The sequence below is a fragment of the Equus asinus genome, chromosome 25, assembly GCF_041296235.1.
Source record: "Equus asinus isolate D_3611 breed Donkey chromosome 25, EquAss-T2T_v2, whole genome shotgun sequence".
Taxonomy (NCBI): domain Eukaryota; kingdom Metazoa; phylum Chordata; class Mammalia; order Perissodactyla; family Equidae; genus Equus; species Equus asinus.
In genome coordinates this window covers 1051525-1195703 of record NC_091814.1, presented here as the reverse complement: position 1 = coordinate 1195703, position 144179 = coordinate 1051525, and positions in this window count along the sequence as shown.

The window sequence follows — 144179 nt, the reverse complement described above, 5'->3', positions numbered from 1 at the left end:
ACTCCTGATATCCAAGACTTGGAAAGCACCCTGGTGTCCAGCAAGGGATGATTGGAGAAGGAAGATGGGCTATAGCCACACAATGGTATACCACTCAGCCGGAACAAATGATGCAATCCAGCCATTTGTGACCACCAGAATGGCTGTGAGGGTTTTAGGGGAAGTGTAACAAGCCCCAGTGAGAAATTCAAATACCATAGAATCTCACTTACAAGGCGAAGAAAAAGCAAGCACTAACCATCAGGTGGCACTGAACATTTGTATGCGGGCTCCCAGAGGCAAAGAGGGGCGGTGACGGAGGGTGAAAGAGAAGATTAGGCACAAGTGTGTGGTGAGGGCCTGTGATTAGTCTTACACTGGTGAAGATGATGTAAGCTACACAGAAGTCTAAAGCAATGAGGATGTGAATCTGGAAGTTATAGTACGTTCTAATGCAGGGTCATGGCTATAAATTCACCTCAAATCAAAAATCCAAAAAGGGGTCCAGAATGATGTCATAAAGCTTTGGGGGCGGAAAGAGTTTACGGAAGGTGAACTTCCAAGGATGGAAAATCACCTCCAAATGCTTACAGATGCTACAGAAAGGCAGACCATTCCAAATAGGTGAAGAGGAATACTACGAAGAGAACATGATCAGTCCTAAACCCATGAACGAACGGAAAATGTTACCGTCCATGATGTTATTACTAATCACCTTCACGAATAATCCAAACAGGCCCACGTCTTCCCAAGTTCAGGCAAAAGGTTGGTCCAAAAGTACAATTCAGGGCCGGCCCTGTGGTGGAGCAGGTAAGTGCCCACATTCCGCTTGGGCGGCCCGGGCCTCACTGTTTCACATTACGAGTGCATATCACATTAGTAGTGTTAGGAAATATAGATTTCATGGTATGGTGCGGGCAGAGATCATAAATAAGCAGCAATTGTGAGGATACGTTATCAATACGCACAAGAAAAGGAACCATAAGAACATTACAATCTATGGAAGTATCTGGTACACTTCCCAAAGGCAGAAGGAAGGAAATCTTGTGACCTGCCAAGGTGGAATTGGCAGAGTGCCACGAGATGACACCCTCATTGTGCATCAGAACATTCCCTGGGCAACTTCAACTTGTGAGGGAGTCCAGGACTTTTTCTGGGTAAGGTCCACCCATTTTGCCATCTACCCAAGATATAAGAGATAAAACCCAGGATAATCTTACAGGAGTGAAACCAGTGTCTAGAGAGAATGTAGGAGCCCTTTCGAAGTTCAAGGAGAAAGATAGAAACTGACAACAATTGCAGAAAAAGGAAAACTATCCTACCTAGACAGGGTGAGGAGTCAGACTGGTCTGAGATGGCTGTGAAACTCTGTGTGCACGGAGGTTGTCAGGACAACTTCGAATTTTGAGGTCGCTTATGACATCACGGTGAACATGTCCCCCAGGGTGGCCGCATGGTTACAGTCTGAGGATTGGCCTAGGCTAGGCTATTAAAGGGACAGATACCCAGAAACAGGTTTGGCAAACAGAAAGCAGGCACAGAAACTAGAAGAGATAAAACAGAGTCTGATGCAAGGGATAAGAAAGGAACCCTAGGCCACAAGTGAGAATAGAGGGACAGGCACGGAGAGGAGAACATTGTCATCTATTCAAGTCTATGGGGAGGTCATGCTGATTCAAGCTTGCAACTTCATTGGAAACAAGTGGCCGGACTTGGGGTTCATCGCACCTACAGTGCCCTTGTGCCTTAAGCATAATGCAAAGTCAAGAAAGATGTCTTGAGGACATTGAAGAGAAGAATCGATGCCTCCTTTCCAAGGCCCATAGCATTCTTTGCAGGTCAGTCTCTTTTTCCGAAGCTCTGGTGTCACGTGGGCCCACTGGGCACATGGTAATGTGTCCCAAGAGATGTCTTGGAAGCCTTGAAGGAATGGAGCCCTGTCACGCTTGGGGTATGTCTCTTTGTTTGGAAGTGCTCTACAAGGGTGCTGAAAAGCACCCTCTTCCACAGGGCTTCGTTCCTTCGTGAAGGCTGCCCTCCCAGGCTAGTGTGCTCTGTTTGCCTCCATCGAAATTCTCTCCCCCTACCTCTTGCCGTAGAAGGATTATTGATTATGTGTTTTGACACCATATGTAAGGAAGTTGCACGAAAATTAGAACTTTACAGTTGTGTTTCAAGAAAAATAAACAGGCCAGGGTAGAGGATGTAGGGCAAACAAATGGCACACCCTATAAAAATTAAGTAAGCCCGTATCTGGACGGAATCTAGGGGAACGTTCAAGGATCAGGGGTCAAGTTCGAAACTTCCCAAATCCGGAAAAGAGACAGAAAAATATCTTTCCTGGAGAGTGGAATTCATCCGATTTGTCTAAGTTGTCTTGGAAACATTGTGTCCGTGAAGGGGGTTGCCAGGACCACCTCGAATTTGGAGTTTCTGATCTCAGGATGTCAAACCAACCCACATGACCACGTGTTCTCAGTGCTTAGTTTGACCTTGGCTAGGGTAGCCAAGAGTCCTACAAGTGACCGGTGCAAATTCAAGGACAACAACCAAGAGTCACGAAAGCACTCACACCTCACCCTAGAGAACATACAGCGATTAAAGAAATACAAACTAATCCCTTGGAATGAAGGAGAACGGACTGATAAGCATGTCTAAGGGAGATAGCTGAGAAAGACCATGACGAGTATACTATGGAAAAGAAAAAGAGGACCCAGAAAATGGAAGGTGAACAGAAATCACACCTGAATTATCCACAATGAAAGATGATGTCCGTCTTTAGACAGACTCTGCTGGAACGTTTGAAAGTCAGAGAAATTCACAAGCCAAAAAACGGCAGCGAAGGTCAAGCATGGGCTAACTGGGAAGGGTGAGGTATGAGACTGCTCCAAGCAGGCTCTGAAACCTGTATCCAGGAAGCATGCTGGACCTCAGAGACACAATTATGACAAATCCTCTGACATCACAATGGACCCGAAAAACAACCTAGCCTCATCTACACAGTGCTAGAGTTGGGCTCACTAGTATATTTAACTCCCATTGCACTCAACTGCACGTTGCCACTGAACATGTAAGTGGCCGGCCGGTGGTGCAGTGGTGAGGTCCGCACCTTCTGGGTCTGTGGCCCAGTATGGGCTGGGTGGAATCCTCGGTTTGGGCCTCCTCACCACTGCTTCAGTTGTTCTGGTGCAGGCGTCCGAGGTAGAGTAGAGGCAGATGGGAAGGGACGTTGGACAGGGCCAGACTTCCACAGCAAATACAGGAGCATTGCCAGCAGATGTGAGCACAGCAATGCACTTGTGCCAAAACAAAACCAATTAAAAGTTGCAAAGAATAGAAAAACTGAAGCTAAGGAAAAAAAAAAAAAAAAAAAACAGGAGCTTGCCATTACGAAGAATAGGATCTCTGTGAATAACCTTAGCAAAACAGGTGAATTCTATGTTAATTCAAAAACTAGCAAACCTTTGGGGAAAGAAACTCAAGAAGACACAAGAAAAAAAAAGATATCGAGGGATCTAGGAATGGAAGGATTAACACACTTGAAAGGTTCATACCGCAGTAAGGAATCTCTGGATTCCATGCAATCCCAGTCAAAGTTGCAGCAGTATTTGCCACAGAGAAGAAGAGAGAATCCTAAAGTTTCTAGCCAGCAACGCGAGACCCTGACTAGGCAAAGGAATCCTCAGGAAAACGAACAAAGCGGCACGTGTCACAATTTCTGATTTCAACATAGAGGACGAAGCGCTAGGTACCGAAACGGCACAGTCTGGGCCCCAAAACAGGCATGAAGACCCATGCAAAACAATTGAGAGCCCAGAGCCCAACTCAAACTTACATGGACAGCCCATTTTGGACCAGGGAGCCAAGTGGAGACAGCGGAGAAAGGAGAGTCTCTACAATAAACGGTGCTGGGAAGCCTGCACAGCCACATGGAACACAACGAGAGTACACCATGATGTTACACCTGGCACACACACCACCTGAAATGGATTAAAGCCTTGAATGGCAGACTTGAAACCGTGAACCTTGTAGGAGAAGACCTAGGCAGAGTGCTCTTTGCCATCTGTCTGAGCCGCCTATTTGGAAGAAGCATGTCTGACTGGGCAAGGGCAACAAAGGAAACAAGAAACAAACGGGACCACATCAAATGCACACACTTCTGCCCACTCAAGGAAACCATCAACTGAATACTAAGACACCACAACAATTGGGAGAGGATGTTTGCAAACCACACATCGGACAAGGGGTGAAAAGCCCAAAGATACAATCAACTCGCACGTCTCCACAAGAAAAAAAACAAGCCAATGAAAACCTGGTCAAAAGATGGAAGCAGAGATTTCTCCGAAGAAGACAGAAAGAGGGCCAGTAGGTGCATGAAAACTTGTTCACCATCATTAAGTCTCAGGAAAATGCAAATCCAAACTGCAAGGCCATGGCAGCTCACTGTGGTCAGCATGGCTAGAAGGAAGCAGACAGGAAATAACAAGTGTCAGAGAGGAGGTGGAGAGAAGGGAAGCCTCCTGCACTGCTGGTGGGAGTGTAACCCGGTGCAGCCACGATGCCAAAGGTGTGGAACTGCCTCAGAAGTTTAAGTATCCATGTCCCGTATGACCCAGCTATTAATCTGCCGCTTGCTTATCCAAAAAAGTCAGAAAGACTACCGCATAAAGACATGTGCATGGCTGTGTTCACCACAGTCTTACTCCTGATATCCAAGACTTGGAAAGCACCCTGGTGTCCAGCAAGGGATGATTGGAGAAGGAAGATGGGCTATAGCCACACAATGGTATACCACTCAGCCGGAACAAATGATGCAATCCAGCCATTTGTGACCACCAGAATGGCTGTGAGGGTTTTAGGGGAAGTGTAACAAGCCCCAGTGAGAAATTCAAATACCATAGAATCTCACTTACAAGGCGAAGAAAAAGCAAGCACTAACCAACAGGTGGCACTGAACATTTGTATGCGGGCTCCCAGAGGCAAAGAGGGGCGGTGACGGAGGGTGAAAGAGAAGATTAGGCACAAGTGTGTGGTGAGGGCCTGTGATTAGTCTTACACTGGTGAAGATGATGTAAGCTACACAGAAGTCTAAAGCAATGAGGATGTGAATCTGGAAGTTATAGTACGTTCTAATGCAGGGTCATGGCTAGAAATTCACCTCAAATCAAAAATCCAAAAAGGGGTCCAGAATGATGTCATAAAGCTTTGGGGGCGGAAAGAGTTTACGGAAGGTGAACTTCCAAGGATGGAAAATCACCTCCAAATGCTTACAGATGCTACAGAAAGGCAGACCATTCCAAATAGGTGAAGAGGAATACTACGAAGAGAACATGATCAGTCCTAAACCCATGAACGAACGGAAAATGTTACCGTCCATGATGTTATTACTAATCACCTTCACGAATAATCCAAACAGGCCCACGTCTTCCCAAGTTCAGGCAAAAGGTTGGTCCAAAAGTACAATTCAGGGCCGGCCCTGTGGTGGAGCAGGTAAGTGCCCACATTCCGCTTGGGCGGCCCGGGCCTCACTGTTTCACATTACGAGTGCATATCACATTAGTAGTGTTAGGAAATATAGATTTCATGGTATGGTGCGGGCAGAGATCATAAATAAGCAGCAATTGTGAGGATACGTTATCAATACGCACAAGAAAAGGAACCATAAGAACATTACAATCTATGGAAGTATCTGGTACACTTCCCAAAGGCAGAAGGAAGGAAATCTTGTGACCTGCCAAGGTGGAATTGGCAGAGTGCCACGAGATGACACCCTCATTGTGCATCAGAACATTCCCTGGGCAACTTCAACTTGTGAGGGAGTCCAGGACTTTTTCTGGGTAAGGTCCACCCATTTTGCCATCTACCCAAGATATAAGAGATAAAACCCAGGATAATCTTACAGGAGTGAAACCAGTGTCTAGAGAGAATGTAGGAGCCGTTTCGAAGTTCAAGGAGAAAGATAGAAAGTGACAACAATTGCAGAAAAAGGAAAACTATCCTACCTAGACAGGGTGAGGAGTCAGACTGGTCTGAGATGGCTGTGAAACTCTGTGTGCACGGAGGTTGTCAGGACAACTTCGAATTTTGAGGTCGCTTATGACATCACGGTGAACATGTCCCCCAGGGTGGCCGCATGGTTACAGTCTGAGGATTGGCCTAGGCTAGGCTATTAAAGGGACAGATACCCAGAAACAGGTTTGGCAAACAGAAAGCAGGCACAGAAACTAGAAGAGATAAAACAGAGTCTGATGCAAGGGATAAGAAAGGAACCCTAGGCCACAAGTGAGAATAGAGGGACAGGCACGGAGAGGAGAACATTGTCATCTATTCAAGTCTATGGGGAGGTCATGCTGATTCAAGCTTGCAACTTCATTGGAAACAAGTGGCCGGACTTGGCGTTCATCGCACCTACAGTGCCCTTGTGCCTTAAGCATAATGCAAAGTCAAGAAAGATGTCTTGAGGACATTGAAGAGAAGAATCGATGCCTCCTTTCCAAGGCCCATAGCATTCTTTGCAGGTCAGTCTCTTTTTCCGAAGCTCTGGTGTCACGTGGGCCCACTGGGCACATGGTAATGTGTCCCAAGAGATGTCTTGGAAGCCTTGAAGGAATGGAGCCCTGTCACGCTTGGGGTATGTCTCTTTGTTTGGAAGTGCTCTACAAGGGTGCTGAAAAGCACCCTCTTCCACAGGGCTTCGTTCCTTCGTGAAGGCTGCCCTCCCAGGCTAGTGTGCTCTGTTTGCCTCCATCGAAATTCTCTCCCCCTACCTCTTGCCGTAGAAGGATTATTGATTATGTGTTTTGACACCATATGTAAGGAAGTTGCACGAAAATTAGAACTTTACAGTTGTGTTTCAAGAAAAATAAACAGGCCAGGGTAGAGGATGTAGGGCAAACAAATGGCACACCCTATAAAAATTAAGTAAGCCCGTATCTGGACGGAATCTAGGGGAACGTTCAAGGATCAGGGGTCAAGTTCGAAACTTCCCAAATCCGGAAAAGAGACAGAAAAATATCTTTCCTGGAGAGTGGAATTCATCCGATTTGTCTAAGTTGTCTTGGAAACATTGTGTCCGTGAAGGGGGTTGCCAGGACCACCTCGAATTTGGAGTTTCTGATCTCAGGATGTCAAACCAACCCACATGACCACGTGTTCTCAGTGCTTAGTTTGACCTTGGCTAGGGTAGCCAAGAGTCCTACAAGTGACCGGTGCAAATTCAAGGACAACAACCAAGAGTCACGAAAGCACTCACACCTCACCCTAGAGAACATACAGCGATTAAAGAAATACAAACTAATCCCTTGGAATGAAGGAGAACGGACTGATAAGCATGTCTAAGGGAGATAGCTGAGAAAGACCATGACGAGTATACTATGGAAAAGAAAAAGAGGACCCAGAAAATGGAAGGTGAACAGAAATCACACCTGAATTATCCACAATGAAAGATGATGTCCGTCTTTAGACAGACTCTGCTGGAACGTTTGAAAGTCAGAGAAATTCACAAGCCAAAAAACGGCAGCGAAGGTCAAGCATGGGCTAACTGGGAAGGGTGAGTTATGAGACTGCTCCAAGCAGGCTCTGAAACCTGTATCCAGGAAGCATGCTGGACCTCAGAGACACAATTATGACAAATCCTCTGACATCACAATGGACCCGAAAAACAACCTAGCCTCATCTACACAGTGCTAGAGTTGGGCTCACTAGTATATTTAACTCCCATTGCACTCAACTGCACGTTGCCACTGAACATGTAAGTGGCCGGCCGGTGGTGCAGTGGTGAGGTCCGCACCTTCTGGGTCTGTGGCCCAGTATGGGCTGGGTGGAATCCTCGGTTTGGGCCTCCTCACCACTGCTTCAGTTGTTCTGGTGCAGGCGTCCGAGGTAGAGTAGAGGCAGATGGGAAGGGACGTTGGACAGGGCCAGACTTCCACAGCAAATACAGGAGCATTGCCAGCAGATGTGAGCACAGCAATGCACTTGTGCCAAAACAAAACCAATTAAAAGTTGCAAAGAATAGAAAAACTGAAGCTAAGGAAAAAAAAAAAAAAAAAAAACAGGAGCTTGCCATTACGAAGAATAGGATCTCTGTGAATAACCTTAGCAAAACAGGTGAATTCTATGTTAATTCAAAAACTAGCAAACCTTTGGGGAAAGAAACTCAAGAAGACACAAGAAAAAAAAAGATATCGAGGGATCTAGGAATGGAAGGATTAACACACTTGAAAGGTTCATACCGCAGTAAGGAATCTCTGGATTCCATGCAATCCCAGTCAAAGTTGCAGCAGTATTTGCCACAGAGAAGAAGAGAGAATCCTAAAGTTTCTAGCCAGCAACGCGAGACCCTGACTAGGCAAAGGAATCCTCAGGAAAACGAACAAAGCGGCACGTGTCACAATTTCTGATTTCAACATAGAGGACGAAGCGCTAGGTACCGAAACGGCACAGTCTGGGCCCCAAAACAGGCATGAAGACCCATGCAAAACAATTGAGAGCCCAGAGCCCAACTCAAACTTACATGGACAGCCCATTTTGGACCAGGGAGCCAAGTCTAGACAGCGGAGAAAGGAGAGTCTCTACAATAAACGGTGCTGGGAAGCCTGCACAGCCACATGGAACACAACGAGAGTACACCATGATGTTACACCTGGCACACACACCACCTGAAATGGATTAAAGCCTTGAATGGCAGACTTGAAACCGTGAACCTTGTAGGAGAAGACCTAGGCAGAGTGCTCTTTGCCATCTGTCTGAGCCGCCTATTTGGAAGAAGCATGTCTGACTGGGCAAGGGCAACAAAGGAAACAAGAAACAAACGGGACCACATCAAATGCACACACTTCTGCCCACTCAAGGAAACCATCAACTGAATACTAAGACACCACAACAATTGGGAGAGGATGTTTGCAAACCACACATCGGACAAGGGGTGAAAAGCCCAAAGATACAATCAACTCGCACGTCTCCACAAGAAAAAAAACAAGCCAATGAAAACCTGGTCAAAAGATGGAAGCAGAGATTTCTCCGAAGAAGACAGAAAGAGGGCCAGTAGGTGCATGAAAACTTGTTCACCATCATTAAGTCTCAGGAAAATGCAAATCCAAACTGCAAGGCCATGGCAGCTCACTGTGGTCAGCATGGCTAGAAGGAAGCAGACAGGAAATAACAAGTGTCAGAGAGGAGGTGGAGAGAAGGGAAGCCTCCTGCACTGCTGGTGGGAGTGTAACCCGGTGCAGCCACGATGCCAAAGGTGTGGAACTGCCTCAGAAGTTTAAGTATCCATGTCCCGTATGACCCAGCTATTAATCTGCCGCTTGCTTATCCAAAAAAGTCAGAAAGACTACCGCATAAAGACATGTGCATGGCTGTGTTCACCACAGTCTTACTCCTGATATCCAAGACTTGGAAAGCACCCTGGTGTCCAGCAAGGGATGATTGGAGAAGGAAGATGGGCTATAGCCACACAATGGTATACCACTCAGCCGGAACAAATGATGCAATCCAGCCATTTGTGACCACCAGAATGGCTGTGAGGGTTTTAGGGGAAGTGTAACAAGCCCCAGTGAGAAATTCAAATACCATAGAATCTCACTTACAAGGAGAAGAAAAAGCAAGCACTAACCATCAGGTGGCACTGAACATTTGTATGCGGGCTCCCAGAGGCAAAGAGGGGCGGTGACGGAGGGTGAAAGAGAAGATTAGGCACAAGTGTGTGGTGAGGGCCTGTGATTAGTCTTACACTGGTGAAGATGATGTAAGCTACACAGAAGTCTAAAGCAATGAGGATGTGAATCTGGAGGTTATAGTACGTTCTAATGCAGGGTCATGGCTATAAATTCACCTCAAATCAAAAATCCAAAAAGGGGTCCAGAATGATGTCATAAAGCTTTGGGGGCGGAAAGAGTTTACGGAAGGTGAACTTCCAAGGATGGAAAATCACCTCCAAATGCTTACAGATGCTACAGAAAGGCAGACCATTCCAAATAGGTGAAGAGGAATACTACGAAGAGAACATGATCAGTCCTAAACCCATGAACGAACGGAAAATGTTACCGTCCATGATGTTATTACTTATCACCTTCACGAATAATCCAAACAGGCCCACGTCTTCCCAAGTTCAGGCAAAAGGTTGGTCCAAAAGTACAATTCAGGGCCGGCCCTGTGGTGGAGCAGGTAAGTGCCCACATTCCGCTTGGGCGGCCCGGGCCTCACTGTTTCACATTACGAGTGCATATCACATTAGTAGTGTTAGGAAATATAGATTTCATGGTATGGTGCGGGCAGAGATCATAAATAAGCAGCAATTGTGAGGATACGTTATCAATACGCACAAGAAAAGGAACCATAAGAACATTACAATCTATGGAAGTATCTGGTACACTTCCCAAAGGCAGAAGGAAGGAAATCTTGTGACCTGCCAAGGTGGAATTGGCAGAGTGCCACGAGATGACACCCTCATTGTGCATCAGAACATTCCCTGGGCAACTTCAACTTGTGAGGGAGTCCAGGACTTTTTCTGGGTAAGGTCCACCCATTTTGCCATCTACCCAAGATATAAGAGATAAAACCCAGGATAATCTTACAGGAGTGAAACCAGTGTCTAGAGAGAATGTAGGAGCCCTTTCGAAGTTCAAGGAGAAAGATAGAAAGTGACAACAATTGCAGAAAAAGGAAAACTATCCTACCTAGACAGGGTGAGGAGTCAGACTGGTCTGAGATGGCTGTGAAACTCTGTGTGCACGGAGGTTGTCAGGACAACTTCGAATTTTGAGGTCGCTTATGACATCACGGTGAACATGCCCCCCAGGGTGGCCGCATGGTTACAGTCTGAGGATTGGCCTAGGCTAGGCTATTAAAGGGACAGATACCCAGAAACAGGTTTGGCAAACAGAAAGCAGGCACAGAAACTAGAAGAGATAAAACAGAGTCTGATGCAAGGGATAAGAAAGGAACCCTAGGCCACAAGTGAGAATAGAGGGACAGGCACGGAGAGGAGAACATTGTCATCTATTCAAGTCTATGGGGAGGTCATGCTGATTCAAGCTTGCAACTTCATTGGAAACAAGTGGCCGGACTTGGGGTTCATCGCACCTACAGTGCCCTTGTGCCTTAAGCATAATGCAAAGTCAAGAAAGATGTCTTGAGGACATTGAAGAGAAGAATCGATGCCTCCTTTCCAAGGCCCATAGCATTCTTTGAAGGTCAGTCTCTTTTTCCGAAGCTCTGGTGTCACGTGGGCCCACTGGGCACATGGTAATGTGTCCCAAGAGATGTCTTGGAAGCCTTGAAGGAATGGAGCCCTGTCACGCTTGGGGTATGTCTCTTTGTTTGGAAGTGCTCTACAAGGGTGCTGAAAAGCACCCTCTTCCACAGGGCTTCGTTCCTTCGTGAAGGCTGCCCTCCCAGGCTAGTGTGCTCTGTTTGCCTCCATCGAAATTCTCTCCCCCTACCTCTTGCCGTAGAAGGATTATTGATTATGTGTTTTGACACCATATGTAAGGAAGTTGCACGAAAATTAGAACTTTACAGTTGTGTTTCAAGAAAAATAAACAGGCCAGGGTAGAGGATGTAGGGCAAACAAATGGCACACCCTATAAAAATTAAGTAAGCCCGTATCTGGACGGAATCTAGGGGAACGTTCAAGGATCAGGGGTCAAGTTCGAAACTTCCCAAATCCGGAAAAGAGACAGAAAAATATCTTTCCTGGAGAGTGGAATTCATCCGATTTGTCTAAGTTGTCTTGGAAACATTGTGTCCGTGAAGGGGGTTGCCAGGACCACCTCGAATTTGGAGTTTCTGATCTCAGGATGTCAAACCAACCCACATGACCACGTGTTCTCAGTGCTTAGTTTGACCTTGGCTAGGGTAGCCAAGAGTCCTACAAGTGACCGGTGCAAATTCAAGGACAACAACCAAGAGTCACGAAAGCACTCACACCTCACCCTAGAGAACATACAGCGATTAAAGAAATACAAACTAATCCCTTGGAATGAAGGAGAACGGACTGATAAGCATGTCTAAGGGAGATAGCTGAGAAAGACCATGACGAGTATACTATGGAAAAGAAAAAGAGGACCCAGAAAATGGAAGGTGAACAGAAATCACACCTGAATTATCCACAATGAAAGATGATGTCCGTCTTTAGACAGACTCTGCTGGAACGTTTGAAAGTCAGAGAAATTCACAAGCCAAAAAACGGCAGCGAAGGTCAAGCATGGGCTAACTGGGAAGGGTGAGGTATGAGACTGCTCCAAGCAGGCTCTGAAACCTGTATCCAGGAAGCATGCTGGACCTCAGAGACACAATTATGACAAATCCTCTGACATCACAATGGACCCGAAAAACAACCTAGCCTCATCTACACAGTGCTAGAGTTGGGCTCACTAGTATATTTAACTCCCATTGCACTCAACTGCACGTTGCCACTGAACATGTAAGTGGCCGGCCGGTGGTGCAGTGGTGAGGTCCGCACCTTCTGGGTCTGTGGCCCAGTATGGGCTGGGTGGAATCCTCGGTTTGGGCCTCCTCACCACTGCTTCAGTTGTTCTGGTGCAGGCGTCCGAGGTAGAGTAGAGGCAGATGGGAAGGGACGTTGGACAGGGCCAGACTTCCACAGCAAATACAGGAGCATTGCCAGCAGATGTGAGCACAGCAATGCACTTGTGCCAAAACAAAACCAATTAAAAGTTGCAAAGAATAGAAAAACTGAAGCTAAGAAAAAAAAAAAAAAAAAAAAACAGGAGCTTGCCATTACGAAGAATAGGATCTCTGTGAATAACCTTAGCAAAACAGGTGAATTCTATGTTAATTCAAAAACTAGCAAACCTTTGGGGAAAGAAACTCAAGAAGACACAAGAAAAAAAAAGATATCGAGGGATCTAGGAATGGAAGGATTAACACACTTGAAAGGTTCATACCGCAGTAAGGAATCTCTGGATTCCATGCAATCCCAGTCAAAGTTGCAGCAGTATTTGCCACAGAGAAGAAGAGAGAATCCTAAAGTTTCTAGCCAGCAACACGAGACCCTGACTAGGCAAAGGAATCCTCAGGAAAACGAACAAAGCGGCACGTGTCACAATTTCTGATTTCAACATAGAGGACGAAGCGCTAGGTACCGAAACGGCACAGTCTGGGCCCCAAAACAGGCATGAAGACCCATGCAAAACAATTGAGAGCCCAGAGCCCAACTCAAACTTACATGGACAGCCCATTTTGGACCAGGGAGCCAAGTCTAGACAGCGGAGAAAGGAGAGTCTCTACAATAAACGGTGCTGGGAAGCCTGCACAGCCACATGGAACACAACGAGAGTACACCATGATGTTACACCTGGCACACACACCACCTGAAATGGATTAAAGCCTTGAATGGCAGACTTGAAACCGTGAACCTTGTAGGAGAAGACCTAGGCAGAGTGCTCTTTGCCATCTGTCTGAGCCGCCTATTTGGAAGAAGCATGTCTGACTGGGCAAGGGCAACAAAGGAAACAAGAAACAAACGGGACCACATCAAATGCACACACTTCTGCCCACTCAAGGAAACCATCAACTGAATACTAAGACACCACAACAATTGGGAGAGGATGTTTGCAAACCACACATCGGACAAGGGGTGAAAAGCCCAAAGATACAATCAACTCGCACGTCTCCACAAGAAAAAAAACAAGCCAATGAAAACCTGGTCAAAAGATGGAAGCAGAGATTTCTCCGAAGAAGACAGAAAGAGGGCCAGTAGGTGCATGAAAACTTGTTCACCATCATTAAGTCTCAGGAAAATGCAAATCCAAACTGCAAGGCCATGGCAGCTCACTGTGGTCAGCATGGCTAGAAGGAAGCAGACAGGAAATAACAAGTGTCAGAGAGGAGGTGGAGAGAAGGGAAGCCTCCTGCACTGCTGGTGGGAGTGTAACCCGGTGCAGCCACGATGCCAAAGGTGTGGAACTGCCTCAGAAGTTTAAGTATCCATGTCCCGTATGACCCAGCTATTAATCTGCCGCTTGCTTATCCAAAAAAGTCAGAAAGACTACCGCATAAAGACATGTGCATGGCTGTGTTCACCACAGTCTTACTCCTGATATCCAAGACTTGGAAAGCACCCTGGTGTCCAGCAAGGGATGATTGGAGAAGGAAGATGGGCTATAGCCACACAATGGTATACCACTCAGCCGGAACAAATGATGCAATCCAGCCATTTGTGACCACCAGAATGGCTGTGAGGGTTTTAGGGGAAGTGTAACAAGCCCCAGTGAGAAATTCAAATACCATAGAATCTCACTTACAAGGAGAAGAAAAAGCAAGCACTAACCATCAGGTGGCACTGAACATTTGTATGCGGGCTCCCAGAGGCAAAGAGGGGCGGTGACGGAGGGTGAAAGAGAAGATTAGGCACAAGTGTGTGGTGAGGGCCTGTGATTAGTCTTACACTGGTGAAGATGATGTAAGCTACACAGAAGTCTAAAGCAATGAGGATGTGAATCTGGAGGTTATAGTACGTTCTAATGCAGGGTCATGGCTATAAATTCACCTCAAATCAAAAATCCAAAAAGGGGTCCAGAATGATGTCATAAAGCTTTGGGGGCGGAAAGAGTTTACGGAAGGTGAACTTCCAAGGATGGAAAATCACCTCCAAATGCTTACAGATGCTACAGAAAGGCAGACCATTCCAAATAGGTGAAGAGGAATACTACGAAGAGAACATGATCAGTCCTAAACCCATGAACGAACGGAAAATGTTACCGTCCATGATGTTATTACTTATCACCTTCACGAATAATCCAAACAGGCCCACGTCTTCCCAAGTTCAGGCAAAAGGTTGGTCCAAAAGTACAATTCAGGGCCGGCCCTGTGGTGGAGCAGGTAAGTGCCCACATTCCGCTTGGGCGGCCCGGGCCTCACTGTTTCACATTACGAGTGCATATCACATTAGTAGTGTTAGGAAATATAGATTTCATGGTATGGTGCGGGCAGAGATCATAAATAAGCAGCAATTGTGAGGATACGTTATCAATACGCACAAGAAAAGGAACCATAAGAATATTACAATCTATGGAAGTATCTGGTACACTTCCCAAAGGCAGAAGGAAGGAAATCTTGTGACCTGCCAAGGTGGAATTGGCAGAGTGCCACGAGATGACACCCTCATTGTGCATCAGAACATTCCCTGGGCAACTTCAACTTGTGAGGGAGTCCAGGACTTTTTCTGGGTAAGGTCCACCCATTTTGCCATCTACCCAAGATATAAGAGATAAAACCCAGGATAATCTTACAGGAGTGAAACCAGTGTCTAGAGAGAATGTAGGAGCCCTTTCGAAGTTCAAGGAGAAAGATAGAAAGTGACAACAATTGCAGAAAAAGGAAAACTATCCTACCTAGACAGGGTGAGGAGTCAGACTGGTCTGAGATGGCTGTGAAACTCTGTGTGCACGGAGGTTGTCAGGACAACTTCGAATTTTGAGGTCGCTTATGACATCACGGTGAACATGTCCCCCAGGGTGGCCGCATGGTTACAGTCTGAGGATTGGCCTAGGCTAGGCTATTAAAGGGACAGATACCCAGAAACAGGTTTGGCAAACAGAAAGCAGGCACAGAAACTAGAAGAGATAAAACAGAGTCTGATGCAAGGGATAAGAAAGGAACCCTAGGCCACAAGTGAGAATAGAGGGACAGGCACGGAGAGGAGAACATTGTCATCTATTCAAGTCTATGGGGAGGTCATGCTGATTCAAGCTTGCAACTTCATTGGAAACAAGTGGCCGGACTTGGCGTTCATCGCACCTACAGTGCCCTTGTGCCTTAAGCATAATGCAAAGTCAAGAAAGATGTCTTGAGGACATTGAAGAGAAGAATCGATGCCTCCTTTCCAAGGCCCATAGCATTCTTTGAAGGTCAGTCTCTTTTTCCGAAGCTCTGGTGTCACGTGGGCCCACTGGGCACATGGTAATGTGTCCCAAGAGATGTCTTGGAAGCCTTGAAGGAATGGAGCCCTGTCACGCTTGGGGTATGTCTCTTTGTTTGGAAGTGCTCTACAAGGGTGCTGAAAAGCACCCTCTTCCACAGGGCTTCGTTCCTTCGTGAAGGCTGCCCTCCCAGGCTAGTGTGCTCTGTTTGCCTCCATCGAAATTCTCTCCCCCTACCTCTTGCCGTAGAAGGATTATTGATTATGTGTTTTGACACCATATGTAAGGAAGTTGCACGAAAATTAGAACTTTACAGTTGTGTTTCAAGAAAAATAAACAGGCCAGGGTAGAGGATGTAGGGCAAACAAATGGCACACCCTATAAAAATTAAGTAAGCCCGTATCTGGACGGAATCTAGGGGAACGTTCAAGGATCAGGGGTCAAGTTCGAAACTTCCCAAATCCGGAAAAGAGACAGAAAAATATCTTTCCTGGAGAGTGGAATTCATCCGATTTGTCTAAGTTGTCTTGGAAACATTGTGTCCGTGAAGGGGGTTGCCAGGACCACCTCGAATTTGGAGTTTCTGATCTCAGGATGTCAAACCAACCCACATGACCACGTGTTCTCAGTGCTTAGTTTGACCTTGGCTAGGGTAGCCAAGAGTCCTACAAGTGACCGGTGCAAATTCAAGGACAACAACCAAGAGTCACGAAAGCACTCACACCTCACCCTAGAGAACATACAGCGATTAAAGAAATACAAACTAATCCCTTGGAATGAAGGAGAACGGACTGATAAGCATGTCTAAGGGAGATAGCTGAGAAAGACCATGACGAGTATACTATGGAAAAGAAAAAGAGGACCCAGAAAATGGAAGGTGAACAGAAATCACACCTGAATTATCCACAATGAAAGATGATGTCCGTCTTTAGACAGACTCTGCTGGAACGTTTGAAAGTCAGAGAAATTCACAAGCCAAAAAACGGCAGCGAAGGTCAAGCATGGGCTAACTGGGAAGGGTGAGGTATGAGACTGCTCCAAGCAGGCTCTGAAACCTGTATCCAGGAAGCATGCTGGACCTCAGAGACACAATTATGACAAATCCTCTGACATCACAATGGACCCGAAAAACAACCTAGCCTCATCTACACAGTGCTAGAGTTGGGCTCACTAGTATATTTAACTCCCATTGCACTCAACTGCACGTTGCCACTGAACATGTAAGTGGCCGGCCGGTGGTGCAGTGGTGAGGTCCGCACCTTCTGGGTCTGTGGCCCAGTATGGGCTGGGTGGAATCCTCGGTTTGGGCCTCCTCACCACTGCTTCAGTTGTTCTGGTGCAGGCGTCCGAGGTAGAGTAGAGGCAGATGGGAAGGGACGTTGGACAGGGCCAGACTTCCACAGCAAATACAGGAGCATTGCCAGCAGATGTGAGCACAGCAATGCACTTGTGCCAAAACAAAACCAATTAAAAGTTGCAAAGAATAGAAAAACTGAAGCTAAGGAAAAAAAAAAAAAAAAAAAACAGGAGCTTGCCATTACGAAGAATAGGATCTCTGTGAATAACCTTAGCAAAACAGGTGAATTCTATGTTAATTCAAAAACTAGCAAACCTTTGGGGAAAGAAACTCAAGAAGACACAAGAAAAAAAAAGATATCGAGGGATCTAGGAATGGAAGGATTAACACACTTGAAAGGTTCATACCGCAGTAAGGAATCTCTGGATTCCATGCAATCCCAGTCAAAGTTGCAGCAGTATTTGCCACAGAGAAGAAGAGAGAATCCTAAAGTTTCTAGCCAGCAACGCGAGACCCTGACTAGGCAAAGGAATCCTCAGGAAAACGAACAAAGCGGCACGTGTCACAATTTCTGATTTCAACATAGAGGACGAAGCGCTAGGTACCGAAACGGCACAGTCTGGGCCCCAAAACAGGCATGAAGACCCATGCAAAACAATTGAGAGCCCAGAGCCCAACTCAAACTTACATGGACAGCCCATTTTGGACCAGGGAGCCAAGTGGAGACAGCGGAGAAAGGAGAGTCTCTACAATAAACGGTGCTGGGAAGCCTGCACAGCCACATGGAACACAACGAGAGTACACCATGATGTTACACCTGGCACACACACCACCTGAAATGGATTAAAGCCTTGAATGGCAGACTTGAAACCGTGAACCTTGTAGGAGAAGACCTAGGCAGAGTGCTCTTTGCCATCTGTCTGAGCCGCCTATTTGGAAGAAGCATGTCTGACTGGGCAAGGGCAACAAAGGAAACAAGAAACAAACGGGACCACATCAAATGCACACACTTCTGCCCACTCAAGGAAACCATCAACTGAATACTAAGACACCACAACAATTGGGAGAGGATGTTTGCAAACCACACATCGGACAAGGGGTGAAAAGCCCAAAGATACAATCAACTCGCACGTCTCCACAAGAAAAAAAACAAGCCAATGAAAACCTGGTCAAAAGATGGAAGCAGAGATTTCTCCGAAGAAGACAGAAAGAGGGCCAGTAGGTGCATGAAAACTTGTTCACCATCATTAAGTCTCAGGAAAATGCAAATCCAAACTGCAAGGCCATGGCAGCTCACTGTGGTCAGCATGGCTAGAAGGAAGCAGACAGGAAATAACAAGTGTCAGAGAGGAGGTGGAGAGAAGGGAAGCCTCCTGCACTGCTGGTGGGAGTGTAACCCGGTGCAGCCACGATGCCAAAGGTGTGGAACTGCCTCAGAAGTTTAAGTATCCATGTCCCGTATGACCCAGCTATTAATCTGCCGCTTGCTTATCCAAAAAAGTCAGAAAGACTACCGCATAAAGACATGTGCATGGCTGTGTTCACCACAGTCTTACTCCTGATATCCAAGACTTGGAAAGCACCCTGGTGTCCAGCAAGGGATGATTGGAGAAGGAAGATGGGCTATAGCCACACAATGGTATACCACTCAGCCGGAACAAATGATGCAATCCAGCCATTTGTGACCACCAGAATGGCTGTGAGGGTTTAGGGGAAGTGTAACAAGCCCCAGTGAGAAATTCAAATACCATAGAATCTCACTTACAAGGCGAAGAAAAAGCAAGCACTAACCATCAGGTGGCACTGAACATTTGTATGCGGGCTCCCAGAGGCAAAGAGGGGCGGTGACGGAGGGTGAAAGAGAAGATTAGGCACAAGTGTGTGGTGAGGGCCTGTGATTAGTCTTACACTGGTGAAGATGATGTAAGCTACACAGAAGTCTAAAGCAATGAGGATGTGAATCTGGAAGTTATAGTACGTTCTAATGCAGGGTCATGGCTATAAATTCACCTCAAATCAAAAATCCAAAAAGGGGTCCAGAATGATGTCATAAAGCTTTGGGGGCGGAAAGAGTTTACGGAAGGTGAACTTCCAAGGATGGAAAATCACCTCCAAATGCTTACAGATGCTACAGAAAGGCAGACCATTCCAAATAGGTGAAGAGGAATACTACGAAGAGAACATGATCAGTCCTAAACCCATGAACGAACGGAAAATGTTACCGTCCATGATGTTATTACTAATCACCTTCACGAATAATCCAAACAGGCCCACGTCTTCCCAAGTTCAGGCAAAAGGTTGGTCCAAAAGTACAATTCAGGGCCGGCCCTGTGGTGGAGCAGGGAAGTGCCCACATTCCGCTTGGGCGGCCCGGGCCTCACTGTTTCACATTACGAGTGCATATCACATTAGTAGTGTTAGGAAATATAGATTTCATGGTATGGTGCGGGCAGAGATCATAAATAAGCAGCAATTGTGAGGATACGTTATCAATACGCACAAGAAAAGGAACCATAAGAATATTACAATCTATGGAAGTATCTGGTACACTTCCCAAAGGCAGAAGGAAGGAAATCTTGTGACCTGCCAAGGTGGAATTGGCAGAGTGCCACGAGATGACACCCTCATTGTGCATCAGAACATTCCCTGGGCAACTTCAACTTGTGAGGGAGTCCAGGACTTTTTCTGGGTAAGGTCCACCCATTTTGCCATCTACCCAAGATATAAGAGATAAAACCCAGGATAATCTTACAGGAGTGAAACCAGTGTCTAGAGAGAATGTAGGAGCCCTTTCGAAGTTCAAGGAGAAAGATAGAAAGTGACAACAATTGCAGAAAAAGGAAAACTATCCTACCTAGACAGGGTGAGGAGTCAGACTGGTCTGAGATGGCTGTGAAACTCTGTGTGCACGGAGGTTGTCAGGACAACTTCGAATTTTGAGGTCGCTTATGACATCACGGTGAACATGTCCCCCAGGGTGGCCGCATGGTTACAGTCTGAGGATTGGCCTAGGCTAGGCTATTAAAGGGACAGATACCCAGAAACAGGTTTGGCAAACAGAAAGCAGGCACAGAAACTAGAAGAGATAAAACAGAGTCTGATGCAAGGGATAAGAAAGGAACCCTAGGCCACAAGTGAGAATAGAGGGACAGGCACGGAGAGGAGAACATTGTCATCTATTCAAGTCTATGGGGAGGTCATGCTGATTCAAGCTTGCAACTTCATTGGAAACAAGTGGCCGGACTTGGCGTTCATCGCACCTACAGTGCCCTTGTGCCTTAAGCATAATGCAAAGTCAAGAAAGATGTCTTGAGGACATTGAAGAGAAGAATCGATGCCTCCTTTCCAAGGCCCATAGCATTCTTTGCAGGTCAGTCTCTTTTTCCGAAGCTCTGGTGTCACGTGGGCCCACTGGGCACATGGTAATGTGTCCCAAGAGATGTCTTGGAAGCCTTGAAGGAATGGAGCCCTGTCACGCTTGGGGTATGTCTCTTTGTTTGGAAGTGCTCTACAAGGGTGCTGAAAAGCACCCTCTTCCACAGGGCTTCGTTCCTTCGTGAAGGCTGCCCTCCCAGGCTAGTGTGCTCTGTTTGCCTCCATCGAAATTCTCTCCCCCTACCTCTTGCCGTAGAAGGATTATTGATTATGTGTTTTGACACCATATGTAAGGAAGTTGCACGAAAATTAGAACTTTACAGTTGTGTTTCAAGAAAAATAAACAGGCCAGGGTAGAGGATGTAGGGCAAACAAATGGCACACCCTATAAAAATTAAGTAAGCCCGTATCTGGACGGAATCTAGGGGAACGTTCAAGGATCAGGGGTCAAGTTCGAAACTTCCCAAATCCGGAAAAGAGACAGAAAAATATCTTTCCTGGAGAGTGGAATTCATCCGATTTGTCTAAGTTGTCTTGGAAACATTGTGTCCGTGAAGGGGGTTGCCAGGACCACCTCGAATTTGGAGTTTCTGATCTCAGGATGTCAAACCAACCCACATGACCACGTGTTCTCAGTGCTTAGTTTGACCTTGGCTAGGGTAGCCAAGAGTCCTACAAGTGACCGGTGCAAATTCAAGGACAACAACCAAGAGTCACGAAAGCACTCACACCTCACCCTAGAGAACATACAGCGATTAAAGAAATACAAACTAATCCCTTGGAATGAAGGAGAACGGACTGATAAGCATGTCTAAGGGAGATAGCTGAGAAAGACCATGACGAGTATACTATGGAAAAGAAAAAGAGGACCCAGAAAATGGAAGGTGAACAGAAATCACACCTGAATTATCCACAATGAAAGATGATGTCCGTCTTTAGACAGACTCTGCTGGAACGTTTGAAAGTCAGAGAAATTCACAAGCCAAAAAACGGCAGCGAAGGTCAAGCATGGGCTATCTGGGAAGGGTGAGTTATGAGACTGCTCCAAGCAGGCTCTGAAACCTGTATCCAGGAAGCATGCTGGACCTCAGGGACACAATTATGACAAATCCTCTGACATCACATTGGACCCGAAAAGCAACCTAGCCTCATCTACACAGTGCTAGAGTTGGGCTCACTAGTATATTTAACTCCCATTGCACTCAACTGCACGTTGCCACTGAACATGTAAGTGGCCGGCCGGTGGTGCAGTGGTGAGGTCCGCACCTTCTGGGTCTGTGGCCCAGTATGGGCTGGGTGGAATCCTCGGTTTGGGCCTCCTCACCACTGCTTCAGTTGTTCTGGTGCAGGCGTCCGAGGTAGAGTAGAGGCAGATGGGAAGGGACGTTGGACAGGGCCAGACTTCCACAGCAAATACAGGAGCATTGCCAGCAGATGTGAGCACAGCAATGCACTTGTGCCAAAACAAAACCAATTAAAAGTTGCAAAGAATAGAAAAACTGAAGCTAAGGAAAAAAAAAAAAAAAAAACAGGAGCTTGCCATTACGAAGAATAGGATCTCTGTGAATAACCTTAGCAAAACAGGTGAATTCTATGTTAATTCAAAAACTAGCAAACCTTTGGGGAAAGAAACTCAAGAAGACACAAGAAAAAAAAAGATATCGAGGGATCTAGGAATGGAAGGATTAACACACTTGAAAGGTTCATACGGCAGTAAGGAATCTCTGGATTCCATGCAATCCCAGTCAAAGTTGCAGCAGTATTTGCCACAGAGAAGAAGAGAGAATCCTAAAGTTTCTAGCCAGCAACGCGAGACCCTGACTAGGCAAAGGAATCCTCAGGAAAACGAACAAAGCGGCACGTGTCACAATTTCTGATTTCAACATAGAGGACGAAGCGCTAGGTACCGAAACGGCACAGTCTGGGCCCCAAAACAGGCATGAAGACCCATGCAAAACAATTGAGAGCCCAGAGCCCAACTCAAACTTACATGGACAGCCCATTTTGGACCAGGGAGCCAAGTGGAGACAGCGGAGAAAGGAGAGTCTCTACAATAAACGGTGCTGGGAAGCCTGCACAGCCACATGGAACACAACGAGAGTACACCATGATGTTACACCTGGCACACACACCACCTGAAATGGATTAAAGCCTTGAATGGCAGACTTGAAACCGTGAACCTTGTAGGAGAAGACCTAGGCAGAGTGCTCTTTGCCATCTGTCTGAGCCGCCTATTTGGAAGAAGCATGTCTGACTGGGCAAGGGCAACAAAGGAAACAAGAAACAAACGGGACCACATCAAATGCACACACTTCTGCCCACTCAAGGAAACCATCAACTGAATACTAAGACACCACAACAATTGGGAGAGGATGTTTGCAAACCACACATCGGACAAGGGGTGAAAAGCCCAAAGATACAATCAACTCGCACGTCTCCACAAGAAAAAAAACAAGCCAATGAAAACCTGGTCAAAAGATGGAAGCAGAGATTTCTCCGAAGAAGACAGAAAGAGGGCCAGTAGGTGCATGAAAACTTGTTCACCATCATTAAGTCTCAGGAAAATGCAAATCCAAACTGCAAGGCCATGGCAGCTCACTGTGGTCAGCATGGCTAGAAGGAAGCAGACAGGAAATAACAAGTGTCAGAGAGGAGGTGGAGAGAAGGGAAGCCTCCTGCACTGCTGGTGGGAGTGTAACCCGGTGCAGCCACGATGCCAAAGGTGTGGAACTGCCTCAGAAGTTTAAGTATCCATGTCCCGTATGACCCAGCTATTAATCTGCCGCTTGCTTATCCAAAAAAGTCAGAAAGACTACCGCATAAAGACATGTGCATGGCTGTGTTCACCACAGTCTTACTCCTGATATCCAAGACTTGGAAAGCACCCTGGTGTCCAGCAAGGGATGATTGGAGAAGGAAGATGGGCTATAGCCACACAATGGTATACCACTCAGCCGGAACAAATGATGCAATCCAGCCATTTGTGACCACCAGAATGGCTGTGAGGGTTTTAGGGGAAGTGTAACAAGCCCCAGTGAGAAATTCAAATACCATAGAATCTCACTTACAAGGCGAAGAAAAAGCAAGCACTAACCATCAGGTGGCACTGAACATTTGTATGCGGGCTCCCAGAGGCAAAGAGGGGCGGTGACGGAGGGTGAAAGAGAAGATTAGGCACAAGTGTGTGGTGAGGGCCTGTGATTAGTCTTACACTGGTGAAGATGATGTAAGCTACACAGAAGTCTAAAGCAATGAGGATGTGAATCTGGAAGTTATAGTACGTTCTAATGCAGGGTCATGGCTATAAATTCACCTCAAATCAAAAATCCAAAAAGGGGTCCAGAATGATGTCATAAAGCTTTGGGGGCGGAAAGAGTTTACGGAAGGTGAACTTCCAAGGATGGAAAATCACCTCCAAATGCTTACAGATGCTACAGAAAGGCAGACCATTCCAAATAGGTGAAGAGGAATACTACGAAGAGAACATGATCAGTCCTAAACCCATGAACGAACGGAAAATGTTACCGTCCATGATGTTATTACTAATCACCTTCACGAATAATCCAAACAGGCCCACGTCTTCCCAAGTTCAGGCAAAAGGTTGGTCCAAAAGTACAATTCAGGGCCGGCCCTGTGGTGGAGCAGGTAAGTGCCCACATTCCGCTTGGGCGGCCCGGGCCTCACTGTTTCACATTACGAGTGCATATCACATTAGTAGTGTTAGGAAATATAGATTTCATGGTATGGTGCGGGCAGAGATCATAAATAAGCAGCAATTGTGAGGATACGTTATCAATACGCACAAGAAAAGGAACCATAAGAACATTACAATCTATGGAAGTATCTGGTACACTTCCCAAAGGCAGAAGGAAGGAAATCTTGTGACCTGCCAAGGTGGAATTGGCAGAGTGCCACGAGATGACACCCTCATTGTGCATCAGAACATTCCCTGGGCAACTTCAACTTGTGAGGGAGTCCAGGACTTTTTCTGGGTAAGGTCCACCCATTTTGCCATCTACCCAAGATATAAGAGATAAAACCCAGGATAATCTTACAGGAGTGAAACCAGTGTCTAGAGAGAATGTAGGAGCCCTTTCGAAGTTCAAGGAGAAAGATAGAAACTGACAACAATTGCAGAAAAAGGAAAACTATCCTACCTAGACAGGGTGAGGAGTCAGACTGGTCTGAGATGGCTGTGAAACTCTGTGTGCACGGAGGTTGTCAGGACAACTTCGAATTTTGAGGTCGCTTATGACATCACGGTGAACATGTCCCCCAGGGTGGCCGCATGGTTACAGTCTGAGGATTGGCCTAGGCTAGGCTATTAAAGGGACAGATACCCAGAAACAGGTTTGGCAAACAGAAAGCAGGCACAGAAACTAGAAGAGATAAAACAGAGTCTGATGCAAGGGATAAGAAAGGAACCCTAGGCCACAAGTGAGAATAGAGGGACAGGCACGGAGAGGAGAACATTGTCATCTATTCAAGTCTATGGGGAGGTCATGCTGATTCAAGCTTGCAACTTCATTGGAAACAAGTGGCCGGACTTGGGGTTCATCGCACCTACAGTGCCCTTGTGCCTTAAGCATAATGCAAAGTCAAGAAAGATGTCTTGAGGACATTGAAGAGAAGAATCGATGCCTCCTTTCCAAGGCCCATAGCATTCTTTGCAGGTCAGTCTCTTTTTCCGAAGCTCTGGTGTCACGTGGGCCCACTGGGCACATGGTAATGTGTCCCAAGAGATGTCTTGGAAGCCTTGAAGGAATGGAGCCCTGTCACGCTTGGGGTATGTCTCTTTGTTTGGAAGTGCTCTACAAGGGTGCTGAAAAGCACCCTCTTCCACAGGGCTTCGTTCCTTCGTGAAGGCTGCCCTCCCAGGCTAGTGTGCTCTGTTTGCCTCCATCGAAATTCTCTCCCCCTACCTCTTGCCGTAGAAGGATTATTGATTATGTGTTTTGACACCATATGTAAGGAAGTTGCACGAAAATTAGAACTTTACAGTTGTGTTTCAAGAAAAATAAACAGGCCAGGGTAGAGGATGTAGGGCAAACAAATGGCACACCCTATAAAAATTAAGTAAGCCCGTATCTGGACGGAATCTAGGGGAACGTTCAAGGATCAGGGGTCAAGTTCGAAACTTCCCAAATCCGGAAAAGAGACAGAAAAATATCTTTCCTGGAGAGTGGAATTCATCCGATTTGTCTAAGTTGTCTTGGAAACATTGTGTCCGTGAAGGGGGTTGCCAGGACCACCTCGAATTTGGAGTTTCTGATCTCAGGATGTCAAACCAACCCACATGACCACGTGTTCTCAGTGCTTAGTTTGACCTTGGCTAGGGTAGCCAAGAGTCCTACAAGTGACCGGTGCAAATTCAAGGACAACAACCAAGAGTCACGAAAGCACTCACACCTCACCCTAGAGAACATACAGCGATTAAAGAAATACAAACTAATCCCTTGGAATGAAGGAGAACGGACTGATAAGCATGTCTAAGGGAGATAGCTGAGAAAGACCATGACGAGTATACTATGGAAAAGAAAAAGAGGACCCAGAAAATGGAAGGTGAACAGAAATCACACCTGAATTATCCACAATGAAAGATGATGTCCGTCTTTAGACAGACTCTGCTGGAACGTTTGAAAGTCAGAGAAATTCACAAGCCAAAAAACGGCAGCGAAGGTCAAGCATGGGCTAACTGGGAAGGGTGAGGTATGAGACTGCTCCAAGCAGGCTCTGAAACCTGTATCCAGGAAGCATGCTGGACCTCAGAGACACAATTATGACAAATCCTCTGACATCACAATGGACCCGAAAAACAACCTAGCCTCATCTACACAGTGCTAGAGTTGGGCTCACTAGTATATTTAACTCCCATTGCACTCAACTGCACGTTGCCACTGAACATGTAAGTGGCCGGCCGGTGGTGCAGTGGTGAGGTCCGCACCTTCTGGGTCTGTGGCCCAGTATGGGCTGGGTGGAATCCTCGGTTTGGGCCTCCTCACCACTGCTTCAGTTGTTCTGGTGCAGGCGTCCGAGGTAGAGTAGAGGCAGATGGGAAGGGACGTTGGACAGGGCCAGACTTCCACAGCAAATACAGGAGCATTGCCAGCAGATGTGAGCACAGCAATGCACTTGTGCCAAAACAAAACCAATTAAAAGTTGCAAAGAATAGAAAAACTGAAGCTAAGGAAAAAAAAAAAAAAAAAAAACAGGAGCTTGCCATTACGAAGAATAGGATCTCTGTGAATAACCTTAGCAAAACAGGTGAATTCTATGTTAATTCAAAAACTAGCAAACCTTTGGGGAAAGAAACTCAAGAAGACACAAGAAAAAAAAAGATATCGAGGGATCTAGGAATGGAAGGATTAACACACTTGAAAGGTTCATACCGCAGTAAGGAATCTCTGGATTCCATGCAATCCCAGTCAAAGTTGCAGCAGTATTTGCCACAGAGAAGAAGAGAGAATCCTAAAGTTTCTAGCCAGCAACGCGAGACCCTGACTAGGCAAAGGAATCCTCAGGAAAACGAACAAAGCGGCACGTGTCACAATTTCTGATTTCAACATAGAGGACGAAGCGCTAGGTACCGAAACGGCACAGTCTGGGCCCCAAAACAGGCATGAAGACCCATGCAAAACAATTGAGAGCCCAGAGCCCAACTCAAACTTACATGGACAGCCCATTTTGGACCAGGGAGCCAAGTGGAGACAGCGGAGAAAGGAGAGTCTCTACAATAAACGGTGCTGGGAAGCCTGCACAGCCACATGGAACACAACGAGAGTACACCATGATGTTACACCTGGCACACACACCACCTGAAATGGATTAAAGCCTTGAATGGCAGACTTGAAACCGTGAACCTTGTAGGAGAAGACCTAGGCAGAGTGCTCTTTGCCATCTGTCTGAGCCGCCTATTTGGAAGAAGCATGTCTGACTGGGCAAGGGCAACAAAGGAAACAAGAAACAAACGGGACCACATCAAATGCACACACTTCTGCCCACTCAAGGAAACCATCAACTGAATACTAAGACACCACAACAATTGGGAGAGGATGTTTGCAAACCACACATCGGACAAGGGGTGAAAAGCCCAAAGATACAATCAACTCGCACGTCTCCACAAGAAAAAAAACAAGCCAATGAAAACCTGGTCAAAAGATGGAAGCAGAGATTTCTCCGAAGAAGACAGAAAGAGGGCCAGTAGGTGCATGAAAACTTGTTCACCATCATTAAGTCTCAGGAAAATGCAAATCCAAACTGCAAGGCCATGGCAGCTCACTGTGGTCAGCATGGCTAGAAGGAAGCAGACAGGAAATAACAAGTGTCAGAGAGGAGGTGGAGAGAAGGGAAGCCTCCTGCACTGCTGGTGGGAGTGTAACCCGGTGCAGCCACGATGCCAAAGGTGTGGAACTGCCTCAGAAGTTTAAGTATCCATGTCCCGTATGACCCAGCTATTAATCTGCCGCTTGCTTATCCAAAAAAGTCAGAAAGACTACCGCATAAAGACATGTGCATGGCTGTGTTCACCACAGTCTTACTCCTGATATCCAAGACTTGGAAAGCACCCTGGTGTCCAGCAAGGGATGATTGGAGAAGGAAGATGGGCTATAGCCACACAATGGTATACCACTCAGCCGGAACAAATGATGCAATCCAGCCATTTGTGACCACCAGAATGGCTGTGAGGGTTTTAGGGGAAGTGTAACAAGCCCCAGTGAGAAATTCAAATACCATAGAATCTCACTTACAAGGCGAAGAAAAAGCAAGCACTAACCAACAGGTGGCACTGAACATTTGTATGCGGGCTCCCAGAGGCAAAGAGGGGCGGTGACGGAGGGTGAAAGAGAAGATTAGGCACAAGTGTGTGGTGAGGGCCTGTGATTAGTCTTACACTGGTGAAGATGATGTAAGCTACACAGAAGTCTAAAGCAATGAGGATGTGAATCTGGAAGTTATAGTACGTTCTAATGCAGGGTCATGGCTAGAAATTCACCTCAAATCAAAAATCCAAAAAGGGGTCCAGAATGATGTCATAAAGCTTTGGGGGCGGAAAGAGTTTACGGAAGGTGAACTTCCAAGGATGGAAAATCACCTCCAAATGCTTACAGATGCTACAGAAAGGCAGACCATTCCAAATAGGTGAAGAGGAATACTACGAAGAGAACATGATCAGTCCTAAACCCATGAACGAACGGAAAATGTTACCGTCCATGATGTTATTACTAATCACCTTCACGAATAATCCAAACAGGCCCACGTCTTCCCAAGTTCAGGCAAAAGGTTGGTCCAAAAGTACAATTCAGGGCCGGCCCTGTGGTGGAGCAGGTAAGTGCCCACATTCCGCTTGGGCGGCCCGGGCCTCACTGTTTCACATTACGAGTGCATATCACATTAGTAGTGTTAGGAAATATAGATTTCATGGTATGGTGCGGGCAGAGATCATAAATAAGCAGCAATTGTGAGGATACGTTATCAATACGCACAAGAAAAGGAACCATAAGAACATTACAATCTATGGAAGTATCTGGTACACTTCCCAAAGGCAGAAGGAAGGAAATCTTGTGACCTGCCAAGGTGGAATTGGCAGAGTGCCACGAGATGACACCCTCATTGTGCATCAGAACATTCCCTGGGCAACTTCAACTTGTGAGGGAGTCCAGGACTTTTTCTGGGTAAGGTCCACCCATTTTGCCATCTACCCAAGATATAAGAGATAAAACCCAGGATAATCTTACAGGAGTGAAACCAGTGTCTAGAGAGAATGTAGGAGCCCTTTCGAAGTTCAAGGAGAAAGATAGAAAGTGACAACAATTGCAGAAAAAGGAAAACTATCCTACCTAGACAGGGTGAGGAGTCAGACTGGTCTGAGATGGCTGTGAAACTCTGTGTGCACGGAGGTTGTCAGGACAACTTCGAATTTTGAGGTCGCTTATGACATCACGGTGAACATGTCCCCCAGGGTGGCCGCATGGTTACAGTCTGAGGATTGGCCTAGGCTAGGCTATTAAAGGGACAGATACCCAGAAACAGGTTTGGCAAACAGAAAGCAGGCACAGAAACTAGAAGAGATAAAACAGAGTCTGATGCAAGGGATAAGAAAGGAACCCTAGGCCACAAGTGAGAATAGAGGGACAGGCACGGAGAGGAGAACATTGTCATCTATTCAAGTCTATGGGGAGGTCATGCTGATTCAAGCTTGCAACTTCATTGGAAACAAGTGGCCGGACTTGGCGTTCATCGCACCTACAGTGCCCTTGTGCCTTAAGCATAATGCAAAGTCAAGAAAGATGTCTTGAGGACATTGAAGAGAAGAATCGATGCCTCCTTTCCAAGGCCCATAGCATTCTTTGCAGGTCAGTCTCTTTTTCCGAAGCTCTGGTGTCACGTGGGCCCACTGGGCACATGGTAATGTGTCCCAAGAGATGTCTTGGAAGCCTTGAAGGAATGGAGCCCTGTCACGCTTGGGGTATGTCTCTTTGTTTGGAAGTGCTCTACAAGGGTGCTGAAAAGCACCCTCTTCCACAGGGCTTCGTTCCTTCGTGAAGGCTGCCCTCCCAGGCTAGTGTGCTCTGTTTGCCTCCATCGAAATTCTCTCCCCCTACCTCTTGCCGTAGAAGGATTATTGATTATGTGTTTTGACACCATATGTAAGGAAGTTGCACGAAAATTAGAACTTTACAGTTGTGTTTCAAGAAAAATAAACAGGCCAGGGTAGAGGATGTAGGGCAAACAAATGGCACACCCTATAAAAATTAAGTAAGCCCGTATCTGGACGGAATCTAGGGGAACGTTCAAGGATCAGGGGTCAAGTTCGAAACTTCCCAAATCCGGAAAAGAGACAGAAAAATATCTTTCCTGGAGAGTGGAATTCATCCGATTTGTCTAAGTTGTCTTGGAAACATTGTGTCCGTGAAGGGGGTTGCCAGGACCACCTCGAATTTGGAGTTTCTGATCTCAGGATGTCAAACCAACCCACATGACCACGTGTTCTCAGTGCTTAGTTTGACCTTGGCTAGGGTAGCCAAGAGTCCTACAAGTGACCGGTGCAAATTCAAGGACAACAACCAAGAGTCACGAAAGCACTCACACCTCACCCTAGAGAACATACAGCGATTAAAGAAATACAAACTAATCCCTTGGAATGAAGGAGAACGGACTGATAAGCATGTCTAAGGGAGATAGCTGAGAAAGACCATGACGAGTATACTATGGAAAAGAAAAAGAGGACCCAGAAAATGGAAGGTGAACAGAAATCACACCTGAATTATCCACAATGAAAGATGATGTCCGTCTTTAGACAGACTCTGCTGGAACGTTTGAAAGTCAGAGAAATTCACAAGCCAAAAAACGGCAGCGAAGGTCAAGCATGGGCTAACTGGGAAGGGTGAGTTATGAGACTGCTCCAAGCAGGCTCTGAAACCTGTATCCAGGAAGCATGCTGGACCTCAGAGACACAATTATGACAAATCCTCTGACATCACAATGGACCCGAAAAACAACCTAGCCTCATCTACACAGTGCTAGAGTTGGGCTCACTAGTATATTTAACTCCCATTGCACTCAACTGCACGTTGCCACTGAACATGTAAGTGGCCGGCCGGTGGTGCAGTGGTGAGGTCCGCACCTTCTGGGTCTGTGGCCCAGTATGGGCTGGGTGGAATCCTCGGTTTGGGCCTCCTCACCACTGCTTCAGTTGTTCTGGTGCAGGCGTCCGAGGTAGAGTAGAGGCAGATGGGAAGGGACGTTGGACAGGGCCAGACTTCCACAGCAAATACAGGAGCATTGCCAGCAGATGTGAGCACAGCAATGCACTTGTGCCAAAACAAAACCAATTAAAAGTTGCAAAGAATAGAAAAACTGAAGCTAAGGAAAAAAAAAAAAAAAAAAACAGGAGCTTGCCATTACGAAGAATAGGATCTCTGTGAATAACCTTAGCAAAACAGGTGAATTCTATGTTAATTCAAAAACTAGCAAACCTTTGGGGAAAGAAACTCAAGAAGACACAAGAAAAAAAAAGATATCGAGGGATCTAGGAATGGAAGGATTAACACACTTGAAAGGTTCATACCGCAGTAAGGAATCTCTGGATTCCATGCAATCCCAGTCAAAGTTGCAGCAGTATTTGCCACAGAGAAGAAGAGAGAATCCTAAAGTTTCTAGCCAGCAACGCGAGACCCTGACTAGGCAAAGGAATCCTCAGGAAAACGAACAAAGCGGCACGTGTCACAATTTCTGATTTCAACATAGAGGACGAAGCGCTAGGTACCGAAACGGCACAGTCTGGGCCCCAAAACAGGCATGAAGACCCATGCAAAACAATTGAGAGCCCAGAGCCCAACTCAAACTTACATGGACAGCCCATTTTGGACCAGGGAGCCAAGTCTAGACAGCGGAGAAAGGAGAGTCTCTACAATAAACGGTGCTGGGAAGCCTGCACAGCCACATGGAACACAACGAGAGTACACCATGATGTTACACCTGGCACACACACCACCTGAAATGGATTAAAGCCTTGAATGGCAGACTTGAAACCGTGAACCTTGTAGGAGAAGACCTAGGCAGAGTGCTCTTTGCCATCTGTCTGAGCCGCCTATTTGGAAGAAGCATGTCTGACTGGGCAAGGGCAACAAAGGAAACAAGAAACAAACGGGACCACATCAAATGCACACACTTCTGCCCACTCAAGGAAACCATCAACTGAATACTAAGACACCACAACAATTGGGAGAGGATGTTTGCAAACCACACATCGGACAAGGGGTGAAAAGCCCAAAGATACAATCAACTCGCACGTCTCCACAAGAAAAAAAACAAGCCAATGAAAACCTGGTCAAAAGATGGAAGCAGAGATTTCTCCGAAGAAGACAGAAAGAGGGCCAGTAGGTGCATGAAAACTTGTTCACCATCATTAAGTCTCAGGAAAATGCAAATCCAAACTGCAAGGCCATGGCAGCTCACTGTGGTCAGCATGGCTAGAAGGAAGCAGACAGGAAATAACAAGTGTCAGAGAGGAGGTGGAGAGAAGGGAAGCCTCCTGCACTGCTGGTGGGAGTGTAACCCGGTGCAGCCACGATGCCAAAGGTGTGGAACTGCCTCAGAAGTTTAAGTATCCATGTCCCGTATGACCCAGCTATTAATCTGCCGCTTGCTTATCCAAAAAAGTCAGAAAGACTACCGCATAAAGACATGTGCATGGCTGTGTTCACCACAGTCTTACTCCTGATATCCAAGACTTGGAAAGCACCCTGGTGTCCAGCAAGGGATGATTGGAGAAGGAAGATGGGCTATAGCCACACAATGGTATACCACTCAGCCGGAACAAATGATGCAATCCAGCCATTTGTGACCACCAGAATGGCTGTGAGGGTTTTAGGGGAAGTGTAACAAGCCCCAGTGAGAAATTCAAATACCATAGAATCTCACTTACAAGGAGAAGAAAAAGCAAGCACTAACCATCAGGTGGCACTGAACATTTGTATGCGGGCTCCCAGAGGCAAAGAGGGGCGGTGACGGAGGGTGAAAGAGAAGATTAGGCACAAGTGTGTGGTGAGGGCCTGTGATTAGTCTTACACTGGTGAAGATGATGTAAGCTACACAGAAGTCTAAAGCAATGAGGATGTGAATCTGGAGGTTATAGTACGTTCTAATGCAGGGTCATGGCTATAAATTCACCTCAAATCAAAAATCCAAAAAGGGGTCCAGAATGATGTCATAAAGCTTTGGGGGCGGAAAGAGTTTACGGAAGGTGAACTTCCAAGGATGGAAAATCACCTCCAAATGCTTACAGATGCTACAGAAAGGCAGACCATTCCAAATAGGTGAAGAGGAATACTACGAAGAGAACATGATCAGTCCTAAACCCATGAACGAACGGAAAATGTTACCGTCCATGATGTTATTACTTATCACCTTCACGAATAATCCAAACAGGCCCACGTCTTCCCAAGTTCAGGCAAAAGGTTGGTCCAAAAGTACAATTCAGGGCCGGCCCTGTGGTGGAGCAGGTAAGTGCCCACATTCCGCTTGGGCGGCCCGGGCCTCACTGTTTCACATTACGAGTGCATATCACATTAGTAGTGTTAGGAAATATAGATTTCATGGTATGGTGCGGGCAGAGATCATAAATAAGCAGCAATTGTGAGGATACGTTATCAATACGCACAAGAAAAGGAACCATAAGAACATTACAATCTATGGAAGTATCTGGTACACTTCCCAAAGGCAGAAGGAAGGAAATCTTGTGACCTGCCAAGGTGGAATTGGCAGAGTGCCACGAGATGACACCCTCATTGTGCATCAGAACATTCCCTGGGCAACTTCAACTTGTGAGGGAGTCCAGGACTTTTTCTGGGTAAGGTCCACCCATTTTGCCATCTACCCAAGATATAAGAGATAAAACCCAGGATAATCTTACAGGAGTGAAACCAGTGTCTAGAGAGAATGTAGGAGCCCTTTCGAAGTTCAAGGAGAAAGATAGAAAGTGACAACAATTGCAGAAAAAGGAAAACTATCCTACCTAGACAGGGTGAGGAGTCAGACTGGTCTGAGATGGCTGTGAAACTCTGTGTGCACGGAGGTTGTCAGGACAACTTCGAATTTTGAGGTCGCTTATGACATCACGGTGAACATGCCCCCCAGGGTGGCCGCATGGTTACAGTCTGAGGATTGGCCTAGGCTAGGCTATTAAAGGGACAGATACCCAGAAACAGGTTTGGCAAACAGAAAGCAGGCACAGAAACTAGAAGAGATAAAACAGAGTCTGATGCAAGGGATAAGAAAGGAACCCTAGGCCACAAGTGAGAATAGAGGGACAGGCACGGAGAGGAGAACATTGTCATCTATTCAAGTCTATGGGGAGGTCATGCTGATTCAAGCTTGCAACTTCATTGGAAACAAGTGGCCGGACTTGGGGTTCATCGCACCTACAGTGCCCTTGTGCCTTAAGCATAATGCAAAGTCAAGAAAGATGTCTTGAGGACATTGAAGAGAAGAATCGATGCCTCCTTTCCAAGGCCCATAGCATTCTTTGAAGGTCAGTCTCTTTTTCCGAAGCTCTGGTGTCACGTGGGCCCACTGGGCACATGGTAATGTGTCCCAAGAGATGTCTTGGAAGCCTTGAAGGAATGGAGCCCTGTCACGCTTGGGGTATGTCTCTTTGTTTGGAAGTGCTCTACAAGGGTGCTGAAAAGCACCCTCTTCCACAGGGCTTCGTTCCTTCGTGAAGGCTGCCCTCCCAGGCTAGTGTGCTCTGTTTGCCTCCATCGAAATTCTCTCCCCCTACCTCTTGCCGTAGAAGGATTATTGATTATGTGTTTTGACACCATATGTAAGGAAGTTGCACGAAAATTAGAACTTTACAGTTGTGTTTCAAGAAAAATAAACAGGCCAGGGTAGAGGATGTAGGGCAAACAAATGGCACACCCTATAAAAATTAAGTAAGCCCGTATCTGGACGGAATCTAGGGGAACGTTCAAGGATCAGGGGTCAAGTTCGAAACTTCCCAAATCCGGAAAAGAGACAGAAAAATATCTTTCCTGGAGAGTGGAATTCATCCGATTTGTCTAAGTTGTCTTGGAAACATTGTGTCCGTGAAGGGGGTTGCCAGGACCACCTCGAATTTGGAGTTTCTGATCTCAGGATGTCAAACCAACCCACATGACCACGTGTTCTCAGTGCTTAGTTTGACCTTGGCTAGGGTAGCCAAGAGTCCTACAAGTGACCGGTGCAAATTCAAGGACAACAACCAAGAGTCACGAAAGCACTCACACCTCACCCTAGAGAACATACAGCGATTAAAGAAATACAAACTAATCCCTTGGAATGAAGGAGAACGGACTGATAAGCATGTCTAAGGGAGATAGCTGAGAAAGACCATGACGAGTATACTATGGAAAAGAAAAAGAGGACCCAGAAAATGGAAGGTGAACAGAAATCACACCTGAATTATCCACAATGAAAGATGATGTCCGTCTTTAGACAGACTCTGCTGGAACGTTTGAAAGTCAGAGAAATTCACAAGCCAAAAAACGGCAGCGAAGGTCAAGCATGGGCTAACTGGGAAGGGTGAGTTATGAGACTGCTCCAAGCAGGCTCTGAAACCTGTATCCAGGAAGCATGCTGGACCTCAGAGACACAATTATGACAAATCCTCTGACATCACAATGGACCCGAAAAACAACCTAGCCTCATCTACACAGTGCTAGAGTTGGGCTCACTAGTATATTTAACTCCCATTGCACTCAACTGCACGTTGCCACTGAACATGTAAGTGGCCGGCCGGTGGTGCAGTGGTGAGGTCCGCACCTTCTGGGTCTGTGGCCCAGTATGGGCTGGGTGGAATCCTCGGTTTGGGCCTCCTCACCACTGCTTCAGTTGTTCTGGTGCAGGCGTCCGAGGTAGAGTAGAGGCAGATGGGAAGGGACGTTGGACAGGGCCAGACTTCCACAGCAAATACAGGAGCATTGCCAGCAGATGTGAGCACAGCAATGCACTTGTGCCAAAACAAAACCAATTAAAAGTTGCAAAGAATAGAAAAACTGAAGCTAAGAAAAAAAAAAAAAAAAAAAAACAGGAGCTTGCCATTACGAAGAATAGGATCTCTGTGAATAACCTTAGCAAAACAGGTGAATTCTATGTTAATTCAAAAACTAGCAAACCTTTGGGGAAAGAAACTCAAGAAGACACAAGAAAAAAAAAGATATCGAGGGATCTAGGAATGGAAGGATTAACACACTTGAAAGGTTCATACCGCAGTAAGGAATCTCTGGATTCCATGCAATCCCAGTCAAAGTTGCAGCAGTATTTGCCACAGAGAAGAAGAGAGAATCCTAAAGTTTCTAGCCAGCAACACGAGACCCTGACTAGGCAAAGGAATCCTCAGGAAAACGAACAAAGCGGCACGTGTCACAATTTCTGATTTCAACATAGAGGACGAAGCGCTAGGTACCGAAACGGCACAGTCTGGGCCCCAAAACAGGCATGAAGACCCATGCAAAACAACTGAGAGCCCAGAGCCCAACTCAAACTTACATGGACAGCCCATTTTGGACCAGGGAGCCAAGTCTAGACAGCGGAGAAAGGAGAGTCTCTACAATAAACGGTGCTGGGAAGCCTGCACAGCCACATGGAACACAACGAGAGTACACCATGATGTTACACCTGGCACACACACCACCTGAAATGGATTAAAGCCTTGAATGGCAGACTTGAAACCGTGAACCTTGTAGGAGAAGACCTAGGCAGAGTGCTCTTTGCCATCTGTCTGAGCCGCCTATTTGGAAGAAGCATGTCTGACTGGGCAAGGGCAACAAAGGAAACAAGAAACAAACGGGACCACATCAAATGCACACACTTCTGCCCACTCAAGGAAACCATCAACTGAATACTAAGACACCACAACAATTGGGAGAGGATGTTTGCAAACCACACATCGGACAAGGGGTGAAAAGCCCAAAGATACAATCAACTCGCACGTCTCCACAAGAAAAAAAACAAGCCAATGAAAACCTGGTCAAAAGATGGAAGCAGAGATTTCTCCGAAGAAGACAGAAAGAGGGCCAGTAGGTGCATGAAAACTTGTTCACCATCATTAAGTCTCAGGAAAATGCAAATCCAAACTGCAAGGCCATGGCAGCTCACTGTGGTCAGCATGGCTAGAAGGAAGCAGACAGGAAATAACAAGTGTCAGAGAGGAGGTGGAGAGAAGGGAAGCCTCCTGCACTGCTGGTGGGAGTGTAACCCGGTGCAGCCACGATGCCAAAGGTGTGGAACTGCCTCAGAAGTTTAAGTATCCATGTCCCGTATGACCCAGCTATTAATCTGCCGCTTGCTTATCCAAAAAAGTCAGAAAGACTACCGCATAAAGACATGTGCATGGCTGTGTTCACCACAGTCTTACTCCTGATATCCAAGACTTGGAAAGCACCCTGGTGTCCAGCAAGGGATGATTGGAGAAGGAAGATGGGCTATAGCCACACAATGGTATACCACTCAGCCGGAACAAATGATGCAATCCAGCCATTTGTGACCACCAGAATGGCTGTGAGGGTTTTAGGGGAAGTGTAACAAGCCCCAGTGAGAAATTCAAATACCATAGAATCTCACTTACAAGGAGAAGAAAAAGCAAGCACTAACCATCAGGTGGCACTGAACATTTGTATGCGGGCTCCCAGAGGCAAAGAGGGGCGGTGACGGAGGGTGAAAGAGAAGATTAGGCACAAGTGTGTGGTGAGGGCCTGTGATTAGTCTTACACTGGTGAAGATGATGTAAGCTACACAGAAGTCTAAAGCAATGAGGATGTGAATCTGGAGGTTATAGTACGTTCTAATGCAGGGTCATGGCTATAAATTCACCTCAAATCAAAAATCCAAAAAGGGGTCCAGAATGATGTCATAAAGCTTTGGGGGCGGAAAGAGTTTACGGAAGGTGAACTTCCAAGGATGGAAAATCACCTCCAAATGCTTACAGATGCTACAGAAAGGCAGACCATTCCAAATAGGTGAAGAGGAATACTACGAAGAGAACATGATCAGTCCTAAACCCATGAACGAACGGAAAATGTTACCGTCCATGATGTTATTACTTATCACCTTCACGAATAATCCAAACAGGCCCACGTCTTCCCAAGTTCAGGCAAAAGGTTGGTCCAAAAGTACAATTCAGGGCCGGCCCTGTGGTGGAGCAGGTAAGTGCCCACATTCCGCTTGGGCGGCCCGGGCCTCACTGTTTCACATTACGAGTGCATATCACATTAGTAGTGTTAGGAAATATAGATTTCATGGTATGGTGCGGGCAGAGATCATAAATAAGCAGCAATTGTGAGGATACGTTATCAATACGCACAAGAAAAGGAACCATAAGAACATTACAATCTATGGAAGTATCTGGTACACTTCCCAAAGGCAGAAGGAAGGAAATCTTGTGACCTGCCAAGGTGGAATTGGCAGAGTGCCACGAGATGACACCCTCATTGTGCATCAGAACATTCCCTGGGCAACTTCAACTTGTGAGGGAGTCCAGGACTTTTTCTGGGTAAGGTCCACCCATTTTGCCATCTACCCAAGATATAAGAGATAAAACCCAGGATAATCTTACAGGAGTGAAACCAGTGTCTAGAGAGAATGTAGGAGCCCTTTCGAAGTTCAAGGAGAAAGATAGAAAGTGACAACAATTGCAGAAAAAGGAAAACTATCCTACCTAGACAGGGTGAGGAGTCAGACTGGTCTGAGATGGCTGTGAAACTCTGTGTGCACGGAGGTTGTCAGGACAACTTCGAATTTTGAGGTCGCTTATGACATCACGGTGAACATGCCCCCCAGGGTGGCCGCATGGTTACAGTCTGAGGATTGGCCTAGGCTAGGCTATTAAAGGGACAGATACCCAGAAACAGGTTTGGCAAACAGAAAGCAGGCACAGAAACTAGAAGAGATAAAACAGAGTCTGATGCAAGGGATAAGAAAGGAACCCTAGGCCACAAGTGAGAATAGAGGGACAGGCACGGAGAGGAGAACATTGTCATCTATTCAAGTCTATGGGGAGGTCATGCTGATTCAAGCTTGCAACTTCATTGGAAACAAGTGGCCGGACTTGGGGTTCATCGCACCTACAGTGCCCTTGTGCCTTAAGCATAATGCAAAGTCAAGAAAGATGTCTTGAGGACATTGAAGAGAAGAATCGATGCCTCCTTTCCAAGGCCCATAGCATTCTTTGAAGGTCAGTCTCTTTTTCCGAAGCTCTGGTGTCACGTGGGCCCACTGGGCACATGGTAATGTGTCCCAAGAGATGTCTTGGAAGCCTTGAAGGAATGGAGCCCTGTCACGCTTGGGGTATGTCTCTTTGTTTGGAAGTGCTCTACAAGGGTGCTGAAAAGCACCCTCTTCCACAGGGCTTCGTTCCTTCGTGAAGGCTGCCCTCCCAGGCTAGTGTGCTCTGTTTGCCTCCATCGAAATTCTCTCCCCCTACCTCTTGCCGTAGAAGGATTATTGATTATGTGTTTTGACACCATATGTAAGGAAGTTGCACGAAAATTAGAACTTTACAGTTGTGTTTCAAGAAAAATAAACAGGCCAGGGTAGAGGATGTAGGGCAAACAAATGGCACACCCTATAAAAATTAAGTAAGCCCGTATCTGGACGGAATCTAGGGGAACGTTCAAGGATCAGGGGTCAAGTTCGAAACTTCCCAAATCCGGAAAAGAGACAGAAAAATATCTTTCCTGGAGAGTGGAATTCATCCGATTTGTCTAAGTTGTCTTGGAAACATTGTGTCCGTGAAGGGGGTTGCCAGGACCACCTCGAATTTGGAGTTTCTGATCTCAGGATGTCAAACCAACCCACATGACCACGTGTTCTCAGTGCTTAGTTTGACCTTGGCTAGGGTAGCCAAGAGTCCTACAAGTGACCGGTGCAAATTCAAGGACAACAACCAAGAGTCACGAAAGCACTCACACCTCACCCTAGAGAACATACAGCGATTAAAGAAATACAAACTAATCCCTTGGAATGAAGGAGAACGGACTGATAAGCATGTCTAAGGGAGATAGCTGAGAAAGACCATGACGAGTATACTATGGAAAAGAAAAAGAGGACCCAGAAAATGGAAGGTGAACAGAAATCACACCTGAATTATCCACAATGAAAGATGATGTCCGTCTTTAGACAGACTCTGCTGGAACGTTTGAAAGTCAGAGAAATTCACAAGCCAAAAAACGGCAGCGAAGGTCAAGCATGGGCTAACTGGGAAGGGTGAGGTATGAGACTGCTCCAAGCAGGCTCTGAAACCTGTATCCAGGAAGCATGCTGGACCTCAGAGACACAATTATGACAAATCCTCTGACATCACAATGGACCCGAAAAACAACCTAGCCTCATCTACACAGTGCTAGAGTTGGGCTCACTAGTATATTTAACTCCCATTGCACTCAACTGCACGTTGCCACTGAACATGTAAGTGGCCGGCCGGTGGTGCAGTGGTGAGGTCCGCACCTTCTGGGTCTGTGGCCCAGTATGGGCTGGGTGGAATCCTCGGTTTGGGCCTCCTCACCACTGCTTCAGTTGTTCTGGTGCAGGCGTCCGAGGTAGAGTAGAGGCAGATGGGAAGGGACGTTGGACAGGGCCAGACTTCCACAGCAAATACAGGAGCATTGCCAGCAGATGTGAGCACAGCAATGCACTTGTGCCAAAACAAAACCAATTAAAAGTTGCAAAGAATAGAAAAACTGAAGCTAAGAAAAAAAAAAAAAAAAAAAAACAGGAGCTTGCCATTACGAAGAATAGGATCTCTGTGAATAACCTTAGCAAAACAGGTGAATTCTATGTTAATTCAAAAACTAGCAAACCTTTGGGGAAAGAAACTCAAGAAGACACAAGAAAAAAAAAGATATCGAGGGATCTAGGAATGGAAGGATTAACACACTTGAAAGGTTCATACCGCAGTAAGGAATCTCTGGATTCCATGCAATCCCAGTCAAAGTTGCAGCAGTATTTGCCACAGAGAAGAAGAGAGAATCCTAAAGTTTCTAGCCAGCAACGCGAGACCCTGACTAGGCAAAGGAATCCTCAGGAAAACGAACAAAGCGGCACGTGTCACAATTTCTGATTTCAACATAGAGGACGAAGCGCTAGGTACCGAAACCTCACAGTCTGGGCCCCAAAACAGGCATGAAGACCCATGCAAAACAATTGAGAGCCCAGAGCCCAACTCAAACTTACATGGACAGCCCATTTTGGACCAGGGAGCCAAGTGGAGACAGCGGAGAAAGGAGAGTCTCTACAATAAACGGTGCTGGGAAGCCTGCACAGCCACATGGAACACAACGAGAGTACACCATGATGTTACACCTGGCACACACACCACCTGAAATGGATTAAAGCCTTGAATGGCAGACTTGAAACCGTGAACCTTGTAGGAGAAGACCTAGGCAGAGTGCTCTTTGCCATCTGTCTGAGCCGCCTATTTGGAAGAAGCATGTCTGACTGGGCAAGGGCAACAAAGGAAACAAGAAACAAACGGGACCACATCAAATGCACACACTTCTGCCCACTCAAGGAAACCATCAACTGAATACTAAGACACCACAACAATTGGGAGAGGATGTTTGCAAACCACACATCGGACAAGGGGTGAAAAGCCCAAAGATACAATCAACTCGCACGTCTCCACAAGAAAAAAAACAAGCCAATGAAAACCTGGTCAAAAGATGGAAGCAGAGATTTCTCCGAAGAAGACAGAAAGAGGGCCAGTAGGTGCATGAAAACTTGTTCACCATCATTAAGTCTCAGGAAAATGCAAATCCAAACTGCAAGGCCATGGCAGCTCACTGTGGTCAGCATGGCTAGAAGGAAGCAGACAGGAAATAACAAGTGTCAGAGAGGAGGTGGAGAGAAGGGAAGCCTCCTGCACTGCTGGTGGGAGTGTAACCCGGTGCAGCCACGATGCCAAAGGTGTGGAACTGCCTCAGAAATTTAAGTATCCATGTCCCGTATGACCCAGCTATTAATCTGCCGCTTGCTTATCCAAAAAAGTCAGAAAGACTACCGCATAAAGACATGTGCATGGCTGTGTTCACCACAGTCTTACTCCTGATATCCAAGACTTGGAAAGCACCCTGGTGTCCAGCAAGGGATGATTGGAGAAGGAAGATGGGCTATAGCCACACAATGGTATACCACTCAGCCGGAACAAATGATGCAATCCAGCCATTTGTGACCACCAGAATGGCTGTGAGGGTTTTAGGGGAAGTGTAACAAGCCCCAGTGAGAAATTCAAATACCATAGAATCTCACTTACAAGGCGAAGAAAAAGCAAGCACTAACCATCAGGTGGCACTGAACATTTGTATGCGGGCTCCCAGAGGCAAAGAGGGGCGGTGACGGAGGGTGAAAGAGAAGATTAGGCACAAGTGTGTGGTGAGGGCCTGTGATTAGTCTTACACTGGTGAAGATGATGTAAGCTACACAGAAGTCTAAAGCAATGAGGATGTGAATCTGGAAGTTATAGTACGTTCTAATGCAGGGTCATGGCTATAAATTCACCTCAAATCAAAAATCCAAAAAGGGGTCCAGAATGATGTCATAAAGCTTTGGGGGCGGAAAGAGTTTACGGAAGGTGAACTTCCAAGGATGGAAAATCACCTCCAAATGCTTACAGATGCTACACAAAGGCAGACCATTCCAAATAGGTGAAGAGGAATACTACGAAGAGAACATGATCAGTCCTAAACCCATGAACGAACGGAAAATGTTACCGTCCATGATGTTATTACTTATCACCTTCACGAATAATCCAAACAGGCCCACGTCTTCCCAAGTTCAGGCAAAAGGTTGGTCCAAAAGTACAATTCAGGGCCGGCCCTGTGGTGGAGCAGGTAAGTGCCCACATTCCGCTTGGGCGGCCCGGGCCTCACTGTTTCACATTACGAGTGCATATCACATTAGTAGTGTTAGGAAATATAGATTTCATGGTATGGTGCGGGCAGAGATCATAAATAAGCAGCAATTGTGAGGATACGTTATCAATACGCACAAGAAAAGGAACCATAAGAACATTACAATCTATGGAAGTATCTGGTACACTTCCCAAAGGCAGAAGGAAGGAAATCTTGTGACCTGCCAAGGTGGAATTGGCAGAGTGCCACGAGATGACACCCTCATTGTGCATCAGAACATTCCCTGGGCAACTTCAACTTGTGAGGGAGTCCAGGACTTTTTCTGGGTAAGGTCCACCCATTTTGCCATCTACCCAAGATATAAGAGATAAAACCCAGGATAATCTTACAGGAGTGAAACCAGTGTCTAGAGAGAATGTAGGAGCCCTTTCGAAGTTCAAGGAGAAAGATAGAAACTGACAACAATTGCAGAAAAAGGAAAACTATCCTACCTAGACAGGGTGAGGAGTCAGACTGGTCTGAGATGGCTGTGAAACTCTGTGTGCACGGAGGTTGTCAGGACAACTTCGAATTTTGAGGTCGCTTATGACATCACGGTGAACATGTCCCCAGGGTGGCCGCATGGTTACAGTCTGAGGATTGGCCTAGGCTAGGCTATTAAAGGGACAGATACCCAGAAACAGGTTTGGCAAACAGAAAGCAGGCACAGAAACTAGAAGAGATAAAACAGAGTCTGATGCAAGGGATAAGAAAGGAACCCTAGGCCACAAGTGAGAATAGAGGGACAGGCACGGAGAGGAGAACATTGTCATCTATTCAAGTCTATGGGGAGGTCATGCTGATTCAAGCTTGCAACTTCATTGGAAACAAGTGGCCGGACTTGGGGTTCATCGCACCTACAGTGCCCTTGTGCCTTAAGCATAATGCAAAGTCAAGAAAGATGTCTTGAGGACATTGAAGAGAAGAATCGATGCCTCCTTTCCAAGGCCCATAGCATTCTTTGCAGGTCAGTCTCTTTTTCCGAAGCTCTGGTGTCACGTGGGCCCACTGGGCACATGGTAATGTGTCCCAAGAGATGTCTTGGAAGCCTTGAAGGAATGGAGCCCTGTCACGCTTGGGGTATGTCTCTTTGTTTGGAAGTGCTCTACAAGGGTGCTGAAAAGCACCCTCTTCCACAGGGCTTCGTTCCTTCGTGAAGGCTGCCCTCCCAGGCTAGTGTGCTCTGTTTGCCTCCATCGAAATTCTCTCCCCCTACCTCTTGCCGTAGAAGGATTATTGATTATGTGTTTTGACACCATATGTAAGGAAGTTGCACGAAAATTAGAACTTTACAGTTGTGTTTCAAGAAAAATAAACAGGCCAGGGTAGAGGATGTAGGGCAAACAAATGGCACACCCTATAAAAATTAAGTAAGCCCGTATCTGGACGGAATCTAGGGGAACGTTCAAGGATCAGGGGTCAAGTTCGAAACTTCCCAAATCCGGAAAAGAGACAGAAAAATATCTTTCCTGGAGAGTGGAATTCATCCGATTTGTCTAAGTTGTCTTGGAAACATTGTGTCCGTGAAGGGGGTTGCCAGGACCACCTCGAATTTGGAGTTTCTGATCTCAGGATGTCAAACCAACCCACATGACCACGTGTTCTCAGTGCTTAGTTTGACCTTGGCTAGGGTAGCCAAGAGTCCTACAAGTGACCGGTGCAAATTCAAGGACAACAACCAAGAGTCACGAAAGCACTCACACCTCACCCTAGAGAACATACAGCGATTAAAGAAATACAAACTAATCCCTTGGAATGAAGGAGAACGGACTGATAAGCATGTCTAAGGGAGATAGCTGAGAAAGACCATGACGAGTATACTATGGAAAAGAAAAAGAGGACCCAGAAAATGGAAGGTGAACAGAAATCACACCTGAATTATCCACAATGAAAGATGATGTCCGTCTTTAGACAGACTCTGCTGGAACGTTTGAAAGTCAGAGAAATTCACAAGCCAAAAAACGGCAGCGAAGGTCAAGCATGGGCTAACTGGGAAGGGTGAGTTATGAGACTGCTCCAAGCAGGCTCTGAAACCTGTATCCAGGAAGCATGCTGGACCTCAGAGACACAATTATGACAAATCCTCTGACATCACAATGGACCCGAAAAGCAACCTAGCCTCATCTACACAGTGCTAGATTTGGGCTCACTAGTATATTTAACTCCCATTGCACTCAACTGCACGTTGCCACTGAACATGTAAGTGGCCGGCCGGTGGTGCAGTGGTGAGGTCCGCACCTTCTGGGTCTGTGGCCCAGTATGGGCTGGGTGGAATCCTCGGTTTGGGCCTCCTCACCACTGCTTCAGTTGTTCTGGTGCAGGCGTCCGAGGTAGAGTAGAGGCAGATGGGAAGGGACGTTGGACAGGGCCAGACTTCCACAGCAAATACAGGAGCATTGCCAGCAGATGTGAGCACAGCAATGCACTTGTGCCAAAACAAAACCAATTAAAAGTTGCAAAGAATAGAAAAACTGAAGCTAAGGAAAAAAAAAAACAAAAAAACAGGAGCTTGCCATTACGAAGAATAGGATCTCTGTGAATAACCTTAGCAAAACAGGTGAATTCTATGTTAATTCAAAAACTAGCAAACCTTTGGGGAAAGAAACTCAAGAAGACACAAGAAAAAAAAAGATATCGAGGGATCTAGGAATGGAAGGATTAACACACTTGAAAGGTTCATACGGCAGTAAGGAATCTCTGGATTCCATGCAATCCCAGTCAAAGTTGCAGCAGTATTTGCCACAGAGAAGAAGAGAGAATCCTAAAGTTTCTAGCCAGCAACGCGAGACCCTGACTAGGCAAAGGAATCCTCAGGAAAACGAACAAAGCGGCACGTGTCACAATTTCTGATTTCAACATAGAGGACGAAGCGCTAGGTACCGAAACGGCACAGTCTGGGCCCCAAAACAGGCATGAAGACCCATGCAAAACAATTGAGAGCCCAGAGCCCAACTCAAACTTACATGGACAGCCCATTTTGGACCAGGGAGCCAAGTGGAGACAGCGGAGAAAGGAGAGTCTCTACAATAAACGGTGCTGGGAAGCCTGCACAGCCACATGGAACACAACGAGAGTACACCATGATGTTACACCTGGCACACACACCACCTGAAATGGATTAAAGCCTTGAATGGCAGACTTGAAACCGTGAACCTTGTAGGAGAAGACCTAGGCAGAGTGCTCTTTGCCATCTGTCTGAGCCGCCTATTTGGAAGAAGCATGTCTGACTGGGCAAGGGCAACAAAGGAAACAAGAAACAAACGGGACCACATCAAATGCACACACTTCTGCCCACTCAAGGAAACCATCAACTGAATACTAAGACACCACAACAATTGGGAGAGGATGTTTGCAAACCACACATCGGACAAGGGGTGAAAAGCCCAAAGATACAATCAACTCGCACGTCTCCACAAGAAAAAAAACAAGCCAATGAAAACCTGGTCAAAAGATGGAAGCAGAGATTTCTCCGAAGAAGACAGAAAGAGGGCCAGTAGGTGCATGAAAACTTGTTCACCATCATTAAGTCTCAGGAAAATGCAAATCCAAACTGCAAGGCCATGGCAGCTCACTGTGGTCAGCATGGCTAGAAGGAAGCAGACAGGAAATAACAAGTGTCAGAGAGGAGGTGGAGAGAAGGGAAGCCTCCTGCACTGCTGGTGGGAGTGTAACCCGGTGCAGCCACGATGCCAAAGGTGTGGAACTGCCTCAGAAATTTAAGTATCCATGTCCCGTATGACCCAGCTATTAATCTGCCGCTTGTTTATCCAAAAAAGTCAGAAAGACTACCGCATAAAGACATGTGCATGGCTGTGTTCACCACAGTCTTACTCCTGATATCCAATACTTGGAAAGCACCCTGGTGTCCCGCAAGGGATGATTGGAGAAGGAAGATGGGCTATAGCCACACAATGGTATACCACTCAGCCGGAACAAATGATGCAATCCAGCCATTTGTGACCACCAGAATGGCTGTGAGGGTTTTAGGGGAAGTGTAACAAGCCCCAGTGAGAAATTCAAATACCATAGAATCTCACTTACAAGGCGAAGAAAAAGCAAGCACTAACCATCAGGTGGCACTGAACATTTGTATGCGGGCTCCCAGAGGCAAAGAGGGGCGGTGACGGAGGGTGAAAGAGAAGATTAGGCACAAGTGTGTGGTGAGGGCCTGTGATTAGTCTTACACTGGTGAAGATGATGTAAGCTACACAGAAGTCTAAAGCAATGAGGATGTGAATCTGGAAGTTATAGTACGTTCTAATGCAGGGTCATGGCTATAAATTCACCTCAAATCAAAAATCCAAAAAGGGGTCCAGAATGATGTCATAAAGCTTTGGGGGCGGAAAGAGTTTACAGAAGGTGAACTTCCAAGGATGGAAAATCACCTCCAAATGCTTACAGATGCTACAGAAAGGCAGACCATTCCAAATAGGTGAAGAGGAATACTACGAAGAGAACATGATCAGTCCTAAACCCATGAACGAACGGAAAATGTTACCGTCCATGATGTTATTACTAATCACCTTCACGAATAATCCAAACAGGCCCACGTCTTCCCAAGTTCAGGCAAAAGGTTGGTCCAAAAGTACAATTCAGGGCCGGCCCTGTGGTGGAGCAGGTAAGTGCCCACATTCCGCTTGGGCGGCCCGGGCCTCACTGTTTCACATTACGAGTGCATATCACATTAGTAGTGTTAGGAAATATAGATTTCATGGTATGGTGCGGGCAGAGATCATAAATAAGCAGCAATTGTGAGGATACGTTATCAATACGCACAAGAAAAGGAACCATAAGAATATTACAATCTATGGAAGTATCTGGTACACTTCCCAAAGGCAGAAGGAAGGAAAACTTGTGACCTGCCAAGGTGGAATTGGCAGAGTGCCACGAGATGACACCATCATTGTGCATCAGAACATTCCCTGGGCAACTTCAACTTGTGAGGGAGTCCAGGACTTTTTCTGGGTAAGGTCCACCCATTTTGCCATCTACCCAAGATATAAGAGATAAAACCCAGGATAATCTTACAGGAGTGAAACCAGTGTCTAGAGAGAATGTAGGAGCCCTTTCGAAGTTCAAGGAGAAAGATAGAAACTGACAACAATTGCAGAAAAAGGAAAACTATCCTACCTAGACAGGGTGAGGAGTCAGACTGGTCTGAGATGGCTGTGAAACTCTGTGTGCACGGAGGTTGTCAGGACAACTTCGAATTTTGAGGTCGCTTATGACATCACGGTGAACATGTCCCCCAGGGTGGCCGCATGGTTACAGTCTGAGGATTGGCCTAGGCTAGGCTATTAAAGGGACAGATACCCAGAAACAGGTTTGGCAAACAGAAAGCAGGCACAGAAACTAGAAGAGATAAAACAGAGTCTGATGCAAGGGATAAGAAAGGAACCCTAGGCCACAAGTGAGAATAGAGGGACAGGCACGGAGAGGAGAACATTGTCATCTATTCAAGTCTATGGGGAGGTCATGCTGATTCAAGCTTGCAACTTCATTGGAAACAAGTGGCCGGACTTGGCGTTCATCACACCTACAGTGCCCTTGTGCCTTAAGCATAATGCAAAGTCAAGAAAGATGTCTTGAGGACATTGAAGAGAAGAATCGATGCCTCCTTTCCAAGGCCCATAGCATTCTTTGAAGGTCAGTCTCTTTTTCCGAAGCTCTGGTGTCACGTGGGCCCACTGGGCACATGGTAATGTGTCCCAAGAGATGTCTTGGAAGCCTTGAAGGAATGGAGCCCTGTCACGCTTGGGGTATGTCTCTTTGTTTGGAAGTGCTCTACAAGGGTGCTGAAAAGCACCCTCTTCCACAGGGCTTCGTTCCTTCGTGAAGGCTGCCCTCCCAGGCTAGTGTGCTCTGTTTGCCTCCATCGAAATTCTCTCCCCCTACCTCTTGCCGTAGAAGGATTATTGATTATGTGTTTTGACACCATATGTAAGGAAGTTGCACGAAAATTAGAACTTTACAGTTGTGTTTCAAGAAAAATAAACAGGCCAGGGTAGAGGATGTAGGGCAAACAAATGGCACACCCTATAAAAATTAAGTAAGCCCGTATCTGGACGGAATCTAGGGGAACGTTCAAGGATCAGGGGTCAAGTTCGAAACTTCCCAAATCCGGAAAAGAGACAGAAAAATATCTTTCCTGGAGAGTGGAATTCATCCGATTTGTCTAAGTTGTCTTGGAAACATTGTGTCCGTGAAGGGGGTTGCCAGGACCACCTCGAATTTGGAGTTTCTGATCTCAGGATGTCAAACCAACCCACATGACCACGTGTTCTCAGTGCTTAGTTTGACCTTGGCTAGGGTAGCCAAGAGTCCTACAAGTGACCGGTGCAAATTCAAGGACAACAACCAAGAGTCACGAAAGCACTCACACCTCACCCTAGAGAACATACAGCGATTAAAGAAATACAAACTAATCCCTTGGAATGAAGGAGAACGGACTGATAAGCATGTCTAAGGGAGATAGCTGAGAAAGACCATGACGAGTATACTATGGAAAAGAAAAAGAGGACCCAGAAAATGGAAGGTGAACAGAAATCACACCTGAATTATCCACAATGAAAGATGATGTCCGTCTTTAGACAGACTCTGCTGGAACGTTTGAAAGTCAGAGAAATTCACAAGCCAAAAAACGGCAGCGAAGGTCAAGCATGGGCTAACTGGGAAGGGTGAGTTATGAGACTGCTCCAAGCAGGCTCTGAAACCTGTATCCAGGAAGCATGCTGGACCTCAGAGACACAATTATGACAAATCCTCTGACATCACAATGGACCCGAAAAACAACCTAGCCTCATCTACACAGTGCTAGAGTTGGGCTCACTAGTATATTTAACTCCCATTGCACTCAACTGCACGTTGCCACTGAACATGTAAGTGGCCGGCCGGTGGTGCAGTGGTGAGGTCCGCACCTTCTGGGTCTGTGGCCCAGTATGGGCTGGGTGGAATCCTCGGTTTGGGCCTCCTCACCACTGCTTCAGTTGTTCTGGTGCAGGCGTCCGAGGTAGAGTAGAGGCAGATGGGAAGGGACGTTGGACAGGGCCAGACTTCCACAGCAAATACAGGAGCATTGCCAGCAGATGTGAGCACAGCAATGCACTTGTGCCAAAACAAAACCAATTAAAAGTTGCAAAGAATAGAAAAACTGAAGCTAAGGAAAAAAAAAAACAAAAAAACAGGAGCTTGCCATTACGAAGAATAGGATCTCTGTGAATAACCTTAGCAAAACAGGTGAATTCTATGTTAATTCAAAAACTAGCAAACCTTTGGGGAAAGAAACTCAAGAAGACACAAGAAAAAAAAAGATATCGAGGGATCTAGGAATGGAAGGATTAACACACTTGAAAGGTTCATACGGCAGTAAGGAATCTCTGGATTCCATGCAATCCCAGTCAAAGTTGCAGCAGTATTTGCCACAGAGAAGAAGAGAGAATCCTAAAGTTTCTAGCCAGCAACGCGAGACCCTGACTAGGCAAAGGAATCCTCAGGAAAACGAACAAAGCGGCACGTGTCACAATTTCTGATTTCAACATAGAGGACGAAGCGCTAGGTACCGAAACGGCACAGTCTGGGCCCCAAAACAGGCATGAAGACCCATGCAAAACAATTGAGAGCCCAGAGCCCAACTCAAACTTACATGGACAGCCCATTTTGGACCAGGGAGCCAAGTGGAGACAGCGGAGAAAGGAGAGTCTCTACAATAAACGGTGCTGGGAAGCCTGCACAGCCACATGGAACACAACGAGAGTACACCATGATGTTACACCTGGCACACACACCACCTGAAATGGATTAAAGCCTTGAATGGCAGACTTGAAACCGTGAACCTTGTAGGAGAAGACCTAGGCAGAGTGCTCTTTGCCATCTGTCTGAGCCGCCTATTTGGAAGAAGCATGTCTGACTGGGCAAGGGCAACAAAGGAAACAAGAAACAAACGGGACCACATCAAATGCACACACTTCTGCCCACTCAAGGAAACCATCAACTGAATACTAAGACACCACAACAATTGGGAGAGGATGTTTGCAAACCACACATCGGACAAGGGGTGAAAAGCCCAAAGATACAATCAACTCGCACGTCTCCACAAGAAAAAAAACAAGCCAATGAAAACCTGGTCAAAAGATGGAAGCAGAGATTTCTCCGAAGAAGACAGAAAGAGGGCCAGTAGGTGCATGAAAACTTGTTCACCATCATTAAGTCTCAGGAAAATGCAAATCCAAACTGCAAGGCCATGGCAGCTCACTGTGGTCAGCATGGCTAGAAGGAAGCAGACAGGAAATAACAAGTGTCAGAGAGGAGGTGGAGAGAAGGGAAGCCTCCTGCACTGCTGGTGGGAGTGTAACCCGGTGCAGCCACGATGCCAAAGGTGTGGAACTGCCTCAGAAATTTAAGTATCCATGTCCCGTATGACCCAGCTATTAATCTGCCGCTTGTTTATCCAAAAAAGTCAGAAAGACTACCGCATAAAGACATGTGCATGGCTGTGTTCACCACAGTCTTACTCCTGATATCCAATACTTGGAAAGCACCCTGGTGTCCCGCAAGGGATGATTGGAGAAGGAAGATGGGCTATAGCCACACAATGGTATACCACTCAGCCGGAACAAATGATGCAATCCAGCCATTTGTGACCACCAGAATGGCTGTGAGGGTTTTAGGGGAAGTGTAACAAGCCCCAGTGAGAAATTCAAATACCATAGAATCTCACTTACAAGGCGAAGAAAAAGCAAGCACTAACCATCAGGTGGCACTGAACATTTGTATGCGGGCTCCCAGAGGCAAAGAGGGGCGGTGACGGAGGGTGAAAGAGAAGATTAGGCACAAGTGTGTGGTGAGGGCCTGTGATTAGTCTTACACTGGTGAAGATGATGTAAGCTACACAGAAGTCTAAAGCAATGAGGATGTGAATCTGGAAGTTATAGTACGTTCTAATGCAGGGTCATGGCTATAAATTCACCTCAAATCAAAAATCCAAAAAGGGGTCCAGAATGATGTCATAAAGCTTTGGGGGCGGAAAGAGTTTACAGAAGGTGAACTTCCAAGGATGGAAAATCACCTCCAAATGCTTACAGATGCTACAGAAAGGCAGACCATTCCAAATAGGTGAAGAGGAATACTACGAAGAGAACATGATCAGTCCTAAACCCATGAACGAACGGAAAATGTTACCGTCCATGATGTTATTACTAATCACCTTCACGAATAATCCAAACAGGCCCACGTCTTCCCAAGTTCAGGCAAAAGGTTGGTCCAAAAGTACAATTCAGGGCCGGCCCTGTGGTGGAGCAGGTAAGTGCCCACATTCCGCTTGGGCGGCCCGGGCCTCACTGTTTCACATTACGAGTGCATATCACATTAGTAGTGTTAGGAAATATAGATTTCATGGTATGGTGCGGGCAGAGATCATAAATAAGCAGCAATTGTGAGGATACGTTATCAATACGCACAAGAAAAGGAACCATAAGAATATTACAATCTATGGAAGTATCTGGTACACTTCCCAAAGGCAGAAGGAAGGAAAACTTGTGACCTGCCAAGGTGGAATTGGCAGAGTGCCACGAGATGACACCATCATTGTGCATCAGAACATTCCCTGGGCAACTTCAACTTGTGAGGGAGTCCAGGACTTTTTCTGGGTAAGGTCCACCCATTTTGCCATCTACCCAAGATATAAGAGATAAAACCCAGGATAATCTTACAGGAGTGAAACCAGTGTCTAGAGAGAATGTAGGAGCCCTTTCGAAGTTCAAGGAGAAAGATAGAAACTGACAACAATTGCAGAAAAAGGAAAACTATCCTACCTAGACAGGGTGAGGAGTCAGACTGGTCTGAGATGGCTGTGAAACTCTGTGTGCACGGAGGTTGTCAGGACAACTTCGAATTTTGAGGTCGCTTATGACATCACGGTGAACATGTCCCCCAGGGTGGCCGCATGGTTACAGTCTGAGGATTGGCCTAGGCTAGGCTATTAAAGGGACAGATACCCAGAAACAGGTTTGGCAAACAGAAAGCAGGCACAGAAACTAGAAGAGATAAAACAGAGTCTGATGCAAGGGATAAGAAAGGAACCCTAGGCCACAAGTGAGAATAGAGGGACAGGCACGGAGAGGAGAACATTGTCATCTATTCAAGTCTATGGGGAGGTCATGCTGATTCAAGCTTGCAACTTCATTGGAAACAAGTGGCCGGACTTGGCGTTCATCACACCTACAGTGCCCTTGTGCCTTAAGCATAATGCAAAGTCAAGAAAGATGTCTTGAGGACATTGAAGAGAAGAATCGATGCCTCCTTTCCAAGGCCCATAGCATTCTTTGAAGGTCAGTCTCTTTTTCCGAAGCTCTGGTGTCACGTGGGCCCACTGGGCACATGGTAATGTGTCCCAAGAGATGTCTTGGAAGCCTTGAAGGAATGGAGCCCTGTCACGCTTGGGGTATGTCTCTTTGTTTGGAAGTGCTCTACAAGGGTGCTGAAAAGCACCCTCTTCCACAGGGCTTCGTTCCTTCGTGAAGGCTGCCCTCCCAGGCTAGTGTGCTCTGTTTGCCTCCATCGAAATTCTCTCCCCCTACCTCTTGCCGTAGAAGGATTATTGATTATGTGTTTTGACACCATATGTAAGGAAGTTGCACGAAAATTAGAACTTTACAGTTGTGTTTCAAGAAAAATAAACAGGCCAGGGTAGAGGATGTAGGGCAAACAAATGGCACACCCTATAAAAATTAAGTAAGCCCGTATCTGGACGGAATCTAGGGGAACGTTCAAGGATCAGGGGTCAAGTTCGAAACTTCCCAAATCCGGAAAAGAGACAGAAAAATATCTTTCCTGGAGAGTGGAATTCATCCGATTTGTCTAAGTTGTCTTGGAAACATTGTGTCCGTGAAGGGGGTTGCCAGGACCACCTCGAATTTGGAGTTTCTGATCTCAGGATGTCAAACCAACCCACATGACCACGTGTTCTCAGTGCTTAGTTTGACCTTGGCTAGGGTAGCCAAGAGTCCTACAAGTGACCGGTGCAAATTCAAGGACAACAACCAAGAGTCACGAAAGCACTCACACCTCACCCTAGAGAACATACAGCGATTAAAGAAATACAAACTAATCCCTTGGAATGAAGGAGAACGGACTGATAAGCATGTCTAAGGGAGATAGCTGAGAAAGACCATGACGAGTATACTATGGAAAAGAAAAAGAGGACCCAGAAAATGGAAGGTGAACAGAAATCACACCTGAATTATCCACAATGAAAGATGATGTCCGTCTTTAGACAGACTCTGCTGGAACGTTTGAAAGTCAGAGAAATTCACAAGCCAAAAAACGGAAGCAAAGGTCAAGCATGGGCTAACTGGGAAGGGTGAGTTATGAGACTGCTCCAAGCAGGCTCTGAAACCTGTATCCAGGAAGCATGCTGGACCTCAGAGACACAATTATGACAAATCCTCTGACATCACAATGGACCCGAAAAACAACCTAGCCTCATCTACACAGTGCTAGAGTTGGGCTCACTAGTATATTTAACTCCCATTGCACTCAACTGCACGTTGCCACTGAACATGTAAGTGGCCGGCCGGTGGTGCAGTGGTGAGGTCCGCACCTTCTGGGTCTGTGGCCCAGTATGGGCTGGGTGGAATCCTCGGTTTGGGCCTCCTCACCACTGCTTCAGTTGTTCTGGTGCAGGCGTCCGAGGTAGAGTAGAGGCAGATGGGAAGGGACGTTGGACAGGGCCAGACTTCCACAGCAAATACAGGAGCATTGCCAGCAGATGTGAGCACAGCAATGCACTTGTGCCAAAACAAAACCAATTAAAAGTTGCAAAGAATAGAAAAACTGAAGCTAAGGAAAAAAAAAAACAAAAAAACAGGAGCTTGCCATTACGAAGAATAGGATCTCTGTGAATAACCTTAGCAAAACAGGTGAATTCTATGTTAATTCAAAAACTAGCAAACCTTTGGGGAAAGAAACTCAAGAAGACACAAGAAAAAAAAAGATATCGAGGGATCTAGGAATGGAAGGATTAACACACTTGAAAGGTTCATACGGCAGTAAGGAATCTCTGGATTCCATGCAATCCCAGTCAAAGTTGCAGCAGTATTTGCCACAGAGAAGAAGAGAGAATCCTAAAGTTTCTAGCCAGCAACGCGAGACCCTGACTAGGCAAAGGAATCCTCAGGAAAACGAACAAAGCGGCACGTGTCACAATTTCTGATTTCAACATAGAGGACGAAGCGCTAGGTACCGAAACGGCACAGTCTGGGCCCCAAAACAGGCATGAAGACCCATGCAAAACAATTGAGAGCCCAGAGCCCAACTCAAACTTACATGGACAGCCCATTTTGGACCAGGGAGCCAAGTCTAGACAGCGGAGAAAGGAGAGTCTCTACAATAAACGGTGCTGGGAAGCCTGCACAGCCACATGGAACACAACGAGAGTACACCATGATGTTACACCTGGCACACACACCACCTGAAATGGATTAAAGCCTTGAATGGCAGACTTGAAACCGTGAACCTTGTAGGAGAAGACCTAGGCAGAGTGCTCTTTGCCATCTGTCTGAGCCGCCTATTTGGAAGAAGCATGTCTGACTGGGCAAGGGCAACAAAGGAAACAAGAAACAAACGGGACCACATCAAATGCACACACTTCTGCCCACTCAAGGAAATCATCAACTGAATACTAAGACACCACAACAATTGGGAGAGGATGTTTGCAAACCACACATCGGACAAGGGGTGAAAAGCCCAAAGATACAATCAACTCGCACGTCTCCACAAGAAAAAAAACAAGCCAATGAAAACCTGGTCAAAAGATGGAAGCAGAGATTTCTCCGAAGAAGACAGAAAGAGGGCCAGTAGGTGCATGAAAACTTGTTCACCATCATTAAGTCTCAGGAAAATGCAAATCCAAACTGCAAGGCCATGGCAGCTCACTGTGGTCAGCATGGCTAGAAGGAAGCAGACAGGAAATAACAAGTGTCAGAGAGGAGGTGGAGAGAAGGGAAGCCTCCTGCACTGCTGGTGGGAGTGTAACCCGGTGCAGCCACGATGCCAAAGGTGTGGAACTGCCTCAGAAATTTAAGTATCCATGTCCCGTATGACCCAGCTATTAATCTGCCGCTTGTTTATCCAAAAAAGTCAGAAAGACTACCGCATAAAGACATGTGCATGGCTGTGTTCACCACAGTCTTACTCCTGATATCCAAGGCTTGGAAAGCACCCTGGTGTCCCGCAAGGGATGATTGGAGAAGGAAGATGGGCTATAGCCACACAATGGTATACCACTCAGCCGGAACAAATGATGCAATCCAGCCATTTGTGACCACCAGAATGGCTGTGAGGGTTTTAGGGGAAGTGTAACAAGCCCCAGTGAGAAATTCAAATACCATAGAATCTCACTTACAAGGCGAAGAAAAAGCAAGCACTAACCATCAGGTGGCACTGAACATTTGTATGCGGGCTCCCAGAGGCAAAGAGGGGCGGTGACGGAGGGTGAAAGAGAAGATTAGGCACAAGTGTGTGGTGAGGGCCTGTGATTAGTCTTACACTGGTGAAGATGATGTAAGCTACACAGAAGTCTAAAGCAATGAGGATGTGAATCTGGAGGTTATAGTACGTTCTAATGCAGGGTCATGGCTATAAATTCACCTCAAATCAAAAATCCAAAAAGGGGTCCAGAATGATGTCATAAAGCTTTGGGGGCGGAAAGAGTTTACGGAAGGTGAACTTCCAAGGATGGAAAATCACCTCCAAATGCTTACAGATGCTACAGAAAGGCAGACCATTCCAAATAGGTGAAGAGGAATACTACGAAGAGAACATGATCAGTCCTAAACCCATGAACGAACGGAAAATGTTACCGTCCATGATGTTATTACTTATCACCTTCACGAATAATCCAAACAGGCCCACGTCTTCCCAAGTTCAGGCAAAAGGTTGGTCCAAAAGTACAATTCAGGGCCGGCCCTGTGGTGGAGCAGGTAAGTGCCCACATTCCGCTTGGGCGGCCCGGGCCTCACTGTTTCACATTACGAGTGCATATCACATTAGTAGTGTTAGGAAATATAGATTTCATGGTATGGTGCGGGCAGAGATCATAAATAAGCAGCAATTGTGAGGATACGTTATCAATACGCACAAGAAAAGGAACCATAAGAATATTACAATCTATGGAAGTATCTGGTACACTTCCCAAAGGCAGAAGGAAGGAAATCTTGTGACCTGCCAAGGTGGAATTGGCAGAGTGCCACGAGATGACACCCTCATTGTGCATCAGAACATTCCCTGGGCAACTTCAACTTGTGAGGGAGTCCAGGACTTTTTCTGGGTAAGGTCCACCCATTTTGCCATCTACCCAAGATATAAGAGATAAAACCCAGGATAATCTTACAGGAGTGAAACCAGTGTCTAGAGAGAATGTAGGAGCCCTTTCGAAGTTCAAGGAGAAAGATAGAAAGTGACAACAATTGCAGAAAAAGGAAAACTATCCTACCTAGACAGGGTGAGGAGTCAGACTGGTCTGAGATGGCTGTGAAACTCTGTGTGCACGGAGGTTGTCAGGACAACTTCGAATTTTGAGGTCGCTTATGACATCACGGTGAACATGTCCCCCAGGGTGGCCGCATGGTTACAGTCTGAGGATTGGCCTAGGCTAGGCTATTAAAGGGACAGATACCCAGAAACAGGTTTGGCAAACAGAAAGCAGGCACAGAAACTAGAAGAGATAAAACAGAGTCTGATGCAAGGGATAAGAAAGGAACCCTAGGCCACAAGTGAGAATAGAGGGACAGGCACGGAGAGGAGAACATTGTCATCTATTCAAGTCTATGGGGAGGTCATGCTGATTCAAGCTTGCAACTTCATTGGAAACAAGTGGCCGGACTTGGCGTTCATCGCACCTACAGTGCCCTTGTGCCTTAAGCATAATGCAAAGTCAAGAAAGATGTCTTGAGGACATTGAAGAGAAGAATCGATGCCTCCTTTCCAAGGCCCATAGCATTCTTTGAAGGTCAGTCTCTTTTTCCGAAGCTCTGGTGTCACGTGGGCCCACTGGGCACATGGTAATGTGTCCCAAGAGATGTCTTGGAAGCCTTGAAGGAATGGAGCCCTGTCACGCTTGGGGTATGTCTCTTTGTTTGGAAGTGCTCTACAAGGGTGCTGAAAAGCACCCTCTTCCACAGGGCTTCGTTCCTTCGTGAAGGCTGCCCTCCCAGGCTAGTGTGCTCTGTTTGCCTCCATCGAAATTCTCTCCCCCTACCTCTTGCCGTAGAAGGATTATTGATTATGTGTTTTGACACCATATGTAAGGAAGTTGCACGAAAATTAGAACTTTACAGTTGTGTTTCAAGAAAAATAAACAGGCCAGGGTAGAGGATGTAGGGCAAACAAATGGCACACCCTATAAAAATTAAGTAAGCCCGTATCTGGACGGAATCTAGGGGAACGTTCAAGGATCAGGGGTCAAGTTCGAAACTTCCCAAATCCGGAAAAGAGACAGAAAAATATCTTTCCTGGAGAGTGGAATTCATCCGATTTGTCTAAGTTGTCTTGGAAACATTGTGTCCGTGAAGGGGGTTGCCAGGACCACCTCGAATTTGGAGTTTCTGATCTCAGGATGTCAAACCAACCCACATGACCACGTGTTCTCAGTGCTTAGTTTGACCTTGGCTAGGGTAGCCAAGAGTCCTACAAGTGACCGGTGCAAATTCAAGGACAACAACCAAGAGTCACGAAAGCACTCACACCTCACCCTAGAGAACATACAGCGATTAAAGAAATACAAACTAATCCCTTGGAATGAAGGAGAACGGACTGATAAGCATGTCTAAGGGAGATAGCTGAGAAAGACCATGACGAGTATACTATGGAAAAGAAAAAGAGGACCCAGAAAATGGAAGGTGAACAGAAATCACACCTGAATTATCCACAATGAAAGATGATGTCCGTCTTTAGACAGACTCTGCTGGAACGTTTGAAAGTCAGAGAAATTCACAAGCCAAAAAACGGCAGCGAAGGTCAAGCATGGGCTAACTGGGAAGGGTGAGGTATGAGACTGCTCCAAGCAGGCTCTGAAACCTGTATCCAGGAAGCATGCTGGACCTCAGAGACACAATTATGACAAATCCTCTGACATCACAATGGACCCGAAAAACAACCTAGCCTCATCTACACAGTGCTAGAGTTGGGCTCACTAGTATATTTAACTCCCATTGCACTCAACTGCACGTTGCCACTGAACATGTAAGTGGCCGGCCGGTGGTGCAGTGGTGAGGTCCGCACCTTCTGGGTCTGTGGCCCAGTATGGGCTGGGTGGAATCCTCGGTTTGGGCCTCCTCACCACTGCTTCAGTTGTTCTGGTGCAGGCGTCCGAGGTAGAGTAGAGGCAGATGGGAAGGGACGTTGGACAGGGCCAGACTTCCACAGCAAATACAGGAGCATTGCCAGCAGATGTGAGCACAGCAATGCACTTGTGCCAAAACAAAACCAATTAAAAGTTGCAAAGAATAGAAAAACTGAAGCTAAGAAAAAAAAAAAAAAAAAAAACAGGAGCTTGCCATTACGAAGAATAGGATCTCTGTGAATAACCTTAGCAAAACAGGTGAATTCTATGTTAATTCAAAAACTAGCAAACCTTTGGGGAAAGAAACTCAAGAAGACACAAGAAAAAAAAAGATATCGAGGGATCTAGGAATGGAAGGATTAACACACTTGAAAGGTTCATACCGCAGTAAGGAATCTCTGGATTCCATGCAATCCCAGTCAAAGTTGCAGCAGTATTTGCCACAGAGAAGAAGAGAGAATCCTAAAGTTTCTAGCCAGCAACGCGAGACCCTGACTAGGCAAAGGAATCCTCAGGAAAACGAACAAAGCGGCACGTGTCACAATTTCTGATTCCAACATAGAGGACGAAGCGCTAGGTACCGAAACGGCACAGTCTGGGCCCCAAAACAGGCATGAAGACCCATGCAAAACAATTGAGAGCCCAGAGCCCAACTCAAACTTACATGGACAGCCCATTTTGGACCAGGGAGCCAAGTGGAGACAGCGGAGAAAGGAGAGTCTCTACAATAAACGGTGCTGGGAAGCCTGCACAGCCACATGGAACACAACGAGAGTACACCATGATGTTACACCTGGCACACACACCACCTGAAATGGATTAAAGCCTTGAATGGCAGACTTGAAACCGTGAACCTTGTAGGAGAAGACCTAGGCAGAGTGCTCTTTGCCATCTGTCTGAGCCGCCTATTTGGAAGAAGCATGTCTGACTGGGCAAGGGCAACAAAGGAAACAAGAAACAAACGGGACCACATCAAATGCACACACTTCTGCCCACTCAAGGAAACCATCAACTGAATACTAAGACACCACAACAATTGGGAGAGGATGTTTGCAAACCACACATCGGACAAGGGGTGAAAAGCCCAAAGATACAATCAACTCGCACGTCTCCACAAGAAAAAAAACAAGCCAATGAAAACCTGGTCAAAAGATGGAAGCAGAGATTTCTCCGAAGAAGACAGAAAGAGGGCCAGTAGGTGCATGAAAACTTGTTCACCATCATTAAGTCTCAGGAAAATGCAAATCCAAACTGCAAGGCCATGGCAGCTCACTGTGGTCAGCATGGCTAGAAGGAAGCAGACAGGAAATAACAAGTGTCAGAGAGGAGGTGGAGAGAAGGGAAGCCTCCTGCACTGCTGGTGGGAGTGTAACCCGGTGCAGCCACGATGCCAAAGGTGTGGAACTGCCTCAGAAGTTTAAGTATCCATGTCCCGTATGACCCAGCTATTAATCTGCCGCTTGTTTATCCAAAAAAGTCAGAAAGACTACCGCATAAAGACATGTGCATGGCTGTGTTCACCACAGTCTTACTCCTGATATCCAAGACTTGGAAAGCACCCTGGTGTCCAGCAAGGGATGATTGGAGAAGGAAGATGGGCTATAGCCACACAATGGTATACCACTCAGCCGGAACAAATGATGCAATCCAGCCATTTGTGACCACCAGAATGGCTGTGAGGGTTTTAGGGGAAGTGTAACAAGCCCCAGTGAGAAATTCAAATACCATAGAATCTCACTTACAAGGAGAAGAAAAAGCAAGCACTAACCATCAGGTGGCACTGAACATTTGTATGCGGGCTCCCAGAGGCAAAGAGGGGCGGTGACGGAGGGTGAAAGAGAAGATTAGGCACAAGTGTGTGGTGAGGGCCTGTGATTAGTCTTACACTGGTGAAGATGATGTAAGCTACACAGAAGTCTAAAGCAATGAGGATGTGAATCTGGAGGTTATAGTACGTTCTAATGCAGGGTCATGGCTATAAATTCACCTCAAATCAAAAATCCAAAAAGGGGTCCAGAATGATGTCATAAAGCTTTGGGGGCGGAAAGAGTTTACGGAAGGTGAACTTCCAAGGATGGAAAATCACCTCCAAATGCTTACAGATGCTACAGAAAGGCAGACCATTCCAAATAGGTGAAGAGGAATACTACGAAGAGAACATGATCAGTCCTAAACCCATGAACGAACGGAAAATGTTACCGTCCATGATGTTATTACTTATCACCTTCACGAATAATCCAAACAGGCCCACGTCTTCCCAAGTTCAGGCAAAAGGTTGGTCCAAAAGTACAATTCAGGGCCGGCCCTGTGGTGGAGCAGGTAAGTGCTCACATTCCGCTTGGGCGGCCCGGGCCTCACTGTTTCACATTACGAGTGCATATCACATTAGTAGTGTTAGGAAATATAGATTTCATGGTATGGTGCGGGCAGAGATCATAAATAAGCAGCAATTGTGAGGATACGTTATGAATACGCACAAGAAAAGGAACCATAAGAATATTACAATCTATGGAAGTATCTGGTACACTTCCCAAAGGCAGAAGGAAGGAAATCTTGTGACCTGCCAAGGTGGAATTGGCAGAGTGCCACGAGATGACACCCTCATTGTGCATCAGAACATTCCCTGGGCAACTTCAACTTGTGAGGGAGTCCAGGACTTTTTCTGGGTAAGGTCCACCCATTTTGCCATCTACCCAAGATATAAGAGATAAAACCCAGGATAATCTTACAGGAGTGAAACCAGTGTCTAGAGAGAATGTAGGAGCCCTTTCGAAGTTCAAGGAGAAAGATAGAAAGTGACAACAATTGCATAAAAAGGAAAACTATCCTACCTAGACAGGGTGAGGAGTCAGACTGGTCTGAGATGGCTGTGAAACTCTGTGTGCACGGAGGTTGTCAGGACAACTTCGAATTTTGAGGTCGCTTATGACATCACGGTGAACATGTCCCCCAGGGTGGCCGCATGGTTACAGTCTGAGGATTGGCCTAGGCTAGGCTATTAAAGGGACAGATACCCAGAAACAGGTTTGGCAAACAGAAAGCAGGCACAGAAACTAGAAGAGATAAAACAGAGTCTGATGCAAGGGATAAGAAAGGAACCCTAGGCCACAAGTGAGAATAGAGGGACAGGCACGGAGAGGAGAACATTGTCATCTATTCAAGTCTATGGGGAGGTCATGCTGATTCAAGCTTGCAACTTCATTGGAAACAAGTGGCCGGACTTGGCGTTCATCGCACCTACAGTGCCCTTGTGCCTTAAGCATAATGCAAAGTCAAGAAAGATGTCTTGAGGACATTGAAGAGAAGAATCGATGCCTCCTTTCCAAGGCCCATAGCATTCTTTGAAGGTCAGTCTCTTTTTCCGAAGCTCTGGTGTCACGTGGGCCCACTGGGCACATGGTAATGTGTCCCAAGAGATGTCTTGGAAGCCTTGAAGGAATGGAGCCCTGTCACGCTTGGGGTATGTCTCTTTGTTTGGAAGTGCTCTACAAGGGTGCTGAAAAGCACCCTCTTCCACAGGGCTTCGTTCCTTCGTGAAGGCTGCCCTCCCAGGCTAGTGTGCTCTGTTTGCCTCCATCGAAATTCTCTCCCCCTACCTCTTGCCGTAGAAGGATTATTGATTATGTGTTTTGACACCATATGTAAGGAAGTTGCACGAAAATTAGAACTTTACAGTTGTGTTTCAAGAAAAATAAACAGGCCAGGGTAGAGGATGTAGGGCAAACAAATGGCACACCCTATAAAAATTAAGTAAGCCCGTATCTGGACGGAATCTAGGGGAACGTTCAAGGATCAGGGGTCAAGTTCGAAACTTCCCAAATCCGGAAAAGAGACAGAAAAATCTCTTTCCTGGAGAGTGGAATTCATCCGATTTGTCTAAGTTGTCTTGGAAACATTGTGTCCGTGAAGGGGGTTGCCAGGACCACCTCGAATTTGGAGTTTCTGATCTCAGGATGTCAAACCAACCCACATGACCACGTGTTCTCAGTGCTTAGTTTGACCTAGGCTAGGATAGCCAAGAGTCCTACAAGTGACCGGTGCAAATTCAAGGACAACAACCAAGAGTCACGAAAGCACTCACACCTCACCCTAGAGAACATACAGCGATTAAAGAAATACAAACTAATCCCTTGGAATGAAGGAGAACGGACTGATAAGCATGTCTAAGGGAGATAGCTGAGAAAGACCATGACGAGTATACTATGGAAAAGAAAAAGAGGACCCAGAAAATGGAAGGTGAACAGAAATCACACCTGAATTATCCACAATGAAAGATGATGTCCGTCTTTAGACAGACTCTGCTGGAACGTTTGAAAGTCAGAGAAATTCACAAGCCAAAAAACGGCAGCGAAGGTCAAGCATGGGCTATCTGGGAAGGGTGAGTTATGAGACTGCTCCAAGCAGGCTCTGAAACCTGTATCCAGGAAGCATGCTGGACCTCAGGGACACAATTATGACAAATCCTCTGACATCACATTGGACCCGAAAAGCAACCTAGCCTCATCTACACAGTGCTAGAGTTGGGCTCACTAGTATATTTAACTCCCATTGCACTCAACTGCACGTTGCCACTGAACATGTAAGTGGCCGGCCGGTGGTGCAGTGGTGAGGTCCGCACCTTCTGGGTCTGTGGCCCAGTATGGGCTGGGTGGAATCCTCGGTTTGGGCCTCCTCACCACTGCTTCAGTTGTTCTGGTGCAGGCGTCCGAGGTAGAGTAGAGGCAGATGGGAAGGGACGTTGGACAGGGCCAGACTTCCACAGCAAATACAGGAGCATTGCCAGCAGATGTGAGCACAGCAATGCACTTGTGCCAAAACAAAACCAATTAAAAGTTGCAAAGAATAGAAAAACTGAAGCTAAGGAAAAAAAAAAAAAAAAACAGGAGCTTGCCATTACGAAGAATAGGATCTCTGTGAATAACCTTAGCAAAACAGGTGAATTCTATGTTAATTCAAAAACTAGCAAACCTTTGGGGAAAGAAACTCAAGAAGACACAAGAAAAAAAAAGATATCGAGGGATCTAGGAATGGAAGGATTAACACACTTGAAAGGTTCATACCGCAGTAAGGAATCTCTGGATTCCATGCAATCCCAGTCAAAGTTGCAGCAGTATTTGCCACAGAGAAGAAGAGAGAATCCTAAAGTTTCTAGCCAGCAACGCGAGACCCTGACTAGGCAAAGGAATCCTCAGGAAAACGAACAAAGCGGCACGTGTCACAATTTCTGATTTCAACATAGAGGACGAAGCGCTAGGTACCGAAACGGCACAGTCTGGGCCCCAAAACAGGCATGAAGACCCATGCAAAACAATTGAGAGCCCAGAGCCCAACTCAAACTTACATGGACAGCCCATTTTGGACCAGGGAGCCAAGTGGAGACAGCGGAGAAAGGAGAGTCTCTACAATAAACGGTGCTGGGAAGCCTGCACAGCCACATGGAACACAACGAGAGTACACCATGATGTTACACCTGGCACACACACCACCTGAAATGGATTAAAGCCTTGAATGGCAGACTTGAAACCGTGAACCTTGTAGGAGAAGACCTAGGCAGAGTGCTCTTTGCCATCTGTCTGAGCCGCCTATTTGGAAGAAGCATGTCTGACTGGGCAAGGGCAACAAAGGAAACAAGAAACAAACGGGACCACATCAAATGCACACACTTCTGCCCACTCAAGGAAACCATCAACTGAATACTAAGACACCACAACAATTGGGAGAGGATGTTTGCAAACCACACATCGGACAAGGGGTGAAAAGCCCAAAGATACAATCAACTCGCACGTCTCCACAAGAAAAAAAACAAGCCAATGAAAACCTGGTCAAAAGATGGAAGCAGAGATTTCTCCGAAGAAGACAGAAAGAGGGCCAGTAGGTGCATGAAAACTTGTTCACCATCATTAAGTCTCAGGAAAATGCAAATCCAAACTGCAAGGCCATGGCAGCTCACTGTGGTCAGCATGGCTAGAAGGAAGCAGACAGGAAATAACAAGTGTCAGAGAGGAGGTGGAGAGAAGGGAAGCCTCCTGCACTGCTGGTGGGAGTGTAACCCGGTGCAGCCACGATGCCAAAGGTGTGGAACTGCCTCAGAAGTTTAAGTATCCATGTCCCGTATGACCCAGCTATTAATCTGCCGCTTGCTTATCCAAAAAAGTCAGAAAGACTACCGCATAAAGACATGTGCATGGCTGTGTTCACCACAGTCTTACTCCTGATATCCAAGACTTGGAAAGCACCCTGGTGTCCAGCAAGGGATGATTGGAGAAGGAAGATGGGCTATAGCCACACAATGGTATACCACTCAGCCGGAACAAATGATGCAATCCAGCCATTTGTGACCACCAGAATGGCTGTGAGGGTTTAGGGGAAGTGTAACAAGCCCCAATGAGAAATTCAAATACCATAGAATCTCACTTACAAGGCGAAGAAAAAGCAAGCACTAACCATCAGGTGGCACTGAACATTTGTATGCGGGCTCCCAGAGGCAAAGAGGGGCGGTGACGGAGGGTGAAAGAGAAGATTAGGCACAAGTGTGTGGTGAGGGCCTGTGATTAGTCTTACACTGGTGAAGATGATGTAAGCTACACAGAAGTCTAAAGCAATGAGGATGTGAATCTGGAAGTTATAGTACGTTCTAATGCAGGGTCATGGCTATAAATTCACCTCAAATCAAAAATCCAAAAAGGGGTCCAGAATGATGTCATAAAGCTTTGGGGGCGGAAAGAGTTTACGGAAGGTGAACTTCCAAGGATGGAAAATCACCTCCAAATGCTTACAGATGCTACAGAAAGGCAGACCATTCCAAATAGGTGAAGAGGAATACTACGAAGAGAACATGATCAGTCCTAAACCCATGAACGAACGGAAAATGTTACCGTCCATGATGTTATTACTAATCACCTTCACGAATAATCCAAACAGGCCCACGTCTTCCCAAGTTCAGGCAAAAGGTTGGTCCAAAAGTACAATTCAGGGCCGGCCCTGTGGTGGAGCAGGGAAGTGCCCACATTCCGCTTGGGCGGCCCGGGCCTCACTGTTTCACATTACGAGTGCATATCACATTAGTAGTGTTAGGAAATATAGATTTCATGGTATGGTGCGGGCAGAGATCATAAATAAGCAGCAATTGTGAGGATACGTTATCAATACGCACAAGAAAAGGAACCATAAGAATATTACAATCTATGGAAGTATCTGGTACACTTCCCAAAGGCAGAAGGAAGGAAATCTTGTGACCTGCCAAGGTGGAATTGGCAGAGTGCCACGAGATGACACCCTCATTGTGCATCAGAACATTCCCTGGGCAACTTCAACTTGTGAGGGAGTCCAGGACTTTTTCTGGGTAAGGTCCACCCATTTTGCCATCTACCCAAGATATAAGAGATAAAACCCAGGATAATCTTACAGGAGTGAAACCAGTGTCTAGAGAGAATGTAGGAGCCCTTTCGAAGTTCAAGGAGAAAGATAGAAAGTGACAACAATTGCAGAAAAAGGAAAACTATCCTACCTAGACAGGGTGAGGAGTCAGACTGGTCTGAGATGGCTGTGAAACTCTGTGTGCACGGAGGTTGTCAGGACAACTTCGAATTTTGAGGTCGCTTATGACATCACGGTGAACATGTCCCCCAGGGTGGCCGCATGGTTACAGTCTGAGGATTGGCCTAGGCTAGGCTATTAAAGGGACAGATACCCAGAAACAGGTTTGGCAAACAGAAAGCAGGCACAGAAACTAGAAGAGATAAAACAGAGTCTGATGCAAGGGATAAGAAAGGAACCCTAGGCCACAAGTGAGAATAGAGGGACAGGCACGGAGAGGAGAACATTGTCATCTATTCAAGTCTATGGGGAGGTCATGCTGATTCAAGCTTGCAACTTCATTGGAAACAAGTGGCCGGACTTGGCGTTCATCGCACCTACAGTGCCCTTGTGCCTTAAGCATAATGCAAAGTCAAGAAAGATGTCTTGAGGACATTGAAGAGAAGAATCGATGCCTCCTTTCCAAGGCCCATAGCATTCTTTGCAGGTCAGTCTCTTTTTCCGAAGCTCTGGTGTCACGTGGGCCCACTGGGCACATGGTAATGTGTCCCAAGAGATGTCTTGGAAGCCTTGAAGGAATGGAGCCCTGTCACGCTTGGGGTATGTCTCTTTGTTTGGAAGTGCTCTACAAGGGTGCTGAAAAGCACCCTCTTCCACAGGGCTTCGTTCCTTCGTGAAGGCTGCCCTCCCAGGCTAGTGTGCTCTGTTTGCCTCCATCGAAATTCTCTCCCCCTACCTCTTGCCGTAGAAGGATTATTGATTATGTGTTTTGACACCATATGTAAGGAAGTTGCACGAAAATTAGAACTTTACAGTTGTGTTTCAAGAAAAATAAACAGGCCAGGGTAGAGGATGTAGGGCAAACAAATGGCACACCCTATAAAAATTAAGTAAGCCCGTATCTGGACGGAATCTAGGGGAACGTTCAAGGATCAGGGGTCAAGTTCGAAACTTCCCAAATCCGGAAAAGAGACAGAAAAATATCTTTCCTGGAGAGTGGAATTCATCCGATTTGTCTAAGTTGTCTTGGAAACATTGTGTCCGTGAAGGGGGTTGCCAGGACCACCTCGAATTTGGAGTTTCTGATCTCAGGATGTCAAACCAACCCACATGACCACGTGTTCTCAGTGCTTAGTTTGACCTTGGCTAGGGTAGCCAAGAGTCCTACAAGTGACCGGTGCAAATTCAAGGACAACAACCAAGAGTCACGAAAGCACTCACACCTCACCCTAGAGAACATACAGCGATTAAAGAAATACAAACTAATCCCTTGGAATGAAGGAGAACGGACTGATAAGCATGTCTAAGGGAGATAGCTGAGAAAGACCATGACGAGTATACTATGGAAAAGAAAAAGAGGACCCAGAAAATGGAAGGTGAACAGAAATCACACCTGAATTATCCACAATGAAAGATGATGTCCGTCTTTAGACAGACTCTGCTGGAACGTTTGAAAGTCAGAGAAATTCACAAGCCAAAAAACGGCAGCGAAGGTCAAGCATGGGCTATCTGGGAAGGGTGAGTTATGAGACTGCTCCAAGCAGGCTCTGAAACCTGTATCCAGGAAGCATGCTGGACCTCAGGGACACAATTATGACAAATCCTCTGACATCACATTGGACCCGAAAAGCAACCTAGCCTCATCTACACAGTGCTAGAGTTGGGCTCACTAGTATATTTAACTCCCATTGCACTCAACTGCACGTTGCCACTGAACATGTAAGTGGCCGGCCGGTGGTGCAGTGGTGAGGTCCGCACCTTCTGGGTCTGTGGCCCAGTATGGGCTGGGTGGAATCCTCGGTTTGGGCCTCCTCACCACTGCTTCAGTTGTTCTGGTGCAGGCGTCCGAGGTAGAGTAGAGGCAGATGGGAAGGGACGTTGGACAGGGCCAGACTTCCACAGCAAATACAGGAGCATTGCCAGCAGATGTGAGCACAGCAATGCACTTGTGCCAAAACAAAACCAATTAAAAGTTGCAAAGAATAGAAAAACTGAAGCTAAGGAAAAAAAAAAAAAAAAACAGGAGCTTGCCATTACGAAGAATAGGATCTCTGTGAATAACCTTAGCAAAACAGGTGAATTCTATGTTAATTCAAAAACTAGCAAACCTTTGGGGAAAGAAACTCAAGAAGACACAAGAAAAAAAAAGATATCGAGGGATCTAGGAATGGAAGGATTAACACACTTGAAAGGTTCATACCGCAGTAAGGAATCTCTGGATTCCATGCAATCCCAGTCAAAGTTGCAGCAGTATTTGCCACAGAGAAGAAGAGAGAATCCTAAAGTTTCTAGCCAGCAACGCGAGACCCTGACTAGGCAAAGGAATCCTCAGGAAAACGAACAAAGCGGCACGTGTCACAATTTCTGATTTCAACATAGAGGACGAAGCGCTAGGTACCGAAACGGCACAGTCTGGGCCCCAAAACAGGCATGAAGACCCATGCAAAACAATTGAGAGCCCAGAGCCCAACTCAAACTTACATGGACAGCCCATTTTGGACCAGGGAGCCAAGTGGAGACAGCGGAGAAAGGAGAGTCTCTACAATAAACGGTGCTGGGAAGCCTGCACAGCCACATGGAACACAACGAGAGTACACCATGATGTTACACCTGGCACACACACCACCTGAAATGGATTAAAGCCTTGAATGGCAGACTTGAAACCGTGAACCTTGTAGGAGAAGACCTAGGCAGAGTGCTCTTTGCCATCTGTCTGAGCCGCCTATTTGGAAGAAGCATGTCTGACTGGGCAAGGGCAACAAAGGAAACAAGAAACAAACGGGACCACATCAAATGCACACACTTCTGCCCACTCAAGGAAACCATCAACTGAATACTAAGACACCACAACAATTGGGAGAGGATGTTTGCAAACCACACATCGGACAAGGGGTGAAAAGCCCAAAGATACAATCAACTCGCACGTCTCCACAAGAAAAAAAACAAGCCAATGAAAACCTGGTCAAAAGATGGAAGCAGAGATTTCTCCGAAGAAGACAGAAAGAGGGCCAGTAGGTGCATGAAAACTTGTTCACCATCATTAAGTCTCAGGAAAATGCAAATCCAAACTGCAAGGCCATGGCAGCTCACTGTGGTCAGCATGGCTAGAAGGAAGCAGACAGGAAATAACAAGTGTCAGAGAGGAGGTGGAGAGAAGGGAAGCCTCCTGCACTGCTGGTGGGAGTGTAACCCGGTGCAGCCACGATGCCAAAGGTGTGGAACTGCCTCAGAAGTTTAAGTATCCATGTCCCGTATGACCCAGCTATTAATCTGCCGCTTGCTTATCCAAAAAAGTCAGAAAGACTACCGCATAAAGACATGTGCATGGCTGTGTTCACCACAGTCTTACTCCTGATATCCAAGACTTGGAAAGCACCCTGGTGTCCAGCAAGGGATGATTGGAGAAGGAAGATGGGCTATAGCCACACAATGGTATACCACTCAGCCGGAACAAATGATGCAATCCAGCCATTTGTGACCACCAGAATGGCTGTGAGGGTTTTAGGGGAAGTGTAACAAGCCCCAGTGAGAAATTCAAATACCATAGAATCTCACTTACAAGGCGAAGAAAAAGCAAGCACTAACCATCAGGTGGCACTGAACATTTGTATGCGGGCTCCCAGAGGCAAAGAGGGGCGGTGACGGAGGGTGAAAGAGAAGATTAGGCACAAGTGTGTGGTGAGGGCCTGTGATTAGTCTTACACTGGTGAAGATGATGTAAGCTACACAGAAGTCTAAAGCAATGAGGATGTGAATCTGGAAGTTATAGTACGTTCTAATGCAGGGTCATGGCTATAAATTCACCTCAAATCAAAAATCCAAAAAGGGGTCCAGAATGATGTCATAAAGCTTTGGGGGCGGAAAGAGTTTACGGAAGGTGAACTTCCAAGGATGGAAAATCACCTCCAAATGCTTACAGATGCTACAGAAAGGCAGACCATTCCAAATAGGTGAAGAGGAATACTACGAAGAGAACATGATCAGTCCTAAACCCATGAACGAACGGAAAATGTTACCGTCCATGATGTTATTACTAATCACCTTCACGAATAATCCAAACAGGCCCACGTCTTCCCAAGTTCAGGCAAAAGGTTGGTCCAAAAGTACAATTCAGGGCCGGCCCTGTGGTGGAGCAGGTAAGTGCCCACATTCCGCTTGGGCGGCCCGGGCCTCACTGTTTCACATTACGAGTGCATATCACATTAGTAGTGTTAGGAAATATAGATTTCATGGTATGGTGCGGGCAGAGATCATAAATAAGCAGCAATTGTGAGGATACGTTATCAATACGCACAAGAAAAGGAACCATAAGAACATTACAATCTATGGAAGTATCTGGTACACTTCCCAAAGGCAGAAGGAAGGAAATCTTGTGACCTGCCAAGGTGGAATTGGCAGAGTGCCACGAGATGACACCCTCATTGTGCATCAGAACATTCCCTGGGCAACTTCAACTTGTGAGGGAGTCCAGGACTTTTTCTGGGTAAGGTCCACCCATTTTGCCATCTACCCAAGATATAAGAGATAAAACCCAGGATAATCTTACAGGAGTGAAACCAGTGTCTAGAGAGAATGTAGGAGCCCTTTCGAAGTTCAAGGAGAAAGATAGAAACTGACAACAATTGCAGAAAAAGGAAAACTATCCTACCTAGACAGGGTGAGGAGTCAGACTGGTCTGAGATGGCTGTGAAACTCTGTGTGCACGGAGGTTGTCAGGACAACTTCGAATTTTGAGGTCGCTTATGACATCACGGTGAACATGTCCCCCAGGGTGGCCGCATGGTTACAGTCTGAGGATTGGCCTAGGCTAGGCTATTAAAGGGACAGATACCCAGAAACAGGTTTGGCAAACAGAAAGCAGGCACAGAAACTAGAAGAGATAAAACAGAGTCTGATGCAAGGGATAAGAAAGGAACCCTAGGCCACAAGTGAGAATAGAGGGACAGGCACGGAGAGGAGAACATTGTCATCTATTCAAGTCTATGGGGAGGTCATGCTGATTCAAGCTTGCAACTTCATTGGAAACAAGTGGCCGGACTTGGGGTTCATCGCACCTACAGTGCCCTTGTGCCTTAAGCATAATGCAAAGTCAAGAAAGATGTCTTGAGGACATTGAAGAGAAGAATCGATGCCTCCTTTCCAAGGCCCATAGCATTCTTTGCAGGTCAGTCTCTTTTTCCGAAGCTCTGGTGTCACGTGGGCCCACTGGGCACATGGTAATGTGTCCCAAGAGATGTCTTGGAAGCCTTGAAGGAATGGAGCCCTGTCACGCTTGGGGTATGTCTCTTTGTTTGGAAGTGCTCTACAAGGGTGCTGAAAAGCACCCTCTTCCACAGGGCTTCGTTCCTTCGTGAAGGCTGCCCTCCCAGGCTAGTGTGCTCTGTTTGCCTCCATCGAAATTCTCTCCCCCTACCTCTTGCCGTAGAAGGATTATTGATTATGTGTTTTGACACCATATGTAAGGAAGTTGCACGAAAATTAGAACTTTACAGTTGTGTTTCAAGAAAAATAAACAGGCCAGGGTAGAGGATGTAGGGCAAACAAATGGCACACCCTATAAAAATTAAGTAAGCCCGTATCTGGACGGAATCTAGGGGAACGTTCAAGGATCAGGGGTCAAGTTCGAAACTTCCCAAATCCGGAAAAGAGACAGAAAAATATCTTTCCTGGAGAGTGGAATTCATCCGATTTGTCTAAGTTGTCTTGGAAACATTGTGTCCGTGAAGGGGGTTGCCAGGACCACCTCGAATTTGGAGTTTCTGATCTCAGGATGTCAAACCAACCCACATGACCACGTGTTCTCAGTGCTTAGTTTGACCTTGGCTAGGGTAGCCAAGAGTCCTACAAGTGACCGGTGCAAATTCAAGGACAACAACCAAGAGTCACGAAAGCACTCACACCTCACCCTAGAGAACATACAGCGATTAAAGAAATACAAACTAATCCCTTGGAATGAAGGAGAACGGACTGATAAGCATGTCTAAGGGAGATAGCTGAGAAAGACCATGACGAGTATACTATGGAAAAGAAAAAGAGGACCCAGAAAATGGAAGGTGAACAGAAATCACACCTGAATTATCCACAATGAAAGATGATGTCCGTCTTTAGACAGACTCTGCTGGAACGTTTGAAAGTCAGAGAAATTCACAAGCCAAAAAACGGCAGCGAAGGTCAAGCATGGGCTAACTGGGAAGGGTGAGTTATGAGACTGCTCCAAGCAGGCTCTGAAACCTGTATCCAGGAAGCATGCTGGACCTCAGAGACACAATTATGACAAATCCTCTGACATCACAATGGACCCGAAAAGCAACCTAGCCTCATCTACACAGTGCTAGATTTGGGCTCACTAGTATATTTAACTCCCATTGCACTCAACTGCACGTTGCCACTGAACATGTAAGTGGCCGGCCGGTGGTGCAGTGGTGAGGTCCGCACCTTCTGGGTCTGTGGCCCAGTATGGGCTGGGTGGAATCCTCGGTTTGGGCCTCCTCACCACTGCTTCAGTTGTTCTGGTGCAGGCGTCCGAGGTAGAGTAGAGGCAGATGGGAAGGGACGTTGGACAGGGCCAGACTTCCACAGCAAATACAGGAGCATTGCCAGCAGATGTGAGCACAGCAATGCACTTGTGCCAAAACAAAACCAATTAAAAGTTGCAAAGAATAGAAAAACTGAAGCTAAGGAAAAAAAAAAACAAAAAAACAGGAGCTTGCCATTACGAAGAATAGGATCTCTGTGAATAACCTTAGCAAAACAGGTGAATTCTATGTTAATTCAAAAACTAGCAAACCTTTGGGGAAAGAAACTCAAGAAGACACAAGAAAAAAAAAGATATCGAGGGATCTAGGAATGGAAGGATTAACACACTTGAAAGGTTCATACGGCAGTAAGGAATCTCTGGATTCCATGCAATCCCAGTCAAAGTTGCAGCAGTATTTGCCACAGAGAAGAAGAGAGAATCCTAAAGTTTCTAGCCAGCAACGCGAGACCCTGACTAGGCAAAGGAATCCTCAGGAAAACGAACAAAGCGGCACGTGTCACAATTTCTGATTTCAACATAGAGGACGAAGCGCTAGGTACCGAAACGGCACAGTCTGGGCCCCAAAACAGGCATGAAGACCCATGCAAAACAATTGAGAGCCCAGAGCCCAACTCAAACTTACATGGACAGCCCATTTTGGACCAGGGAGCCAAGTGGAGACAGCGGAGAAAGGAGAGTCTCTACAATAAACGGTGCTGGGAAGCCTGCACAGCCACATGGAACACAACGAGAGTACACCATGATGTTACACCTGGCACACACACCACCTGAAATGGATTAAAGCCTTGAATGGCAGACTTGAAACCGTGAACCTTGTAGGAGAAGACCTAGGCAGAGTGCTCTTTGCCATCTGTCTGAGCCGCCTATTTGGAAGAAGCATGTCTGACTGGGCAAGGGCAACAAAGGAAACAAGAAACAAACGGGACCACATCAAATGCACACACTTCTGCCCAATCAAGGAAACCATCAACTGAATACTAAGACACCACAACAATTGGGAGAGGATGTTTGCAAACCACACATCGGACAAGGGGTGAAAAGCCCAAAGATACAATCAACTCGCACGTCTCCACAAGAAAAAAAACAAGCCAATGAAAACCTGGTCAAAAGATGGAAGCAGAGATTTCTCCGAAGAAGACAGAAAGAGGGCCAGTAGGTGCATGAAAACTTGTTCACCATCATTAAGTCTCAGGAAAATGCAAATCCAAACTGCAAGGACATGGCAGCTCACTGTGGTCAGCATGGCTAGAAGGAAGCAGACAGGAAATAACAAGTGTCAGAGAGGAGGTGGAGAGAAGGGAAGCCTCCTGCACTGCTGGTGGGAGTGTAACCCGGTGCAGCCACGATGCCAAAGGTGTGGAACTGCCTCAGAAGTTTAAGTATCCATGTCCCGTATGACCCAGCTATTAATCTGCCGCTTGCTTATCCAAAAAAGTCAGAAAGACTACCGCATAAAGACATGTGCATGGCTGTGTTCACCACAGTCTTACTCCTGATATCCAAGACTTGGAAAGCACCCTGGTGTCCAGCAAGGGATGATTGGAGAAGGAAGATGGGCTATAGCCACACAATGGTATACCACTCAGCCGGAACAAATGATGCAATCCAGCCATTTGTGACCACCAGAATGGCTGTGAGGGTTTTAGGGGAAGTGTAACAAGCCCCAGTGAGAAATTCAAATACCATAGAATCTCACTTACAAGGAGAAGAAAAAGCAAGCACTAACCAACAGGTGGCACTGAACATTTGTATGCGGGCTCCCAGAGGCAAAGAGGGGCGGTGACGGAGGGTGAAAGAGAAGATTAGGCACAAGTGTGTGGTGAGGGCCTGTGATTAGTCTTACACTGGTGAAGATGATGTAAGCTACACAGAAGTCTAAAGCAATGAGGATGTGAATCTGGAAGTTATAGTACGTTCTAATGCAGGGTCATGGCTAGAAATTCACCTCAAATCAAAAATCCAAAAAGGGGTCCAGAATGATGTCATAAAGCTTTGGGGGCGGAAAGAGTTTACGGAAGGTGAACTTCCAAGGATGGAAAATCACCTCCAAATGCTTACAGATGCTACAGAAAGGCAGACCATTCCAAATAGGTGAAGAGGAATACTACGAAGAGAACATGATCAGTCCTAAACCCATGAACGAACGGAAAATGTTACCGTCCATGATGTTATTACTAATCACCTTCACGAATAATCCAAACAGGCCCACGTCTTCCCAAGTTCAGGCAAAAGGTTGGTCCAAAAGTACAATTCAGGGCCGGCCCTGTGGTGGAGCAGGTAAGTGCCCACATTCCGCTTGGGCGGCCCGGGCCTCACTGTTTCACATTACGAGTGCATATCACATTAGTAGTGTTAGGAAATATAGATTTCATGGTATGGTGCGGGCAGAGATCATAAATAAGCAGCAATTGTGAGGATACGTTATCAATACGCACAAGAAAAGGAACCATAAGAACATTACAATCTATGGAAGTATCTGGTACACTTCCCAAAGGCAGAAGGAAGGAAATCTTGTGACCTGCCAAGGTGGAATTGGCAGAGTGCCACGAGATGACACCCTCATTGTGCATCAGAACATTCCCTGGGCAACTTCAACTTGTGAGGGAGTCCAGGACTTTTTCTGGGTAAGGTCCACCCATTTTGCCATCTACCCAAGATATAAGAGATAAAACCCAGGATAATCTTACAGGAGTGAAACCAGTGTCTAGAGAGAATGTAGGAGCCCTTTCGAAGTTCAAGGAGAAAGATAGAAAGTGACAACAATTGCAGAAAAAGGAAAACTATCCTACCTAGACAGGGTGAGGAGTCAGACTGGTCTGAGATGGCTGTGAAACTCTGTGTGCACGGAGGTTGTCAGGACAACTTCGAATTTTGAGGTCGCTTATGACATCACGGTGAACATGTCCCCCAGGGTGGCCGCATGGTTACAGTCTGAGGATTGGCCTAGGCTAGGCTATTAAAGGGACAGATACCCAGAAACAGGTTTGGCAAACAGAAAGCAGGCACAGAAACTAGAAGAGATAAAACAGAGTCTGATGCAAGGGATAAGAAAGGAACCCTAGGCCACAAGTGAGAATAGAGGGACAGGCACGGAGAGGAGAACATTGTCATCTATTCAAGTCTATGGGGAGGTCATGCTGATTCAAGCTTGCAACTTCATTGGAAACAAGTGGCCGGACTTGGCGTTCATCACACCTACAGTGCCCTTGTGCCTTAAGCATAATGCAAAGTCAAGAAAGATGTCTTGAGGACATTGAAGAGAAGAATCGATGCCTCCTTTCCAAGGCCCATAGCATTCTTTGAAGGTCAGTCTCTTTTTCCGAAGCTCTGGTGTCACGTGGGCCCACTGGGCACATGGTAATGTGTCCCAAGAGATGTCTTGGAAGCCTTGAAGGAATGGAGCCCTGTCACGCTTGGGGTATGTCTCTTTGTTTGGAAGTGCTCTACAAGGGTGCTGAAAAGCACCCTCTTCCACAGGGCTTCGTTCCTTCGTGAAGGCTGCCCTCCCAGGCTAGTGTGCTCTGTTTGCCTCCATCGAAATTCTCTCCCCCTACCTCTTGCCGTAGAAGGATTATTGATTATGTGTTTTGACACCATATGTAAGGAAGTTGCACGAAAATTAGAACTTTACAGTTGTGTTTCAAGAAAAATAAACAGGCCAGGGTAGAGGATGTAGGGCAAACAAATGGCACACCCTATAAAAATTAAGTAAGCCCGTATCTGGACGGAATCTAGGGGAACGTTCAAGGATCAGGGGTCAAGTTCGAAACTTCCCAAATCCGGAAAAGAGACAGAAAAATATCTTTCCTGGAGAGTGGAATTCATCCGATTTGTCTAAGTTGTCTTGGAAACATTGTGTCCGTGAAGGGGGTTGCCAGGACCACCTCGAATTTGGAGTTTCTGATCTCAGGATGTCAAACCAACCCACATGACCACGTGTTCTCAGTGCTTAGTTTGACCTTGGCTAGGGTAGCCAAGAGTCCTACAAGTGACCGGTGCAAATTCAAGGACAACAACCAAGAGTCACGAAAGCACTCACACCTCACCCTAGAGAACATACAGCGATTAAAGAAATACAAACTAATCCCTTGGAATGAAGGAGAACGGACTGATAAGCATGTCTAAGGGAGATAGCTGAGAAAGACCATGACGAGTATACTATGGAAAAGAAAAAGAGGACCCAGAAAATGGAAGGTGAACAGAAATCACACCTGAATTATCCACAATGAAAGATGATGTCCGTCTTTAGACAGACTCTGCTGGAACGTTTGAAAGTCAGAGAAATTCACAAGCCAAAAAACGGCAGCAAAGGTCAAGCATGGGCTAACTGGGAAGGGTGAGTTATGAGACTGCTCCAAGCAGGCTCTGAAACCTGTATCCAGGAAGCATGCTGGACCTCAGAGACACAATTATGACAAATCCTCTGACATCACAATGGACCCGAAAAACAACCTAGCCTCATCTACACAGTGCTAGAGTTGGGCTCACTAGTATATTTAACTCCCATTGCACTCAACTGCACGTTGCCACTGAACATGTAAGTGGCCGGCCGGTGGTGCAGTGGTGAGGTCCGCACCTTCTGGGTCTGTGGCCCAGTATGGGCTGGGTGGAATCCTCGGTTTGGGCCTCCTCACCACTGCTTCAGTTGTTCTGGTGCAGGCGTCCGAGGTAGAGTAGAGGCAGATGGGAAGGGACGTTGGACAGGGCCAGACTTCCACAGCAAATACAGGAGCATTGCCAGCAGATGTGAGCACAGCAATGCACTTGTGCCAAAACAAAACCAATTAAAAGTTGCAAAGAATAGAAAAACTGAAGCTAAGAAAAAAAAAAAACAAAAAAACAGGAGCTTGCCATTACGAAGAATAGGATCTCTGTGAATAACCTTAGCAAAACAGGTGAATTCTATGTTAATTCAAAAACTAGCAAACCTTTGGGGAAAGAAACTCAAGAAGACACAAGAAAAAAAAAGATATCGAGGGATCTAGGAATGGAAGGATTAACACACTTGAAAGGTTCATACCGCAGTAAGGAATCTCTGGATTCCATGCAATCCCAGTCAAAGTTGCAGCAGTATTTGCCACAGAGAAGAAGAGAGAATCCTAAAGTTTCTAGCCAGCAACACGAGACCCTGACTAGGCAAAGGAATCCTCAGGAAAACGAACAAAGCGGCACGTGTCACAATTTCTGATTTCAACATAGAGGACGAAGCGCTAGGTACCGAAACGGCACAGTCTGGGCCCCAAAACAGGCATGAAGACCCATGCAAAACAATTGAGAGCCCAGAGCCCAACTCAAACTTACATGGACAGCCCATTTTGGACCAGGGAGCCAAGTCTAGACAGCGGAGAAAGGAGAGTCTCTACAATAAACGGTGCTGGGAAGCCTGCACAGCCACATGGAACACAACGAGAGTACACCATGATGTTACACCTGGCACACACACCACCTGAAATGGATTAAAGCCTTGAATGGCAGACTTGAAACCGTGAACCTTGTAGGAGAAGACCTAGGCAGAGTGCTCTTTGCCATCTGTCTGAGCCGCCTATTTGGAAGAAGCATGTCTGACTGGGCAAGGGCAACAAAGGAAACAAGAAACAAACGGGACCACATCAAATGCACACACTTCTGCCCACTCAAGGAAATCATCAACTGAATACTAAGACACCACAACAATTGGGAGAGGATGTTTGCAAACCACACATCGGACAAGGGGTGAAAAGCCCAAAGATACAATCAACTCGCACGTCTCCACAAGAAAAAAAACAAGCCAATGAAAACCTGGTCAAAAGATGGAAGCAGAGATTTCTCCGAAGAAGACAGAAAGAGGGCCAGTAGGTGCATGAAAACTTGTTCACCATCATTAAGTCTCAGGAAAATGCAAATCCAAACTGCAAGGACATGGCAGCTCACTGTGGTCAGCATGGCTAGAAGGAAGCAGACAGGAAATAACAAGTGTCAGAGAGGAGGTGGAGAGAAGGGAAGCCTCCTGCACTGCTGGTGGGAGTGTAACCCGGTGCAGCCACGATGCCAAAGGTGTGGAACTGCCTCAGAAGTTTAAGTATCCATGTCCCGTATGACCCAGCTATTAATCTGCCGCTTGCTTATCCAAAAAAGTCAGAAAGACTACCGCATAAAGACATGTGCATGGCTGTGTTCACCACAGTCTTACTCCTGATATCCAAGACTTGGAAAGCACCCTGGTGTCCAGCAAGGGATGATTGGAGAAGGAAGATGGGCTATAGCCACACAATGGTATACCACTCAGCCGGAACAAATGATGCAATCCAGCCATTTGTGACCACCAGAATGGCTGTGAGGGTTTTAGGGGAAGTGTAACAAGCCCCAGTGAGAAATTCAAATACCATAGAATCTCACTTACAAGGAGAAGAAAAAGCAAGCACTAACCAACAGGTGGCACTGAACATTTGTATGCGGGCTCCCAGAGGCAAAGAGGGGCGGTGACGGAGGGTGAAAGAGAAGATTAGGCACAAGTGTGTGGTGAGGGCCTGTGATTAGTCTTACACTGGTGAAGATGATGTAAGCTACACAGAAGTCTAAAGCAATGAGGATGTGAATCTGGAAGTTATAGTACGTTCTAATGCAGGGTCATGGCTAGAAATTCACCTCAAATCAAAAATCCAAAAAGGGGTCCAGAATGATGTCATAAAGCTTTGGGGGCGGAAAGAGTTTACGGAAGGTGAACTTCCAAGGATGGAAAATCACCTCCAAATGCTTACAGATGCTACAGAAAGGCAGACCATTCCAAATAGGTGAAGAGGAATACTACGAAGAGAACATGATCAGTCCTAAACCCATGAACGAACGGAAAATGTTACCGTCCATGATGTTATTACTAATCACCTTCACGAATAATCCAAACAGGCCCACGTCTTCCCAAGTTCAGGCAAAAGGTTGGTCCAAAAGTACAATTCAGGGCCGGCCCTGTGGTGGAGCAGGTAAGTGCCCACATTCCGCTTGGGCGGCCCGGGCCTCACTGTTTCACATTACGAGTGCATATCACATTAGTAGTGTTAGGAAATATAGATTTCATGGTATGGTGCGGGCAGAGATCATAAATAAGCAGCAATTGTGAGGATACGTTATCAATACGCACAAGAAAAGGAACCATAAGAACATTACAATCTATGGAAGTATCTGGTACACTTCCCAAAGGCAGAAGGAAGGAAATCTTGTGACCTGCCAAGGTGGAATTGGCAGAGTGCCACGAGATGACACCCTCATTGTGCATCAGAACATTCCCTGGGCAACTTCAACTTGTGAGGGAGTCCAGGACTTTTTCTGGGTAAGGTCCACCCATTTTGCCATCTACCCAAGATATAAGAGATAAAACCCAGGATAATCTTACAGGAGTGAAACCAGTGTCTAGAGAGAATGTAGGAGCCCTTTCGAAGTTCAAGGAGAAAGATAGAAAGTGACAACAATTGCAGAAAAAGGAAAACTATCCTACCTAGACAGGGTGAGGAGTCAGACTGGTCTGAGATGGCTGTGAAACTCTGTGTGCACGGAGGTTGTCAGGACAACTTCGAATTTTGAGGTCGCTTATGACATCACGGTGAACATGTCCCCCAGGGTGGCCGCATGGTTACAGTCTGAGGATTGGCCTAGGCTAGGCTATTAAAGGGACAGATACCCAGAAACAGGTTTGGCAAACAGAAAGCAGGCACAGAAACTAGAAGAGATAAAACAGAGTCTGATGCAAGGGATAAGAAAGGAACCCTAGGCCACAAGTGAGAATAGAGGGACAGGCACGGAGAGGAGAACATTGTCATCTATTCAAGTCTATGGGGAGGTCATGCTGATTCAAGCTTGCAACTTCATTGGAAACAAGTGGCCGGACTTGGCGTTCATCACACCTACAGTGCCCTTGTGCCTTAAGCATAATGCAAAGTCAAGAAAGATGTCTTGAGGACATTGAAGAGAAGAATCGATGCCTCCTTTCCAAGGCCCATAGCATTCTTTGAAGGTCAGTCTCTTTTTCCGAAGCTCTGGTGTCACGTGGGCCCACTGGGCACATGGTAATGTGTCCCAAGAGATGTCTTGGAAGCCTTGAAGGAATGGAGCCCTGTCACGCTTGGGGTATGTCTCTTTGTTTGGAAGTGCTCTACAAGGGTGCTGAAAAGCACCCTCTTCCACAGGGCTTCGTTCCTTCGTGAAGGCTGCCCTCCCAGGCTAGTGTGCTCTGTTTGCCTCCATCGAAATTCTCTCCCCCTACCTCTTGCCGTAGAAGGATTATTGATTATGTGTTTTGACACCATATGTAAGGAAGTTGCACGAAAATTAGAACTTTACAGTTGTGTTTCAAGAAAAATAAACAGGCCAGGGTAGAGGATGTAGGGCAAACAAATGGCACACCCTATAAAAATTAAGTAAGCCCGTATCTGGACGGAATCTAGGGGAACGTTCAAGGATCAGGGGTCAAGTTCGAAACTTCCCAAATCCGGAAAAGAGACAGAAAAATATCTTTCCTGGAGAGTGGAATTCATCCGATTTGTCTAAGTTGTCTTGGAAACATTGTGTCCGTGAAGGGGGTTGCCAGGACCACCTCGAATTTGGAGTTTCTGATCTCAGGATGTCAAACCAACCCACATGACCACGTGTTCTCAGTGCTTAGTTTGACCTTGGCTAGGGTAGCCAAGAGTCCTACAAGTGACCGGTGCAAATTCAAGGACAACAACCAAGAGTCACGAAAGCACTCACACCTCACCCTAGAGAACATACAGCGATTAAAGAAATACAAACTAATCCCTTGGAATGAAGGAGAACGGACTGATAAGCATGTCTAAGGGAGATAGCTGAGAAAGACCATGACGAGTATACTATGGAAAAGAAAAAGAGGACCCAGAAAATGGAAGGTGAACAGAAATCACACCTGAATTATCCACAATGAAAGATGATGTCCGTCTTTAGACAGACTCTGCTGGAACGTTTGAAAGTCAGAGAAATTCACAAGCCAAAAAACGGCAGCAAAGGTCAAGCATGGGCTAACTGGGAAGGGTGAGTTATGAGACTGCTCCAAGCAGGCTCTGAAACCTGTATCCAGGAAGCATGCTGGACCTCAGAGACACAATTATGACAAATCCTCTGACATCACAATGGACCCGAAAAACAACCTAGCCTCATCTACACAGTGCTAGAGTTGGGCTCACTAGTATATTTAACTCCCATTGCACTCAACTGCACGTTGCCACTGAACATGTAAGTGGCCGGCCGGTGGTGCAGTGGTGAGGTCCGCACCTTCTGGGTCTGTGGCCCAGTATGGGCTGGGTGGAATCCTCGGTTTGGGCCTCCTCACCACTGCTTCAGTTGTTCTGGTGCAGGCGTCCGAGGTAGAGTAGAGGCAGATGGGAAGGGACGTTGGACAGGGCCAGACTTCCACAGCAAATACAGGAGCATTGCCAGCAGATGTGAGCACAGCAATGCACTTGTGCCAAAACAAAACCAATTAAAAGTTGCAAAGAATAGAAAAACTGAAGCTAAGAAAAAAAAAAAACAAAAAAACAGGAGCTTGCCATTACGAAGAATAGGATCTCTGTGAATAACCTTAGCAAAACAGGTGAATTCTATGTTAATTCAAAAACTAGCAAACCTTTGGGGAAAGAAACTCAAGAAGACACAAGAAAAAAAAAGATATCGAGGGATCTAGGAATGGAAGGATTAACACACTTGAAAGGTTCATACCGCAGTAAGGAATCTCTGGATTCCATGCAATCCCAGTCAAAGTTGCAGCAGTATTTGCCACAGAGAAGAAGAGAGAATCCTAAAGTTTCTAGCCAGCAACACGAGACCCTGACTAGGCAAAGGAATCCTCAGGAAAACGAACAAAGCGGCACGTGTCACAATTTCTGATTTCAACATAGAGGACGAAGCGCTAGGTACCGAAACGGCACAGTCTGGGCCCCAAAACAGGCATGAAGACCCATGCAAAACAATTGAGAGCCCAGAGCCCAACTCAAACTTACATGGACAGCCCATTTTGGACCAGGGAGCCAAGTCTAGACAGCGGAGAAAGGAGAGTCTCTACAATAAACGGTGCTGGGAAGCCTGCACAGCCACATGGAACACAACGAGAGTACACCATGATGTTACACCTGGCACACACACCACCTGAAATGGATTAAAGCCTTGAATGGCAGACTTGAAACCGTGAACCTTGTAGGAGAAGACCTAGGCAGAGTGCTCTTTGCCATCTGTCTGAGCCGCCTATTTGGAAGAAGCATGTCTGACTGGGCAAGGGCAACAAAGGAAACAAGAAACAAACGGGACCACATCAAATGCACACACTTCTGCCCACTCAAGGAAATCATCAACTGAATACTAAGACACCACAACAATTGGGAGAGGATGTTTGCAAACCACACATCGGACAAGGGGTGAAAAGCCCAAAGATACAATCAACTCGCACGTCTCCACAAGAAAAAAAACAAGCCAATGAAAACCTGGTCAAAAGATGGAAGCAGAGATTTCTCCGAAGAAGACAGAAAGAGGGCCAGTAGGTGCATGAAAACTTGTTCACCATCATTAAGTCTCAGGAAAATGCAAATCCAAACTGCAAGGCCATGGCAGCTCACTGTGGTCAGCATGGCTAGAAGGAAGCAGACAGGAAATAACAAGTGTCAGAGAGGAGGTGGAGAGAAGGGAAGCCTCCTGCACTGCTGGTGGGAGTGTAACCCGGTGCAGCCACGATGCCAAAGGTGTGGAACTGCCTCAGAAATTTAAGTATCCATGTCCCGTATGACCCAGCTATTAATCTGCCGCTTGTTTATCCAAAAAAGTCAGAAAGACTACCGCATAAAGACATGTGCATGGCTGTGTTCACCACAGTCTTACTCCTGATATCCAAGACTTGGAAAGCACCCTGGTGTCCCGCAAGGGATGATTGGAGAAGGAAGATGGGCTATAGCCACACAATGGTATACCACTCAGCCGGAACAAATGATGCAATCCAGCCATTTGTGACCACCAGAATGGCTGTGAGGGTTTTAGGGGAAGTGTAACAAGCCCCAGTGAGAAATTCAAATACCATAGAATCTCACTTACAAGGCGAAGAAAAAGCAAGCACTAACCATCAGGTGGCACTGAACATTTGTATGCGGGCTCCCAGAGGCAAAGAGGGGCGGTGACGGAGGGTGAAAGAGAAGATTAGGCACAAGTGTGTGGTGAGGGCCTGTGATTAGTCTTACACTGGTGAAGATGATGTAAGCTACACAGAAGTCTAAAGCAATGAGGATGTGAATCTGGAGGTTATAGTACGTTCTAATGCAGGGTCATGGCTATAAATTCACCTCAAATCAAAAATCCAAAAAGGGGTCCAGAATGATGTCATAAAGCTTTGGGGGCGGAAAGAGTTTACGGAAGGTGAACTTCCAAGGATGGAAAATCACCTCCAAATGCTTACAGATGCTACAGAAAGGCAGACCATTCCAAATAGGTGAAGAGGAATACTACGAAGAGAACATGATCAGTCCTAAACCCATGAACGAACGGAAAATGTTACCGTCCATGATGTTATTACTTATCACCTTCACGAATAATCCAAACAGGCCCACGTCTTCCCAAGTTCAGGCAAAAGGTTGGTCCAAAAGTACAATTCAGGGCCGGCCCTGTGGTGGAGCAGGTAAGTGCCCACATTCCGCTTGGGCGGCCCGGGCCTCACTGTTTCACATTACGAGTGCATATCACATTAGTAGTGTTAGGAAATATAGATTTCATGGTATGGTGCGGGCAGAGATCATAAATAAGCAGCAATTGTGAGGATACGTTATGAATACGCACAAGAAAAGGAACCATAAGAATATTACAATCTATGGAAGTATCTGGTACACTTCCCAAAGGCAGAAGGAAGGAAATCTTGTGACCTGCCAAGGTGGAATTGGCAGAGTGCCACGAGATGACACCCTCATTGTGCATCAGAACATTCCCTGGGCAACTTCAACTTGTGAGGGAGTCCAGGACTTTTTCTGGGTAAGGTCCACCCATTTTGCCATCTACCCAAGATATAAGAGATAAAACCCAGGATAATCTTACAGGAGTGAAACCAGTGTCTAGAGAGAATGTAGGAGCCCTTTCGAAGTTCAAGGAGAAAGATAGAAAGTGACAACAATTGCAGAAAAAGGAAAACTATCCTACCTAGACAGGGTGAGGAGTCAGACTGGTCTGAGATGGCTGTGAAACTCTGTGTGCACGGAGGTTGTCAGGACAACTTCGAATTTTGAGGTCGCTTATGACATCACGGTGAACATGTCCCCCAGGGTGGCCGCATGGTTACAGTCTGAGGATTGGCCTAGGCTAGGCTATTAAAGGGACAGATACCCAGAAACAGGTTTGGCAAACAGAAAGCAGGCACAGAAACTAGAAGAGATAAAACAGAGTCTGATGCAAGGGATAAGAAAGGAACCCTAGGCCACAAGTGAGAATAGAGGGACAGGCACGGAGAGGAGAACATTGTCATCTATTCAAGTCTATGGGGAGGTCATGCTGATTCAAGCTTGCAACTTCATTGGAAACAAGTGGCCGGACTTGGCGTTCATCGCACCTACAGTGCCCTTGTGCCTTAAGCATAATGCAAAGTCAAGAAAGATGTCTTGAGGACATTGAAGAGAAGAATCGATGCCTCCTTTCCAAGGCCCATAGCATTCTTTGAAGGTCAGTCTCTTTTTCCGAAGCTCTGGTGTCACGTGGGCCCACTGGGCACATGGTAATGTGTCCCAAGAGATGTCTTGGAAGCCTTGAAGGAATGGAGCCCTGTCACGCTTGGGGTATGTCTCTTTGTTTGGAAGTGCTCTACAAGGGTGCTGAAAAGCACCCTCTTCCACAGGGCTTCGTTCCTTCGTGAAGGCTGCCCTCCCAGGCTAGTGTGCTCTGTTTGCCTCCATCGAAATTCTCTCCCCCTACCTCTTGCCGTAGAAGGATTATTGATTATGTGTTTTGACACCATATGTAAGGAAGTTGCACGAAAATTAGAACTTTACAGTTGTGTTTCAAGAAAAATAAACAGGCCAGGGTAGAGGATGTAGGGCAAACAAATGGCACACCCTATAAAAATTAAGTAAGCCCGTATCTGGACGGAATCTAGGGGAACGTTCAAGGATCAGGGGTCAAGTTCGAAACTTCCCAAATCCGGAAAAGAGACAGAAAAATATCTTTCCTGGAGAGTGGAATTCATCCGATTTGTCTAAGTTGTCTTGGAAACATTGTGTCCGTGAAGGGGGTTGCCAGGACCACCTCGAATTTGGAGTTTCTGATCTCAGGATGTCAAACCAACCCACATGACCACGTGTTCTCAGTGCTTAGTTTGACCTTGGCTAGGGTAGCCAAGAGTCCTACAAGTGACCGGTGCAAATTCAAGGACAACAACCAAGAGTCACGAAAGCACTCACACCTCACCCTAGAGAACATACAGCGATTAAAGAAATACAAACTAATCCCTTGGAATGAAGGAGAACGGACTGATAAGCATGTCTAAGGGAGATAGCTGAGAAAGACCATGACGAGTATACTATGGAAAAGAAAAAGAGGACCCAGAAAATGGAAGGTGAACAGAAATCACACCTGAATTATCCACAATGAAAGATGATGTCCGTCTTTAGACAGACTCTGCTGGAACGTTTGAAAGTCAGAGAAATTCACAAGCCAAAAAACGGCAGCGAAGGTCAAGCATGGGCTAACTGGGAAGGGTGAGGTATGAGACTGCTCCAAGCAGGCTCTGAAACCTGTATCCAGGAAGCATGCTGGACCTCAGAGACACAATTATGACAAATCCTCTGACATCACAATGGACCCGAAAAACAACCTAGCCTCATCTACACAGTGCTAGAGTTGGGCTCACTAGTATATTTAACTCCCATTGCACTCAACTGCACGTTGCCACTGAACATGTAAGTGGCCGGCCGGTGGTGCAGTGGTGAGGTCCGCACCTTCTGGGTCTGTGGCCCAGTATGGGCTGGGTGGAATCCTCGGTTTGGGCCTCCTCACCACTGCTTCAGTTGTTCTGGTGCAGGCGTCCGAGGTAGAGTAGAGGCAGATGGGAAGGGACGTTGGACAGGGCCAGACTTCCACAGCAAATACAGGAGCATTGCCAGCAGATGTGAGCACAGCAATGCACTTGTGCCAAAACAAAACCAATTAAAAGTTGCAAAGAATAGAAAAACTGAAGCTAAGAAAAAAAAAAAAAAAAAAAACAGGAGCTTGCCATTACGAAGAATAGGATCTCTGTGAATAACCTTAGCAAAACAGGTGAATTCTATGTTAATTCAAAAACTAGCAAACCTTTGGGGAAAGAAACTCAAGAAGACACAAGAAAAAAAAAGATATCGAGGGATCTAGGAATGGAAGGATTAACACACTTGAAAGGTTCATACCGCAGTAAGGAATCTCTGGATTCCATGCAATCCCAGTCAAAGTTGCAGCAGTATTTGCCACAGAGAAGAAGAGAGAATCCTAAAGTTTCTAGCCAGCAACGCGAGACCCTGACTAGGCAAAGGAATCCTCAGGAAAACGAACAAAGCGGCACGTGTCACAATTTCTGATTTCAACATAGAGGACGAAGCGCTAGGTACCGAAACGGCACAGTCTGGGCCCCAAAACAGGCATGAAGACCCATGCAAAACAATTGAGAGCCCAGAGCCCAACTCAAACTTACATGGACAGCCCATTTTGGACCAGGGAGCCAAGTGGAGACAGCGGAGAAAGGAGAGTCTCTACAATAAACGGTGCTGGGAAGCCTGCACAGCCACATGGAACACAACGAGAGTACACCATGATGTTACACCTGGCACACACACCACCTGAAATGGATTAAAGCCTTGAATGGCAGACTTGAAACCGTGAACCTTGTAGGAGAAGACCTAGGCAGAGTGCTCTTTGCCATCTGTCTGAGCCGCCTATTTGGAAGAAGCATGTCTGACTGGGCAAGGGCAACAAAGGAAACAAGAAACAAACGGGACCACATCAAATGCACACACTTCTGCCCACTCAAGGAAACCATCAACTGAATACTAAGACACCACAACAATTGGGAGAGGATGTTTGCAAACCACACATCGGACAAGGGGTGAAAAGCCCAAAGATACAATCAACTCGCACGTCTCCACAAGAAAAAAAACAAGCCAATGAAAACCTGGTCAAAAGATGGAAGCAGAGATTTCTCCGAAGAAGACAGAAAGAGGGCCAGTAGGTGCATGAAAACTTGTTCACCATCATTAAGTCTCAGGAAAATGCAAATCCAAACTGCAAGGCCATGGCAGCTCACTGTGGTCAGCATGGCTAGAAGGAAGCAGACAGGAAATAACAAGTGTCAGAGAGGAGGTGGAGAGAAGGGAAGCCTCCTGCACTGCTGGTGGGAGTGTAACCCGGTGCAGCCACGATGCCAAAGGTGTGGAACTGCCTCAGAAGTTTAAGTATCCATGTCCCGTATGACCCAGCTATTAATCTGCCGCTTGTTTATCCAAAAAAGTCAGAAAGACTACCGCATAAAGACATGTGCATGGCTGTGTTCACCACAGTCTTACTCCTGATATCCAAGACTTGGAAAGCACCCTGGTGTCCAGCAAGGGATGATTGGAGAAGGAAGATGGGCTATAGCCACACAATGGTATACCACTCAGCCGGAACAAATGATGCAATCCAGCCATTTGTGACCACCAGAATGGCTGTGAGGGTTTTAGGGGAAGTGTAACAAGCCCCAGTGAGAAATTCAAATACCATAGAATCTCACTTACAAGGAGAAGAAAAAGCAAGCACTAACCATCAGGTGGCACTGAACATTTGTATGCGGGCTCCCAGAGGCAAAGAGGGGCGGTGACGGAGGGTGAAAGAGAAGATTAGGCACAAGTGTGTGGTGAGGGCCTGTGATTAGTCTTACACTGGTGAAGATGATGTAAGCTACACAGAAGTCTAAAGCAATGAGGATGTGAATCTGGAGGTTATAGTACGTTCTAATGCAGGGTCATGGCTATAAATTCACCTCAAATCAAAAATCCAAAAAGGGGTCCAGAATGATGTCATAAAGCTTTGGGGGCGGAAAGAGTTTACGGAAGGTGAACTTCCAAGGATGGAAAATCACCTCCAAATGCTTACAGATGCTACAGAAAGGCAGACCATTCCAAATAGGTGAAGAGGAATACTACGAAGAGAACATGATCAGTCCTAAACCCATGAACGAACGGAAAATGTTACCGTCCATGATGTTATTACTTATCACCTTCACGAATAATCCAAACAGGCCCACGTCTTCCCAAGTTCAGGCAAAAGGTTGGTCCAAAAGTACAATTCAGGGCCGGCCCTGTGGTGGAGCAGGTAAGTGCCCACATTCCGCTTGGGCGGCCCGGGCCTCACTGTTTCACATTACGAGTGCATATCACATTAGTAGTGTTAGGAAATATAGATTTCATGGTATGGTGCGGGCAGAGATCATAAATAAGCAGCAATTGTGAGGATACGTTATGAATACGCACAAGAAAAGGAACCATAAGAATATTACAATCTATGGAAGTATCTGGTACACTTCCCAAAGGCAGAAGGAAGGAAATCTTGTGACCTGCCAAGGTGGAATTGGCAGAGTGCCACGAGATGACACCCTCATTGTGCATCAGAACATTCCCTGGGCAACTTCAACTTGTGAGGGAGTCCAGGACTTTTTCTGGGTAAGGTCCACCCATTTTGCCATCTACCCAAGATATAAGAGATAAAACCCAGGATAATCTTACAGGAGTGAAACCAGTGTCTAGAGAGAATGTAGGAGCCCTTTCGAAGTTCAAGGAGAAAGATAGAAAGTGACAACAATTGCAGAAAAAGGAAAACTATCCTACCTAGACAGGGTGAGGAGTCAGACTGGTCTGAGATGGCTGTGAAACTCTGTGTGCACGGAGGTTGTCAGGACAACTTCGAATTTTGAGGTCGCTTATGACATCACGGTGAACATGTCCCCCAGGGTGGCCGCATGGTTACAGTCTGAGGATTGGCCTAGGCTAGGCTATTAAAGGGACAGATACCCAGAAACAGGTTTGGCAAACAGAAAGCAGGCACAGAAACTAGAAGAGATAAAACAGAGTCTGATGCAAGGGATAAGAAAGGAACCCTAGGCCACAAGTGAGAATAGAGGGACAGGCACGGAGAGGAGAACATTGTCATCTATTCAAGTCTATGGGGAGGTCATGCTGATTCAAGCTTGCAACTTCATTGGAAACAAGTGGCCGGACTTGGCGTTCATCGCACCTACAGTGCCCTTGTGCCTTAAGCATAATGCAAAGTCAAGAAAGATGTCTTGAGGACATTGAAGAGAAGAATCGATGCCTCCTTTCCAAGGCCCATAGCATTCTTTGCAGGTCAGTCTCTTTTTCCGAAGCTCTGGTGTCACGTGGGCCCACTGGGCACATGGTAATGTGTCCCAAGAGATGTCTTGGAAGCCTTGAAGGAATGGAGCCCTGTCACGCTTGGGGTATGTCTCTTTGTTTGGAAGTGCTCTACAAGGGTGCTGAAAAGCACCCTCTTCCACAGGGCTTCGTTCCTTCGTGAAGGCTGCCCTCCCAGGCTAGTGTGCTCTGTTTGCCTCCATCGAAATTCTCTCCCCCTACCTCTTGCCGTAGAAGGATTATTGATTATGTGTTTTGACACCATATGTAAGGAAGTTGCACGAAAATTAGAACTTTACAGTTGTGTTTCAAGAAAAATAAACAGGCCAGGGTAGAGGATGTAGGGCAAACAAATGGCACACCCTATAAAAATTAAGTAAGCCCGTATCTGGACGGAATCTAGGGGAACGTTCAAGGATCAGGGGTCAAGTTCGAAACTTCCCAAATCCGGAAAAGAGACAGAAAAATATCTTTCCTGGAGAGTGGAATTCATCCGATTTGTCTAAGTTGTCTTGGAAACATTGTGTCCGTGAAGGGGGTTGCCAGGACCACCTCGAATTTGGAGTTTCTGATCTCAGGATGTCAAACCAACCCACATGACCACGTGTTCTCAGTGCTTAGTTTGACCTTGGCTAGGGTAGCCAAGAGTCCTACAAGTGACCGGTGCAAATTCAAGGACAACAACCAAGAGTCACGAAAGCACTCACACCTCACCCTAGAGAACATACAGCGATTAAAGAAATACAAACTAATCCCTTGGAATGAAGGAGAACGGACTGATAAGCATGTCTAAGGGAGATAGCTGAGAAAGACCATGACGAGTATACTATGGAAAAGAAAAAGAGGACCCAGAAAATGGAAGGTGAACAGAAATCACACCTGAATTATCCACAATGAAAGATGATGTCCGTCTTTAGACAGACTCTGCTGGAACGTTTGAAAGTCAGAGAAATTCACAAGCCAAAAAACGGCAGCGAAGGTCAAGCATGGGCTAACTGGGAAGGGTGAGGTATGAGACTGCTCCAAGCAGGCTCTGAAACCTGTATCCAGGAAGCATGCTGGACCTCAGAGACACAATTATGACAAATCCTCTGACATCACAATGGACCCGAAAAACAACCTAGCCTCATCTACACAGTGCTAGAGTTGGGCTCACTAGTATATTTAACTCCCATTGCACTCAACTGCACGTTGCCACTGAACATGTAAGTGGCCGGCCGGTGGTGCAGTGGTGAGGTCCGCACCTTCTGGGTCTGTGGCCCAGTATGGGCTGGGTGGAATCCTCGGTTTGGGCCTCCTCACCACTGCTTCAGTTGTTCTGGTGCAGGCGTCCGAGGTAGAGTAGAGGCAGATGGGAAGGGACGTTGGACAGGGCCAGACTTCCACAGCAAATACAGGAGCATTGCCAGCAGATGTGAGCACAGCAATGCACTTGTGCCAAAACAAAACCAATTAAAAGTTGCAAAGAATAGAAAAACTGAAGCTAAGAAAAAAAAAAAAAAAAAAAACAGGAGCTTGCCATTACGAAGAATAGGATCTCTGTGAATAACCTTAGCAAAACAGGTGAATTCTATGTTAATTCAAAAACTAGCAAACCTTTGGGGAAAGAAACTCAAGAAGACACAAGAAAAAAAAAGATATCGAGGGATCTAGGAATGGAAGGATTAACACACTTGAAAGGTTCATACCGCAGTAAGGAATCTCTGGATTCCATGCAATCCCAGTCAAAGTTGCAGCAGTATTTGCCACAGAGAAGAAGAGAGAATCCTAAAGTTTCTAGCCAGCAACGCGAGACCCTGACTAGGCAAAGGAATCCTCAGGAAAACGAACAAAGCGGCACGTGTCACAATTTCTGATTTCAACATAGAGGACGAAGCGCTAGGTACCGAAACGGCACAGTCTGGGCCCCAAAACAGGCATGAAGACCCATGCAAAACAATTGAGAGCCCAGAGCCCAACTCAAACTTACATGGACAGCCCATTTTGGACCAGGGAGCCAAGTGGAGACAGCGGAGAAAGGAGAGTCTCTACAATAAACGGTGCTGGGAAGCCTGCACAGCCACATGGAACACAACGAGAGTACACCATGATGTTACACCTGGCACACACACCACCTGAAATGGATTAAAGCCTTGAATGGCAGACTTGAAACCGTGAACCTTGTAGGAGAAGACCTAGGCAGAGTGCTCTTTGCCATCTGTCTGAGCCGCCTATTTGGAAGAAGCATGTCTGACTGGGCAAGGGCAACAAAGGAAACAAGAAACAAACGGGACCACATCAAATGCACACACTTCTGCCCACTCAAGGAAACCATCAACTGAATACTAAGACACCACAACAATTGGGAGAGGATGTTTGCAAACCACACATCGGACAAGGGGTGAAAAGCCCAAAGATACAATCAACTCGCACGTCTCCACAAGAAAAAAAACAAGCCAATGAAAACCTGGTCAAAAGATGGAAGCAGAGATTTCTCCGAAGAAGACAGAAAGAGGGCCAGTAGGTGCATGAAAACTTGTTCACCATCATTAAGTCTCAGGAAAATGCAAATCCAAACTGCAAGGCCATGGCAGCTCACTGTGGTCAGCATGGCTAGAAGGAAGCAGACAGGAAATAACAAGTGTCAGAGAGGAGGTGGAGAGAAGGGAAGCCTCCTGCACTGCTGGTGGGAGTGTAACCCGGTGCAGCCACGATGCCAAAGGTGTGGAACTGCCTCAGAAGTTTAAGTATCCATGTCCCGTATGACCCAGCTATTAATCTGCCGCTTGTTTATCCAAAAAAGTCAGAAAGACTACCGCATAAAGACATGTGCATGGCTGTGTTCACCACAGTCTTACTCCTGATATCCAAGACTTGGAAAGCACCCTGGTGTCCAGCAAGGGATGATTGGAGAAGGAAGATGGGCTATAGCCACACAATGGTATACCACTCAGCCGGAACAAATGATGCAATCCAGCCATTTGTGACCACCAGAATGGCTGTGAGGGTTTTAGGGGAAGTGTAACAAGCCCCAGTGAGAAATTCAAATACCATAGAATCTCACTTACAAGGAGAAGAAAAAGCAAGCACTAACCATCAGGTGGCACTGAACATTTGTATGCGGGCTCCCAGAGGCAAAGAGGGGCGGTGACGGAGGGTGAAAGAGAAGATTAGGCACAAGTGTGTGGTGAGGGCCTGTGATTAGTCTTACACTGGTGAAGATGATGTAAGCTACACAGAAGTCTAAAGCAATGAGGATGTGAATCTGGAGGTTATAGTACGTTCTAATGCAGGGTCATGGCTATAAATTCACCTCAAATCAAAAATCCAAAAAGGGGTCCAGAATGATGTCATAAAGCTTTGGGGGCGGAAAGAGTTTACGGAAGGTGAACTTCCAAGGATGGAAAATCACCTCCAAATGCTTACAGATGCTACAGAAAGGCAGACCATTCCAAATAGGTGAAGAGGAATACTACGAAGAGAACATGATCAGTCCTAAACCCATGAACGAACGGAAAATGTTACCGTCCATGATGTTATTACTTATCACCTTCACGAATAATCCAAACAGGCCCACGTCTTCCCAAGTTCAGGCAAAAGGTTGGTCCAAAAGTACAATTCAGGGCCGGCCCTGTGGTGGAGCAGGTAAGTGCCCACATTCCGCTTGGGCGGCCCGGGCCTCACTGTTTCACATTACGAGTGCATATCACATTAGTAGTGTTAGGAAATATAGATTTCATGGTATGGTGCGGGCAGAGATCATAAATAAGCAGCAATTGTGAGGATACGTTATGAATACGCACAAGAAAAGGAACCATAAGAATATTACAATCTATGGAAGTATCTGGTACACTTCCCAAAGGCAGAAGGAAGGAAATCTTGTGACCTGCCAAGGTGGAATTGGCAGAGTGCCACGAGATGACACCCTCATTGTGCATCAGAACATTCCCTGGGCAACTTCAACTTGTGAGGGAGTCCAGGACTTTTTCTGGGTAAGGTCCACCCATTTTGCCATCTACCCAAGATATAAGAGATAAAACCCAGGATAATCTTACAGGAGTGAAACCAGTGTCTAGAGAGAATGTAGGAGCCCTTTCGAAGTTCAAGGAGAAAGATAGAAAGTGACAACAATTGCAGAAAAAGGAAAACTATCCTACCTAGACAGGGTGAGGAGTCAGACTGGTCTGAGATGGCTGTGAAACTCTGTGTGCACGGAGGTTGTCAGGACAACTTCGAATTTTGAGGTCGCTTATGACATCACGGTGAACATGTCCCCCAGGGTGGCCGCATGGTTACAGTCTGAGGATTGGCCTAGGCTAGGCTATTAAAGGGACAGATACCCAGAAACAGGTTTGGCAAACAGAAAGCAGGCACAGAAACTAGAAGAGATAAAACAGAGTCTGATGCAAGGGATAAGAAAGGAACCCTAGGCCACAAGTGAGAATAGAGGGACAGGCACGGAGAGGAGAACATTGTCATCTATTCAAGTCTATGGGGAGGTCATGCTGATTCAAGCTTGCAACTTCATTGGAAACAAGTGGCCGGACTTGGCGTTCATCGCACCTACAGTGCCCTTGTGCCTTAAGCATAATGCAAAGTCAAGAAAGATGTCTTGAGGACATTGAAGAGAAGAATCGATGCCTCCTTTCCAAGGCCCATAGCATTCTTTGAAGGTCAGTCTCTTTTTCCGAAGCTCTGGTGTCACGTGGGCCCACTGGGCACATGGTAATGTGTCCCAAGAGATGTCTTGGAAGCCTTGAAGGAATGGAGCCCTGTCACGCTTGGGGTATGTCTCTTTGTTTGGAAGTGCTCTACAAGGGTGCTGAAAAGCACCCTCTTCCACAGGGCTTCGTTCCTTCGTGAAGGCTGCCCTCCCAGGCTAGTGTGCTCTGTTTGCCTCCATCGAAATTCTCTCCCCCTACCTCTTGCCGTAGAAGGATTATTGATTATGTGTTTTGACACCATATGTAAGGAAGTTGCACGAAAATTAGAACTTTACAGTTGTGTTTCAAGAAAAATAAACAGGCCAGGGTAGAGGATGTAGGGCAAACAAATGGCACACCCTATAAAAATTAAGTAAGCCCGTATCTGGACGGAATCTAGGGGAACGTTCAAGGATCAGGGGTCAAGTTCGAAACTTCCCAAATCCGGAAAAGAGACAGAAAAATCTCTTTCCTGGAGAGTGGAATTCATCCGATTTGTCTAAGTTGTCTTGGAAACATTGTGTCCGTGAAGGGGGTTGCCAGGACCACCTCGAATTTGGAGTTTCTGATCTCAGGATGTCAAACCAACCCACATGACCACGTGTTCTCAGTGCTTAGTTTGACCTAGGCTAGGATAGCCAAGAGTCCTACAAGTGACCGGTGCAAATTCAAGGACAACAACCAAGAGTCACGAAAGCACTCACACCTCACCCTAGAGAACATACAGCGATTAAAGAAATACAAACTAATCCCTTGGAATGAAGGAGAACGGACTGATAAGCATGTCTAAGGGAGATAGCTGAGAAAGACCATGACGAGTATACTATGGAAAAGAAAAAGAGGACCCAGAAAATGGAAGGTGAACAGAAATCACACCTGAATTATCCACAATGAAAGATGATGTCCGTCTTTAGACAGACTCTGCTGGAACGTTTGAAAGTCAGAGAAATTCACAAGCCAAAAAACGGCAGCGAAGGTCAAGCATGGGCTATCTGGGAAGGGTGAGTTATGAGACTGCTCCAAGCAGGCTCTGAAACCTGTATCCAGGAAGCATGCTGGACCTCAGGGACACAATTATGACAAATCCTCTGACATCACATTGGACCCGAAAAGCAACCTAGCCTCATCTACACAGTGCTAGAGTTGGGCTCACTAGTATATTTAACTCCCATTGCACTCAACTGCACGTTGCCACTGAACATGTAAGTGGCCGGCCGGTGGTGCAGTGGTGAGGTCCGCACCTTCTGGGTCTGTGGCCCAGTATGGGCTGGGTGGAATCCTCGGTTTGGGCCTCCTCACCACTGCTTCAGTTGTTCTGGTGCAGGCGTCCGAGGTAGAGTAGAGGCAGATGGGAAGGGACGTTGGACAGGGCCAGACTTCCACAGCAAATACAGGAGCATTGCCAGCAGATGTGAGCACAGCAATGCACTTGTGCCAAAACAAAACCAATTAAAAGTTGCAAAGAATAGAAAAACTGAAGCTAAGGAAAAAAAAAAAAAAAAACAGGAGCTTGCCATTACGAAGAATAGGATCTCTGTGAATAACCTTAGCAAAACAGGTGAATTCTATGTTAATTCAAAAACTAGCAAACCTTTGGGGAAAGAAACTCAAGAAGACACAAGAAAAAAAAAGATATCGAGGGATCTAGGAATGGAAGGATTAACACACTTGAAAGGTTCATACCGCAGTAAGGAATCTCTGGATTCCATGCAATCCCAGTCAAAGTTGCAGCAGTATTTGCCACAGAGAAGAAGAGAGAATCCTAAAGTTTCTAGCCAGCAACGCGAGACCCTGACTAGGCAAAGGAATCCTCAGGAAAACGAACAAAGCGGCACGTGTCACAATTTCTGATTTCAACATAGAGGACGAAGCGCTAGGTACCGAAACGGCACAGTCTGGGCCCCAAAACAGGCATGAAGACCCATGCAAAACAATTGAGAGCCCAGAGCCCAACTCAAACTTACATGGACAGCCCATTTTGGACCAGGGAGCCAAGTGGAGACAGCGGAGAAAGGAGAGTCTCTACAATAAACGGTGCTGGGAAGCCTGCACAGCCACATGGAACACAACGAGAGTACACCATGATGTTACACCTGGCACACACACCACCTGAAATGGATTAAAGCCTTGAATGGCAGACTTGAAACCGTGAACCTTGTAGGAGAAGACCTAGGCAGAGTGCTCTTTGCCATCTGTCTGAGCCGCCTATTTGGAAGAAGCATGTCTGACTGGGCAAGGGCAACAAAGGAAACAAGAAACAAACGGGACCACATCAAATGCACACACTTCTGCCCACTCAAGGAAACCATCAACTGAATACTAAGACACCACAACAATTGGGAGAGGATGTTTGCAAACCACACATCGGACAAGGGGTGAAAAGCCCAAAGATACAATCAACTCGCACGTCTCCACAAGAAAAAAAACAAGCCAATGAAAACCTGGTCAAAAGATGGAAGCAGAGATTTCTCCGAAGAAGACAGAAAGAGGGCCAGTAGGTGCATGAAAACTTGTTCACCATCATTAAGTCTCAGGAAAATGCAAATCCAAACTGCAAGGCCATGGCAGCTCACTGTGGTCAGCATGGCTAGAAGGAAGCAGACAGGAAATAACAAGTGTCAGAGAGGAGGTGGAGAGAAGGGAAGCCTCCTGCACTGCTGGTGGGAGTGTAACCCGGTGCAGCCACGATGCCAAAGGTGTGGAACTGCCTCAGAAGTTTAAGTATCCATGTCCCGTATGACCCAGCTATTAATCTGCCGCTTGCTTATCCAAAAAAGTCAGAAAGACTACCGCATAAAGACATGTGCATGGCTGTGTTCACCACAGTCTTACTCCTGATATCCAAGACTTGGAAAGCACCCTGGTGTCCAGCAAGGGATGATTGGAGAAGGAAGATGGGCTATAGCCACACAATGGTATACCACTCAGCCGGAACAAATGATGCAATCCAGCCATTTGTGACCACCAGAATGGCTGTGAGGGTTTAGGGGAAGTGTAACAAGCCCCAGTGAGAAATTCAAATACCATAGAATCTCACTTACAAGGCGAAGAAAAAGCAAGCACTAACCATCAGGTGGCACTGAACATTTGTATGCGGGCTCCCAGAGGCAAAGAGGGGCGGTGACGGAGGGTGAAAGAGAAGATTAGGCACAAGTGTGTGGTGAGGGCCTGTGATTAGTCTTACACTGGTGAAGATGATGTAAGCTACACAGAAGTCTAAAGCAATGAGGATGTGAATCTGGAAGTTATAGTACGTTCTAATGCAGGGTCATGGCTATAAATTCACCTCAAATCAAAAATCCAAAAAGGGGTCCAGAATGATGTCATAAAGCTTTGGGGGCGGAAAGAGTTTACGGAAGGTGAACTTCCAAGGATGGAAAATCACCTCCAAATGCTTACAGATGCTACAGAAAGGCAGACCATTCCAAATAGGTGAAGAGGAATACTACGAAGAGAACATGATCAGTCCTAAACCCATGAACGAACGGAAAATGTTACCGTCCATGATGTTATTACTAATCACCTTCACGAATAATCCAAACAGGCCCACGTCTTCCCAAGTTCAGGCAAAAGGTTGGTCCAAAAGTACAATTCAGGGCCGGCCCTGTGGTGGAGCAGGGAAGTGCCCACATTCCGCTTGGGCGGCCCGGGCCTCACTGTTTCACATTACGAGTGCATATCACATTAGTAGTGTTAGGAAATATAGATTTCATGGTATGGTGCGGGCAGAGATCATAAATAAGCAGCAATTGTGAGGATACGTTATCAATACGCACAAGAAAAGGAACCATAAGAATATTACAATCTATGGAAGTATCTGGTACACTTCCCAAAGGCAGAAGGAAGGAAATCTTGTGACCTGCCAAGGTGGAATTGGCAGAGTGCCACGAGATGACACCCTCATTGTGCATCAGAACATTCCCTGGGCAACTTCAACTTGTGAGGGAGTCCAGGACTTTTTCTGGGTAAGGTCCACCCATTTTGCCATCTACCCAAGATATAAGAGATAAAACCCAGGATAATCTTACAGGAGTGAAACCAGTGTCTAGAGAGAATGTAGGAGCCCTTTCGAAGTTCAAGGAGAAAGATAGAAAGTGACAACAATTGCAGAAAAAGGAAAACTATCCTACCTAGACAGGGTGAGGAGTCAGACTGGTCTGAGATGGCTGTGAAACTCTGTGTGCACGGAGGTTGTCAGGACAACTTCGAATTTTGAGGTCGCTTATGACATCACGGTGAACATGTCCCCCAGGGTGGCCGCATGGTTACAGTCTGAGGATTGGCCTAGGCTAGGCTATTAAAGGGACAGATACCCAGAAACAGGTTTGGCAAACAGAAAGCAGGCACAGAAACTAGAAGAGATAAAACAGAGTCTGATGCAAGGGATAAGAAAGGAACCCTAGGCCACAAGTGAGAATAGAGGGACAGGCACGGAGAGGAGAACATTGTCATCTATTCAAGTCTATGGGGAGGTCATGCTGATTCAAGCTTGCAACTTCATTGGAAACAAGTGGCCGGACTTGGCGTTCATCGCACCTACAGTGCCCTTGTGCCTTAAGCATAATGCAAAGTCAAGAAAGATGTCTTGAGGACATTGAAGAGAAGAATCGATGCCTCCTTTCCAAGGCCCATAGCATTCTTTGCAGGTCAGTCTCTTTTTCCGAAGCTCTGGTGTCACGTGGGCCCACTGGGCACATGGTAATGTGTCCCAAGAGATGTCTTGGAAGCCTTGAAGGAATGGAGCCCTGTCACGCTTGGGGTATGTCTCTTTGTTTGGAAGTGCTCTACAAGGGTGCTGAAAAGCACCCTCTTCCACAGGGCTTCGTTCCTTCGTGAAGGCTGCCCTCCCAGGCTAGTGTGCTCTGTTTGCCTCCATCGAAATTCTCTCCCCCTACCTCTTGCCGTAGAAGGATTATTGATTATGTGTTTTGACACCATATGTAAGGAAGTTGCACGAAAATTAGAACTTTACAGTTGTGTTTCAAGAAAAATAAACAGGCCAGGGTAGAGGATGTAGGGCAAACAAATGGCACACCCTATAAAAATTAAGTAAGCCCGTATCTGGACGGAATCTAGGGGAACGTTCAAGGATCAGGGGTCAAGTTCGAAACTTCCCAAATCCGGAAAAGAGACAGAAAAATATCTTTCCTGGAGAGTGGAATTCATCCGATTTGTCTAAGTTGTCTTGGAAACATTGTGTCCGTGAAGGGGGTTGCCAGGACCACCTCGAATTTGGAGTTTCTGATCTCAGGATGTCAAACCAACCCACATGACCACGTGTTCTCAGTGCTTAGTTTGACCTTGGCTAGGGTAGCCAAGAGTCCTACAAGTGACCGGTGCAAATTCAAGGACAACAACCAAGAGTCACGAAAGCACTCACACCTCACCCTAGAGAACATACAGCGATTAAAGAAATACAAACTAATCCCTTGGAATGAAGGAGAACGGACTGATAAGCATGTCTAAGGGAGATAGCTGAGAAAGACCATGACGAGTATACTATGGAAAAGAAAAAGAGGACCCAGAAAATGGAAGGTGAACAGAAATCACACCTGAATTATCCACAATGAAAGATGATGTCCGTCTTTAGACAGACTCTGCTGGAACGTTTGAAAGTCAGAGAAATTCACAAGCCAAAAAACGGCAGCGAAGGTCAAGCATGGGCTATCTGGGAAGGGTGAGTTATGAGACTGCTCCAAGCAGGCTCTGAAACCTGTATCCAGGAAGCATGCTGGACCTCAGGGACACAATTATGACAAATCCTCTGACATCACATTGGACCCGAAAAGCAACCTAGCCTCATCTACACAGTGCTAGAGTTGGGCTCACTAGTATATTTAACTCCCATTGCACTCAACTGCACGTTGCCACTGAACATGTAAGTGGCCGGCCGGTGGTGCAGTGGTGAGGTCCGCACCTTCTGGGTCTGTGGCCCAGTATGGGCTGGGTGGAATCCTCGGTTTGGGCCTCCTCACCACTGCTTCAGTTGTTCTGGTGCAGGCGTCCGAGGTAGAGTAGAGGCAGATGGGAAGGGACGTTGGACAGGGCCAGACTTCCACAGCAAATACAGGAGCATTGCCAGCAGATGTGAGCACAGCAATGCACTTGTGCCAAAACAAAACCAATTAAAAGTTGCAAAGAATAGAAAAACTGAAGCTAAGGAAAAAAAAAAAAAAAAAACAGGAGCTTGCCATTACGAAGAATAGGATCTCTGTGAATAACCTTAGCAAAACAGGTGAATTCTATGTTAATTCAAAAACTAGCAAACCTTTGGGGAAAGAAACTCAAGAAGACACAAGAAAAAAAAAGATATCGAGGGATCTAGGAATGGAAGGATTAACACACTTGAAAGGTTCATACCGCAGTAAGGAATCTCTGGATTCCATGCAATCCCAGTCAAAGTTGCAGCAGTATTTGCCACAGAGAAGAAGAGAGAATCCTAAAGTTTCTAGCCAGCAACGCGAGACCCTGACTAGGCAAAGGAATCCTCAGGAAAACGAACAAAGCGGCACGTGTCACAATTTCTGATTTCAACATAGAGGACGAAGCGCTAGGTACCGAAACGGCACAGTCTGGGCCCCAAAACAGGCATGAAGACCCATGCAAAACAATTGAGAGCCCAGAGCCCAACTCAAACTTACATGGACAGCCCATTTTGGACCAGGGAGCCAAGTGGAGACAGCGGAGAAAGGAGAGTCTCTACAATAAACGGTGCTGGGAAGCCTGCACAGCCACATGGAACACAACGAGAGTACACCATGATGTTACACCTGGCACACACACCACCTGAAATGGATTAAAGCCTTGAATGGCAGACTTGAAACCGTGAACCTTGTAGGAGAAGACCTAGGCAGAGTGCTCTTTGCCATCTGTCTGAGCCGCCTATTTGGAAGAAGCATGTCTGACTGGGCAAGGGCAACAAAGGAAACAAGAAACAAACGGGACCACATCAAATGCACACACTTCTGCCCACTCAAGGAAACCATCAACTGAATACTAAGACACCACAACAATTGGGAGAGGATGTTTGCAAACCACACATCGGACAAGGGGTGAAAAGCCCAAAGATACAATCAACTCGCACGTCTCCACAAGAAAAAAAACAAGCCAATGAAAACCTGGTCAAAAGATGGAAGCAGAGATTTCTCCGAAGAAGACAGAAAGAGGGCCAGTAGGTGCATGAAAACTTGTTCACCATCATTAAGTCTCAGGAAAATGCAAATCCAAACTGCAAGGCCATGGCAGCTCACTGTGGTCAGCATGGCTAGAAGGAAGCAGACAGGAAATAACAAGTGTCAGAGAGGAGGTGGAGAGAAGGGAAGCCTCCTGCACTGCTGGTGGGAGTGTAACCCGGTGCAGCCACGATGCCAAAGGTGTGGAACTGCCTCAGAAGTTTAAGTATCCATGTCCCGTATGACCCAGCTATTAATCTGCCGCTTGCTTATCCAAAAAAGTCAGAAAGACTACCGCATAAAGACATGTGCATGGCTGTGTTCACCACAGTCTTACTCCTGATATCCAAGACTTGGAAAGCACCCTGGTGTCCAGCAAGGGATGATTGGAGAAGGAAGATGGGCTATAGCCACACAATGGTATACCACTCAGCCGGAACAAATGATGCAATCCAGCCATTTGTGACCACCAGAATGGCTGTGAGGGTTTTAGGGGAAGTGTAACAAGCCCCAGTGAGAAATTCAAATACCATAGAATCTCACTTACAAGGCGAAGAAAAAGCAAGCACTAACCATCAGGTGGCACTGAACATTTGTATGCGGGCTCCCAGAGGCAAAGAGGGGCGGTGACGGAGGGTGAAAGAGAAGATTAGGCACAAGTGTGTGGTGAGGGCCTGTGATTAGTCTTACACTGGTGAAGATGATGTAAGCTACACAGAAGTCTAAAGCAATGAGGATGTGAATCTGGAAGTTATAGTACGTTCTAATGCAGGGTCATGGCTATAAATTCACCTCAAATCAAAAATCCAAAAAGGGGTCCAGAATGATGTCATAAAGCTTTGGGGGCGGAAAGAGTTTACGGAAGGTGAACTTCCAAGGATGGAAAATCACCTCCAAATGCTTACAGATGCTACAGAAAGGCAGACCATTCCAAATAGGTGAAGAGGAATACTACGAAGAGAACATGATCAGTCCTAAACCCATGAACGAACGGAAAATGTTACCGTCCATGATGTTATTACTAATCACCTTCACGAATAATCCAAACAGGCCCACGTCTTCCCAAGTTCAGGCAAAAGGTTGGTCCAAAAGTACAATTCAGGGCCGGCCCTGTGGTGGAGCAGGTAAGTGCCCACATTCCGCTTGGGCGGCCCGGGCCTCACTGTTTCACATTACGAGTGCATATCACATTAGTAGTGTTAGGAAATATAGATTTCATGGTATGGTGCGGGCAGAGATCATAAATAAGCAGCAATTGTGAGGATACGTTATCAATACGCACAAGAAAAGGAACCATAAGAACATTACAATCTATGGAAGTATCTGGTACACTTCCCAAAGGCAGAAGGAAGGAAATCTTGTGACCTGCCAAGGTGGAATTGGCAGAGTGCCACGAGATGACACCCTCATTGTGCATCAGAACATTCCCTGGGCAACTTCAACTTGTGAGGGAGTCCAGGACTTTTTCTGGGTAAGGTCCACCCATTTTGCCATCTACCCAAGATATAAGAGATAAAACCCAGGATAATCTTACAGGAGTGAAACCAGTGTCTAGAGAGAATGTAGGAGCCCTTTCGAAGTTCAAGGAGAAAGATAGAAACTGACAACAATTGCAGAAAAAGGAAAACTATCCTACCTAGACAGGGTGAGGAGTCAGACTGGTCTGAGATGGCTGTGAAACTCTGTGTGCACGGAGGTTGTCAGGACAACTTCGAATTTTGAGGTCGCTTATGACATCACGGTGAACATGTCCCCCAGGGTGGCCGCATGGTTACAGTCTGAGGATTGGCCTAGGCTAGGCTATTAAAGGGACAGATACCCAGAAACAGGTTTGGCAAACAGAAAGCAGGCACAGAAACTAGAAGAGATAAAACAGAGTCTGATGCAAGGGATAAGAAAGGAACCCTAGGCCACAAGTGAGAATAGAGGGACAGGCACGGAGAGGAGAACATTGTCATCTATTCAAGTCTATGGGGAGGTCATGCTGATTCAAGCTTGCAACTTCATTGGAAACAAGTGGCCGGACTTGGCGTTCATCGCACCTACAGTGCCCTTGTGCCTTAAGCATAATGCAAAGTCAAGAAAGATGTCTTGAGGACATTGAAGAGAAGAATCGATGCCTCCTTTCCAAGGCCCATAGCATTCTTTGCAGGTCAGTCTCTTTTTCCGAAGCTCTGGTGTCACGTGGGCCCACTGGGCACATGGTAATGTGTCCCAAGAGATGTCTTGGAAGCCTTGAAGGAATGGAGCCCTGTCACGCTTGGGGTATGTCTCTTTGTTTGGAAGTGCTCTACAAGGGTGCTGAAAAGCACCCTCTTCCACAGGGCTTCGTTCCTTCGTGAAGGCTGCCCTCCCAGGCTAGTGTGCTCTGTTTGCCTCCATCGAAATTCTCTCCCCCTACCTCTTGCCGTAGAAGGATTATTGATTATGTGTTTTGACACCATATGTAAGGAAGTTGCACGAAAATTAGAACTTTACAGTTGTGTTTCAAGAAAAATAAACAGGCCAGGGTAGAGGATGTAGGGCAAACAAATGGCACACCCTATAAAAATTAAGTAAGCCCGTATCTGGACGGAATCTAGGGGAACGTTCAAGGATCAGGGGTCAAGTTCGAAACTTCCCAAATCCGGAAAAGAGACAGAAAAATATCTTTCCTGGAGAGTGGAATTCATCCGATTTGTCTAAGTTGTCTTGGAAACATTGTGTCCGTGAAGGGGGTTGCCAGGACCACCTCGAATTTGGAGTTTCTGATCTCAGGATGTCAAACCAACCCACATGACCACGTGTTCTCAGTGCTTAGTTTGACCTTGGCTAGGGTAGCCAAGAGTCCTACAAGTGACCGGTGCAAATTCAAGGACAACAACCAAGAGTCACGAAAGCACTCACACCTCACCCTAGAGAACATACAGCGATTAAAGAAATACAAACTAATCCCTTGGAATGAAGGAGAACGGACTGATAAGCATGTCTAAGGGAGATAGCTGAGAAAGACCATGACGAGTATACTATGGAAAAGAAAAAGAGGACCCAGAAAATGGAAGGTGAACAGAAATCACACCTGAATTATCCACAATGAAAGATGATGTCCGTCTTTAGACAGACTCTGCTGGAACGTTTGAAAGTCAGAGAAATTCACAAGCCAAAAAACGGCAGCGAAGGTCAAGCATGGGCTAACTGGGAAGGGTGAGGTATGAGACTGCTCCAAGCAGGCTCTGAAACCTGTATCCAGGAAGCATGCTGGACCTCAGAGACACAATTATGACAAATCCTCTGACATCACAATGGACCCGAAAAACAACCTAGCCTCATCTACACAGTGCTAGAGTTGGGCTCACTAGTATATTTAACTCCCATTGCACTCAACTGCACGTTGCCACTGAACATGTAAGTGGCCGGCCGGTGGTGCAGTGGTGAGGTCCGCACCTTCTGGGTCTGTGGCCCAGTATGGGCTGGGTGGAATCCTCGGTTTGGGCCTCCTCACCACTGCTTCAGTTGTTCTGGTGCAGGCGTCCGAGGTAGAGTAGAGGCAGATGGGAAGGGACGTTGGACAGGGCCAGACTTCCACAGCAAATACAGGAGCATTGCCAGCAGATGTGAGCACAGCAATGCACTTGTGCCAAAACAAAACCAATTAAAAGTTGCAAAGAATAGAAAAACTGAAGCTAAGGAAAAAAAAAAAAAAAAAAAACAGGAGCTTGCCATTACGAAGAATAGGATCTCTGTGAATAACCTTAGCAAAACAGGTGAATTCTATGTTAATTCAAAAACTAGCAAACCTTTGGGGAAAGAAACTCAAGAAGACACAAGAAAAAAAAAGATATCGAGGGATCTAGGAATGGAAGGATTAACACACTTGAAAGGTTCATACCGCAGTAAGGAATCTCTGGATTCCATGCAATCCCAGTCAAAGTTGCAGCAGTATTTGCCACAGAGAAGAAGAGAGAATCCTAAAGTTTCTAGCCAGCAACGCGAGACCCTGACTAGGCAAAGGAATCCTCAGGAAAACGAACAAAGCGGCACGTGTCACAATTTCTGATTTCAACATAGAGGACGAAGCGCTAGGTACCGAAACGGCACAGTCTGGGCCCCAAAACAGGCATGAAGACCCATGCAAAACAATTGAGAGCCCAGAGCCCAACTCAAACTTACATGGACAGCCCATTTTGGACCAGGGAGCCAAGTGGAGACAGCGGAGAAAGGAGAGTCTCTACAATAAACGGTGCTGGGAAGCCTGCACAGCCACATGGAACACAACGAGAGTACACCATGATGTTACACCTGGCACACACACCACCTGAAATGGATTAAAGCCTTGAATGGCAGACTTGAAACCGTGAACCTTGTAGGAGAAGACCTAGGCAGAGTGCTCTTTGCCATCTGTCTGAGCCGCCTATTTGGAAGAAGCATGTCTGACTGGGCAAGGGCAACAAAGGAAACAAGAAACAAACGGGACCACATCAAATGCACACACTTCTGCCCACTCAAGGAAACCATCAACTGAATACTAAGACACCACAACAATTGGGAGAGGATGTTTGCAAACCACACATCGGACAAGGGGTGAAAAGCCCAAAGATACAATCAACTCGCACGTCTCCACAAGAAAAAAAACAAGCCAATGAAAACCTGGTCAAAAGATGGAAGCAGAGATTTCTCCGAAGAAGACAGAAAGAGGGCCAGTAGGTGCATGAAAACTTGTTCACCATCATTAAGTCTCAGGAAAATGCAAATCCAAACTGCAAGGCCATGGCAGCTCACTGTGGTCAGCATGGCTAGAAGGAAGCAGACAGGAAATAACAAGTGTCAGAGAGGAGGTGGAGAGAAGGGAAGCCTCCTGCACTGCTGGTGGGAGTGTAACCCGGTGCAGCCACGATGCCAAAGGTGTGGAACTGCCTCAGAAGTTTAAGTATCCATGTCCCGTATGACCCAGCTATTAATCTGCCGCTTGCTTATCCAAAAAAGTCAGAAAGACTACCGCATAAAGACATGTGCATGGCTGTGTTCACCACAGTCTTACTCCTGATATCCAAGACTTGGAAAGCACCCTGGTGTCCAGCAAGGGATGATTGGAGAAGGAAGATGGGCTATAGCCACACAATGGTATACCACTCAGCCGGAACAAATGATGCAATCCAGCCATTTGTGACCACCAGAATGGCTGTGAGGGTTTTAGGGGAAGTGTAACAAGCCCCAGTGAGAAATTCAAATACCATAGAATCTCACTTACAAGGCGAAGAAAAAGCAAGCACTAACCATCAGGTGGCACTGAACATTTGTATGCGGGCTCCCAGAGGCAAAGAGGGGCGGTGACGGAGGGTGAAAGAGAAGATTAGGCACAAGTGTGTGGTGAGGGCCTGTGATTAGTCTTACACTGGTGAAGATGATGTAAGCTACACAGAAGTCTAAAGCAATGAGGATGTGAATCTGGAAGTTATAGTACGTTCTAATGCAGGGTCATGGCTATAAATTCACCTCAAATCAAAAATCCAAAAAGGGGTCCAGAATGATGTCATAAAGCTTTGGGGGCGGAAAGAGTTTACGGAAGGTGAACTTCCAAGGATGGAAAATCACCTCCAAATGCTTACAGATGCTACAGAAAGGCAGACCATTCCAAATAGGTGAAGAGGAATACTACGAAGAGAACATGATCAGTCCTAAACCCATGAACGAACGGAAAATGTTACCGTCCATGATGTTATTACTTATCACCTTCACGAATAATCCAAACAGGCCCACGTCTTCCCAAGTTCAGGCAAAAGGTTGGTCCAAAAGTACAATTCAGGGCCGGCCCTGTGGTGGAGCAGGTAAGTGCCCACATTCCGCTTGGGCGGCCCGGGCCTCACTGTTTCACATTACGAGTGCATATCACATTAGTAGTGTTAGGAAATATAGATTTCATGGTATGGTGCGGGCAGAGATCATAAATAAGCAGCAATTGTGAGGATACGTTATGAATACGCACAAGAAAAGGAACCATAAGAATATTACAATCTATGGAAGTATCTGGTACACTTCCCAAAGGCAGAAGGAAGGAAATCTTGTGACCTGCCAAGGTGGAATTGGCAGAGTGCCACGAGATGACACCCTCATTGTGCATCAGAACATTCCCTGGGCAACTTCAACTTGTGAGGGAGTCCAGGACTTTTTCTGGGTAAGGTCCACCCATTTTGCCATCTACCCAAGATATAAGAGATAAAACCCAGGATAATCTTACAGGAGTGAAACCAGTGTCTAGAGAGAATGTAGGAGCCCTTTCGAAGTTCAAGGAGAAAGATAGAAAGTGACAACAATTGCAGAAAAAGGAAAACTATCCTACCTAGACAGGGTGAGGAGTCAGACTGGTCTGAGATGGCTGTGAAACTCTGTGTGCACGGAGGTTGTCAGGACAACTTCGAATTTTGAGGTCGCTTATGACATCACGGTGAACATGTCCCCCAGGGTGGCCGCATGGTTACAGTCTGAGGATTGGCCTAGGCTAGGCTATTAAAGGGACAGATACCCAGAAACAGGTTTGGCAAACAGAAAGCAGGCACAGAAACTAGAAGAGATAAAACAGAGTCTGATGCAAGGGATAAGAAAGGAACCCTAGGCCACAAGTGAGAATAGAGGGACAGGCACGGAGAGGAGAACATTGTCATCTATTCAAGTCTATGGGGAGGTCATGCTGATTCAAGCTTGCAACTTCATTGGAAACAAGTGGCCGGACTTGGCGTTCATCGCACCTACAGTGCCCTTGTGCCTTAAGCATAATGCAAAGTCAAGAAAGATGTCTTGAGGACATTGAAGAGAAGAATCGATGCCTCCTTTCCAAGGCCCATAGCATTCTTTGCAGGTCAGTCTCTTTTTCCGAAGCTCTGGTGTCACGTGGGCCCACTGGGCACATGGTAATGTGTCCCAAGAGATGTCTTGGAAGCCTTGAAGGAATGGAGCCCTGTCACGCTTGGGGTATGTCTCTTTGTTTGGAAGTGCTCTACAAGGGTGCTGAAAAGCACCCTCTTCCACAGGGCTTCGTTCCTTCGTGAAGGCTGCCCTCCCAGGCTAGTGTGCTCTGTTTGCCTCCATCGAAATTCTCTCCCCCTACCTCTTGCCGTAGAAGGATTATTGATTATGTGTTTTGACACCATATGTAAGGAAGTTGCACGAAAATTAGAACTTTACAGTTGTGTTTCAAGAAAAATAAACAGGCCAGGGTAGAGGATGTAGGGCAAACAAATGGCACACCCTATAAAAATTAAGTAAGCCCGTATCTGGACGGAATCTAGGGGAACGTTCAAGGATCAGGGGTCAAGTTCGAAACTTCCCAAATCCGGAAAAGAGACAGAAAAATATCTTTCCTGGAGAGTGGAATTCATCCGATTTGTCTAAGTTGTCTTGGAAACATTGTGTCCGTGAAGGGGGTTGCCAGGACCACCTCGAATTTGGAGTTTCTGATCTCAGGATGTCAAACCAACCCACATGACCACGTGTTCTCAGTGCTTAGTTTGACCTTGGCTAGGGTAGCCAAGAGTCCTACAAGTGACCGGTGCAAATTCAAGGACAACAACCAAGAGTCACGAAAGCACTCACACCTCACCCTAGAGAACATACAGCGATTAAAGAAATACAAACTAATCCCTTGGAATGAAGGAGAACGGACTGATAAGCATGTCTAAGGGAGATAGCTGAGAAAGACCATGACGAGTATACTATGGAAAAGAAAAAGAGGACCCAGAAAATGGAAGGTGAACAGAAATCACACCTGAATTATCCACAATGAAAGATGATGTCCGTCTTTAGACAGACTCTGCTGGAACGTTTGAAAGTCAGAGAAATTCACAAGCCAAAAAACGGCAGCGAAGGTCAAGCATGGGCTATCTGGGAAGGGTGAGTTATGAGACTGCTCCAAGCAGGCTCTGAAACCTGTATCCAGGAAGCATGCTGGACCTCAGGGACACAATTATGACAAATCCTCTGACATCACATTGGACCCGAAAAGCAACCTAGCCTCATCTACACAGTGCTAGAGTTGGGCTCACTAGTATATTTAACTCCCATTGCACTCAACTGCACGTTGCCACTGAACATGTAAGTGGCCGGCCGGTGGTGCAGTGGTGAGGTCCGCACCTTCTGGGTCTGTGGCCCAGTATGGGCTGGGTGGAATCCTCGGTTTGGGCCTCCTCACCACTGCTTCAGTTGTTCTGGTGCAGGCGTCCGAGGTAGAGTAGAGGCAGATGGGAAGGGACGTTGGACAGGGCCAGACTTCCACAGCAAATACAGGAGCATTGCCAGCAGATGTGAGCACAGCAATGCACTTGTGCCAAAACAAAACCAATTAAAAGTTGCAAAGAATAGAAAAACTGAAGCTAAGGAAAAAAAAAAAAAAAAAACAGGAGCTTGCCATTACGAAGAATAGGATCTCTGTGAATAACCTTAGCAAAACAGGTGAATTCTATGTTAATTCAAAAACTAGCAAACCTTTGGGGAAAGAAACTCAAGAAGACACAAGAAAAAAAAAGATATCGAGGGATCTAGGAATGGAAGGATTAACACACTTGAAAGGTTCATACCGCAGTAAGGAATCTCTGGATTCCATGCAATCCCAGTCAAAGTTGCAGCAGTATTTGCCACAGAGAAGAAGAGAGAATCCTAAAGTTTCTAGCCAGCAACGCGAGACCCTGACTAGGCAAAGGAATCCTCAGGAAAACGAACAAAGCGGCACGTGTCACAATTTCTGATTTCAACATAGAGGACGAAGCGCTAGGTACCGAAACGGCACAGTCTGGGCCCCAAAACAGGCATGAAGACCCATGCAAAACAATTGAGAGCCCAGAGCCCAACTCAAACTTACATGGACAGCCCATTTTGGACCAGGGAGCCAAGTGGAGACAGCGGAGAAAGGAGAGTCTCTACAATAAACGGTGCTGGGAAGCCTGCACAGCCACATGGAACACAACGAGAGTACACCATGATGTTACACCTGGCACACACACCACCTGAAATGGATTAAAGCCTTGAATGGCAGACTTGAAACCGTGAACCTTGTAGGAGAAGACCTAGGCAGAGTGCTCTTTGCCATCTGTCTGAGCCGCCTATTTGGAAGAAGCATGTCTGACTGGGCAAGGGCAACAAAGGAAACAAGAAACAAACGGGACCACATCAAATGCACACACTTCTGCCCACTCAAGGAAACCATCAACTGAATACTAAGACACCACAACAATTGGGAGAGGATGTTTGCAAACCACACATCGGACAAGGGGTGAAAAGCCCAAAGATACAATCAACTCGCACGTCTCCACAAGAAAAAAAACAAGCCAATGAAAACCTGGTCAAAAGATGGAAGCAGAGATTTCTCCGAAGAAGACAGAAAGAGGGCCAGTAGGTGCATGAAAACTTGTTCACCATCATTAAGTCTCAGGAAAATGCAAATCCAAACTGCAAGGCCATGGCAGCTCACTGTGGTCAGCATGGCTAGAAGGAAGCAGACAGGAAATAACAAGTGTCAGAGAGGAGGTGGAGAGAAGGGAAGCCTCCTGCACTGCTGGTGGGAGTGTAACCCGGTGCAGCCACGATGCCAAAGGTGTGGAACTGCCTCAGAAGTTTAAGTATCCATGTCCCGTATGACCCAGCTATTAATCTGCCGCTTGCTTATCCAAAAAAGTCAGAAAGACTACCGCATAAAGACATGTGCATGGCTGTGTTCACCACAGTCTTACTCCTGATATCCAAGACTTGGAAAGCACCCTGGTGTCCAGCAAGGGATGATTGGAGAAGGAAGATGGGCTATAGCCACACAATGGTATACCACTCAGCCGGAACAAATGATGCAATCCAGCCATTTGTGACCACCAGAATGGCTGTGAGGGTTTTAGGGGAAGTGTAACAAGCCCCAGTGAGAAATTCAAATACCATAGAATCTCACTTACAAGGCGAAGAAAAAGCAAGCACTAACCATCAGGTGGCACTGAACATTTGTATGCGGGCTCCCAGAGGCAAAGAGGGGCGGTGACGGAGGGTGAAAGAGAAGATTAGGCACAAGTGTGTGGTGAGGGCCTGTGATTAGTCTTACACTGGTGAAGATGATGTAAGCTACACAGAAGTCTAAAGCAATGAGGATGTGAATCTGGAAGTTATAGTACGTTCTAATGCAGGGTCATGGCTATAAATTCACCTCAAATCAAAAATCCAAAAAGGGGTCCAGAATGATGTCATAAAGCTTTGGGGGCGGAAAGAGTTTACGGAAGGTGAACTTCCAAGGATGGAAAATCACCTCCAAATGCTTACAGATGCTACAGAAAGGCAGACCATTCCAAATAGGTGAAGAGGAATACTACGAAGAGAACATGATCAGTCCTAAACCCATGAACGAACGGAAAATGTTACCGTCCATGATGTTATTACTAATCACCTTCACGAATAATCCAAACAGGCCCACGTCTTCCCAAGTTCAGGCAAAAGGTTGGTCCAAAAGTACAATTCAGGGCCGGCCCTGTGGTGGAGCAGGTAAGTGCCCACATTCCGCTTGGGCGGCCCGGGCCTCACTGTTTCACATTACGAGTGCATATCACATTAGTAGTGTTAGGAAATATAGATTTCATGGTATGGTGCGGGCAGAGATCATAAATAAGCAGCAATTGTGAGGATACGTTATCAATACGCACAAGAAAAGGAACCATAAGAACATTACAATCTATGGAAGTATCTGGTACACTTCCCAAAGGCAGAAGGAAGGAAATCTTGTGACCTGCCAAGGTGGAATTGGCAGAGTGCCACGAGATGACACCCTCATTGTGCATCAGAACATTCCCTGGGCAACTTCAACTTGTGAGGGAGTCCAGGACTTTTTCTGGGTAAGGTCCACCCATTTTGCCATCTACCCAAGATATAAGAGATAAAACCCAGGATAATCTTACAGGAGTGAAACCAGTGTCTAGAGAGAATGTAGGAGCCCTTTCGAAGTTCAAGGAGAAAGATAGAAAGTGACAACAATTGCAGAAAAAGGAAAACTATCCTACCTAGACAGGGTGAGGAGTCAGACTGGTCTGAGATGGCTGTGAAACTCTGTGTGCACGGAGGTTGTCAGGACAACTTCGAATTTTGAGGTCGCTTATGACATCACGGTGAACATGTCCCCCAGGGTGGCCGCATGGTTACAGTCTGAGGATTGGCCTAGGCTAGGCTATTAAAGGGACAGATACCCAGAAACAGGTTTGGCAAACAGAAAGCAGGCACAGAAACTAGAAGAGATAAAACAGAGTCTGATGCAAGGGATAAGAAAGGAACCCTAGGCCACAAGTGAGAATAGAGGGACAGGCACGGAGAGGAGAACATTGTCATCTATTCAAGTCTATGGGGAGGTCATGCTGATTCAAGCTTGCAACTTCATTGGAAACAAGTGGCCGGACTTGGGGTTCATCGCACCTACAGTGCCCTTGTGCCTTAAGCATAATGCAAAGTCAAGAAAGATGTCTTGAGGACATTGAAGAGAAGAATCGATGCCTCCTTTCCAAGGCCCATAGCATTCTTTGCAGGTCAGTCTCTTTTTCCGAAGCTCTGGTGTCACGTGGGCCCACTGGGCACATGGTAATGTGTCCCAAGAGATGTCTTGGAAGCCTTGAAGGAATGGAGCCCTGTCACGCTTGGGGTATGTCTCTTTGTTTGGAAGTGCTCTACAAGGGTGCTGAAAAGCACCCTCTTCCACAGGGCTTCGTTCCTTCGTGAAGGCTGCCCTCCCAGGCTAGTGTGCTCTGTTTGCCTCCATCGAAATTCTCTCCCCCTACCTCTTGCCGTAGAAGGATTATTGATTATGTGTTTTGACACCATATGTAAGGAAGTTGCACGAAAATTAGAACTTTACAGTTGTGTTTCAAGAAAAATAAACAGGCCAGGGTAGAGGATGTAGGGCAAACAAATGGCACACCCTATAAAAATTAAGTAAGCCCGTATCTGGACGGAATCTAGGGGAACGTTCAAGGATCAGGGGTCAAGTTCGAAACTTCCCAAATCCGGAAAAGAGACAGAAAAATATCTTTCCTGGAGAGTGGAATTCATCCGACTTGTCTAAGTTGTCTTGGAAACATTGTGTCCGTGAAGGGGGTTGCCAGGACCACCTCGAATTTGGAGTTTCTGATCTCAGGATGTCAAACCAACCCACATGACCACGTGTTCTCAGTGCTTAGTTTGACCTTGGCTAGGGTAGCCAAGAGTCCTACAAGTGACCGGTGCAAATTCAAGGACAACAACCAAGAGTCACGAAAGCACTCACACCTCACCCTAGAGAACATACAGCGATTAAAGAAATACAAACTAATCCCTTGGAATGAAGGAGAACGGACTGATAAGCATGTCTAAGGGAGATAGCTGAGAAAGACCATGACGAGTATACTATGGAAAAGAAAAAGAGGACCCAGAAAATGGAAGGTGAACAGAAATCACACCTGAATTATCCACAATGAAAGATGATGTCCGTCTTTAGACAGACTCTGCTGGAACGTTTGAAAGTCAGAGAAATTCACAAGCCAAAAAACGGCAGCGAAGGTCAAGCATGGGCTATCTGGGAAGGGTGAGTTATGAGACTGCTCCAAGCAGGCTCTGAAACCTGTATCCAGGAAGCATGCTGGACCTCAGGGACACAATTATGACAAATCCTCTGACATCACATTGGACCCGAAAAGCAACCTAGCCTCATCTACACAGTGCTAGAGTTGGGCTCACTAGTATATTTAACTCCCATTGCACTCAACTGCACGTTGCCACTGAACATGTAAGTGGCCGGCCGGTGGTGCAGTGGTGAGGTCCGCACCTTCTGGGTCTGTGGCCCAGTATGGGCTGGGTGGAATCCTCGGTTTGGGCCTCCTCACCACTGCTTCAGTTGTTCTGGTGCAGGCGTCCGAGGTAGAGTAGAGGCAGATGGGAAGGGACGTTGGACAGGGCCAGACTTCCACAGCAAATACAGGAGCATTGCCAGCAGATGTGAGCACAGCAATGCACTTGTGCCAAAACAAAACCAATTAAAAGTTGCAAAGAATAGAAAAACTGAAGCTAAGGAAAAAAAAAAAAAAAAAACAGGAGCTTGCCATTACGAAGAATAGGATCTCTGTGAATAACCTTAGCAAAACAGGTGAATTCTATGTTAATTCAAAAACTAGCAAACCTTTGGGGAAAGAAACTCAAGAAGACACAAGAAAAAAAAAGATATCGAGGGATCTAGGAATGGAAGGATTAACACACTTGAAAGGTTCATACCGCAGTAAGGAATCTCTGGATTCCATGCAATCCCAGTCAAAGTTGCAGCAGTATTTGCCACAGAGAAGAAGAGAGAATCCTAAAGTTTCTAGCCAGCAACGCGAGACCCTGACTAGGCAAAGGAATCCTCAGGAAAACGAACAAAGCGGCACGTGTCACAATTTCTGATTTCAACATAGAGGACGAAGCGCTAGGTACCGAAACGGCACAGTCTGGGCCCCAAAACAGGCATGAAGACCCATGCAAAACAATTGAGAGCCCAGAGCCCAACTCAAACTTACATGGACAGCCCATTTTGGACCAGGGAGCCAAGTGGAGACAGCGGAGAAAGGAGAGTCTCTACAATAAACGGTGCTGGGAAGCCTGCACAGCCACATGGAACACAACGAGAGTACACCATGATGTTACACCTGGCACACACACCACCTGAAATGGATTAAAGCCTTGAATGGCAGACTTGAAACCGTGAACCTTGTAGGAGAAGACCTAGGCAGAGTGCTCTTTGCCATCTGTCTGAGCCGCCTATTTGGAAGAAGCATGTCTGACTGGGCAAGGGCAACAAAGGAAACAAGAAACAAACGGGACCACATCAAATGCACACACTTCTGCCCACTCAAGGAAACCATCAACTGAATACTAAGACACCACAACAATTGGGAGAGGATGTTTGCAAACCACACATCGGACAAGGGGTGAAAAGCCCAAAGATACAATCAACTCGCACGTCTCCACAAGAAAAAAAACAAGCCAATGAAAACCTGGTCAAAAGATGGAAGCAGAGATTTCTCCGAAGAAGACAGAAAGAGGGCCAGTAGGTGCATGAAAACTTGTTCACCATCATTAAGTCTCAGGAAAATGCAAATCCAAACTGCAAGGCCATGGCAGCTCACTGTGGTCAGCATGGCTAGAAGGAAGCAGACAGGAAATAACAAGTGTCAGAGAGGAGGTGGAGAGAAGGGAAGCCTCCTGCACTGCTGGTGGGAGTGTAACCCGGTGCAGCCACGATGCCAAAGGTGTGGAACTGCCTCAGAAGTTTAAGTATCCATGTCCCGTATGACCCAGCTATTAATCTGCCGCTTGCTTATCCAAAAAAGTCAGAAAGACTACCGCATAAAGACATGTGCATGGCTGTGTTCACCACAGTCTTACTCCTGATATCCAAGACTTGGAAAGCACCCTGGTGTCCAGCAAGGGATGATTGGAGAAGGAAGATGGGCTATAGCCACACAATGGTATACCACTCAGCCGGAACAAATGATGCAATCCAGCCATTTGTGACCACCAGAATGGCTGTGAGGGTTTTAGGGGAAGTGTAACAAGCCCCAGTGAGAAATTCAAATACCATAGAATCTCACTTACAAGGCGAAGAAAAAGCAAGCACTAACCATCAGGTGGCACTGAACATTTGTATGCGGGCTCCCAGAGGCAAAGAGGGGCGGTGACGGAGGGTGAAAGAGAAGATTAGGCACAAGTGTGTGGTGAGGGCCTGTGATTAGTCTTACACTGGTGAAGATGATGTAAGCTACACAGAAGTCTAAAGCAATGAGGATGTGAATCTGGAAGTTATAGTACGTTCTAATGCAGGGTCATGGCTATAAATTCACCTCAAATCAAAAATCCAAAAAGGGGTCCAGAATGATGTCATAAAGCTTTGGGGGCGGAAAGAGTTTACGGAAGGTGAACTTCCAAGGATGGAAAATCACCTCCAAATGCTTACAGATGCTACAGAAAGGCAGACCATTCCAAATAGGTGAAGAGGAATACTACGAAGAGAACATGATCAGTCCTAAACCCATGAACGAACGGAAAATGTTACCGTCCATGATGTTATTACTAATCACCTTCACGAATAATCCAAACAGGCCCACGTCTTCCCAAGTTCAGGCAAAAGGTTGGTCCAAAAGTACAATTCAGGGCCGGCCCTGTGGTGGAGCAGGTAAGTGCCCACATTCCGCTTGGGCGGCCCGGGCCTCACTGTTTCACATTACGAGTGCATATCACATTAGTAGTGTTAGGAAATATAGATTTCATGGTATGGTGCGGGCAGAGATCATAAATAAGCAGCAATTGTGAGGATACGTTATCAATACGCACAAGAAAAGGAACCATAAGAACATTACAATCTATGGAAGTATCTGGTACACTTCCCAAAGGCAGAAGGAAGGAAATCTTGTGACCTGCCAAGGTGGAATTGGCAGAGTGCCACGAGATGACACCCTCATTGTGCATCAGAACATTCCCTGGGCAACTTCAACTTGTGAGGGAGTCCAGGACTTTTTCTGGGTAAGGTCCACCCATTTTGCCATCTACCCAAGATATAAGAGATAAAACCCAGGATAATCTTACAGGAGTGAAACCAGTGTCTAGAGAGAATGTAGGAGCCCTTTCGAAGTTCAAGGAGAAAGATAGAAAGTGACAACAATTGCAGAAAAAGGAAAACTATCCTACCTAGACAGGGTGAGGAGTCAGACTGGTCTGAGATGGCTGTGAAACTCTGTGTGCACGGAGGTTGTCAGGACAACTTCGAATTTTGAGGTCGCTTATGACATCACGGTGAACATGTCCCCCAGGGTGGCCGCATGGTTACAGTCTGAGGATTGGCCTAGGCTAGGCTATTAAAGGGACAGATACCCAGAAACAGGTTTGGCAAACAGAAAGCAGGCACAGAAACTAGAAGAGATAAAACAGAGTCTGATGCAAGGGATAAGAAAGGAACCCTAGGCCACAAGTGAGAATAGAGGGACAGGCACGGAGAGGAGAACATTGTCATCTATTCAAGTCTATGGGGAGGTCATGCTGATTCAAGCTTGCAACTTCATTGGAAACAAGTGGCCGGACTTGGGGTTCATCGCACCTACAGTGCCCTTGTGCCTTAAGCATAATGCAAAGTCAAGAAAGATGTCTTGAGGACATTGAAGAGAAGAATCGATGCCTCCTTTCCAAGGCCCATAGCATTCTTTGCAGGTCAGTCTCTTTTTCCGAAGCTCTGGTGTCACGTGGGCCCACTGGGCACATGGTAATGTGTCCCAAGAGATGTCTTGGAAGCCTTGAAGGAATGGAGCCCTGTCACGCTTGGGGTATGTCTCTTTGTTTGGAAGTGCTCTACAAGGGTGCTGAAAAGCACCCTCTTCCACAGGGCTTCGTTCCTTCGTGAAGGCTGCCCTCCCAGGCTAGTGTGCTCTGTTTGCCTCCATCGAAATTCTCTCCCCCTACCTCTTGCCGTAGAAGGATTATTGATTATGTGTTTTGACACCATATGTAAGGAAGTTGCACGAAAATTAGAACTTTACAGTTGTGTTTCAAGAAAAATAAACAGGCCAGGGTAGAGGATGTAGGGCAAACAAATGGCACACCCTATAAAAATTAAGTAAGCCCGTATCTGGACGGAATCTAGGGGAACGTTCAAGGATCAGGGGTCAAGTTCGAAACTTCCCAAATCCGGAAAAGAGACAGAAAAATATCTTTCCTGGAGAGTGGAATTCATCCGACTTGTCTAAGTTGTCTTGGAAACATTGTGTCCGTGAAGGGGGTTGCCAGGACCACCTCGAATTTGGAGTTTCTGATCTCAGGATGTCAAACCAACCCACATGACCACGTGTTCTCAGTGCTTAGTTTGACCTTGGCTAGGGTAGCCAAGAGTCCTACAAGTGACCGGTGCAAATTCAAGGACAACAACCAAGAGTCACGAAAGCACTCACACCTCACCCTAGAGAACATACAGCGATTAAAGAAATACAAACTAATCCCTTGGAATGAAGGAGAACGGACTGATAAGCATGTCTAAGGGAGATAGCTGAGAAAGACCATGACGAGTATACTATGGAAAAGAAAAAGAGGACCCAGAAAATGGAAGGTGAACAGAAATCACACCTGAATTATCCACAATGAAAGATGATGTCCGTCTTTAGACAGACTCTGCTGGAACGTTTGAAAGTCAGAGAAATTCACAAGCCAAAAAACGGCAGCGAAGGTCAAGCATGGGCTAACTGGGAAGGGTGAGGTATGAGACTGCTCCAAGCAGGCTCTGAAACCTGTATCCAGGAAGCATGCTGGACCTCAGAGACACAATTATGACAAATCCTCTGACATCACAATGGACCCGAAAAACAACCTAGCCTCATCTACACAGTGCTAGAGTTGGGCTCACTAGTATATTTAACTCCCATTGCACTCAACTGCACGTTGCCACTGAACATGTAAGTGGCCGGCCGGTGGTGCAGTGGTGAGGTCCGCACCTTCTGGGTCTGTGGCCCAGTATGGGCTGGGTGGAATCCTCGGTTTGGGCCTCCTCACCACTGCTTCAGTTGTTCTGGTGCAGGCGTCCGAGGTAGAGTAGAGGCAGATGGGAAGGGACGTTGGACAGGGCCAGACTTCCACAGCAAATACAGGAGCATTGCCAGCAGATGTGAGCACAGCAATGCACTTGTGCCAAAACAAAACCAATTAAAAGTTGCAAAGAATAGAAAAACTGAAGCTAAGGAAAAAAAAAAAAAAAAAAAACAGGAGCTTGCCATTACGAAGAATAGGATCTCTGTGAATAACCTTAGCAAAACAGGTGAATTCTATGTTAATTCAAAAACTAGCAAACCTTTGGGGAAAGAAACTCAAGAAGACACAAGAAAAAAAAAGATATCGAGGGATCTAGGAATGGAAGGATTAACACACTTGAAAGGTTCATACCGCAGTAAGGAATCTCTGGATTCCATGCAATCCCAGTCAAAGTTGCAGCAGTATTTGCCACAGAGAAGAAGAGAGAATCCTAAAGTTTCTAGCCAGCAACGCGAGACCCTGACTAGGCAAAGGAATCCTCAGGAAAACGAACAAAGCGGCACGTGTCACAATTTCTGATTTCAACATAGAGGACGAAGCGCTAGGTACCGAAACGGCACAGTCTGGGCCCCAAAACAGGCATGAAGACCCATGCAAAACAATTGAGAGCCCAGAGCCCAACTCAAACTTACATGGACAGCCCATTTTGGACCAGGGAGCCAAGTGGAGACAGCGGAGAAAGGAGAGTCTCTACAATAAACGGTGCTGGGAAGCCTGCACAGCCACATGGAACACAACGAGAGTACACCATGATGTTACACCTGGCACACACACCACCTGAAATGGATTAAAGCCTTGAATGGCAGACTTGAAACCGTGAACCTTGTAGGAGAAGACCTAGGCAGAGTGCTCTTTGCCATCTGTCTGAGCCGCCTATTTGGAAGAAGCATGTCTGACTGGGCAAGGGCAACAAAGGAAACAAGAAACAAACGGGACCACATCAAATGCACACACTTCTGCCCACTCAAGGAAACCATCAACTGAATACTAAGACACCACAACAATTGGGAGAGGATGTTTGCAAACCACACATCGGACAAGGGGTGAAAAGCCCAAAGATACAATCAACTCGCACGTCTCCACAAGAAAAAAAACAAGCCAATGAAAACCTGGTCAAAAGATGGAAGCAGAGATTTCTCCGAAGAAGACAGAAAGAGGGCCAGTAGGTGCATGAAAACTTGTTCACCATCATTAAGTCTCAGGAAAATGCAAATCCAAACTGCAAGGCCATGGCAGCTCACTGTGGTCAGCATGGCTAGAAGGAAGCAGACAGGAAATAACAAGTGTCAGAGAGGAGGTGGAGAGAAGGGAAGCCTCCTGCACTGCTGGTGGGAGTGTAACCCGGTGCAGCCACGATGCCAAAGGTGTGGAACTGCCTCAGAAGTTTAAGTATCCATGTCCCGTATGACCCAGCTATTAATCTGCCGCTTGCTTATCCAAAAAAGTCAGAAAGACTACCGCATAAAGACATGTGCATGGCTGTGTTCACCACAGTCTTACTCCTGATATCCAAGACTTGGAAAGCACCCTGGTGTCCAGCAAGGGATGATTGGAGAAGGAAGATGGGCTATAGCCACACAATGGTATACCACTCAGCCGGAACAAATGATGCAATCCAGCCATTTGTGACCACCAGAATGGCTGTGAGGGTTTTAGGGGAAGTGTAACAAGCCCCAGTGAGAAATTCAAATACCATAGAATCTCACTTACAAGGCGAAGAAAAAGCAAGCACTAACCATCAGGTGGCACTGAACATTTGTATGCGGGCTCCCAGAGGCAAAGAGGGGCGGTGACGGAGGGTGAAAGAGAAGATTAGGCACAAGTGTGTGGTGAGGGCCTGTGATTAGTCTTACACTGGTGAAGATGATGTAAGCTACACAGAAGTCTAAAGCAATGAGGATGTGAATCTGGAAGTTATAGTACGTTCTAATGCAGGGTCATGGCTATAAATTCACCTCAAATCAAAAATCCAAAAAGGGGTCCAGAATGATGTCATAAAGCTTTGGGGGCGGAAAGAGTTTACGGAAGGTGAACTTCCAAGGATGGAAAATCACCTCCAAATGCTTACAGATGCTACAGAAAGGCAGACCATTCCAAATAGGTGAAGAGGAATACTACGAAGAGAACATGATCAGTCCTAAACCCATGAACGAACGGAAAATGTTACCGTCCATGATGTTATTACTAATCACCTTCACGAATAATCCAAACAGGCCCACGTCTTCCCAAGTTCAGGCAAAAGGTTGGTCCAAAAGTACAATTCAGGGCCGGCCCTGTGGTGGAGCAGGTAAGTGCCCACATTCCGCTTGGGCGGCCCGGGCCTCACTGTTTCACATTACGAGTGCATATCACATTAGTAGTGTTAGGAAATATAGATTTCATGGTATGGTGCGGGCAGAGATCATAAATAAGCAGCAATTGTGAGGATACGTTATCAATACGCACAAGAAAAGGAACCATAAGAACATTACAATCTATGGAAGTATCTGGTACACTTCCCAAAGGCAGAAGGAAGGAAATCTTGTGACCTGCCAAGGTGGAATTGGCAGAGTGCCACGAGATGACACCCTCATTGTGCATCAGAACATTCCCTGGGCAACTTCAACTTGTGAGGGAGTCCAGGACTTTTTCTGGGTAAGGTCCACCCATTTTGCCATCTACCCAAGATATAAGAGATAAAACCCAGGATAATCTTACAGGAGTGAAACCAGTGTCTAGAGAGAATGTAGGAGCCCTTTCGAAGTTCAAGGAGAAAGATAGAAACTGACAACAATTGCAGAAAAAGGAAAACTATCCTACCTAGACAGGGTGAGGAGTCAGACTGGTCTGAGATGGCTGTGAAACTCTGTGTGCACGGAGGTTGTCAGGACAACTTCGAATTTTGAGGTCGCTTATGACATCACGGTGAACATGTCCCCCAGGGTGGCCGCATGGTTACAGTCTGAGGATTGGCCTAGGCTAGGCTATTAAAGGGACAGATACCCAGAAACAGGTTTGGCAAACAGAAAGCAGGCACAGAAACTAGAAGAGATAAAACAGAGTCTGATGCAAGGGATAAGAAAGGAACCCTAGGCCACAAGTGAGAATAGAGGGACAGGCACGGAGAGGAGAACATTGTCATCTATTCAAGTCTATGGGGAGGTCATGCTGATTCAAGCTTGCAACTTCATTGGAAACAAGTGGCCGGACTTGGGGTTCATCGCACCTACAGTGCCCTTGTGCCTTAAGCATAATGCAAAGTCAAGAAAGATGTCTTGAGGACATTGAAGAGAAGAATCGATGCCTCCTTTCCAAGGCCCATAGCATTCTTTGCAGGTCAGTCTCTTTTTCCGAAGCTCTGGTGTCACGTGGGCCCACTGGGCACATGGTAATGTGTCCCAAGAGATGTCTTGGAAGCCTTGAAGGAATGGAGCCCTGTCACGCTTGGGGTATGTCTCTTTGTTTGGAAGTGCTCTACAAGGGTGCTGAAAAGCACCCTCTTCCACAGGGCTTCGTTCCTTCGTGAAGGCTGCCCTCCCAGGCTAGTGTGCTCTGTTTGCCTCCATCGAAATTCTCTCCCCCTACCTCTTGCCGTAGAAGGATTATTGATTATGTGTTTTGACACCATATGTAAGGAAGTTGCACGAAAATTAGAACTTTACAGTTGTGTTTCAAGAAAAATAAACAGGCCAGGGTAGAGGATGTAGGGCAAACAAATGGCACACCCTATAAAAATTAAGTAAGCCCGTATCTGGACGGAATCTAGGGGAACGTTCAAGGATCAGGGGTCAAGTTCGAAACTTCCCAAATCCGGAAAAGAGACAGAAAAATATCTTTCCTGGAGAGTGGAATTCATCCGATTTGTCTAAGTTGTCTTGGAAACATTGTGTCCGTGAAGGGGGTTGCCAGGACCACCTCGAATTTGGAGTTTCTGATCTCAGGATGTCAAACCAACCCACATGACCACGTGTTCTCAGTGCTTAGTTTGACCTTGGCTAGGGTAGCCAAGAGTCCTACAAGTGACCGGTGCAAATTCAAGGACAACAACCAAGAGTCACGAAAGCACTCACACCTCACCCTAGAGAACATACAGCGATTAAAGAAATACAAACTAATCCCTTGGAATGAAGGAGAACGGACTGATAAGCATGTCTAAGGGAGATAGCTGAGAAAGACCATGACGAGTATACTATGGAAAAGAAAAAGAGGACCCAGAAAATGGAAGGTGAACAGAAATCACACCTGAATTATCCACAATGAAAGATGATGTCCGTCTTTAGACAGACTCTGCTGGAACGTTTGAAAGTCAGAGAAATTCACAAGCCAAAAAACGGCAGCGAAGGTCAAGCATGGGCTAACTGGGAAGGGTGAGGTATGAGACTGCTCCAAGCAGGCTCTGAAACCTGTATCCAGGAAGCATGCTGGACCTCAGAGACACAATTATGACAAATCCTCTGACATCACAATGGACCCGAAAAACAACCTAGCCTCATCTACACAGTGCTAGAGTTGGGCTCACTAGTATATTTAACTCCCATTGCACTCAACTGCACGTTGCCACTGAACATGTAAGTGGCCGGCCGGTGGTGCAGTGGTGAGGTCCGCACCTTCTGGGTCTGTGGCCCAGTATGGGCTGGGTGGAATCCTCGGTTTGGGCCTCCTCACCACTGCTTCAGTTGTTCTGGTGCAGGCGTCCGAGGTAGAGTAGAGGCAGATGGGAAGGGACGTTGGACAGGGCCAGACTTCCACAGCAAATACAGGAGCATTGCCAGCAGATGTGAGCACAGCAATGCACTTGTGCCAAAACAAAACCAATTAAAAGTTGCAAAGAATAGAAAAACTGAAGCTAAGGAAAAAAAAAAAAAAAAAAAACAGGAGCTTGCCATTACGAAGAATAGGATCTCTGTGAATAACCTTAGCAAAACAGGTGAATTCTATGTTAATTCAAAAACTAGCAAACCTTTGGGGAAAGAAACTCAAGAAGACACAAGAAAAAAAAAGATATCGAGGGATCTAGGAATGGAAGGATTAACACACTTGAAAGGTTCATACCGCAGTAAGGAATCTCTGGATTCCATGCAATCCCAGTCAAAGTTGCAGCAGTATTTGCCACAGAGAAGAAGAGAGAATCCTAAAGTTTCTAGCCAGCAACGCGAGACCCTGACTAGGCAAAGGAATCCTCAGGAAAACGAACAAAGCGGCACGTGTCACAATTTCTGATTTCAACATAGAGGACGAAGCGCTAGGTACCGAAACGGCACAGTCTGGGCCCCAAAACAGGCATGAAGACCCATGCAAAACAATTGAGAGCCCAGAGCCCAACTCAAACTTACATGGACAGCCCATTTTGGACCAGGGAGCCAAGTGGAGACAGCGGAGAAAGGAGAGTCTCTACAATAAACGGTGCTGGGAAGCCTGCACAGCCACATGGAACACAACGAGAGTACACCATGATGTTACACCTGGCACACACACCACCTGAAATGGATTAAAGCCTTGAATGGCAGACTTGAAACCGTGAACCTTGTAGGAGAAGACCTAGGCAGAGTGCTCTTTGCCATCTGTCTGAGCCGCCTATTTGGAAGAAGCATGTCTGACTGGGCAAGGGCAACAAAGGAAACAAGAAACAAACGGGACCACATCAAATGCACACACTTCTGCCCACTCAAGGAAACCATCAACTGAATACTAAGACACCACAACAATTGGGAGAGGATGTTTGCAAACCACACATCGGACAAGGGGTGAAAAGCCCAAAGATACAATCAACTCGCACGTCTCCACAAGAAAAAAAACAAGCCAATGAAAACCTGGTCAAAAGATGGAAGCAGAGATTTCTCCGAAGAAGACAGAAAGAGGGCCAGTAGGTGCATGAAAACTTGTTCACCATCATTAAGTCTCAGGAAAATGCAAATCCAAACTGCAAGGCCATGGCAGCTCACTGTGGTCAGCATGGCTAGAAGGAAGCAGACAGGAAATAACAAGTGTCAGAGAGGAGGTGGAGAGAAGGGAAGCCTCCTGCACTGCTGGTGGGAGTGTAACCCGGTGCAGCCACGATGCCAAAGGTGTGGAACTGCCTCAGAAGTTTAAGTATCCATGTCCCGTATGACCCAGCTATTAATCTGCCGCTTGCTTATCCAAAAAAGTCAGAAAGACTACCGCATAAAGACATGTGCATGGCTGTGTTCACCACAGTCTTACTCCTGATATCCAAGACTTGGAAAGCACCCTGGTGTCCAGCAAGGGATGATTGGAGAAGGAAGATGGGCTATAGCCACACAATGGTATACCACTCAGCCGGAACAAATGATGCAATCCAGCCATTTGTGACCACCAGAATGGCTGTGAGGGTTTTAGGGGAAGTGTAACAAGCCCCAGTGAGAAATTCAAATACCATAGAATCTCACTTACAAGGAGAAGAAAAAGCAAGCACTAACCAACAGGTGGCACTGAACATTTGTATGCGGGCTCCCAGAGGCAAAGAGGGGCGGTGACGGAGGGTGAAAGAGAAGATTAGGCACAAGTGTGTGGTGAGGGCCTGTGATTAGTCTTACACTGGTGAAGATGATGTAAGCTACACAGAAGTCTAAAGCAATGAGGATGTGAATCTGGAAGTTATAGTACGTTCTAATGCAGGGTCATGGCTAGAAATTCACCTCAAATCAAAAATCCAAAAAGGGGTCCAGAATGATGTCATAAAGCTTTGGGGGCGGAAAGAGTTTACGGAAGGTGAACTTCCAAGGATGGAAAATCACCTCCAAATGCTTACAGATGCTACAGAAAGGCAGACCATTCCAAATAGGTGAAGAGGAATACTACGAAGAGAACATGATCAGTCCTAAACCCATGAACGAACGGAAAATGTTACCGTCCATGATGTTATTACTAATCACCTTCACGAATAATCCAAACAGGCCCACGTCTTCCCAAGTTCAGGCAAAAGGTTGGTCCAAAAGTACAATTCAGGGCCGGCCCTGTGGTGGAGCAGGGAAGTGCCCACATTCCGCTTGGGCGGCCCGGGCCTCACTGTTTCACATTACGAGTGCATATCACATTAGTAGTGTTAGGAAATATAGATTTCATGGTATGGTGCGGGCAGAGATCATAAATAAGCAGCAATTGTGAGGATACGTTATCAATACGCACAAGAAAAGGAACCATAAGAATATTACAATCTATGGAAGTATCTGGTACACTTCCCAAAGGCAGAAGGAAGGAAATCTTGTGACCTGCCAAGGTGGAATTGGCAGAGTGCCACGAGATGACACCCTCATTGTGCATCAGAACATTCCCTGGGCAACTTCAACTTGTGAGGGAGTCCAGGACTTTTTCTGGGTAAGGTCCACCCATTTTGCCATCTACCCAAGATATAAGAGATAAAACCCAGGATAATCTTACAGGAGTGAAACCAGTGTCTAGAGAGAATGTAGGAGCCCTTTCGAAGTTCAAGGAGAAAGATAGAAAGTGACAACAATTGCAGAAAAAGGAAAACTATCCTACCTAGACAGGGTGAGGAGTCAGACTGGTCTGAGATGGCTGTGAAACTCTGTGTGCACGGAGGTTGTCAGGACAACTTCGAATTTTGAGGTCGCTTATGACATCACGGTGAACATGTCCCCCAGGGTGGCCGCATGGTTACAGTCTGAGGATTGGCCTAGGCTAGGCTATTAAAGGGACAGATACCCAGAAACAGGTTTGGCAAACAGAAAGCAGGCACAGAAACTAGAAGAGATAAAACAGAGTCTGATGCAAGGGATAAGAAAGGAACCCTAGGCCACAAGTGAGAATAGAGGGACAGGCACGGAGAGGAGAACATTGTCATCTATTCAAGTCTATGGGGAGGTCATGCTGATTCAAGCTTGCAACTTCATTGGAAACAAGTGGCCGGACTTGGCGTTCATCGCACCTACAGTGCCCTTGTGCCTTAAGCATAATGCAAAGTCAAGAAAGATGTCTTGAGGACATTGAAGAGAAGAATCGATGCCTCCTTTCCAAGGCCCATAGCATTCTTTGAAGGTCAGTCTCTTTTTCCGAAGCTCTGGTGTCACGTGGGCCCACTGGGCACATGGTAATGTGTCCCAAGAGATGTCTTGGAAGCCTTGAAGGAATGGAGCCCTGTCACGCTTGGGGTATGTCTCTTTGTTTGGAAGTGCTCTACAAGGGTGCTGAAAAGCACCCTCTTCCACAGGGCTTCGTTCCTTCGTGAAGGCTGCCCTCCCAGGCTAGTGTGCTCTGTTTGCCTCCATCGAAATTCTCTCCCCCTACCTCTTGCCGTAGAAGGATTATTGATTATGTGTTTTGACACCATATGTAAGGAAGTTGCACGAAAATTAGAACTTTACAGTTGTGTTTCAAGAAAAATAAACAGGCCAGGGTAGAGGATGTAGGGCAAACAAATGGCACACCCTATAAAAATTAAGTAAGCCCGTATCTGGACGGAATCTAGGGGAACGTTCAAGGATCAGGGGTCAAGTTCGAAACTTCCCAAATCCGGAAAAGAGACAGAAAAATATCTTTCCTGGAGAGTGGAATTCATCCGATTTGTCTAAGTTGTCTTGGAAACATTGTGTCCGTGAAGGGGGTTGCCAGGACCACCTCGAATTTGGAGTTTCTGATCTCAGGATGTCAAACCAACCCACATGACCACGTGTTCTCAGTGCTTAGTTTGACCTTGGCTAGGGTAGCCAAGAGTCCTACAAGTGACCGGTGCAAATTCAAGGACAACAACCAAGAGTCACGAAAGCACTCACACCTCACCCTAGAGAACATACAGCGATTAAAGAAATACAAACTAATCCCTTGGAATGAAGGAGAACGGACTGATAAGCATGTCTAAGGGAGATAGCTGAGAAAGACCATGACGAGTATACTATGGAAAAGAAAAAGAGGACCCAGAAAATGGAAGGTGAACAGAAATCACACCTGAATTATCCACAATGAAAGATGATGTCCGTCTTTAGACAGACTCTGCTGGAACGTTTGAAAGTCAGAGAAATTCACAAGCCAAAAAACGGCAGCGAAGGTCAAGCATGGGCTAACTGGGAAGGGTGAGGTATGAGACTGCTCCAAGCAGGCTCTGAAACCTGTATCCAGGAAGCATGCTGGACCTCAGAGACACAATTATGACAAATCCTCTGACATCACAATGGACCCGAAAAACAACCTAGCCTCATCTACACAGTGCTAGAGTTGGGCTCACTAGTATATTTAACTCCCATTGCACTCAACTGCACGTTGCCACTGAACATGTAAGTGGCCGGCCGGTGGTGCAGTGGTGAGGTCCGCACCTTCTGGGTCTGTGGCCCAGTATGGGCTGGGTGGAATCCTCGGTTTGGGCCTCCTCACCACTGCTTCAGTTGTTCTGGTGCAGGCGTCCGAGGTAGAGTAGAGGCAGATGGGAAGGGACGTTGGACAGGGCCAGACTTCCACAGCAAATACAGGAGCATTGCCAGCAGATGTGAGCACAGCAATGCACTTGTGCCAAAACAAAACCAATTAAAAGTTGCAAAGAATAGAAAAACTGAAGCTAAGAAAAAAAAAAAAAAAAAAAACAGGAGCTTGCCATTACGAAGAATAGGATCTCTGTGAATAACCTTAGCAAAACAGGTGAATTCTATGTTAATTCAAAAACTAGCAAACCTTTGGGGAAAGAAACTCAAGAAGACACAAGAAAAAAAAAGATATCGAGGGATCTAGGAATGGAAGGATTAACACACTTGAAAGGTTCATACCGCAGTAAGGAATCTCTGGATTCCATGCAATCCCAGTCAAAGTTGCAGCAGTATTTGCCACAGAGAAGAAGAGAGAATCCTAAAGTTTCTAGCCAGCAACACGAGACCCTGACTAGGCAAAGGAATCCTCAGGAAAACGAACAAAGCGGCACGTGTCACAATTTCTGATTTCAACATAGAGGACGAAGCGCTAGGTACCGAAACGGCACAGTCTGGGCCCCAAAACAGGCATGAAGACCCATGCAAAACAATTGAGAGCCCAGAGCCCAACTCAAACTTACATGGACAGCCCATTTTGGACCAGGGAGCCAAGTCTAGACAGCGGAGAAAGGAGAGTCTCTACAATAAACGGTGCTGGGAAGCCTGCACAGCCACATGGAACACAACGAGAGTACACCATGATGTTACACCTGGCACACACACCACCTGAAATGGATTAAAGCCTTGAATGGCAGACTTGAAACCGTGAACCTTGTAGGAGAAGACCTAGGCAGAGTGCTCTTTGCCATCTGTCTGAGCCGCCTATTTGGAAGAAGCATGTCTGACTGGGCAAGGGCAACAAAGGAAACAAGAAACAAACGGGACCACATCAAATGCACACACTTCTGCCCACTCAAGGAAACCATCAACTGAATACTAAGACACCACAACAATTGGGAGAGGATGTTTGCAAACCACACATCGGACAAGGGGTGAAAAGCCCAAAGATACAATCAACTCGCACGTCTCCACAAGAAAAAAAACAAGCCAATGAAAACCTGGTCAAAAGATGGAAGCAGAGATTTCTCCGAAGAAGACAGAAAGAGGGCCAGTAGGTGCATGAAAACTTGTTCACCATCATTAAGTCTCAGGAAAATGCAAATCCAAACTGCAAGGCCATGGCAGCTCACTGTGGTCAGCATGGCTAGAAGGAAGCAGACAGGAAATAACAAGTGTCAGAGAGGAGGTGGAGAGAAGGGAAGCCTCCTGCACTGCTGGTGGGAGTGTAACCCGGTGCAGCCACGATGCCAAAGGTGTGGAACTGCCTCAGAAGTTTAAGTATCCATGTCCCGTATGACCCAGCTATTAATCTGCCGCTTGCTTATCCAAAAAAGTCAGAAAGACTACCGCATAAAGACATGTGCATGGCTGTGTTCACCACAGTCTTACTCCTGATATCCAAGACTTGGAAAGCACCCTGGTGTCCAGCAAGGGATGATTGGAGAAGGAAGATGGGCTATAGCCACACAATGGTATACCACTCAGCCGGAACAAATGATGCAATCCAGCCATTTGTGACCACCAGAATGGCTGTGAGGGTTTTAGGGGAAGTGTAACAAGCCCCAGTGAGAAATTCAAATACCATAGAATCTCACTTACAAGGAGAAGAAAAAGCAAGCACTAACCATCAGGTGGCACTGAACATTTGTATGCGGGCTCCCAGAGGCAAAGAGGGGCGGTGACGGAGGGTGAAAGAGAAGATTAGGCACAAGTGTGTGGTGAGGGCCTGTGATTAGTCTTACACTGGTGAAGATGATGTAAGCTACACAGAAGTCTAAAGCAATGAGGATGTGAATCTGGAGGTTATAGTACGTTCTAATGCAGGGTCATGGCTATAAATTCACCTCAAATCAAAAATCCAAAAAGGGGTCCAGAATGATGTCATAAAGCTTTGGGGGCGGAAAGAGTTTACGGAAGGTGAACTTCCAAGGATGGAAAATCACCTCCAAATGCTTACAGATGCTACAGAAAGGCAGACCATTCCAAATAGGTGAAGAGGAATACTACGAAGAGAACATGATCAGTCCTAAACCCATGAACGAACGGAAAATGTTACCGTCCATGATGTTATTACTTATCACCTTCACGAATAATCCAAACAGGCCCACGTCTTCCCAAGTTCAGGCAAAAGGTTGGTCCAAAAGTACAATTCAGGGCCGGCCCTGTGGTGGAGCAGGTAAGTGCCCACATTCCGCTTGGGCGGCCCGGGCCTCACTGTTTCACATTACGAGTGCATATCACATTAGTAGTGTTAGGAAATATAGATTTCATGGTATGGTGCGGGCAGAGATCATAAATAAGCAGCAATTGTGAGGATACGTTATCAATACGCACAAGAAAAGGAACCATAAGAACATTACAATCTATGGAAGTATCTGGTACACTTCCCAAAGGCAGAAGGAAGGAAATCTTGTGACCTGCCAAGGTGGAATTGGCAGAGTGCCACGAGATGACACCCTCATTGTGCATCAGAACATTCCCTGGGCAACTTCAACTTGTGAGGGAGTCCAGGACTTTTTCTGGGTAAGGTCCACCCATTTTGCCATCTACCCAAGATATAAGAGATAAAACCCAGGATAATCTTACAGGAGTGAAACCAGTGTCTAGAGAGAATGTAGGAGCCCTTTCGAAGTTCAAGGAGAAAGATAGAAAGTGACAACAATTGCAGAAAAAGGAAAACTATCCTACCTAGACAGGGTGAGGAGTCAGACTGGTCTGAGATGGCTGTGAAACTCTGTGTGCACGGAGGTTGTCAGGACAACTTCGAATTTTGAGGTCGCTTATGACATCACGGTGAACATGCCCCCCAGGGTGGCCGCATGGTTACAGTCTGAGGATTGGCCTAGGCTAGGCTATTAAAGGGACAGATACCCAGAAACAGGTTTGGCAAACAGAAAGCAGGCACAGAAACTAGAAGAGATAAAACAGAGTCTGATGCAAGGGATAAGAAAGGAACCCTAGGCCACAAGTGAGAATAGAGGGACAGGCACGGAGAGGAGAACATTGTCATCTATTCAAGTCTATGGGGAGGTCATGCTGATTCAAGCTTGCAACTTCATTGGAAACAAGTGGCCGGACTTGGGGTTCATCGCACCTACAGTGCCCTTGTGCCTTAAGCATAATGCAAAGTCAAGAAAGATGTCTTGAGGACATTGAAGAGAAGAATCGATGCCTCCTTTCCAAGGCCCATAGCATTCTTTGAAGGTCAGTCTCTTTTTCCGAAGCTCTGGTGTCACGTGGGCCCACTGGGCACATGGTAATGTGTCCCAAGAGATGTCTTGGAAGCCTTGAAGGAATGGAGCCCTGTCACGCTTGGGGTATGTCTCTTTGTTTGGAAGTGCTCTACAAGGGTGCTGAAAAGCACCCTCTTCCACAGGGCTTCGTTCCTTCGTGAAGGCTGCCCTCCCAGGCTAGTGTGCTCTGTTTGCCTCCATCGAAATTCTCTCCCCCTACCTCTTGCCGTAGAAGGATTATTGATTATGTGTTTTGACACCATATGTAAGGAAGTTGCACGAAAATTAGAACTTTACAGTTGTGTTTCAAGAAAAATAAACAGGCCAGGGTAGAGGATGTAGGGCAAACAAATGGCACACCCTATAAAAATTAAGTAAGCCCGTATCTGGACGGAATCTAGGGGAACGTTCAAGGATCAGGGGTCAAGTTCGAAACTTCCCAAATCCGGAAAAGAGACAGAAAAATATCTTTCCTGGAGAGTGGAATTCATCCGATTTGTCTAAGTTGTCTTGGAAACATTGTGTCCGTGAAGGGGGTTGCCAGGACCACCTCGAATTTGGAGTTTCTGATCTCAGGATGTCAAACCAACCCACATGACCACGTGTTCTCAGTGCTTAGTTTGACCTTGGCTAGGGTAGCCAAGAGTCCTACAAGTGACCGGTGCAAATTCAAGGACAACAACCAAGAGTCACGAAAGCACTCACACCTCACCCTAGAGAACATACAGCGATTAAAGAAATACAAACTAATCCCTTGGAATGAAGGAGAACGGACTGATAAGCATGTCTAAGGGAGATAGCTGAGAAAGACCATGACGAGTATACTATGGAAAAGAAAAAGAGGACCCAGAAAATGGAAGGTGAACAGAAATCACACCTGAATTATCCACAATGAAAGATGATGTCCGTCTTTAGACAGACTCTGCTGGAACGTTTGAAAGTCAGAGAAATTCACAAGCCAAAAAACGGCAGCGAAGGTCAAGCATGGGCTAACTGGGAAGGGTGAGGTATGAGACTGCTCCAAGCAGGCTCTGAAACCTGTATCCAGGAAGCATGCTGGACCTCAGAGACACAATTATGACAAATCCTCTGACATCACAATGGACCCGAAAAACAACCTAGCCTCATCTACACAGTGCTAGAGTTGGGCTCACTAGTATATTTAACTCCCATTGCACTCAACTGCACGTTGCCACTGAACATGTAAGTGGCCGGCCGGTGGTGCAGTGGTGAGGTCCGCACCTTCTGGGTCTGTGGCCCAGTATGGGCTGGGTGGAATCCTCGGTTTGGGCCTCCTCACCACTGCTTCAGTTGTTCTGGTGCAGGCGTCCGAGGTAGAGTAGAGGCAGATGGGAAGGGACGTTGGACAGGGCCAGACTTCCACAGCAAATACAGGAGCATTGCCAGCAGATGTGAGCACAGCAATGCACTTGTGCCAAAACAAAACCAATTAAAAGTTGCAAAGAATAGAAAAACTGAAGCTAAGGAAAAAAAAAAAAAAAAAAAACAGGAGCTTGCCATTACGAAGAATAGGATCTCTGTGAATAACCTTAGCAAAACAGGTGAATTCTATGTTAATTCAAAAACTAGCAAACCTTTGGGGAAAGAAACTCAAGAAGACACAAGAAAAAAAAAGATATCGAGGGATCTAGGAATGGAAGGATTAACACACTTGAAAGGTTCATACCGCAGTAAGGAATCTCTGGATTCCATGCAATCCCAGTCAAAGTTGCAGCAGTATTTGCCACAGAGAAGAAGAGAGAATCCTAAAGTTTCTAGCCAGCAACGCGAGACCCTGACTAGGCAAAGGAATCCTCAGGAAAACGAACAAAGCGGCACGTGTCACAATTTCTGATTTCAACATAGAGGACGAAGCGCTAGGTACCGAAACGGCACAGTCTGGGCCCCAAAACAGGCATGAAGACCCATGCAAAACAATTGAGAGCCCAGAGCCCAACTCAAACTTACATGGACAGCCCATTTTGGACCAGGGAGCCAAGTGGAGACAGCGGAGAAAGGAGAGTCTCTACAATAAACGGTGCTGGGAAGCCTGCACAGCCACATGGAACACAACGAGAGTACACCATGATGTTACACCTGGCACACACACCACCTGAAATGGATTAAAGCCTTGAATGGCAGACTTGAAACCGTGAACCTTGTAGGAGAAGACCTAGGCAGAGTGCTCTTTGCCATCTGTCTGAGCCGCCTATTTGGAAGAAGCATGTCTGACTGGGCAAGGGCAACAAAGGAAACAAGAAACAAACGGGACCACATCAAATGCACACACTTCTGCCCACTCAAGGAAACCATCAACTGAATACTAAGACACCACAACAATTGGGAGAGGATGTTTGCAAACCACACATCGGACAAGGGGTGAAAAGCCCAAAGATACAATCAACTCGCACGTCTCCACAAGAAAAAAAACAAGCCAATGAAAACCTGGTCAAAAGATGGAAGCAGAGATTTCTCCGAAGAAGACAGAAAGAGGGCCAGTAGGTGCATGAAAACTTGTTCACCATCATTAAGTCTCAGGAAAATGCAAATCCAAACTGCAAGGCCATGGCAGCTCACTGTGGTCAGCATGGCTAGAAGGAAGCAGACAGGAAATAACAAGTGTCAGAGAGGAGGTGGAGAGAAGGGAAGCCTCCTGCACTGCTGGTGGGAGTGTAACCCGGTGCAGCCACGATGCCAAAGGTGTGGAACTGCCTCAGAAGTTTAAGTATCCATGTCCCGTATGACCCAGCTATTAATCTGCCGCTTGCTTATCCAAAAAAGTCAGAAAGACTACCGCATAAAGACATGTGCATGGCTGTGTTCACCACAGTCTTACTCCTGATATCCAAGACTTGGAAAGCACCCTGGTGTCCAGCAAGGGATGATTGGAGAAGGAAGATGGGCTATAGCCACACAATGGTATACCACTCAGCCGGAACAAATGATGCAATCCAGCCATTTGTGACCACCAGAATGGCTGTGAGGGTTTTAGGGGAAGTGTAACAAGCCCCAGTGAGAAATTCAAATACCATAGAATCTCACTTACAAGGAGAAGAAAAAGCAAGCACTAACCAACAGGTGGCACTGAACATTTGTATGCGGGCTCCCAGAGGCAAAGAGGGGCGGTGACGGAGGGTGAAAGAGAAGATTAGGCACAAGTGTGTGGTGAGGGCCTGTGATTAGTCTTACACTGGTGAAGATGATGTAAGCTACACAGAAGTCTAAAGCAATGAGGATGTGAATCTGGAAGTTATAGTACGTTCTAATGCAGGGTCATGGCTAGAAATTCACCTCAAATCAAAAATCCAAAAAGGGGTCCAGAATGATGTCATAAAGCTTTGGGGGCGGAAAGAGTTTACGGAAGGTGAACTTCCAAGGATGGAAAATCACCTCCAAATGCTTACAGATGCTACAGAAAGGCAGACCATTCCAAATAGGTGAAGAGGAATACTACGAAGAGAACATGATCAGTCCTAAACCCATGAACGAACGGAAAATGTTACCGTCCATGATGTTATTACTAATCACCTTCACGAATAATCCAAACAGGCCCACGTCTTCCCAAGTTCAGGCAAAAGGTTGGTCCAAAAGTACAATTCAGGGCCGGCCCTGTGGTGGAGCAGGTAAGTGCCCACATTCCGCTTGGGCGGCCCGGGCCTCACTGTTTCACATTACGAGTGCATATCACATTAGTAGTGTTAGGAAATATAGATTTCATGGTATGGTGCGGGCAGAGATCATAAATAAGCAGCAATTGTGAGGATACGTTATCAATACGCACAAGAAAAGGAACCATAAGAACATTACAATCTATGGAAGTATCTGGTACACTTCCCAAAGGCAGAAGGAAGGAAATCTTGTGACCTGCCAAGGTGGAATTGGCAGAGTGCCACGAGATGACACCCTCATTGTGCATCAGAACATTCCCTGGGCAACTTCAACTTGTGAGGGAGTCCAGGACTTTTTCTGGGTAAGGTCCACCCATTTTGCCATCTACCCAAGATATAAGAGATAAAACCCAGGATAATCTTACAGGAGTGAAACCAGTGTCTAGAGAGAATGTAGGAGCCCTTTCGAAGTTCAAGGAGAAAGATAGAAAGTGACAACAATTGCAGAAAAAGGAAAACTATCCTACCTAGACAGGGTGAGGAGTCAGACTGGTCTGAGATGGCTGTGAAACTCTGTGTGCACGGAGGTTGTCAGGACAACTTCGAATTTTGAGGTCGCTTATGACATCACGGTGAACATGTCCCCCAGGGTGGCCGCATGGTTACAGTCTGAGGATTGGCCTAGGCTAGGCTATTAAAGGGACAGATACCCAGAAACAGGTTTGGCAAACAGAAAGCAGGCACAGAAACTAGAAGAGATAAAACAGAGTCTGATGCAAGGGATAAGAAAGGAACCCTAGGCCACAAGTGAGAATAGAGGGACAGGCACGGAGAGGAGAACATTGTCATCTATTCAAGTCTATGGGGAGGTCATGCTGATTCAAGCTTGCAACTTCATTGGAAACAAGTGGCCGGACTTGGCGTTCATCACACCTACAGTGCCCTTGTGCCTTAAGCATAATGCAAAGTCAAGAAAGATGTCTTGAGGACATTGAAGAGAAGAATCGATGCCTCCTTTCCAAGGCCCATAGCATTCTTTGAAGGTCAGTCTCTTTTTCCGAAGCTCTGGTGTCACGTGGGCCCACTGGGCACATGGTAATGTGTCCCAAGAGATGTCTTGGAAGCCTTGAAGGAATGGAGCCCTGTCACGCTTGGGGTATGTCTCTTTGTTTGGAAGTGCTCTACAAGGGTGCTGAAAAGCACCCTCTTCCACAGGGCTTCGTTCCTTCGTGAAGGCTGCCCTCCCAGGCTAGTGTGCTCTGTTTGCCTCCATCGAAATTCTCTCCCCCTACCTCTTGCCGTAGAAGGATTATTGATTATGTGTTTTGACACCATATGTAAGGAAGTTGCACGAAAATTAGAACTTTACAGTTGTGTTTCAAGAAAAATAAACAGGCCAGGGTAGAGGATGTAGGGCAAACAAATGGCACACCCTATAAAAATTAAGTAAGCCCGTATCTGGACGGAATCTAGGGGAACGTTCAAGGATCAGGGGTCAAGTTCGAAACTTCCCAAATCCGGAAAAGAGACAGAAAAATATCTTTCCTGGAGAGTGGAATTCATCCGATTTGTCTAAGTTGTCTTGGAAACATTGTGTCCGTGAAGGGGGTTGCCAGGACCACCTCGAATTTGGAGTTTCTGATCTCAGGATGTCAAACCAACCCACATGACCACGTGTTCTCAGTGCTTAGTTTGACCTTGGCTAGGGTAGCCAAGAGTCCTACAAGTGACCGGTGCAAATTCAAGGACAACAACCAAGAGTCACGAAAGCACTCACACCTCACCCTAGAGAACATACAGCGATTAAAGAAATACAAACTAATCCCTTGGAATGAAGGAGAACGGACTGATAAGCATGTCTAAGGGAGATAGCTGAGAAAGACCATGACGAGTATACTATGGAAAAGAAAAAGAGGACCCAGAAAATGGAAGGTGAACAGAAATCACACCTGAATTATCCACAATGAAAGATGATGTCCGTCTTTAGACAGACTCTGCTGGAACGTTTGAAAGTCAGAGAAATTCACAAGCCAAAAAACGGCAGCGAAGGTCAAGCATGGGCTAACTGGGAAGGGTGAGGTATGAGACTGCTCCAAGCAGGCTCTGAAACCTGTATCCAGGAAGCATGCTGGACCTCAGAGACACAATTATGACAAATCCTCTGACATCACAATGGACCCGAAAAACAACCTAGCCTCATCTACACAGTGCTAGAGTTGGGCTCACTAGTATATTTAACTCCCATTGCACTCAACTGCACGTTGCCACTGAACATGTAAGTGGCCGGCCGGTGGTGCAGTGGTGAGGTCCGCACCTTCTGGGTCTGTGGCCCAGTATGGGCTGGGTGGAATCCTCGGTTTGGGCCTCCTCACCACTGCTTCAGTTGTTCTGGTGCAGGCGTCCGAGGTAGAGTAGAGGCAGATGGGAAGGGACGTTGGACAGGGCCAGACTTCCACAGCAAATACAGGAGCATTGCCAGCAGATGTGAGCACAGCAATGCACTTGTGCCAAAACAAAACCAATTAAAAGTTGCAAAGAATAGAAAAACTGAAGCTAAGAAAAAAAAAAAAAAAAAAAAACAGGAGCTTGCCATTACGAAGAATAGGATCTCTGTGAATAACCTTAGCAAAACAGGTGAATTCTATGTTAATTCAAAAACTAGCAAACCTTTGGGGAAAGAAACTCAAGAAGACACAAGAAAAAAAAAGATATCGAGGGATCTAGGAATGGAAGGATTAACACACTTGAAAGGTTCATACCGCAGTAAGGAATCTCTGGATTCCATGCAATCCCAGTCAAAGTTGCAGCAGTATTTGCCACAGAGAAGAAGAGAGAATCCTAAAGTTTCTAGCCAGCAACACGAGACCCTGACTAGGCAAAGGAATCCTCAGGAAAACGAACAAAGCGGCACGTGTCACAATTTCTGATTTCAACATAGAGGACGAAGCGCTAGGTACCGAAACGGCACAGTCTGGGCCCCAAAACAGGCATGAAGACCCATGCAAAACAATTGAGAGCCCAGAGCCCAACTCAAACTTACATGGACAGCCCATTTTGGACCAGGGAGCCAAGTCTAGACAGCGGAGAAAGGAGAGTCTCTACAATAAACGGTGCTGGGAAGCCTGCACAGCCACATGGAACACAACGAGAGTACACCATGATGTTACACCTGGCACACACACCACCTGAAATGGATTAAAGCCTTGAATGGCAGACTTGAAACCGTGAACCTTGTAGGAGAAGACCTAGGCAGAGTGCTCTTTGCCATCTGTCTGAGCCGCCTATTTGGAAGAAGCATGTCTGACTGGGCAAGGGCAACAAAGGAAACAAGAAACAAACGGGACCACATCAAATGCACACACTTCTGCCCACTCAAGGAAACCATCAACTGAATACTAAGACACCACAACAATTGGGAGAGGATGTTTGCAAACCACACATCGGACAAGGGGTGAAAAGCCCAAAGATACAATCAACTCGCACGTCTCCACAAGAAAAAAAACAAGCCAATGAAAACCTGGTCAAAAGATGGAAGCAGAGATTTCTCCGAAGAAGACAGAAAGAGGGCCAGTAGGTGCATGAAAACTTGTTCACCATCATTAAGTCTCAGGAAAATGCAAATCCAAACTGCAAGGCCATGGCAGCTCACTGTGGTCAGCATGGCTAGAAGGAAGCAGACAGGAAATAACAAGTGTCAGAGAGGAGGTGGAGAGAAGGGAAGCCTCCTGCACTGCTGGTGGGAGTGTAACCCGGTGCAGCCACGATGCCAAAGGTGTGGAACTGCCTCAGAAGTTTAAGTATCCATGTCCCGTATGACCCAGCTATTAATCTGCCGCTTGCTTATCCAAAAAAGTCAGAAAGACTACCGCATAAAGACATGTGCATGGCTGTGTTCACCACAGTCTTACTCCTGATATCCAAGACTTGGAAAGCACCCTGGTGTCCAGCAAGGGATGATTGGAGAAGGAAGATGGGCTATAGCCACACAATGGTATACCACTCAGCCGGAACAAATGATGCAATCCAGCCATTTGTGACCACCAGAATGGCTGTGAGGGTTTTAGGGGAAGTGTAACAAGCCCCAGTGAGAAATTCAAATACCATAGAATCTCACTTACAAGGAGAAGAAAAAGCAAGCACTAACCATCAGGTGGCACTGAACATTTGTATGCGGGCTCCCAGAGGCAAAGAGGGGCGGTGACGGAGGGTGAAAGAGAAGATTAGGCACAAGTGTGTGGTGAGGGCCTGTGATTAGTCTTACACTGGTGAAGATGATGTAAGCTACACAGAAGTCTAAAGCAATGAGGATGTGAATCTGGAGGTTATAGTACGTTCTAATGCAGGGTCATGGCTATAAATTCACCTCAAATCAAAAATCCAAAAAGGGGTCCAGAATGATGTCATAAAGCTTTGGGGGCGGAAAGAGTTTACGGAAGGTGAACTTCCAAGGATGGAAAATCACCTCCAAATGCTTACAGATGCTACAGAAAGGCAGACCATTCCAAATAGGTGAAGAGGAATACTACGAAGAGAACATGATCAGTCCTAAACCCATGAACGAACGGAAAATGTTACCGTCCATGATGTTATTACTTATCACCTTCACGAATAATCCAAACAGGCCCACGTCTTCCCAAGTTCAGGCAAAAGGTTGGTCCAAAAGTACAATTCAGGGCCGGCCCTGTGGTGGAGCAGGTAAGTGCCCACATTCCGCTTGGGCGGCCCGGGCCTCACTGTTTCACATTACGAGTGCATATCACATTAGTAGTGTTAGGAAATATAGATTTCATGGTATGGTGCGGGCAGAGATCATAAATAAGCAGCAATTGTGAGGATACGTTATCAATACGCACAAGAAAAGGAACCATAAGAACATTACAATCTATGGAAGTATCTGGTACACTTCCCAAAGGCAGAAGGAAGGAAATCTTGTGACCTGCCAAGGTGGAATTGGCAGAGTGCCACGAGATGACACCCTCATTGTGCATCAGAACATTCCCTGGGCAACTTCAACTTGTGAGGGAGTCCAGGACTTTTTCTGGGTAAGGTCCACCCATTTTGCCATCTACCCAAGATATAAGAGATAAAACCCAGGATAATCTTACAGGAGTGAAACCAGTGTCTAGAGAGAATGTAGGAGCCCTTTCGAAGTTCAAGGAGAAAGATAGAAAGTGACAACAATTGCAGAAAAAGGAAAACTATCCTACCTAGACAGGGTGAGGAGTCAGACTGGTCTGAGATGGCTGTGAAACTCTGTGTGCACGGAGGTTGTCAGGACAACTTCGAATTTTGAGGTCGCTTATGACATCACGGTGAACATGCCCCCCAGGGTGGCCGCATGGTTACAGTCTGAGGATTGGCCTAGGCTAGGCTATTAAAGGGACAGATACCCAGAAACAGGTTTGGCAAACAGAAAGCAGGCACAGAAACTAGAAGAGATAAAACAGAGTCTGATGCAAGGGATAAGAAAGGAACCCTAGGCCACAAGTGAGAATAGAGGGACAGGCACGGAGAGGAGAACATTGTCATCTATTCAAGTCTATGGGGAGGTCATGCTGATTCAAGCTTGCAACTTCATTGGAAACAAGTGGCCGGACTTGGCGTTCATCACACCTACAGTGCCCTTGTGCCTTAAGCATAATGCAAAGTCAAGAAAGATGTCTTGAGGACATTGAAGAGAAGAATCGATGCCTCCTTTCCAAGGCCCATAGCATTCTTTGAAGGTCAGTCTCTTTTTCCGAAGCTCTGGTGTCACGTGGGCCCACTGGGCACATGGTAATGTGTCCCAAGAGATGTCTTGGAAGCCTTGAAGGAATGGAGCCCTGTCACGCTTGGGGTATGTCTCTTTGTTTGGAAGTGCTCTACAAGGGTGCTGAAAAGCACCCTCTTCCACAGGGCTTCGTTCCTTCGTGAAGGCTGCCCTCCCAGGCTAGTGTGCTCTGTTTGCCTCCATCGAAATTCTCTCCCCCTACCTCTTGCCGTAGAAGGATTATTGATTATGTGTTTTGACACCATATGTAAGGAAGTTGCACGAAAATTAGAACTTTACAGTTGTGTTTCAAGAAAAATAAACAGGCCAGGGTAGAGGATGTAGGGCAAACAAATGGCACACCCTATAAAAATTAAGTAAGCCCGTATCTGGACGGAATCTAGGGGAACGTTCAAGGATCAGGGGTCAAGTTCGAAACTTCCCAAATCCGGAAAAGAGACAGAAAAATATCTTTCCTGGAGAGTGGAATTCATCCGATTTGTCTAAGTTGTCTTGGAAACATTGTGTCCGTGAAGGGGGTTGCCAGGACCACCTCGAATTTGGAGTTTCTGATCTCAGGATGTCAAACCAACCCACATGACCACGTGTTCTCAGTGCTTAGTTTGACCTTGGCTAGGGTAGCCAAGAGTCCTACAAGTGACCGGTGCAAATTCAAGGACAACAACCAAGAGTCACGAAAGCACTCACACCTCACCCTAGAGAACATACAGCGATTAAAGAAATACAAACTAATCCCTTGGAATGAAGGAGAACGGACTGATAAGCATGTCTAAGGGAGATAGCTGAGAAAGACCATGACGAGTATACTATGGAAAAGAAAAAGAGGACCCAGAAAATGGAAGGTGAACAGAAATCACACCTGAATTATCCACAATGAAAGATGATGTCCGTCTTTAGACAGACTCTGCTGGAACGTTTGAAAGTCAGAGAAATTCACAAGCCAAAAAACGGCAGCGAAGGTCAAGCATGGGCTAACTGGGAAGGGTGAGGTATGAGACTGCTCCAAGCAGGCTCTGAAACCTGTATCCAGGAAGCATGCTGGACCTCAGAGACACAATTATGACAAATCCTCTGACATCACAATGGACCCGAAAAACAACCTAGCCTCATCTACACAGTGCTAGAGTTGGGCTCACTAGTATATTTAACTCCCATTGCACTCAACTGCACGTTGCCACTGAACATGTAAGTGGCCGGCCGGTGGTGCAGTGGTGAGGTCCGCACCTTCTGGGTCTGTGGCCCAGTATGGGCTGGGTGGAATCCTCGGTTTGGGCCTCCTCACCACTGCTTCAGTTGTTCTGGTGCAGGCGTCCGAGGTAGAGTAGAGGCAGATGGGAAGGGACGTTGGACAGGGCCAGACTTCCACAGCAAATACAGGAGCATTGCCAGCAGATGTGAGCACAGCAATGCACTTGTGCCAAAACAAAACCAATTAAAAGTTGCAAAGAATAGAAAAACTGAAGCTAAGAAAAAAAAAAAAAAAAAAAAACAGGAGCTTGCCATTACGAAGAATAGGATCTCTGTGAATAACCTTAGCAAAACAGGTGAATTCTATGTTAATTCAAAAACTAGCAAACCTTTGGGGAAAGAAACTCAAGAAGACACAAGAAAAAAAAAGATATCGAGGGATCTAGGAATGGAAGGATTAACACACTTGAAAGGTTCATACCGCAGTAAGGAATCTCTGGATTCCATGCAATCCCAGTCAAAGTTGCAGCAGTATTTGCCACAGAGAAGAAGAGAGAATCCTAAAGTTTCTAGCCAGCAACACGAGACCCTGACTAGGCAAAGGAATCCTCAGGAAAACGAACAAAGCGGCACGTGTCACAATTTCTGATTTCAACATAGAGGACGAAGCGCTAGGTACCGAAACGGCACAGTCTGGGCCCCAAAACAGGCATGAAGACCCATGCAAAACAATTGAGAGCCCAGAGCCCAACTCAAACT